General features: G+C 40.6%; 1 protein-coding gene across 4 annotated transcripts; it reads left to right on the forward strand.

Moving 5' to 3' along the window:
- Positions 1 to 3,527: 3,527 nt before the first annotated feature.
- Positions 3,528 to 76,576, forward strand: PIK3R1 (phosphoinositide-3-kinase regulatory subunit 1). 4 transcript variants are annotated; one of them, XM_075590486.1, is made up of 15 exons: positions 3,528 to 4,153; positions 48,302 to 48,394; positions 49,949 to 50,023; positions 52,759 to 52,890; positions 53,984 to 54,185; positions 54,304 to 54,383; positions 67,939 to 68,041; positions 68,914 to 69,012; positions 69,134 to 69,314; positions 69,446 to 69,571; positions 70,303 to 70,445; positions 71,098 to 71,274; positions 71,386 to 71,454; positions 73,798 to 73,965; positions 74,196 to 76,576. In XM_075590486.1, exons 1-15 carry the CDS (start codon positions 3,823 to 3,825, stop codon positions 74,383 to 74,385), a joined length of 2,169 nt encoding a protein of 722 aa, XP_075446601.1. In that variant the 5' UTR covers positions 3,528 to 3,822; the 3' UTR covers positions 74,386 to 76,576. The 4 variants fall into 4 exon arrangements, with proteins under 4 accessions (XP_075446601.1, XP_075446611.1, XP_075446631.1 ...); XM_075590496.1 differs by lacking the exon at positions 3,528 to 4,153 and adding an exon at positions 39,577 to 39,842; XM_075590516.1 differs by lacking the exons at positions 3,528 to 4,153; positions 48,302 to 48,394; positions 49,949 to 50,023; ... (1 more) ...; positions 53,984 to 54,185; positions 54,304 to 54,383 and adding an exon at positions 64,289 to 64,569.
- Positions 76,577 to 102,500: the final 25,924 nt, after the last annotated feature.

The raw sequence follows: 102,500 nt of genomic DNA on the forward strand, positions 1-102,500 counted from the left end.
TTTACACTGCAAATATCTACATCATCAGCAATAACATTGTCATCCGTCAGCATCTTATTCCCGTAAGACCAGTACTTCCAGTGTACAGAGGGAACATGAGTCTTAGAGGCCCGCAGTCTCCTCTTTTTGGAGTAATGTTCTCTTGCGGCTCTATCAGCTTCACCAGGTGGTAACCCACTCTCAGACAATTGGGCAGACAGGGTTACCTGGTCGCCAGAGCGGCAAGAGTCCTGAAGACCAGCCGTACTGGTCGAGGTCAAAGGGCCTTTGAACGTGTCCAAGTCCTGAACAATTACATCCCTAGAACCCGACACTAAAGTAATACTCAGTATCGGCTGAGCAGCAATGGTTTTGGCTTTGGTGTGGACTTGTGCAAATAGTCCCAGTATTGAGCCAAAAACGCAGGGGTAGGCACATCTGGACACACCTTTTCGGGCCACTTTCAGGCTAGCCCTGTGTTCACTCATAGAGCAAATGAACGCTAGTGGGATAACAGAAGAGGTAACAGCAATACTCACCGGAGCGGGGATCGAGGGCTTCTCATCCGCCCCAGCAAGTGACACTGGATCCTGGCGCTTGTCCAGATCCTTCACCGGAAGGGCGTCGACATCCGGTCGTTGAGTAGAGGTGGGATCTTTGTCTTTGTCGACGTCCGCCACGTGGACATCGGCACAGGAAGATACCTCCATTGGTACTGGAGACACGCTGACTAAGCCTTGGTCCACCTCCACGATCGGTAGGCTCATCCGCCTCTCAGGTCTCACGGTCGCAGTCATCAGTATGGGACTCCGATCTCTTACGGAGTCACTGGCACCATTCGGGTCATCTCCAGTCTCGGCTGGCAGAATCATCAATGGCCGAAACACCACTGAAGAAAGGCGGCTACTGGTGCAGGAAGAGGGAAGGGACACATCGGTAGGGGAAAGTGTAAGGAATCTGGGAGCGCGTTCCCCGCGGCGCACTCCCTCCTTACCTGATGTCTCGCGCAACTCCGCTGTCCTTACAGCACGCGCGTGCTCCCGCAGGAGCTTTCTAGATGTCGCGGAGTCTAGCTCCGCCCCTCGCTTGCGATGCGCAGAGCTGCAGCCACGAGGATAGGGGTTTCAAGCAGCTTCATGAAAATACCATGTTAATGACGTATTTAATTAGAGCAGCAAAAATGTGACTTTTAGTTAGGACTAGTTAAGATCCACGGCTATGTTCAAGCACGAAATACATGATGTAGATAGAAAAATAAAACCCCAATGTCTAAATGTTACGCAGACAGCTGGTTGACGGAAAATTACCGTGAGGGATGCGAGCAAGGGAGTCATGAAATTAACATGTTCACTGCACAATATTTAGAAATGAACCTTGCTAGTGTCAGGGAGCTTTTGGCTACAACACCAGGGAACAAAATAGGTTAACCCCTTGGCTGCCAGAGGGGCCTGGAATTGATGCTTTGCAGGCACCTCTGGCATCCAAGGGGTTACGCTTTCGCACTGCTCACTCCACAGAAACAGCCCTCACTAAAATAACGGATGACTTCCATGCTGCCAAAGACAGAGGTCATTACACTCTGCTCATATTACTCGACCTCTCTGCCGCATTTGACACCGTGGACCACCCTCTTCTCCTTCACATTCTCCATACTCTTGGTATTCGTAACAAAGCGCTATCCTGGATCTCCTCTTACGTCTCCCATCGTACTTTCAGTGTCTCTTCTGCTAACACCTCCTCCTCTATTGATCTCTCCGTGGGGGCTCTGTCCTGGGACCTCTTCTCTTTTCTCTGTACACACTCTCTCTAGGGGACCTGATAACAGCTCTTGGGTTTAAATATCACCTCTATGCTGACGACACACAAATGTACTTTTCAACACCCGACCTTACACCTGCTGTACAAACCAAAGTTTCTGAATGTCTCTCTGCTATATCATCCTGGATGGCCCTTCGACGCCTTAAACTCAACATGGCAAAAACAGAGCTCCTCATACTTCCTCCCAAACCTGGCCCTATTCCCTCCTTCCACATTACTGTTGGTAGTACTATCATTCACCCAGTAGCCCAAGCACGCTGCTTAGGGGTCACACTAGACGCATCTCCCACATTCTCCTCTCACATTCAGAACGTTTCTAAAACCTGTTGCTTTTTCCTCCGCAATATCACTAAGATACACCCGTTTCTCTGTTGCTCGACTGCTAAAACTCTGAGTCAGGCCCTCATTCTCTCCCGTCTTGATTACTGTAACCTCCTGCTGTCCGGCCTTCCTGCCTCTCACTTGTCTCCCCTACAATCTATCCTAAACGCTGCTGCCAGAATCACTCTACTCTTTCCTAAATCTGTCTCAGCGTCTCCCCTCCTGAAATCCCTCCCCTGGCTTTCGATCAAATCCCGCATCTCACACTCAATTCTCCTCCTCACTTTTAAAGCTTTACACTCTTCTGCTCTCCTTACATCTCAGCCCTAATTTCTCGTTATGCACCATCCCGACTCTTGCCTTCCTCTCAAGGATGTCTTCTTTCTACCCCCTTTATATCTAAAGCCCTCTCCCGCCTTAAACCTTTCTCACTTACTGCCCCGCACCTCTGGAATGCCCTTCCCCTCAATACCCGACTAGCACCCTCTCTATCCACCTTTAAGACCCACCTTAAGACACACTTGCTTAAAGAAGCATATGAATAGCACTGTGGATATTCTGAACACATGATACATAAAGCTTGGCCCCCTGCAGACGCACTTACCAAAATTCCCTCCTACTGTCTCTGTACGTTCTCCCTACCTACCAATTAGACTGTAAGCTCCTCGGAGCAGGGACTCCTTTTCCTTAATGTTACTTTTATGTCTGATGCACTTATTCCCATGACCTGTTTATATTATCTGTTATTTATTTGATTACCACGTGTATTACTACTGTGAAGTGTATGTACATTAATGGCGCTATATAAATAGACATACAATACAATACAATACGAAGAGTATACATTTTTATTGCAACTAAAAGGCAATGAATTCACTTTTTTTTTTATAGCAGCCAAATAAAAATGAAATAGCCATAATAATAATAATAAAAAAAAATGAGACTGGATTAGAAGCTAAATTTGCCTGCTAACCACAAACTACTTTCTATTCCACTACTTCCCACGCATATTGGTTTGAACAAAAACACAATGTCACAAGTTTTTAATTGCATTTATTTTCTTCTTGAAGGGAGAAGGAGGCTTTCATACAGCCAACGCGAAGCAGCATGCACTCCCCTCGCCTTGCAGCTCTCTCCCCCTTCATTCCTGCTCCACAGTTGACAGCGGGTTAACCTCTGCTTGACCCGCACAGCAGTCTCACGCACATGGCAACAGCAGGGTTTTTTTTTTGCCCGGCTCAAACATGGCCGTCCGTCTTCAAGCCACGCCCGTTCTCGTGACGTTTAGGTGAGCAAAAGAGCCAACCGCTGCGCTGGCCACCGTGGAGTGACAGCGTTTCCGCGCGTGCGCAGTCCGAGCAAATGACGACATCAGCGATTCCCTTCTCCCACCTCCCCTCCCTATCAATTGATCAAGCTCGTGCGCAGCCGTGCGTCCTGCCTCCTCGCGCTTGGGCTGCTGCAAAAGTTCGTGGGGGGGAGGTTGTCTGTTGTCCGCGCGCGACTCACTGGGGCTGCGGTGCCACGGCAGGAAGAGGAGACAGCGCGAGGCCGGCCGTGCAATGAGAGCTAGGTCCGGTGCGTCCGACTCCAGGCAGTCTCCGGGTGACCGTGCCGTGTGAAAGAGGCACCAGGGAAGGGAGGGACTTTGTTGTCATTATCACTAGTCATTATTATATTTTTGACGGCGGCGTGAGCTCCAGGATGAGCGCGGCGGAGGGATACCAGTACCGGGCTCTGTACACGTACAAGAAGGAGCGCGAGGAGGACATCGACCTGCGCGTGGACGACGTGTTAACCGTCAACCGGGGCACGCTGGTGGCCCTGGGCGTCGGGGAAGGGAACGAGGCCCGGCCCGAGCTCATCGGCTGGCTGAACGGTTACAACGAGAGCACCGGGGACCGGGGGGACTTCCCCGGGACGTACGTGGAGTATATCGGCAGGAAGAAGATTAGCCCCCCGACTCCCAAACCCCGGCCCCCCAGACCGTTACCGGTGGCCCCCGGACAGGCCCGCGGGGAGGCAGAAGCGCAGGGTAAGCGCCTCTCTAGCTGTGCACTGTGTAAAAAATAAAGGGGATCTTCATGGGTTGGGTTACCAACAGGTTGGCTCCATATTATAATATTTTTAAGAGAATGTTAACCCCTTCGTTTGCCAGAGAGCAAACCAACGCGTTGCAGTGCCCCCCTCTAGCAACGAAGTGGCTAAGTCAATGGTAACACAACCTCTGGTGTGGCTTTGAGTTGCAGGTTTATATCACTTGGTGGCTGACATGTCAACTCCTTTTTTTTTTTGTGTTTTGGATTTGGTCTTTGTGATATGTTAGTACCAGCAGCCTCACTGATGAGCATGTGCTTCTCCATAACCGTGCAACCGTGCAATATGGTGGTCCTTTTACCCTCATATCTCCTCAATGGTTTCTGGGTGCCAAGAGGTTCATACACTTGGTGGTTTTATATGCCGTCTATGATAAGCCCCAGTGCTGCATCCAATATGACAAATTATGTACTTACATGCTTATCCTTTTGACGCAAATATGTGGTGTGGTGGGTTTGGGTTCTGAGCTTGTAGGGGCTGTGTTTATATGACGTCTATCGTCTGATCTCTAGAAGTGTGATTACTTCATGGTAATTAAATCGCTAGCTGGATCTGCTGCTTTAGGCTGCGTCCACGCTAGCGCTGAGCGTGCGGCACTTGCCGAGTTTAGTTCCTGCAATTTAAATTGACCTGTCCCCACTCGTGCGAGGGCACTCACGCTTTCCCAAGCTTGGGAGACAAAAAAAAGTTTGCAGCACGCTCAACAAGCACCGCCACCCCCTGCGCATGCTTGCAAAATAGACAGGACACCCGGCGCTCATGCTTGGAGAGCTGGTGATGTCACCGCTCTCAAGCATGAGCGCGTTCAGCGCCAGCGGGGACGCAGCCTTCTCATCTAACCCCTTGGTTGCCAGAGGGACCTAATACATTGCAGAGCCAGTCAGTGAAAGCAATGGGGTTAATGTCTGGTAGTAACCTAATCCCTGATGTGCATGAACCTGTCATGATGGTAATAGTTTGCTTCTTTGCTGTAAATGTGAGATGGAATGACTGTAACCTCGCCCTGCCTTGATCCACCCTGTTGCATGGATAATGGTGTGCATTTTTGCTCATATTTTGAGGTCACCTAAGGGCAAACTAACGCCTGTGGCGCACTTGCCGTCACGTCGGTCAAGGTCTGGCCTTTACAGTATTTAACTTTTTTTTAAATGGCAATTTTAACATGTAAAGTGTTTCCCAGTCTTATCAGGTACTTGGTGCTAGTTATCTTGGTGGTAACACTTGTAACATGCCCGGTCATTTAACTTCTGTGGTGCTTTGCAATGCATAGTTGTGGTTTAGTCTTCCCCCCCTCTTAAGTGTGAGCTTGCTGGATCAAGACCCCCCTCAATCCTTGTCATGAGGTTAGGGATGTATCCTTTCGTTCCAGTATGAGGTTGTTTGACAGTAATGCAAACTAATAGACACACCTAATCCTGGGGTCTGCCTATGCATGTTCATTGCTAGAGGGTAACTCAACCCAAACTAGTCTCAACCACCATCATAAGTTTTACATTAAAAGCACCTCTAAACCTAATTGAGCCATGGAGTGAAGCTCCTGATGGAGCGTGCTACTTGGCACAAAAGTACATGTTGGTACCCCCCATATTGTGGTGCAGTTTTGGTTGACTAATCACTCTGCACGAAAATGCATGGGGGGGAGGGGGGTTAGGGTGTGGAGGAGCTTGGTCCTTTTAAATGTAATCCTATACAACCCCTCCCCTACAATATACAACCTGGGCATTACCTTATTGCCTCTCTAGTCACTACTCTTGTAAGACCTCTGGATAATGAGCATAATACGCAGTACCAAGACTGCTTGCTCAGTTGAGCTTGGGTTCTTGTAGTTAGACCATTTTGTCTGCTTTTTGCAGTGCATTTCCACAGTATTTACTGTTATTTGAACACAAAGTACTTGATAACTGACACGTGGAATCCTATTGTGATCTCCTGCTGCTCACACGTCCGGGTACCTCTCAAAACTGGAGAAAGAAAGTTGTTGGGGAATTTGGGTATATGTTTGAGATCTAGACGTACTCACTGAGTGGTCATGATGAACTTTACCCACGTTAAATATTGTGCAGGTAATGACTGAACATAGATTAAAAATTGCATCATTTTCGATATCCATCCAAGTAGGTCCTACTTTGCCTGATGTCTAATACTTGCAGTCATGCTTTGCTAAACTGAGAAACAGTTGTCTTTCCACATCCTAGAGCGCATGGGGCACATTTTAGGGGTCAATTCTTGCAGCAGCCAAAGACTTTTGGTTTTAGCAGAAAAAAGTATGAAACATTTTCTGGAAAAGATGTGTTTACAAAATAAGCAATACTGTTTTATTGAAGAATGCAAACCACTTGCAGTGGTATGAGAGGGTTTCTAAATTGTTGATAGTCCATTAAGTGTAACTACCCTAATAGTGTGTGTGTGTGTGTGTGTGTGTGTGTTATATTTTTTAGCAGAAGCGAAGGATCTGGAATACATTGGAGTCAAATCATTAAGTGCTTTTGGTTATTTTCATGTATTGCCTTTTTTTTTCTCCCTTTAAGTCATGCCAGTTTGCTGATGCCCATATTTGCTAAATTACATTTGTTTCATATATACCATGTAAAATCAGAAGGTGTCAAACTAGTTACTATGTAGGTCAATTATCAGACCTTGTTAGGCAGATGTCACTTACATCATGAGAAATTTAAATTGAAACTAAATTAAACCATCAAAATGTTTAACTGTGGCTTTACATTTTGAGCACAGAATGTACATTATATATCTTATGTAACGTAATGAGCACAATGATCCTGAAGGGATGTCATTATTTTTATGTTTTATCTTTTTGCTTTCAGGAGTGGGATAAGTAAGTTTGACTTAAGTGCCATCTACTGGTCTGAGAACAAATGTATCAATTGGTGTGTTTGGCAGCAAGATATTTTCACATTTGGGTCACTACCTAGTATTAACAAAAATGTTTTTACCAGTATAGTTGTATGTCTCTGTATGAATTACAATCTTGATACATACTATTAAATGGCAATCAATAGGCAAAGTCACAGTATATATTTTGTTTTATTGCATTTGGGCATCTGCAGTTTTTTGGGTAATTACTAATTTCCCTCCCATTGTACTTCAGTTGAATGTATTTACTTTGCAGCAATTTATTTATTGGTATTTTTTCTTTTAGTTCATACTTGCCAACAGTACATGTTGTCCCTCCCCCCAAGCACAAAGAGTTTATTTAGTTTACTATACAGATCTGCTAAATCTGATTTTAACAGCAGCTAATGCAGATAAGGACTGATAGGACAGGTGGTTAATTGTATTTATTCTCCCTGGACATACTAATGATTTTAATCCACCAATTAATGTAATCATACAGATGCATGCTTTTTATCCATTCTGCAGAACAGAAGTTCGTAATAATAACTTGTTTAATGCATTGGATTTTTTTTTTTTTTTTAAACTTTTTTGCAGAAACCCTTTTACCAGGAGCCCACATTTCCCCAGTCTTTTGTATGTAGTTGTATTATTTGTATTATCTGCTTAATGAAGGAGGTTAACGCACCATGATATCACATCATATTTGAAAAACATGCTTCTGTTTAAGTAAAAAAAAAAGTATCACATATAAAAAGGAAGAATGTTGGTTTCCTCTATATTGACGTTTGTTTGACATTTCTTGAAATATTGCTAATAGAATTTATTGTCCACGCCGTCCTTGTTTTACCTAAAGTACCCTTTTTTTAACCATATTGAATTTATGGCTAATGCATTTCCCCCCTAAGCAGGGAACGTGCCCTACAAGGCATTACAATTGCAACCAGTTGCAAATTAGGTTAAAACTTCTTAAAACATAAAATAACTTTGGACATAGTGTTTTAAATTGTTCTTCGAAAGCATGAACCAGAGGTGTCCAGTTATGTCTTTATGGTAAATTAATCTGCATCTATGTAAGTCTAGGTTGAAAACGAAATTGTATGAGTGCAACCTTTTTATGTATTGCTATAGATGGTGATATTCTCCTTTTTTTAGATATAGATCCAGAGGATGACAAAAAACACTACTGCAATACTTGTCCATTATGTTTCACAGAGGAAAGAAAACTGTTATATCCTGATTTAAAAAAATCTCCCTACTAGATTAGTAATGTGCATCTGTTTTTAACTAGTTAATTATCGGGGGGGTGGCGTTTACAGAAGCCTGGCGCGCTTCCTGAAGACATTTAAATTAAATACTGGGGGAGCGGCGAAGGCCTCTCTAAACTTCACTTACCTTGGCTCAGACTGCTTCTGGCAACGCTATGTCAAATGACGACGTGGGTCATGTGATGCCACGTTGCCATAGCAACATGTCAGAACGCTGGAGCCAAGGTAAGGAGGTGGCGAGAGCCGGCAGGGGAAAAAGATTGCGATTTCCTTTCTGAGAAGATATGCAGTGTTTTCTTACATTTATTGTATCTTTCATCATTTTATGTTCCCTGTATTTGTAGTTGGTACAGTACTGGCCCTGGATCTGTTTGTATTTTCCAGATCCTTTTATATAATCTTAAGGTTTGTAGACATTTTTAAAGTTCATTAATAAACAAATCATGTAGCCCAAGCTGCTGAATTTACTCTAAGAAAATCTGTCAAAAGGAGGAACTGGGAAGGTAAAAAGAGGAGACATTCTGAATGAGACAACCCAAATGAACCATGTAGTCACAGCATTGTGGCAGCAAACTTATAACCATGCAGTAAATCACCATGATTGTAAAAACAGGACAAAAGCAGTTGAACCCCATGTTTTATACAGATGTAGCAAATGTTATTGCGCTAACTGTTTTTGCTGCCGCAATATTTATTGCACAATTACCGCAGCTCAATTGAAACAAGCTTGTCTACATGTGCTTTGTCACCTGTAGTATAGTACAGCAGTTTGTGAACAGTGCAACTGTGAAGTCTAAACTCCAATTTTGCTAAGCAATTGGTGCCAAAATATGTCCAGGGAATGACAAAGCACGTCAGGCTGTGCCCTGGACCTTTTTTTTAGAAGCCGCTATTTTTATTTCAATTCGCTTTCTTTTGATTATATATATTTTTTGCTCTGCGATGCCAGCATAGTTTGCCCTTCTGTTCCTAAAGCTCTTTCATTTCGGGATTTGTTTGCTAGAGAGGAGAAGCTTTTACTCCCTCACTAAATACAATTCCAGCTGGCAGTATCTCAGTAGTTTGTTTGTGTTTGTCAGCGTGAGGTCTTCATCCTGTGACAGTGTCTTGGGGTAACAGCATGTAATCCTTTGCTAATTCTACTTAAGGGCCATTGCCACATGGCAATGGGGGGTGCATATTAGCTTGGACTGTAAATGTTACCTTTGCCACTAAGAGCCTACAATTGATGATCCACAAATTTATTTTACCATTGTCTTTGATAACAACATTACTAGTCTTGATAGTAATATGACTTTGTTGTCTCTACTGATTTATTTGTAGATTGTTAAATGTACGTGTTCTAAGGGATACTACATGGTAACAGTCTGGAAAGTTTTGATGTGTTTTTTTTTTTTTTTTTATATAGCAAACATTTGTATTCCTCATCAACATTACATTGAATGTAACTCCTACAATTTAATCATCTGCCCTATATATACACGGAACCATGTTTCTGGTACGTGATTTAATGTATACTGTGACTCCTTATTCGGTGTGTCCAGTTGCCATGTTTGAAGATGGTTTAAGACTTGCAGGGAGTTACAGCACTTCTGGCAGCAAAGTTTTTATAGTGAGTTCAGCACACAATCGTTGCTATAGGGAATTGTATTGCAAAGCCAGGGCACTGTGCTGCAATCCTTCTTAGCACTAGAGGGGGTTAAGCTTGCGGCTTCATGGGTAATAGGATACCAGAGTTAGCCTGTCTGAGCTGGTGCAGTCCTGCTTGAGCCAGTCAGGAAGTGGGTTGTCCAAGCTGTGAGCATAAGGCAAAAAGACTTCAATATGGCACATAGCTTGTAGGTTATTTCCCTGTAAAATGTAATTTACTAGCTGGCGATGTAATAGTTCAGTTTTCTAGTTATTGGAATTATGAAGGCAGACTGTGGCACCACTACCTGTGGTTCCCAGAGAAACTGTGAGCTACTGACTGACTGTGCTGAAATCCCATCAGCCTAATACCAAGGGGCTCAGTGATTTAAAAAAAAAAAAAAAAAAAAAAAAAAATGGTGGAGAGGATACGGTAGTCTCTTTTCACAACACTGCAAAATGTAACATTTAACAATCTTCCTGTCACTGGACAACCTTCTCCCTTTTTTTTCCTTCTCTTTAATATATTTTATCAACTTTTTACATTATTATCTATGTGTTGTTCGCCCTGACGGTTTCATTTTACAAACTAGTGAATTATATGCAAACTCCATTAATTGTGTGTTCCATTTCCCCCCCCCCCCCCCCCTATTTATAAATAAAGCAGTACTGGAGAACAATGCAAGGAGAGAACAGTTTATGCAATGTCTTAGGCTGAGTCCCCAGTCTTCACTGTGGCACACGCGCCCGGCGGGGGGCGGCGCGTGCACAGCGCTACACCGCGATAGGCGGTCCGAGGGGAGAGGGCGTGGCTGTGGATTTGCGGGGGCGTGGCCATGATGTCCCACAACTGTTCGTCCTTATTGGCTGGACCGCCGGCGGGGGCGTGGCCACGCCTCCGTCGCAGATGTTAATTTTAAATTCCCCTGCCTCACTGAGAACCTGTCGCGCACCGCTGGGGAAAGGTGTGCGACAAGGTAGGGACTCGGACTGGCCTGACTGGGGCGGCGGGGCTTGATAGCACAGCGCACGCCTCAAGTGACTGGGGCCGCCCTCTTAGGCCTCGGACATGGTCAGCGCATAAGCACTGACCCGTGCTGAGGCGCGCTTACGCTCGGCACTGAGCCCCTGCAGCCGCAATGAGAGCAGCTTTAGCAGAGGCTCGCTTACGCAAGCGTGCGGAAGCGTAAGTCTTAGCAAAATGTTAAATTTTCGCGCTTGCCGGAGTGCAGGGCCAGTCACGTGAGCGGTTCGCCCAATGAGGGCGAACCAGCTCCGTGACGTCACTGGCCCGCCCCCGGACGGCGCGCGGTCTAAGGCCAGGGAAAGCATCCGCTTTCCCTCAGCCTCCGTGCACCTCAGCACGCAATCAGTAACCATGGACGCAGCCTTATCAGTAGTCCAACTCACAATGAACACATATATCATGTAATGTTTTATATTCATTATTTTTCTATACATGTACTTCACTGTTGAATGTTGTAGAATGGAGAAGGGTACAATGGCATGCAGATCTCACAATTAATGGCACAAGAGGCAGCGAGAAGTCTCAATAATGCTTACACAAATGATTGTGAAATGCTGCAAAAGTGTCTGGTCCCTGTATTACCTTCCAGTGCCTTGTAGTTTCTTAGACTGCGCTTATAGTGCCGGTGACGTCAGACTGCGGTCGCCGGAAAAATCAAATTGAGATGACTTTCAGCAGTGGCGACCAAGCTGTTTGGCTACTATAAGCGCACGCGACGGCAGCAATGCATTTGTTTTGACACGACGTCGCAGGCATGTATGTATGTATGTATGTATGTATATGTATTTTTTTTTTTTTTTAAGCAGTCACCTTCTGAACTCGCAAAGAATCCTTATTGTACAAAAGAAAAACTTTTTTTTTTTTTTAATAGGGTTTTTATTCATCCTGTTCACTGTATAAGGGACTCCGTTAAAATGCACGATCATTTAGTGAAAATGAACCATGTTGGTTTCAGAACATATTGTGTGTTGCATGTTTTGTTCATTTATTTCTACTAATGAACAGTGAATGTCAAATACAAGTTGAACTTAGAGCGGTGATCGTGCAAAATTAAACTGTATCTAACATCAAATTTTTTTTAAAATCACATTTACTGTCTTTTTTTTGATTGTTGTTGTATAAAGCGGACTTAATAGAGGAAGTCTTGTTTTGTGGTAGGTTACAGAACTTTTTTTTTATAATATAATAAAAAGATGGGTTTAATATTTTTACGCATGACTAGTTTTCTAATAAAAATGTTATTGCTACCAAAATGTTTTGTTTTTTTTCCCCCCCTCCAACATATGTTATTTCTTTGCAAATATAATAAATTTATTCAATATCCATCTTGGCAGCACTTTAAGCAAGGTTACATAGTTACATAGTAACATAGTAGATGAGGTTGAAAAAAGACGTACGTCCATCAAGTTCAACCTATGCTAAATTTAGACAACAGATACTTTATCCTATAGCTATACTTACTTATTGATCCATAAGGGGAAAAATTAATTCCTTCCTGACTCCAAGAATTGGCAATCGGATTAATCCCTGGATCAACATATTTCCCATGTATACTTATTTGGTGTATCCCTGCATACCTTTCCTATCTAAAAAGATGTCCAACCTTTTTTTGAACATATCTATTGTATCTCCCATCACAATCTCCATGGGTAATGAATTCCACATTTTAACTGCCCTTACTGTAAAGAACCCTTTCCTTTGTTGCTGGTGAAATCTCCTTTCCTCCAACCTTAAGGGATGGCCCGAGTCCTTTGTACTGCCCATGGGATGAATAGTTCATTTGAAAGCTCCTTGTATTGTCCCCGAATATATTTGTATATAGTTATATCCCCTCTTAGACGCCTCCTTTCTAATGTAAATAAAACTAATTTAGCTAGCCTCTCCTCATGTAAGATTGTCCATCCCCTTTATTTATGTGGTGGCTCTTCTCTGGACTCTCTAGTTCCATAATGACTTTTCTTAGGATTGGTGCCCAAAATTGTACTCCATATTCAAGGTGAGGTCTTACTAATGCTTTGTAAAGGGGCATAATAATGTTTACTTCCCTTCCATCCATTGCCCGTTTGATGCAAGATAAGATCTTGTTTGCCGTTGCAGCTACTGCATGTCTTTGGGCACTATTGCTAAGCCTTCTGTCTACAAGCACTCCTAAATCCTTCTCCATCAAGGATTCCCCCAATTTATCCCCATTTAATTTATAAGTCGCCTTTTTATTCTTGCATCCCAAATGCATAACCATACATTTATCTGTATTAAACCTCACCTGCCATTTACCTGCCCACGTTTCCATTCTCTCCAAGTCCTTCTGAAGAGAAATTACATCCTGCTCTGATTCTATTACCTTGCACAATTTAGTATCATCAGCAAAGATGGAGACTTTGCTCTCGATGCCAACCTCAAGGTCATTAATAAACAAGTTAAAAAGCAGGGGTCCCAGTACCGATCCCCGAGGTACTCCACTCACGTCTATAGCCCAACCTAAAAAAGTTCCATTTATGACAACCCTCTGTTGTCTGTCCTTTGACCAGTTTTCAATCCAGGTGCATATATTATTACTGTGTCCAATTTGCTTTATTTTGTACACCAACCTCTTGTGTGAAACCGTATCAAAAGCCTTTGCAAAATCTAAGTAGACCACATCAACTGCATTACCCTGGTCTAAATTCCTACTTACCACCTCAAAGAAACAAATAAGGTTAGTTTGGCAAGATCTATCCTTCATAAATGCATGCTGACTATTAGTAATAATTTTATTTTCCTTAGGTATTCCTGAATATTATCCCATATTAAACCTTCAAGAAGTTTCCCCACTATTGAAGTCAGGATTACAGGTCTGTAATTCCCCGGTTGTAATCTAGCTCCCTTTTTAAATATAGGCACCACATCTGCTTTACGCCAATCTTGTGGTACTGAGTCTGTGGAAATGGAGTCCTTGAATATTAAATATAAGGGTTTGTCTATTACTGAACTTAACTCCTTGAGAACTCTTGGATGTATGCCATCGGGGCCAGGTGTCTTATTTACTTTAATTTTTTCAAGTCGCTTATGAATTTCTTCCTCAGTTAACCAATTGTTCATTAATATGGAGGTTGTGGCTTCCTCCTGCGGCACCACTATTGAACTTGGTTCTTCCCTGGTAAACACAGAGGCAAAGAATTTGTTTAATACCTCTCCTTTTCCTAATCTGCCTGCCTATCTCACACTGAAAGGGTCCTATATTTTATTTTCTTATTTTTTTGTTATTAAGGTACTTAAATAACTTTTTAGGGTTGACCTTACTTTCTATTGCAATCCTTTTTTCATTATCCATTTTCGCTAATTTGATTGCCCTTTTGCAATTTGTATTACATTCCTTATAATTCTGATACGATGTCTCCGTCCCTTCTGACTTAAAGAATCTAAACGCCTTCCTCTTCTTGTCCATTTCCTCCCCTATCTGTTTATTTAGCCACAGTGGTTTTGACTTAATTCTTTTATACTTATTACCCAAGGGTATACACTGATAAGTGTGCTTTTCTGTGAGTACCTTACAGGTGCTAAGATTATGGATGATGTACTTGCCAAATAAAACAAACACAGATGTTAGGAATACAGGTGGTCAGTGAATTAATCACATATGCATATCTGGTGGTGCAGTGATCTATAGGGTTAAACTCTTGAAATGTCTGGCACTGAAATCAGTCTTTTCTGATCATGAATGACTGAAGCACAGTTTGTATGACAGAACTAAATTACTGCATAGCTACAATATAAACAAATACGTTGGCTATGAGAACTCACAACTAACATGTATTGTTAAAATTGCTATGATGTTCAAAAGATTTAACAGTTACTAATAATTATTTGCAAGAACATTTAAGAAGTCAATTTGATAAAGGTCCACACAATTTATATTGACTGGTTCTGGGCATGCCAGCGTGGGTATTTTTTATTTATTACAAGCTCCTTGAGGCAGGGGACTACTGTACATCCTGATGTTTCAGTTTGTCTTAATTTATATGTAATCTTTTTGTTCTAGAATATTATTGTCCTCCCTCCCATATTGTTCTGCGTTCTGGAAAATGTTAGCCATAGAAGTAAACAATATCACCACCAAGCTATATATCTATATACATACAATTTGTGGTAAAAGGCCTTCTTCAATTTGTGGTAAAAGACCTTCCTTTTTTTTTTTTTTTTTTTTTTTTTTTAAATTTTAATGGCTCAAGTTCGGAATTCCCCGTGAGGGCCAGAAAAGAAGTTAAAAATTATATGGGTACTGTATCATCTCGTAATATGGTCAGAGGTTTTAGTCTTGCACACCTTAAATACTATAATGGTAACAATATACTTGCGTTTAAAGTACCGGTGCTCCGTGGTTCAGGAAAAAAAACCTGTCTGGTGTATTCTCAGGATACATGTAAGTAGACGATCCAGGGTACTTTGGATTTGCAAAAAAGAGTTTTATTCTCTTGATGGCACACACAACGTTTCGAACTTAAATCAGTTCTTTATCAAGTGACTGAAGTTCGAAACGTTGAATGCCCCTACTAAGAGAATAAATTATTTTTTGCAAATCCGAAGTGCCCTGGATCCTCTACTTACTGTATCATCTCACCACATTCAGGTTTTAAGCTACATTTTGTGATACACACTTGGGCCCGTGCGGAGGCCGTGAAGTCACCCGTGTGAAGCGGGTGCTTTCCCTTTCCATGGACGGGGGTGTTCCTTGGGGTGTCACGGATCTGGTTCACCCTCATTGGGCAAACCGCTCACGTGACCTGCGTGCTGTGCCAAGAAATCAGTTTAAACTAATTTATTGCGCGCCGCCTCAACCTGCGCGCCCCCCTCCACCCCCTGAAAATCTTGCTCCCTTGGGTTGAGATGTGGCCATTTTATTTGCTTCACTGTTTAATTTATTGCCATGAGCTGCTGAACCAGGTGTCTACGTTTGGTCCTTTTTGTATGTTTTTTGTAAGGGGTGGTTTTTTTTTTCCCCCTTTCATGGACTTATCTGCTTTTGGAGCCAGAAATGCATTGCTGTCTGGTGATGGAGTAAGATGAATTTAGTCACATCTAGGCCTGCAAGCATAGTTTTGCTGTAAAGTTTACTTGCATATTATATTGGTGACTCTTTAAGCCAGTGTTTTTCAACCAGGGTTCCTATGAACTCTTTGGTTCCTCGGGGATCCCTAAAGTGTTCCCTGCAATTTTCTGGTCACTTGAAAATTGTATGGAATACAGAAGAATTTATAATGCATCTGATCAGACTTGCTATTGGGGATAGTTGGGGTTTCTCAGAATTTCACTTTGGGTTTAATAATAATATTATTTATGTATGTATGGCAACCACTGCTCTAAGCATTAAACCCTGGATGCAGATTGAAACCCAGTAACTTAACCACTAATTGTCTTGGGAAACGGAAGATCCCCGAAGCTGAAAACAGTGCAGTTCAGCTTTGGGGGATTCCCAGTTTCCTATCGTATAAGAAAAAGGGTACACAGGTAGAGGAAGATTGTTTGTAAGGAGTGACCAACTGTAGTCCTCAAGAGCTACCAACAGGTAAGCTTTTCAGGATATCCCTGCTTTATCACAGGCGGCTCAATCAGTGGCTCATTCAAAGACTGAACCACCTGTGATGAAGCAGGGATATCCTGAAAAGCTGACCTATTGGTACTGTAGCACTTGAGGACTACAGTTGGCCACTCCCATTGCTGCTAATCTAGACACGGCTCACAATACACTTCTGTTGATGAAGGGAAAAGAAGATGGATATATTTTTGTAAAATGTATTCTTTATATTTCCAGTAAAGTACAGAAATGTTTAATGTAATCATTAGAATCATATATTGTGTATATAAATACTGGCATCTGGAAATACATTTTGATTGAACAAAAAAAATATTGGGCCGGGATATCTGCGCAGCAGTTGGTCCATCAAACCCCTGACATGATGTTCCCCACGCCCTTTTAATACAAATTCCTTGTGTGAATGGCAACTTTTTTTTTTTTTTTTTTTTTTTAGCAGCAAATTATTTTATTCTTAGTCTGAGGTTTGTTACAACGCAATCTCAAACAGGAAGTACTTGCACTTTGTATTGTGCATTTCACAGATGCATTTTTAAAAAGTTGTGAATGTTTAAGTAAATGTTATTGTAGGATCCACCACCAATGAAGTAGTTAAATCTGAGCAGAAGCAACAGGAAAGAAATAGCTTCGCTTAAATTGGTATATAAAACCTAATTTAACAGGGAGGTGTCATTTCTTGACAGCACTGTCCACCCTTCTGAAGTTTAATCTCTAAACTGTAATAATGCTCTCTTGTGTTCCTTTGATGTGCATATATTAAAGTTTTAGATTGGGAAAAGTTCTCTTTTTTTTTTTTTTTTTTTTGAGGATCTTATCGTGACAGTTTTTTCACGTGCCTTTCAACCACAACCGTTAAGGCAACCCTAGAATAATCAGAGAAAGCAGTGGGGACACAGTGCAGTATCCAAGATTATACAAATCCCCCCTTTGTTCATTCGAGGATGCACATCTATGGACTTTCAAGGAAACAGGAGCCAAGATACTTTGCAGCTGTAGGCTGAAAAATGATCAGAAAATACGCCAGCATAAAGCAGTGTTTTTTTTTATTTTTTATTTTTTATCTGTGAGAAGCAAAATAAAGTCATAGAAGCTTTTGTAAGCAAAGTCTTGAGTATACAGTTTTCATGGGCTCAAAGTGCTAATTCTCACCAGCTTTGGCCTCGCCTATAGAAGAACGGCATGCTGCATTATAACACTATTTAGTTTATTTGCTCTTTTCCAACATTCTGAAGATACTTCTAGCTGGAGAAAGGAAGAGAAAACATAAGTCACCAGAAAGTTTGTTAACCCCTCGTCCACTACCAATGTATCTCTGACACTGACCTGCCTCCATTTCCCCTTCTAAGGCCGAGTTCGCACGTTCGTCGTAAGTTCGTGGTGTTCTGTGGGAGTGTTCAAACTGAAACTCCACCGACAAAGGGCAGCGTTGACGCTGCTACACTTTGCCGCTACAACCCGAAATATTTTGGGCGGCAGTCGTGTCACGTGAGCTGGCTCAGCGAACCAGCTTTGACACGTTCGCCCCGCCCGCTACCAGACGCCGCGACCCAACTCCTGCAGCCTGGGCACAGACGCAAGTGTCCGTAGCAGCCACCCTGAAATTGGCCTAAGGTTGCGCTTACAGTGCCGGTCACCCGTGTGCATAGGCCTTGCGAAAGTTGTAATTTGAGTTTGGGAGACCGTCTCTTGCTACAAGGGGAGTGCCGTCAGGCAAGGGGGAAGGCAGAGGGGTGGAGACAAGAGGCAAGGGGGAAGGCTGAAACTGAGAGAAGTTGTCATTTCTGTTTGTATGCTGAATTTACTTTAAATTATGGGAGAATTTACTATTTTAAAGTTGTTCATATGTGTTTCACTTGACACACACACACACACACACACACATCTACACATACGCCCCCAACCCCCCACAGAAATCATGGGGCCCAGGACAAATGAAAGGAGCAGGCTCCCCCCCGCCTTCCCCCCCCAAACTTAACCCCCAATACATATAAAAATACACCGCCAATACATATATAAAATACACCCCCAATACATATATAAAATACACCCCCAACCCCCAAATACATATATAAAATACACCCCCAATACATATATAAAATACACCCCCAATACATATAAAAATTAGGCTTACATTGGGGATGATCTCAGGAGGGACTGGTGGTGCGGGGGCTGGCGTTGCTACAAGGTGCTGGGGGAGGCCGGTGGCCCCCCCCCCGTTGGTGGCCCAGGACAAAATCTCACACTCACACAATCACTCTCACACATCCCCCTCCCTGCATCAGAAGCTATCTTATTGGTTTACAGCATGTCACATGGTGATACCGTAGCTGTAAAAATCAAATTGTACTGACTACAGAGATTCAGGTCGCGCCTACTATAAGCGCATGCTACAGATTCAATGCATTTGTTTTGACGCGACGTGGTGTTGCCGGCAGTATAAGCGCTGCCTTATACCTGGGACATAGTGGTGTGAGCAAGGCTCACACTCGGCACTGAGCCCCTGCAGCCGCAATGAGAGCGGCTTTAGCAGGGGCTCGTGCACGCGTCCGCACGCTTGGGGAAGCGTGGGTCTCAGGAAGATTTCATATTTGGTGCTCGCCGGAGCGCAGGGCCGGTCACGTGAGCGGTTCGCCCAGTGAGGGCGAACCAGCTCCGTGACGTCACTGGCCCGCCCCCGACATGCTCACGGACGGTGCGCTGTGTAAGGCCAGGGAAAGCACCACTTTCCCTGAGCCTCAGCGCGCCTCTGCACTGATTTAATTCACTATGTCCCAGGCCTTAGATGTATACCAAGGATTCACTTGCTTGTGTGTTTTTAAAGCAAGGGTTCTCAAACTATAATTGTATGTATGATGATCTTTACAGGGCCCTTATGATTATGACGTATATCTGGTGCAGTATTGGACACGAGGAACCAGGAGACCTCAGTGTCTGTCTCTCTCAAAATGTAAAAAAAACCCAAGACAAACTTATAATAAAATGTTTAAGACAATAGAGAAGTGAAGCATTGTGTGTATATATTATACACACACCTAGTTGCTAAAACCCAACAATACTTCATACATGATACCCAACATTGTATTGTGTTGTTCTCTACTGTCTTTTTTTAAATGTTATAAGTTTTTATCTTGTGTTTTTTTTTTTTTTTTTTTTTTATGGGAATGTAGCAGGGATTTTAGGACTGTCATTTTTTTTGAGATCCATTCATATTAGGGGGTTCTTTTCTTTGAAACCCCAATAAGTAAGTCAGAAACATAATAAAAATGACCATGGCTAAAACAGGACACACTGACCATAACTAAACAATTCAATTCCTGGGGTTTTCTGGGATCAAAAATCCACCAGCAACTTCCTTTAACTGCTGCATTAGCCGAATGGATATATTTACAAGAGCTGACACCACTTTTTTCTTTATGGAAGGAAGTACCATTTTAGGAAGTTAAACATCTTTTGAACAGTAGGGATGCCTGAAGTCAAACCTTGGAGAAAAGGGGGTAGCAGGGGGATGCAGCAAGATCGCTGGTTTAACCCTTTCAGTGCCACAGCTCCTCTAGCACTTCAAGATCATGTGACTGTTTCTCTGGACAACTTAGAAGGTTTATATGTTCTCTTCCACAATGTCTGTAGATGAAGAGCATGTTTGAACTGTGTACAGACAAATGTTCATAAGAGGGCTGAAGTTAACCACTTTTTTTTTTTTTTTTTAAATGTATATTTTCAAATGTTTTGAAAATAATAGCACCCCTCTTATGCAATACATAGCAAACTATCTTAACCGGAAAAGGCGGAATACGTGCTATTTAAAAAAAAAACTGGCTTCAATAGCCGTGAAATCCAAAATTGCACATAGTGAACCTCCCATTACCTGTTTCCTGGCTGACAGCTTTTGTCTGAAACTAGTAAGACTAGTAGGCAGGTGTATATATATTTTTTTTGTATAACCTATATAAGGCAGTGACAGTCCCAGGCACCAACATCTCTATTGTAGCTGCTGGTACCCATGCTAAGGCTGCGTCCACGCTGCCGCTGAGTGTGGCAAGTTACAATCAATCTGTACGGCCACGCTCATGAGACGCATGCACATACGCTCTAGTAAGCTAGTTGCTTGGGGGGACAGAGCACAAACACAGCCACAAACACACACACTCTTACACACACAGCCCTGATCCAGCCAATGACACGCCCTCTGCCCCTCCTCCCCCCCGACCCCTCACTCGCGCTTGCAAAATAATGCAGGACAGCTTGCGCTCATGCTTTGAGAGTTGGTGACGTCGGCGCTATCACGCTTGAGCGAGCTCAGCGGCAGTGTGACCGCAGCCTAAGTGACCAGTCAGTCACAGCCACAACCAACGAGCATTCCCCAGTTCCATGCCTGATGCTGGTTTGCTAACCTACAACGGCGATGCTTGACAGTTCAGTCACCACCACGCTGTTTGGTATGTGGCGTGTGGCTGAGGGAGTGAGGTAATGAGGTGCGTGGGGTCCAGTCGGAGCGATGCATGACCCCCTTCTCGTGCATCACTATAGCAGGGGGAGGTGTCTCTGTCTCTCTGTCTGTGTGTCTGTCACAGATACACCCTGACTGGTGGGAAGAGGTGTGGGCCCACTACCCTTCCCTGCTGCTTAACACTGGCTGCTAAAACTTCTGGATGTTTCAGAAGTCGTTTATATTTTGTTATTTTATCTTGTTCGCTCCTCCAAACTGTTCAGTAATTTTAGTTTGGGGTTTTTTTTTTTTTTTTTTTTTTTTTTTAATTAATACTTTCCCTATGTTGTGGAAAGATAATTATTTATTTTATATTTACTGTGTGAATTCCATTTTGTACAATAAGTTTCTACGATCTAGCTCCCTCCTCCCCCTTTTTTTATTTACAGTTCAACAAAATAGTTTGAGGAAGAAAATTAACAAAGCGGCATTTCAGCACACACTTGCCAGGTTACATGCATATTTCCCCACCCCCCACAACAAATTTAAGTATCTAAACCAATGCTGCATTCCAAAACCAGATGTGTGTAGGAAAGAAAAACAAAGACTTTTTTCAGTTCCTCCATGGAGAGGGCCTGATTTACAACTCGCATTTCTAAGGTCAAGGAGGAGAGCCAATGCACAAAAATAATACTCCTGGCATACATATTTTGGTGTGTGAGCCAGATAGTGCAGTCCTATTAAAAATATAATAGTTCACTTTTTTTACGTGTCAAATTAAGAACATTTTTTGATATCCATATAATCCTGGTGGCTGTCAGTTGAGTGTTTGTTTGTAGCTACCATCTGGATTACTTTTGGTATTCGCACACAATGTCCAGCAATGTTTGTTCCTGTCCACCATATGCACACTCGATGGTAAAACAAAACGGGTTCATCAAATGGTACACTTAATTATTTTTATTTATTTTTTTACTTTTTTTTTTTTTTTTGTTAGAAAAATTGTAAACTAACAAACATTTTAATGTGTATAAATTGGATGGATATGACTGCTCACCTATGTATTAGTGTCCTAAGATGTGGGAGGTAGGTGCAAGAGAGGTTAACATTATAGTATACAGAGAGAACCCAGAGAAACGGGTTCAAAGCACCCCACTATTTGCACTCATTACCATAAATCACAGTCTAAGTTCTCCTGTGGTCCACCAGCCAGATCCAAATCAGGGAAAGTAAGGGCGACCAAAAATAAAAGTTTTATTACATAATTACACACTAAATGGTTAAAATAGTTAAAATTCCCCACGGAGGAGGTAAGGAGAAAAAGGAGTGAGGGCTACCGGATAGCTATATTAGAGTTTGTAGCCAAATAACTCTCTTCTCTCCTGCGATCCTTAGGTCATGTCATTACCACTCTCATGACAGTGGGAGTATACATTACACTCTAGATGCAGATTAATCATAGAAACGTATGTCGGCTCCGTATATACGACTACTAGGTACTTGGTGTATCTAAATCAAAGCTTACTTAGCCCCATCATTTCCACTGTGGGAATGGGTATGTATCCCAGAGTACACCAAGTATCTATGCTGGATAAAGTCTAATATAGTGAGACCAATGAGATACCAAGAAACAGCTAATGGTGTAATACTGTGACGTAGAACGTAGTTGCTACACTGGGATCAGTATACCAGCATCTGAGGTACAGAAAATACAAAGCCTATAACAGGGTTAACACCCCCAGGCTGAAATTCTGGACTGTCAGTGTAGCTACGATATAGTAAGTCCACACATGATCTATCAAAAGACAGTCTTGCAACATAGTATCATCCTTGGTATGGTTGCTAGTCTAAGGATTTCAGCCACACTGTATCCTCTGTCAAATACACACATACACAAGCGCAGCCTGTTTGCTCATCAAGGGTAAGTGTCCTGCTATAGCTATTGTGTATGTAGAGGGTTACAGCGAACCCGATTGTAAAGGGTGTGTGATACAAGCCGTGTAGTTGTGATCCGCATGGACCGCCGCTTCTGCGTGACGTCACCTCCGCGACGTCCTACTCAGCTGTTTCTCTGGGATCTCTCTGTATACTAAACATTTTAATGTGGTAATATTTTATAATGCTTGCTGTATATGTTGATTGTCTTCCACCATTGTACTTACTGCTTTGTGGATTGTGCTGGTGCCCTTGAAATAAATACTAATATTTGCAGTTTTACATCTTTGTTTCCCATAGGTGCTGTCTGGCTCTTGTGCTCATTATCGTTTGTTTTCCACAACTTATGTAATTTTCCACTGTTGGACTAAATATTTGAGCAGGGACCATTTTGCCGTTGACATCCTTGGATGTTAACTGGGTGGCCTGTGTCTAACTCCAAAAACTATGTTGGTAGATTATAAATGTTACATAATGGCTCCCGCAAAGAAAATTACACTCCATAGGGAAACTTCATGATACACTGGGAGTGAAATGGGAATTACTATTAATAATTACCTGACTTCCTTTTTTGTATATTTTAGTAGCATTATAAATATATTTTGACATTTCAACTTAAAGCTGAAGTTCAGTCTCTTTTCTTTTTTAATTCAGTAGTTTCATGTGGGCAATCTCTAATTACCTAAAGAATTGTATAGCTGCCTGTCAATTCGTTCTCCATGTATTGATCAGCGAAATCTTTAGATATGGGATATGTTTTTCCTCTGCTTCTGTCACTCAGTGGAAGCTCATAAATATTCATGAGCACTCCTGCACTGACATGTGCTAGAGGGAGGGCAGGGCTGACAAAGGGGTGTGCCAGGGCTTGTGACAGGACATGAAGGGGCAGTGCCTTAGTAAATGGTTGTTAAAATAGAATACAAGAAAATTGGTCTTTCAAAGTTGTTTTTTTTTAAAACAGAAAATGCTAAAGTATTTGTTCTTACTACAGAACTGATTTATTAAAAAAAACACACATGCAGGATATTGACTGAACTGCAGCTTTAAGAACTTTATTGCATTAGAAAATATTTTTTTCTTCGTGTATCACCCTGGCAGTGGGCACTCTTGGGTTAACTTCCTCTTTAGCTTAGTAGGACAGGAAATTGAATCTTGCAGGTAGGCCATAAAGGCCCCTCCCTCTACATGCAAGTTAGTATTTTTCCTGTCCTAACAGCTAGTACCAGGTTTTATTATTTTGTAAAGCAGGGCTCATCTGACTGTAACTAGTGCAGTTGTCCAGGGTTCTCAGCCTCTCTGCCCTGAAGCTCCGGTGGACGCACCCCTAGGGGGTGGCAAGACGGAGTCCTGGGCAACCCCAAGGATCTGCCAGATAACGCGGGGGTAAAGTAGCAGGAGATGCGTGAGCGGTCGGAGGCTCACTATTAGCCGCATTGGCGTCTAACATGCTGCGGCGTGGGATCCTAGACGAGCGCTTAGCGCATGCACGTCACATTGAAGCGCTCTACGTTCCCGGCGCGGGCGAGAGCCAAACATCAATTGGGCTGACGTCAAAGCGACAGCGTGAAAGCAGTGTGTGGGGGAAGGAGCCCTGATACTGTTACTGCAGCATGGAACGCTCTGCAGACAGAAAAAGCCAGCTGCAAGATACTGCGGCCAGTATGGAAGCTGGAGGGGCTACTGGAGGGGCTAAAGGGTCGCTATCTAAGACTAAGCGAGTCCTTGGATTAGTGCTCAAGGAATGAGTTGATTTCATGTAATTATAAGAATATTATCTAGTTTTATTTTGTTTTGATAAAATTAGTACTATGTTTACTCAACCAGGAGGAACCTCTAAAGGGGCGGTAGAGACCCTGCACCAGAAGAAAAAGGCTACTAAAAAGACCAAGTGGTGTGCGGCGTGTGAAAAAACAGCTTTAGAGGGAAAAAAGCTTTGTGCGGACTGCCTTAAAGCAGCTGCAGGGGAGTCAAGTGAACTGGTGAATACCTTCTTAGTCTGGATGAAGGATACAGTTAGTGTGGAGTCTGCTGTACAGCAAGCAGTTAAACTCAGAAAAGGTCAAAGTCTCAGACTAGCCTGGTTAAAGGGAGAGGGTCATCATCGGATGAATCAGAGATAAGATGTCATCAGGTGTCAGAAGGGGAGTTTGATTCATCAGAGCAAGAAATGCATGAGGAAGAATCAAAATTTGATTTAGAGATGGTGGATCCTCTCATAAAGGCAATGAGAGAAGCATTGGAGTTAGAAGATGCAGAAGAAGTAACTCCGCGAAAGGCTAAATTTGGAACAAGACAGAAGAAACTGTTTTTCCGGTTCACCAAGTAATTAAGGATTTGATACAGATAGAATTATCACGTCCAGACGGGAAATTAAATGTTCCCAGAAAATGTAATAAAATGTATCCCTTCGTGCAGGAGGTTACATTCTGGGATGTTAGTCCAAAGATTGACGCAGCCATCTCCAGAATATCAAAGAAAGCAACTATACCCATAGAGGAAGCTGCAATTCTTAGGGATGCTATGAACAAGAAGATGGATAGCGTTAAAAAAAAAAGCTTGTGTCACAGCAGGTACAGCATGTAAACCAGCAATATCAACATAGTCAGTGGCAAGAGCAATGCGGGTATGAAGCCTCGCTGGCCGGAGTAAGATCGGCTTTTTCGGTGACGGCAAGGAGAGCGCTATGGCTCAGGCAATGGATGGCAGATGCAACGTCCAAGAATAGTCTGTGCAGCCTGCCTTTTTCGAAGGTGAATTCCTATTTGGGAATAAATGCAATTATAACTAAGGCATTGGGAGGTAAAAGTACCTTTTCTAATTTATTTATTTTTTTTCCCCCAAGAAAGTAGGAATAGAAGATATGGTCCTACATTCCAGCAGACAGAAAAATCAGTATAGAGAAGCAAGGACGCATCGGCCTGGGAGACCGTTCTCAAGACAGGCGACATGCAGAGGCGGACAAAGTAAGCTTTTTCGCGGCGCCAGAGGGAGAGGGTCATTACCCTCAGAAGAAAATTTGCATGAAGGTCAAGGGGCCCAGCAGTTTCCTGTTGGAGGATGTCTGAACCAATTCGGAGCAGCATGGGCCCAATCGATAAAGGACAGGTGGGTACTACAGACCATTCGTTTCGGGTACCATCTGGAATTCGAGAATATACCAAGAAAATATATATTCCTAATAACAAAGTTTATGACCAAGGAAAAGGTAAAACAAATAAATTGTCTTGAAGCAATTAGAGAGGAAAAGGAATTTATTCCAAAATCTTCCTGGTTGAGAAAGCATCAGGAGGTTGCAGAGCAGTCTTGGATCTAAGAACCGTGAATACTTTTTTACGAGTAAGGAAGTTCAAAATGATTTCCCTAAAAATAATCATTCAGGAAATAAAGCCAGGAGATTGGATGATATCAATAGATCTAAGATATGCCCACCTATATATCCCTGTAGCAAGGAGACATAAAAATGTTCTCAGGTTTACAATAGGCCAGCGACATTATCAATATACGGCGCTACCTTTCGCACTGGCGACTTCTCCCAGAACATTCACAAAGGTCTTGGCCCCGTTGGTTGCAGAGCTAAGAAAAAGGGGCGTGGAGATCTATCCATATCTAGACGATATTCTGGTGAAATCGAAAATCGAAACTTATACAAGATAAAGACATTGTCATATCTTTTCTAAAACAACATGGCTGGCTTATAAACACAGACAAAAGCCATCTAGTGCCAACGCAGTTCTTGAAATTCTTAGGGGCAGAGTTCCACACAGGTGAAGTGAGATTACCATATGTAAGGAGTCGAGACATCGCACTACAAACAAGCTCAGAACAGCAAGCAGATCTTTGTCAGGAGACTGCATGAGGCTCCTAGGAAAGTTTTTAAGTAAACTTGGTAAAGTGGGCAGGTCTGCATATGAGACCATTGCAATAAAATTTCCTACAACAGTGGAACAAAGATCCCAAAGATGTAGGACAAAAGATTCATATATACCCACACACAAAAAGAGAACTAAAGTGGTGGGAAAATACCCAGAACCTGGTAAAAGGACGTACATTACATCAAACACAATGGGTAACAATTACTACAGACGCAAGCAGCGTAGGTTGTGGAGCCCAGATGGGAGATTTATTAGTACAACACCTACCGTCAAACCTGTTGGAGCTGAAGGCAGTGCAGAAAGCACTGGAAGCATTCCAGAATCGGATAAAGGATGACAACAGGGCGGTAGTAAAATATATCGCCAAACAAGGTGGAACAAGAGGCAAAAGACTGAATCTAATATCAGAGACTCTGACATGGGCAGAAGGCTATGTTACAGAGAACATCCATACATATTCCAGGGCCAGAAAATATTACAGCAGATTTTCTCAGCCGCAACCTAATCCATCCAGGGGAATGGGCAGTAGATCAGTGTTCCAAAGGTTGGTAGAACGGTGGGGACAGCCAGAGATAGATCTAATGGCTACACATCAAAACCGAAAGATGGAAGATTACTGTGCAAAGCATTTTCATCCAAGTGCAAGACACACAGACGCTCTTGGCTTCAAATGGCAATTGAAGCTGGCGTATCTGTTTCCCCCAATTCCCCTCATTCCAATGATAGTGAGGAAAATCGGGGAAGATCAGGCAGAAGTAATACTGGTGGTACCGTATTGGCCAAGGAGACCATGGTTTGCACATCTCATAAATATGGCAATAGATACACCATGGCACATGCCAAATATTAAGGAACTGATGCAACAAGGAACAATATATCACCCAGACCTCAAGCAATGGGCCTTGGCGGCTTGGAGATTGATTGGGAAACACGAAGAGGAAGAGGATGTTCAGATAGAACAATTAAAACCCTATTGGAAGCAAGGAAAAAATCTACATCAAGTGTATATTACCGAATTTGGTTATGCTTCAGAGATTGGTGTGTGAACCAGTGTTATTTTTTTTTTTTTTCTCTTTCCCGCCCCCAAAGGTTGTGACATTAGTGGAATTGCTACAAGAAGGCTTTTGAGAAGGGTCTTAGTTCACTGAAGGTGCAAGTATCCGCTTTATCGGCACTGTTAGAAAATATCTAGCAGCTGAAAAGCTCATCGTCCGTTTTCTACAAGCAGTCAAGAGGTTAAGACCACAAATTAAGAATAGAGTACCAACGTGGGATCTATCTTTAGTTCTGGATGTTTTGACTATGCCTTCTTTTGAACCTTTAGAAGACATAGGATTGAGATTATCATGGAAAAGTGGCATTCCTAATAGCAATTTACTTCAGCAAGAAGAGTGGGAGAATTACAGGCCTTATCTTGTAAAGAACCATTCCTTGTCATACACCAGGATAAAGCAGTACTCCAACCGGTAACATTTCTTACCAAAAGTAGTTTCTCAATTTCATATAAATCAAGAAATTGTAAATCCTTCCTTCTGCCAAAAATCAGGTAATAAAAAGGAAGAGAGACTACATAATCTGGATGTGGTAAGATGCTTGAAAGTCTATATTGAGAGGGTGCAAGAAGATCAGATAAGACTGTCATTCCAGAAGGACCGAGGAGGCGACAAGCAGCATTCAAAGCGACGATATCTAAATGGATAGTGTTGTGCATCAGGAAAGCATACGAAAGCAAAGTACAAAATACACCTTTGAATTTGAAAGCAAACTCAACAAGGACCATGGCCACTTCGTGGGCGTTTAAAGCACTAGCGTCACCAGTTGAAATATGCAAAGCAGCAGTGTGGTCCTCTTAACACATTTTATGAAGCATTACAGATTGGACATTCAAGCATCAGCTGACGCAAGCTTTGGTCGGAAAGTTCTACAGTCAGTAATAAAAAAAAAAGTGGAAACTATAATCAAAGGTTAACTGATATCGGCATTGCGTTTTTTTGTGTCGTCCCTCCCCCCCTAAAGTTTATACTGCTGGGGTATGTCCCAAGAGTGCCCACTGCCCGGGTGATCAGGAAAGGAGAAAATGTAACCCGCTTACCGTAATTTTCTTTTCCTGGAACCATGGCAGTGGGCACATAGTTACCCTCCCTATGTGTGCCTAACCTCTAGCAGTTATATTTTTCAGCTATGGGAGAATCCAAAGACTAGCTTGCAGGTAGAGGGAGGGGCCTTTATGGCCTACCTGCAAGATTCAAATTCCTGTCCTACTAGACTGAAGGGGGAGTGCCCACTGCCATGGTTCCAGGAAAAGAAAATTACAGTAAGATGTTTAAATTTTCTCCTTTTAACTGAAAATAAAGAAGCAAAATGTATTCCATGCATGTGTAGCAGGCTTAATATTAGCTTGAATTGCTGGACCATATTGAAAAATACACTTAAAACATGATGCTAAAGTTGTGAGTGGAGTAACTCAGGGATCGGTACTGGGACCCCTGCTTTTTAACTTGTTTGTTAATGCATCGAGAGCAAAGTCTCCATCTTTGCTGATACTAAATTGTTTAAGGTAGTAGAATCAGAGCAGGATGTAATTTCTCTCTAGAAGGACTTGGAGAGACTGGAAACGTGGGTAGGTAAATGGCAGATGAGGTTTAATACAGATAAATGTAAGGTTATGGATTTGGGATGCAAGAATAAACTGGCGCCGTACAAATTAAATGGGGATAAATTGGGGGAATCCTTGATGTAGAAGGATTTAGGAGTGCTTGTGGACAGCAGGCTTAGCAATAGTGCCCAAAGTCATGCAGTAGCTGCAAAGGCAAACAAGATCTTACCTTGCATTAAACGGGCAATGGATGGAATGGAAGTAAACATAATTATGCCCCTTTTACAAAGCATTAGTAATACCACACCTTGAATATGGAGTACAATTTTGGGCTCCACTCCCTAGAAAAGACATTCTGGAACAAGAGAGAGTGCAGAGAAGAGCCACCAAATTAATAAAGGGGACGGACAATCTAATTTGAGGAGAAGCTAGCTAAATTAGATTTATTTACATTAGAAAAGAGGCGTCTAAGAGGGGATATGATAACTATATACAAATATATTTGGGGACAGTACAGGGAGCTTTCAAATGAACTATCTCCTGGGCAGTACAAACGACTCGGGGCATCCCTTTAGGTTGGAGGAAAGGAGATTTCACCAGCAACAAAGAAAAGGGTTATTTACAGTAAGAGCAGTTAAAATGTGGAATTCATTACCCATGGGGACTGTGATGGCAGATACAATAGATTTGTTCAAAAAAAGGTTAGACATCTTTTTAGATAGGAAAGGTATACAGGGATATACCAAATTAGTACACGTGGGAAGGATGTTGATCCAGGGATTACTCCGCTTGCCAATTCTTGGAGTCGGGAAGGAATTTATTTTTCCCCTTATGACATATCATTGGATGAAATAACACTGGGGTTTTTTGTTTGCCTTCCTCTGGATCAATAAGTTTAGCTATTGGATAAAGTATCTGTTGTCTAAATTTAGCATAGATTGAACTTGATGGACGTACGTCTTTGTTCAACCTCATCTACTATGTAACTATGATGCATTAAACCTGTGGGTGCCCCAAGATGTAGCCACTACATCATCTGGACTGGCACTCCAGGGAATGACTGAGGTACGGTTGTGAGATCGCCGTTTGTCGGAGGGATGTGGCTCTTCCAGGTGCAGCAAAACGTTAAAAAAAAAAAAAGGGAAAAAAAGTGCGTTCAAGCAAGTACACATTTTGAGTGGTTGCTACAATTTTAGTCCTCTGAGGTAGTGATAGAAGACGGAGTGGGAGGGTGAGGAATGGAAGATCTTTAGTACTATAGATGACTTGGGTGAATCCACATTCCCCACATATATATATATATTATATTTATATATATATATATATATATATATTATATTTATATTATATTTATATTATATTTATAATATATATATATATATATATATATATATATATATATATATATATATATATATTATGATAATTTGAGATTCACTCATTCTCTGAAACCCTCAATTATGACACACACTCTGGGTGCCTACATTTTCTATCCTGGTAGTGCTGATTGAGATTGTCACCTCCACAACCGGCAGCAGCACACCCAATAATGCTTTACTAATGCACGTACAGGGAGCGCTGTGAAGCGGGCTGTGGTGATGGACATTTGATGGGAGGGGGCACAGCTCATCTGTACCATGTCCTTTAAGTTAACTTGTGGCCAGGGGAGCGGGGCAAAATGCTCTGGGTGCATAGCGTGGCTGGGAGGAGTTTGAGTCTGTGTGAGTCACAGATGAACACCGACACATGCACTCACACAGCTGCTAGTTGAGGGGGGAATTTGAGTGCTGAGACAGTCTCCTCTTCCTCCCCCCGACTCCTACATTTTATAGATGTTTTTTTTTTTTGGCCACCCTGTTTTATAGGTATATGCATATGCACCAGTAGAGATTTATAAAAATGAGTCCATCCATCTTTAATGAATTCACTGCTTCACAACTTTTATTGCATATCATAAATTATACTAGATTTGTCAATGTTCTCAGGAAAGCAACTTACAGGATTTCCCATTTCCTGAAACTATTTGAGCATTTTATCTGAGGGTCATCATTTTCCACAGAGCTTACATATGACAGTCATTGAAGATTTGTTTGTGTTTTTTCAAAATGAGTAATGCTTGTGATTTTTATCAATTCCCAATAAATACTAAAGTTGGTTCCATAAATTAAAAACATTTTCTTTTACAAATATTTAACAAGATGGCCTTGCTGCTGTTGACCATTATATAACTTGTTGATTAGCTTGACCAACAGACAGGATTACTTTTGTTGAGTTCATAATTAAAGGAGCAGTTTCTAGGGTTTCTTCCCCACCCCCTTACCTCTTAAGGTTGGGAAGCAGGGCGACCCCAGAGCAGAACGTTTTCGTACTAACTAAAATTATAATTGGGTTCTCACTTTATTTTCGTCTGTACTTTAGTTAATTCAAACCAATACGAGATTATTCATTTTGAGACATTAAGAGTGTGTTTTTGTGAAATATCAACAAATATTTGGTGCCTCAGTGTGGATAAACTGAGACTTAACTGAAAAACTGAATTTGCTCATCTCGAATCAGGAGACGGACCCGCAGGGCTGAGGTAGGAATGCAGAATAACCGACCAGAGCCCGGGGACAGTGTCCTGTAAGAGTATTCGTACTCGGTAAGCAGGCAGGGATCAGGGCTGGCGGCAGAAGTGCAGAGTCCAGGCAACAGGCAAAGATCAGGTTGAAGGCAACGAGATCAGGGTCATGGTCCAGGGTCAGCAACAGGGATTCTAAAAAGGCGAAAGGGTAATGGTTGACCGTGAAGATCAAACGGAGCTGCAGCAAACAGAACTTTGCTCGGCGACTCCCACAGGAACTTGAGCCTGACAAAGGAGACTTCCAGTACTCAAAATGGCCACACTGAGCAGAAAGGGCAGGAGAGACAGAAAACCTGGACCGTAGTGAAAACCCAGCACGGATCGGGCAGAATACATAAAAAAACCTTTGACTTCAAGTCGAAACATTTTGCATGTATGTCATTCACATTTGCCTGTCTGTTTTGAGTATAATTTTCCTAGCTACTTTTATTTTTCTGCTTTTATTTCTGAATATGTTTTCTTTCAGTTTTCTTTGCTGATTTTCAATAATGAAAGACTAAATCTGATGTATCGTTTTGCTGGAGAGGAAGAACAAAGCAAATGTTACTGCTGATCAAAACAAATAGTTTCTCATTCTCCTTGGTTGGCCCCTTTGTGGAACCCTATCTGAGACCTTCTAAGAAAAAAAAACTTTCTGGAATGTGGAGTGAATCATTTCTTCTTTTTCCAATGGGAAATTTCCAGAGCAGTTAACTTGTTCAGTTCGCTTTGCCAATGCTGGTAGCTGTAGCAGGGGAGGCCTGTTTTTCTCTTGGATACCCAGATTTGTCCTTGCTGCCCTGACTTGGCAAGCATATTCTACTAGTCTAGTCTATTGTAGAAGCTGAACTGTTATATTTTGTTTAATTGGTACATCCTACTGTTCCTGCTGATACTTGGTGTCAATACATTTTGTATTAGAAAAGTTGGTAGATATTAAAGTTAAAAAAAAGTGTGTTGTAAGTGTGGCAGTAAAGGGTTTATATAACAGACATTCAATTTAACAACTGTGCGTGACATAAAATGTTAAGCCTCCTGAGATTAACCTCCATGGAAAGGGTTTAGCAAATCAGTCAGCACGGGCAAGAGGACAGGCACAGATTCTAGCATAAAGTACATTTCTTCTTAGGTTTTTTTTTTTTCCCCTTCACATATTGGTGCTAGATTTAGCAAGAAGAATATAGTGCACATGTTTTCTGATCTCCTCCCCCATTGCACGTCTTGTGCAACAGTTTAACTAGGTTTAAGAAGTTCTCAACTGACAGATTCGTGCAAGCAAGTACATGTGTGTTTCATTATTGTATCGCCTGAAGAGACTGCTGTTTAAGTTGGCAAATATACTTTTTTTTTTCTTTTCTTTTTTTTAAGCAAAGTTTGTCTGTTGGCAAGATTACAGAACGCCATAGAAAATTGAACGATTTTTTTTTTTTGTTCTATGAAGGAGGAAGGGCAATATTTGGTGTCCTAGTGTGGGGAAACTGTAAAGTTCACAGGGAAAAGTAGAGTGAAATGTGGTTTCAATTTGTTGTACTGGGCTTAAGATGATAGCGTTTCAGTAGTAAAGTATGTACTCTGTATTTCCAGATCCAATGATGATGGAAAATCTAGAAATTGCCAAATGTTCTTGGCAGTCTCTTAATGGCTAGAATGATTTCACCTCCTCTTGGTGTGAGTAAGCATGGAATCCAATACTTTGCATAGTTTAGAACAAAATTAGAACTGTCCCACATTTTTATTTGACCAGCAGGTTAATAAAGTCTTTACTTGCTGATTTCCCCCTCGCCTGCATCGGTTTATATAATGCTAGCTTCTCCCCAAACCATGTGCACTCCATGTGGCAACAGATGTACACACGGGATACAGTATGTTTTGAAAGCCTTATCATCCACAGGCAGAAGAAATCGTTGGTTCTGACAAGTCTTGTGATGGTGACGTTTTATCTATACACTTGGTTGATTGGACATTATACTGTTCGATACTACCTGAGGCCTCTCGACTACTACAGTGGTTAATACCACTAAAATGCAAACTTTTTATAACCAGTCAAAACTCTAAACAGTGTAGTTTAACATTAAAAACATTTTACTTAAAGCAGGAAACCTGCAAAAAAGGAAACAATTTTTATTGCATAATTGGAACCGTGGGAGGGAGGTGTGTGCTGGGACTTATGGAGGAAACATGACCACGAGGGTCGGCCAATAGGAGGCTCAACCTGAGAATCCTGCGAGATTTGACGCCCCTATTGTTTCGCCAGGAGGAGTGTATACACCGGTATGTATCTCGGGAACTGGGGGGTCCTGGCACTGAAAATAGAGTGCACTGGTTTCAATTATGGAAAAATGAATACATTTAAGAAAAATTACGTAGAATTGCTGCTTTAAAAGTTAAGTGAGTTATTTATGACGTAGGGAGAAACAGCAATTCCATACCCCCTGTGTCGAATGTCTACATGGTCCACACCCAAGTTCCGGAAGTCTCAGCCATAGAGACCTTTCTTCCATTAGGAGCTCCTCTTTTTTCAAGTAAAGTAGAATAGCAAATGCTGTTGTGCAGAACCTACAGAAATTCTCTGGCCAATGTGTTTACCTTCGCTCCACTTTCTAAAGCTTATATTTACATAATTAGGTCATCCCTAACACTAGAATATCCATTTTTGAGGGTAAGACCAAATCTATTCAGATGTGGCGATAACTACATTTTGATCAAACCTTTACGGCTACTTTGAATGTCTCACTTTTTCTCTAAGGATGATGTTCTAAATAGTGGCATACAAGAAATACACTAAAACTTTCTGTATTTGTGACCACACTTCTGTTTTTCTAAAACAAAAATCGCCATATTCTCCATTAACATGGTCACCCTCCTTTACACTTCCCATTATTCAGTCCAAAATGACTGTGCATCATCACTCCGTGTCATTCTGTAACTAGTTGGATGTTTTTTTTTTTTGTTAACACAATGGTGCTCGAACAATTGGCAGTACATTCAATAGCAGATTACTTGCTGCTTACCTTTCCCATTGCTGGTATGGGCTGAATTTCTTGTGTTTGGGGAATAAAGTGCACGTACTATCACTCCTCCAGTATTTTCTTTGTTATGGATAAAAATATATTACGGTTACACATTTTGGAGCGGAGAGCGGCTATGATGTAAGTGGCACATTAATGTTTTAGCCTTAAGCCGCGGGCATGGTCAGCGCTGAGCTGAGCTAATGCTTGCCAGTGAGCCCCTGCAGCCGCCATGAGAACGGCTTTAGCAGGGGGCTCGCGCACTCTTCCGCAGGCGTGAGGAGGCGTAGCAGACAAAAAAAATTTAGTTTACGCGCTGAGGGGAGCGGAGGGCCGGTCGCGTGAGCAGTTCGCCCAATGAGGGCGAACCAGCTCCGTGACGTCACTGGCTCGGCCCCGAACAGCGCTCATATTAAGGCCAGGGAAAGTACCCGCTTTCCCTCAGCCTCCGCACGGCTGGAGTCTCTATGGACTCAGCCTTAGGCCTCGACCAGGCTCCCCGCTGGCGTGCTGAGGCGCGCTGAGGCTCAGGGAAAGCAGGTGCTTTCCCTGGCCTTGCGGGTGCCTTCCCTGCGCGCCGTTAGGGGGCGGGCCAGTGGCGTCACGGAGCTGGTTCGCCTTCATTGGGCTAACCACTCACGTGACCGGCCCTGCGCGCCGGCAAGCGGGGAAATTTTAAAATTCCCTAAGACCTACGCTTCCGCAAGCGCGCGGTAGCGTAGGCGAGCCCCTACTAAAGCCTCTCTAATTGCGACTGTAAGGGCTCAGTGCTGAGCGGGAGCGCGCCTCCGCCAGCAAGCAGTAAGCATGGTCGAGGCCTTAGGCTACGCTTATAGTGCCGGCGACGGTGACGTCAGGCTGCGGTCGCTGGAAAAATCAATTCAGATGACCCAGCGATCACGACCATGCCGTCGCGCTTACTACAAGCGCACGCGGTGGCGGCAATGCATTTGTTTTGACACGACGTCGCCAGCACTATAAGCGCAGCCTTAAGCTAAAGGTCTTCACTGATGCAACTGTGTCCAATTTTCTGTAAGTCAGTCCCTATTTGTATTTTTATTGTTTTTGTTTATAGTCTGTTCTGTGCCGGTACCTTAGGCCTTGGCCAGGGTGCCGCTGGGTGGGCGCGCTCACGCTGGCCACTATGAAACACATTGCCTCAATGTGTGTGGCCAGCGTGAGCAAGCGCCTGCTCGGCGCTTGGCTGTTTTGCAGAGCAAGCAAATTTGAATTTGTCGACACCCCAAGCGCATCATGTGAGTGGTTCGCCCAATGAGGGCAAACCAGCTCTGTGACGTCATTGCCACGCCCCACGCGTGCGCACCTGGCCAGCCACAAATCTCCCGGCAGTGTAGGTAGTGTGACATCACCGCGCATGAGCGCTTGTTCCCTGCCTGGCCGCAGCCTTAAGTTAAAAGGTAGTTGCAGTGTTACATTGGCAGTAGTAACTATTGACGAGTTGAAGAAAATAGCCCTGATGAGATTAAAAATGTCATTAATATCAGAACTAAGGGGAGTAGGGGAGAAATATTTGTGACGCACAATGTAAAAATAAATGGACTAAAGAGGGCCTGACTTGACCTGTCGCTGTCAACTGGCCAAGTATGTTTACTGGGCTCCACTTCTACCCTGCAGTCAGGTCACCTTCTCCCTACCTCCTCCCCACCTCCTGCCCATACATGCCTACAGTACTCTGGTTGCAGTGTTGGCATTTCAGAAAGCAGAAACTGTCATTAGCTAAGCAGTCGGCACCTATATGAGAGATAAGCTTGGCATCCATGGAACAGATAGCATTAGTAGCAGGTAAAGAATCCTTCCAAAATATTTCCATGGATATGGCAAGATCAGGCTAGATTAGAACTTGTCGCAGAAGAAAATGACAAGGCACTGAAATATACAGTACAGTATATGCAGGGGGGGGGGGTCCCCACAAAGTTTTTATTGAGCAGAAACAGAGTAATTCTAAGAGCGATTTTCTGTAATTTTAATACCTTTTTAATGCACCAAGAAAATAGATGAAACTGTGGAGCACCTGAAAACCTCACTGATGTCCTCCTCCTCCTCCTGATTACATGAAGAGACTTTCCAGGTTTTGAAAGTTCTGTGCACTGCAATTTATTATAGAAAGATTCAGGGAAGGGAGTTTTTTTTTTTAAATAAGTGTGAGAACGTCCATCCGAAAATTTCTGCTACTTGGGATAGAACAGGGGAGGTCAACTCCAGTCCTCAAGTGCCACCAACAGGTCAGATTTTCAGGATATCACTGCTTCAGCACAGGTGACTCAGCCGGTGACTGAGCCAAGTAAGTGCTGAAGCAGGCATATCCTTAAACCCTGACCTGCCCTTGAGGACGACAGGAGATGGCTACCCCTGACAGAAAAGGGTGGAACGAGAGGGTTTGATGAAGCAGACATACTAGCCTGATATAATTGCTTGGGAGAGAGCATGAATAAACAGGAGGACTGTTAATTCACAGGGAATTCTGGGACATAGTAACTACAGTCTCACAGTCAAAATGGCGATCTTTAAAAATATACTGACTTGTGATTCATTTCTGTTTACAACATTAAACATTAGTGGCTGTAGTTGGCCATCCTTTCATGTTGTGTTTAACTCGGTTGATAAATTAAAAAAATTCTAGTAGCCAATCATATATTTTCTTCCTGCCTTCATGTTCCCCTATTGATTGACTGATTCATTTCTTAATGCAAAAAGACAAGGGGGTTGGGGGGGGGGGGGAGGAGGGAGGAGGACAGCACAGTCTTACTCTTTCATTCCTCGGGGGTTCCTTTCAGAAAGGATCTAAGCTTTGGAGCCAACAAAAGCCATCTGTTCTCTTATTTATAGATCCCATTTCTAAGAAGTATTCTATAGCAGGTAAAAAAAACTGTGTGACAGCTCATAATTCATATAGTTACTGAGGCCTTTAAACTTTCGGGACATGATGTATTACACCTCAAGGACCATTCACCTTCACTTGCTCTTTAAACCAGGGTGCTAATTGGGAAAGTTGCTGGGCTTTGTGGAATAAAACGAAAAATTCGTAGGCTGCCCAGAAAAGGGCAACTAAAACGGTGCAATGTTTACACATTTTGTTCTGTTGGTAAACACGTAAGATCTTTAAATATGTAAACCCAAATATGAAATGGATATAGTAGTGACCGTTGGAAAGTTTTAATCCGCAGGTATAATGTACCTACCTGTGTGCCAAATATACAAGTACATCAAGTTGAAAAAGTACATGAAGATGGGATAGTAGTAGTAGTAAATACTTTTTTTTAATTAAATGCTGATAGGCTTCACATTCAGTACCTGATTTTACTTACACACACACACCTCCCCCCACACACACACACCTCCCACACACCTCCCCCCCACACACACACACACACACCTCCCCCACACACATACACACACCTCCCCCACACACACACATACACACACCTCCCCACACACACATATATATATGTATATAGATATAGGGCTCCCTGTGTGTGTTTATGTAAATGTGGGGCACTTGTTCAGGGGAAAAAAGGGGACCCCATTTGTTTTTCAGCATATCTTCTATATATTTACCGCGAAATCCCATGAACATTTGCCCGATTGTAGGTCTGTTATGTAGATTAACCCTATATGAGGCACAGTGTAGACCATGAACTAATAATCACAAAATTGTCACTATGTAAAAAAAAAAAAAAACCAGATACACTGCAGTACTGTAGGTTCATGGTCATTAAACGAGAGTTTTTCCTTTTGTAGCTCGTAAATGTGTTACATTTGTTGTAATCTAATCTGAAACCCTAAGATTACGATAAAGTTGGAGTTCAAAGTGGGTGTGCAAAATGTCGTTCTCCTGCTGCAACGCACACCCGAAGATGAGAACACAACTGTCTGATTGCATAATCGATAACGCGTTGATCCAGCTGCTCCCACTCCTGAACGATACGTTGTTTTATCAATTCGTTTTTTGGGGGTTTTTTTTTTAGTTTGTCTAGCGACCATCCCTTTTATCAAGAAACATTTTACATTGGCGTTCTGAACCATAATTTGTGCTATGGCACATTATAACGTGCTTATCTTCATTAAACACAATTTTGTAACTATACTCTTGATGAGGTCATCATGCCATCACCAATTCCAAATAATATTTATTAGATTATCACATTTTAAATGTAGTAATCTATGGTAACAAACCTATATCTGAACACACACCTTTCGTTCTTCAGCCGGCAGCATTGATTTGGCTTAGTTATATATGTCTGGAACAAATATAGGAGCTTTAAATTTCCACTTTGCATTGCCAGGTATTGGCTTTATAATATCTCTCTCTGCTGAGAACTTCTCTAAAAGGTGCAGCTGTGTGTTGGTTTCATCTTGCACTCTGTAGCTATGTTGGCAGCGCTCTAAATGTAAGGTATGCTGTCGGCTCCGTCTCTGTTCAGACTAGTTTCTGTTACCAGGAGACAAGAGCCAGGGGATTGGAGGGCATCTTGAGCCATGAAGCCAACTGATTTGCTGTCGCTTCATGAAAGTAAAAATAGACCCAGTGGAAAATGCTGTGTGGGTAAGATGTCATCAGCCACTTTTTTGACAACCTGAGAGAGATTCTACTACTCTCTCACACTTGAGCCGAGAAGCTTCTGGATGGTGCCTTAAGACTGCATGTCTTCGCTGTGGTGAAAATCAGTATTGGTTGGAAAATGATTGCACTCAGTGAGAAACTGATTGTAGACTGTACAAAAGGAATCAACAAAGTTGCCAAGTTTCTGAAAGGGGGATTTGGTGCACCAAAGCTTCAAGTTGTATTGCAGCAAAACTCCAAGCAAGCGAGGATTTTAGTTGCAGGTACAAAATGCATCTGCTGCTAGTTTAAAAAAAAAAAAAGCTGAGGGACAGTGAATCTGCATTGTGCTGCGTCTTGCGTTTAAGGAGCCCGCAGAATGTCAAAGAAAACGGAAGTAAAAAGTAGAGTTGGGCAGTATAGTTATGTGATTGCAATATCGCTATTATAACAATTTGGCTTGGTCAATATTTAAATGTATTATCGCGGTATTGCTATTTGCCATGGGAGTCATTAACATTTCACGGACAGCCAGTAACTTGCAGTTGCAGCAGCTTTAAAGATGATCGTGGCAACCTTTCTTGCCTCCTTCCCTGAGTTGGCAGCACACTCTCTCCCTTTACCTAGGTGATCGTATTGCCCTGTGTTTACCCCCTTACCCTAATAACCTTCCTTCCTCCCATGTCGGATGTTCAGGAGCAAGCAAGAGTATTTATATTAAAATGTGGTTACTTTACAATGCATTTGAATTTGGAATAAATGTTGAAACTAAATATTTTTAAGATTTTATTATGATTGTGGAAAAAATTTTTTTAGTATTCATCTGTTTACTTTACATTCAACAGATATTTATTGCATTTCTTAATATCGTTCTAGCTGAAAACTATTCTAAAAAGTATACCGTGTGTGTTTCAAGTGTGTTCCGGCTTCCTGTTCCTGCTGTGTTGACATATTCATACATTGGGCTTCTGCATTTATAATGTCTTTCCTTTCCTTTTTTTTCCCCCCCGAGCATTCAGACTTCATTCAGCTGCTGACTTGCCAAAATGGTTAGCTTTTCCACAATTCAGCGATTATCATTTCCTGTCTGCCTTCCTAAAATGAAAAGGCACTATTCACAGCCCCATTCCTATATCCCACATTAGCATTTACAGCTAAGATTGGTGGCAATGGGACATTCTTTTAATAACTGGTTTCAGGAACGTTTTCTTTTGAATGAACGCATTTCTGTTCATGGCTATGGGATTGATGAAGGGAAATGCAAGACATAAGTAACACACAGCTCTTTTGAATAGGTCATTCTACTATTGTTTGGTTATGAAATGGCATGTTGTCCTTTCTGTACACTGATCTGACATTGAGAACACAAATACATATATTGCAATATTAGTATTAACGGTAAATCCTCTACATAGTATCAATGCATATCTATCTGTATGAGGTTTCATTTTTAATTGTAATTTTAAATTAGTTGTTCTGTTGTGCACTTTGAAAAAGTAACATTTGTACGACAACATTTATCTTATTTGTGTTCAGAGTTTGTGTAAAATATAATGAAATTGACTATCAGTGATTTCACTTTCACAGGCATATGCTTGTTTTTTAGGGGCAGATCGGCTGACTGCTGTGACCGCTCTGACATGGCGCCAGCCCGATCGATACCGAAGTGGTGCCCCCCTACTCTTCTGTTTCCAGCATCTGGGACCTGCTCACATAATGTGACCATGATGCTGAAGTCCCAGAAAGATCCCTGACACTATTGAAGCTTCCCCTATATCCCCCTTCTCCATGGATGTATATATTTTTAAAATGTTACCTAAACCAAGGGGTCTCTTGGAGCTTGTCCAGGGAGCTCCACTCCTCTCTCCTGTCTGTCTCTCTTCTCTCCTCTCCTCCTCCTATTCTTTTCTCTTTCCCTCTCCTCTTACCTTCTCCCCCTCCCCTTTGTGACACACACAAAGCAAGTTATGGTCATCGGATTATAAACATGACCACTTTGTGACCAAGGGAGATGATGCAGATGTTCTATGTGCCTCGGACTAAACCTAGACCCCATCACCATTCTGTCTGGTGTGCACATATTTTGGCCAGTGCTAGAGCGCAGAAGGGGGAGTGGTGGGGGAGGAAAGAGGGAATGGGGACCTGGTTCAGTTGAAGTCAAATAAAAATGAGCCGTGCGAAATGCGGTGTTAACCAGTTTGGTTCCCACAAGATTAGGACATCCCCAGCAGCAAGAAGTAGGAGTGGAGAAAGGTGGCGAATAGAGGATTTGTGGGGGTGGTTTTTGAGGGGTGTGTAAATGGTGGTGTAGTGTATGGGCACAAGCATAGGTAAAGGGAAGCAGAGATGAAGACGTGGGGAAGGTACAGGGAGCAGAAACGTTTACAAAGGAGAAAACGCCAAAAAGAAAAACCAATAGGAAGGGCATAATGAGATGCAGGAGGAGAGGTCCCGGGTATTGGAGGATGTAAAGGAGCAAGTGTAAAAATCAGGCCTGGAAGGGCAGTGTAGCACAGAAGATTAAACCGCTGCTTAGTGAGTCTATAGATATGTAAAAATTGTCAAAGCATTTAGAAAGCCAAGTTCTCACTTTTGTAGGGTTGTTGATGAAGGGCAGAGTCAAGTATTCTTCAACTCTAGTTTTAACTCCGCAGACACTTCATATGTGACACTCACGATGTTACACTGCCAAATCAGATAATGAATCTGCGTATAAGTAAACCTTTTCACTCCTTAGGGATAACCGCTTATTTTTTTGGGGCCCATACTAAAAGTATAGAGTTGTTGAGATTTAGTGCAGAGGTAGCCCTAGTTTTAACCTAGCTTGTGCAAGCAAGTGGCAGGATCAAGCACAGCTGGTCGGTGCGCCCAGTGGAATGGCCTATCTTGCAATAGGCCACTCCAGAGACCCCCCTCCCCCAAAAGTTCTCCTCGGTAATGTCAGTGAATTAGAGGCCAGTAAATTGTTGTGGTTTTTGTTCCCTGTAGTCCTCCTGTGGGGAGGTAAATGAAAGGGGCCGACTGGGTTTTTGTTACTAAAGATTTTTTGTCTTTCGCAAAAGCCTATTGGGTTCTAAAGTTAGCTAGGAGGTATGTTTTGTTTCAGCATTGAAGTTACAGGAATAAGTAGAATATGCAAAGGCAAAATATGTTTTTTACGGTGTTGTACAGTTTCAAACTAGATGTATCTAATTTTCTTGTCTACTGAAAATTCATGAAACTTTCGCCTTTGGAATTTGCAATCAATCATGTATCCCTGTTTAATAACTGTGCACGCTGCTCTCCTCCAAGAAATTAATCTGGCAGAGTACTCTCAATGCACTTTGGCCTTCATTTCAGTGCTGATTATGCAAGTCTACCAGCCTCGCATGAACAGAAAGATTAAACGTTTGCAATATGGTCAGAGGTAGCTGCTTGCCTGCAAATTGCATGGGATTAAGAGGAGTTATTCTTTAATTCCTGTAAGAAGAGGATTAATTGTTGTGTTGTCTCTTGTCCGTATATAATGAATGCTTGTTATGAAGCTTTATAGACTTGTTTCATTCGGATGCCTAATTTACCAAATGTGTTCTAGTACAGAGGGCGCAAGTGATTTGGAAACTTTTTTTTCGACACAAGTAGAGATTTTGGGTTTTTAATAATGTAGAGGTTTCTGTAAAAGTTTTGACTACAATACAGCCTTTAAAATTGCAAAGTCCAACAATGATTTTTTTTAAAAGATTAGACGCAGCTCTATTTTTACATGTCTCTCGAACTCTTATAATGCACTTTAATAAATCACTAGTAGTTCGTTTATGCAAATTGCAGTCGGTTTTTATTCTGTTCCCCCCTACCCCCCCAAAAAAACTCCACACTCTAGTTTCCCTCAGAAAAAAAAATAGGAATAACACTGCAAAACATAATTTACATTTATCGTAACCATTAATACATGTGTTCTCAATGGCAGTCCTCATGACTCCCATTTCCCCAACCCCCCCCCCCCCCGCCCCATCAGGTCAGGTTTTCAGGATATCCCTGCTTCAGACAGATGGCTGTCGATCCACCTGTGCTAAAGCAGGGATATCCTTAAACCTGACCTGTTGGGGGTTCCAGAGTTGAGAACTCCTGCTTTTTTTTTGTTTCAAATTTTTTATTAGGCAGTTATAACATTTAACATATTTTCTATTACAGTCCATTTGTGGCCTAACACAATTTTTAACATATTAAAGAGAGGCCTCAACGTCCCCCTGTTCCTCCAGGGTCTGTCGGGGTGGCGCGAGGGTTGAAGCAGAAAGGGGGAGGGAAGGAGAGAGAAGAGAGAGGGGGGAGGGGGAGGGGGGGAGGGGTGTTACTCCCTTGCCTTGGCGTGTTCACTTTGTTTCCTTTACCTGTTTTGGTTCCTTCCTCTATCGTTATGTGGCATTTCTGTGCGTCCGGGCCATTTGAGTGAACCATGGGTCCCAAATATTGTAGTAGGTGGTAGTGGACCGTTTCAGAAATGCTGACAGTCTCTCCATTTCCTTTACCTCGTTAATTCTGTTTATTACTGTCTGTTTGGAGGGTGGGGACACCTTCTTCCAGGCGGCTGCCACTGCACATCTAGCCGCAGTAAGAATGAAGGAGATCAATTTGCCTGTTGGTCGGTCCAGTGTTTCTAGGGGCCTGGCCAATAGGTAGGTCAGCGGTTCAATGGGTATTGTGAGGTCTGTGACCTCTTTTATAAGATTGTGTATAGTTTCCCAGTACTTCTGAATTTCTGGACATGACCACCAAATGTGAGCCATGTCCCCCTTTTGACCGCAGCCTCTCCAACACAGGTCGGAGGCCAGGGGGTAGATTTGATTTATTTTGGCTGGGGTGAGATACCAGCGAAACAGTATTTTATATATATTTTCTTTTATTGTGGTACATATGGAAGTTCCTGAAGCTGTTTCCCAAATACTTTCCCAGTCCTCTCGGTCTATAACTATGTCCAATTCTGCTGCCCAATGCAGCATATAGTCGTGTGTGGGGGCTTCTGAGGCCCTCTCCAGTTCTGCACATATTTGTGTTATGAGACCTTTCTGGTGGCCGGTCTCTCTGCAGAGCCGTTCAAAGCCAGTTAGAGGGGGAAATTCCAACGTTGGGGATAATGTTTGAGTAAAGTGCCGAATTTGTAGGTATTTGAAAACATTTAGCCCTACTATCTCATATTTGGTCTGTAGGTTTTGGTAGTTCAGGAACTCCCCGAAGCTCAAGAGATCGGCAATTGCTCTAATGTTTTTAGCTTTAAATTGATCAAATTGTCTGGGCTCACATCCAGGTGGGAATTTCGGATTTTTATGAATTGGTGCGAGTTGGGAGTGGGGTGTCGTGAGCTTAAATTTATATTTGCATTTCGTCCAGGTCTCCCAAGTGTGTCTCATCGGGCCTAATTTAAATTTGCTGTTTAGCATGTCTTCCCTGCTCATGGACCAAAGGCAAGCTGGCAGCGAAGGCGTCCCAGCATAGTGTGTCTCTATACCTAGCCAACAGTATTGATTTGGGCTAGCGTTCCATACCACTGCCTGTCGTAGTTGAGCGGCCAGGTAGTATCTTGTTATGTCTGGAACTCCTAGTCCTCCTCTCCCCCTTGGGGCCAAGAGAACCGGTTTGGCGACTCTAGGCTTTTTGCCTTCCAAATAAACTGGAAGATTAGTTTTTGAATGTTTTTTAATTCCGAGCCAGGGATGGGGACCGGGGAGGGTCTGGAAGTAGTATAGTAATCTAGGGAGTATGTTCATTTTGACCGAGACCATTCTCCCGATCTATGATATCTGGTATCCTCCCCATTTATCTAAGTCTTGTTTCATTTTTTTGAACAGGGCCGGATAGTTATATTGGTATAGAGATTGGTAGGTCCTCGATATCTTAACTCCCAAGTATTTGATACAAGAGGAGCTCCAACGGTAGTTAAAGTTTAATTTGAGGAGTTTCACCTCTGGCTCTGGCAGGCTTAGATTCAGGGCCTCCGATTTATCATTATTAATCTTATATCCCGAGATTTTTCCAAAGTCCCGGAGTTCTTTTTGGAGGTTGGGCAGGGAGATTTATGCCAGCGGTTCTATGGTTAATGCAAAGAGGAGAGGAGATAAGGGGCATCCCTGTCGAGTTCCATTTGTTAGCTCGAACCTCTGGTTATTGCCCCCTGGTAGTTTTACCGTTGCTGATGGGTTTTGGTATAATCTACGGACCCCCTCTAGGTATGCGTCTTTAAAGCTGAATTTGCGCATAGTTTGGTCCACGAATTGCCAGTTTATTCTATCGAACGCCTTCTCTGCGTCTAGGCTTAACAGAAGTGCTTTGGTCCCTGTGAGGTGTACATGTTCAATGATGTTGATTATCTTCCGAGTGTTATCTGAGGATTGTCTGTGCCCGCTACAAATCCAACTTGATCAATATTAATTAGTCTTGGTAAGATGGGATTTAGTCTGTTTGCTAATATTTTACTATATAGTTTGAGATCACTGTTGAGGAGGGAGATTGGACGATAGCTTCCACACTGCATCGGGTCTCTGCCTTCCTTATGTATAATGGCCAGATTGGCTAGAGACATTGACGCGGGAATATGGTTCCCTTCCATGAAGTAGTTGAATGTTTTTAGAAGATGCTTAGATAGTGTGGGCAAGAATCTCTTGTAGTAGACATTGGTGAAACCGTCAGGGCCAAGAGACTTAGTGATCTTTAATGATTTGACCGCCTCTTCCAGTTCCTCTTTTGTAATCTCAGCATTGAGGACTGTGTTTTCCTCCTCCGTTAGAGTGGGGAGTTGGCATTTGTTCAAGTATTGTGTTATGGCCTCTACGGCTATTGGTGCGGGGCGGTCGTTTTTAGATCTTAAGTGAACTCCTGCTTTTAATAAAATATTTTTCCAGAATTGAGCTTGTGCAATCCCTTAAAATTTTGCGACCCTGCTTTTCACCATTCACGCCCAGCGTACAATGCTTCCACTGCAGCTAGGGATTCTGGGACATTAAATGCAAATGAGCACAGGGCCGCCTTTTGCTTCAGATCCATTTTAACATGGACCCCTGTAAGTATATGCCAGCTGTATTACAGCTTTTCAGCACAGCCCAGGTTAAAGAAGTGCACATAGCCAGTAAACCTCCTCACAGGCGACTGTTTCAACCTTTTTGGGTCTCATCAGTGTGAGGATGGTTGTACTGGCTTTGCAATATGAACCACACATTAAATAAGTTATGCAGGTTAAAAAAGTGACACTCCCATATATCGCATACAGCAAAAAAAAATTTTTTAGGGAATTGTAGCCAAAAATACAAAATTAAAGCTCTAGCCTTTTAAAATGATGTCCATGAAATAAATCTTCTGCACTGTAGAGCAACACACTTTCCACAGTTTAGAATTTTTATTGGTTTGAGAAGAGACCCAAAACATTATTAGTTTTCCTGTCATTATAACCGGCTGTACATCAGTTAAGGATTTGCATATTGGTTATTAAAGTGTGTTTGAAGGAGAAAGGGTTTTCTGTTCATAACACAATATACAATATTTAAATGGATGAAATTGATTAACTGTAAATGCACTAAAATCATGCATGTTGCATAAACTCTAAGCTGAAAAGACCATGATACTTGTTAGTTCCTGCTGTAGCTGAATCATGGCTAGAATATATTTCTCTTTTAAACTAAACATGGCCTTTCACATGCTGCAGTTTTTAAATAAATGGAAGTTTATAGGAAAACAGATGTCATTGCCAGCTGCTGAGCAGTGATCATTCTCTGTAAACATCCATCCCTTTCGATAATTTAACACTCCGTGTGTGTGTGTGTGTGTGTGTGTGTGTGTGTGTGTGTGTGTGTGTGTGTGTGTGTGTGTGTGTGTGTGTGTGTGTGTGTGTGTGTGTAACAAAATCCAGAGGTCTTTGTGTCAAAATTAAAAGAACACAAATGTGCACAAAATATTCAACAGTGCTAGATTTGTAGCTGCAAATATAGTCTGTTACTTTTCCATGCTGGAGAAACAAGAAATGCATAACTCTTCAATGTTACTGGCTTTTCTTTAAAACTCTGTTTTTAACAAGGATTTCAGTTAATCGATGTCGGTAAACAAGTGTTACTGCCACCTCTGTTCTACAAATTGAAGTAGGTTAATTACATCTATGCACTCCTGTCATGCCATATATGTACTTTTTGTGGTATTTATGCTACAATGTTTCTCCGTTAACAGAAGGGAGAGGGAGTTGTGGGGAACATTGCACTGAGGGGTCAGGCTATGCCAATGAGTAACCGTTATCTACACCCAAAGGCTTTGTTGTGTAAATTAAGCAGTTTGGGGTACTTTGGTCTCTTTGATGAACTGACAGGCCCAGAAAAGTTGTATAGTTTTGTTTCCAATTGCTTAAAGATGTAACCATGGATTAAGCCGATGCCTGTGCTGCGCCCTGTGCTTTGTGTTTGAGTATGGCTCCCTCTACCTGTAGCTCTGTAAAATTTATTTTGTGTTAAGCATCTCTGCTCACAGAAATATTTTTGTTTTTATTGGAGATATTTTACATTCTACTGTAATTATATATAATCTTAATAATTTGCATTGGGCGTACAAATGGTTGCGTTGCACCTCTGGATTTGCAGACGAAACGCCGTGTCAAATTTGCTCAGACTTTTCAAAGATCGTTTTTTGCTTCATGTTTAATTATTAACTAGTCACCGTGGCTTGTGATTTTTGTTGTAGATTGGTTATCTAAGCTGTGAACTAATGATATATATTTTTTCCCTTTACCCTACAGCATTCACACTTCCTGAACTGACAGAGCAGTTTTCACCTCCAGATGCTGCACCCCCAGTCCTCATAAAGTTATTAGAAGCTATTGAGAAAAAAGGTACACATGTGGAATATAGATGTTTGAACACCATATAAGAAGTTGTGCTTTGATTTGTATCCCATGTGTGTAGGTCTGTACTGATTTTCAAGCTTACATGAATGGAATATGTTGGCAACATCTGTTTAACATAACTTAGGTCATCATTAATATACACATTCGATCATCAAAAGAGCATACAGTAGCTTAAAAATAAACATTTTAAGATTCCACGTGACAACCGTTTAATACTACTGTAAGAGCCTCAAAAATAAAAGCAGAAACATCTAAAGTGGTACACAGGAATCAAAGTAGAAATTACAAAGCTCCGTAAAGGGTGATCTTAACAAAAAATGAATTTTGAAACAGAATCTCTGGAATGTACCCAATACCTCCAGCCACAATTTATCATCCACTGTATCTAGACGTTTAGGCCTGCAACTCTACTGTGAATAGCAGTGATGCATTACTTATTACACTGCACATAGAGCAGGACTCTACAACTGGTGGCCCGCAGGCTTTCACTCACAGCTGCCTAAGCAACCAGTGGGACATTAGGAGCAAAGTGCAATTTTTCACACTAAAATACACGTGTAAGTTAAGTCAGCGGTGTGCAAAGGGGGGCACGGTGTTTACAGAGGCCCCGCGCTTAGAGCGTGAGGCCTCTGTTAACTTACCCGGCTCCAGTCACACGTCTGACAACGCGGCGTCAAATGACGCCCGTTGCTATAGAGACGTGACGTCAAATGACCCCACAACGTAATTTGACGCAACATTAGAGGCATGGGGGGGTGCGACGGAGGAGAGAAGGTATGCGGGGCGCAGGAATTTTGCACACCGCTGAGTTAAGGTAATGTAAAAAATATGCATGTATAGATGTGGTTCATGCTTGCAAAATTTAGAAATATTAAATACATTTAAAAATGAGATAACATATTACAATAAGCTTGTGGCCTTTCTACTCCTAAATGTTTTCTGATCTGACCCAGTTGAAGAGCTCCTAGAGCAGGGGTGTGCAATCTGTGTCAACACCCCCCACCCCCCACTTACCTTGTCTCCGGCTCTCTGCGTCAAATTACATTGGGGAGGGGTGAGGGAGTGGGGGGGGGGGGGGTTGGAATTGTATAATCCCTTAAAGATCTCTTATCTCTCTCTGTATGTATCTATCATGCTTATTTGGCTCTCCTAGTCCCAAAATCATGTATTTTTGTTTTCTATATGGTACTCTAGCTCTAAATAAAACAGGTTTGTCAAATGAATATCCAAAACCATTCCAACTAAAAGCTTGCCAGAGGGACCAGCAACACATTGCAAACCTACTGGGGTTTTTCTTGTATTATAATTTCACACATTTTTATCTTGGGAAATTAATGTATTCTCATTTTGCCTTTTTTGTTTGCATACCAGTTTTCATAAGCAGTTCTGAAATCAAAGGCAAATCTGAAAACTAATAAAACACACACTTGTTTATCACTTAAATGAACGAATTGGTATTTAGCCGTCCTCGCTTCCATAGGTGCAGGTGTCTCGCAATTCACATCATCAAACTAAATACCATTTCCAATGTTTCCTCAGGCCTGGAGTCTGCATCCCTGTACAGAACACAAGGCTCCAGCAGTGTGACAGACCTCAGGCAGATTCTTGAGTGTGGTAAGTAGATTTGTGTTTCCTGTATGATAAATACAAAAATTGCTATCATTGTGAAACTATTTATATTTCCTACCAGTGTAGTTAAAGTACAATCCCACACATACGAACAATGAACTAACAGTGTTGTGTTCAATTGGGGAAAACTAGGTAATAAAGATTTTTGTTCTAAAATAATTAAAAGTTTGTAAACTTGCAAGTTTTCTTGACAATATTTGTAAACGTGTCATTTGCAAACATTGTAACTTGGCTTTGGGGTTCGATTCTACTGCCCCTATCTCCCTCATAATAGTCCGTAGCCTGCCTTGTTCGCTGATTGGACTTGAATCTGATTACTTTATCAGCGCGGAGGCGCAAACAGGTGATAATTAGCCCTCCCTTCGGAGACCACATTGAAAATGTTTTATTGTTTTAACTTAAATACCTATGTCTAACTTTTATTTCTTATCAGTTAAATCTAGTCCTATGTGTGTAGACATGAGTTTTAAAGCCAAATATAGAGAAACTATATTTGTTTTACGACAAGAGAAGCAGGATTGTTTTTAATCTGATATACAAAAGTTAAAAAAAAATTTGAATCTCGCCTTCTAAGACTTTATGGTGAGTTGATGCTATTTTTCTTCTGATTAAAAAAAAACACACAACTGCCCAGCTGAAGTTTGGAGCACATACATAAAAAAGCCGTTGAGAAATGTTGACATTTCAGAAATAAAGAGACTATAAGACTTGTTTCATAAATGATTTGACTTTTTTTAATCAACAATGAAGCACTTGTATTTAACACTGAGATATTGATTAGTCTCTGGCTGTAAAATCTGATGGGCAGCATTTCCAGTTCTACTTGTAATAAATTGTTTCATTATGGGTTTTGAGTTGTGCAATATGCATTCCTTTCCATAGATGGCACTACAGGACATGATCTAGCATTACTCTTAAGAACATGCTTTTGCTTGTATTAAAGAAGCAATCCAAGCAGTAAAAAAAAAAGGGGGGGGTGTATGTGAACTTGTTTCTGTTTTAATGTGTGCAGTCTATGATTTACTTTATTGAGAACGAATTACCTAAGCTGCCGGTCGATTTTGTTCTGTGATCGATCAGCAAAGATCCTGCTTCCCAGGGTTCACCAAATGGCTGCCTTTCATTTGAAATCAATCCTTTAGTCAGTGTAACTCGGCAGCTACAATGTATTCTTATATTACTACATCTATTGTAACAGTTTGCAGCTCAAGCTGCTGGTAATATTGGCAACAAATAATCACACTGGAAAGTTGCTGCTGGGGAGGTGGTTAAAATCTGCTATAGAAATAAAAGGATGCTTATTATATTAACTCATTAAAAATGGCATCGAGTTGAAAGAAAAAGAAAAGTAGTATTAGCTAATACTATGGAACTTCTTTATTTCAACCGCATGTAGGATATTGCATGGATTGCTCAGTTGGGTTATAGTTTTCCACATCCACTTTTGTTCTGATTTGCATATTGTAGCTTTCTGTATAGTTGGCGAAAAACCATCAGGAGTGTGTGGCATGTGGTTCAAACATTTCAAAACCGTAAAAACTATGAAAGGCAAAGTGATCTCGATCAGCCTGTATGCAGTTTTCCAGCCCAGTTTACATTTTGGACATGACTCGTCAAATAAAAACTGCGGGGGGAAAAGTCAATACTTTAAACTAATGAAGTGTATTTTTGTTTGTTTTAAGCATGAGCTTATTGCAATCAGGGGAAACAACTTTTATGTATTGTCATCACAAAATGTCACTGGCGAGTTTTGCATATTGGACATATCCATTTCCTTATGTCTGCCCTTAATGTGTCACTTATCAAGCCCTCATCCCCACCCTTTAGAATGGAAACCTGATGTTTGTTTATACAAAATATTTACATGCAAAACAGACTTTTTTTAAAATGGCTTTTCCAACAACCATGTTCATTGTGTAACACATTTAAAGTAGTACTTTGACCCAACTGTAACATTTGTTGTGTATAGTAATGTTTGAAAAATCTCATTGCTGTTGTGGTTAGGTCTTGAAAAAGTTAGTACAGGCATACCCCGGTTTAAGGACACTCCCTTTAAGTACACTCGCGAGTAAGGACATATCGCCCAATGGGCAAACGGCAGCTCGCGCATGCGCCTGTCAGCACGTCCTGAACAGCAATACCAGCTCCCTACCTGTACCGAAGCTGTGCGCAAGCAGGGAGACTATAGAGGCTGTTACACATGCGTTATTTACATCAGTTATGCACGTATATGTCGATTGCAGTACAGTACATGCATCGATATGTGGGGCAGAAAGGTAGTGCTTTAGTGCTTCACTTTAAGTACATTTTCGCTTTACGTGCATGCTCTGGTAACATTGCGTACATCAATGCGGGGCATGCCTACTAGCTTCTTTATTATTAAATGACTTTTTTTAAAGCTGTTTTGTAGTTTGTTTTTTATTTGATTTGCCTTATTTTTATTTTTAATAGCTGTTGTTGTTTTTTCATTTTACAAGTTAAATGACATGTTGATAAGTGTTAGGAAAGGTAAGCTATGAGCCTGATCTTGTTTCCATACAGTTCTAAAACAAAATACTTTACTGGAATTGTTTATCATAAAAAAACAAAAAGGCAAATGTCAAAAATGGCATTAAAATCTAATTTTTAAACGGCTCTTCAAAAGGAGCCCAGCTGTATGGTACTGTACCTTATTTCTGCTTTACAATAAGGCATTTTAAAAACTTTAATTTATTTTGCAGATGCGGCTTCAGTTGATTTTGAGCAACTTGATTTACAAACCTTATCTGATGCGTTAAAGTGCTATCTTGTGGATCTCCCAAATCCCATCATTCCAGCTTTAATTTACAGTGAGATGCTTTCTGCTGTCACAGGTATGTTTCTGGGAGACGAATGGCATCAGTGTTTTGAGTCTACAGTTAGCAGGCAGTAAAATTAGCGCTTGGCGCAATTTATTTGTAGGTGGCAATTTAGCATGTTGGGTGTTTTACCCAGTTAAGTTATAGCAAATCCTGCTTCATATACAAGTACATTATATGCCTCAAAAGTCGATTTCTCTCCCCTACCCCTTTTTTGGGGTCTCTTGATTTTTTTTTTCTTAATTGTTACCTTAGCTCTAGGTTTTCCCAAACTTTTTTTTTGTGTGCAAGTTGTTCATTTGTATTAGTCCAACATGAAAATGGTGGTTCTATTGCAGCTTTCTAGGGTCGCAGTAGTTATTTTTAAACCATCTGTTGGATATTGCATATAGAGTTTTCACCTTATATATATATATATCTGTATCTGTCAACCTAGCAAAAAATAATTTTTAAGTACAAATATTGCAACACAAGTATTAAAAAAAAAAAAAAAAAAAGCATAATTCCCATTGATTAAAATAAAGACTCGTTTCCAGATCTGGTGGGATTTCTTATACGCAGGAGGTACTCAAACTCCATAATTCTCTGAAATGTAATATTACAATGTGTAATGTTTAACAATATCAAGGACTCTATCTGTGTGCAGAAAAAGCTAATTGTTAACCTTTTTTATCAGTGTTGGCCAATGTAGCATATTTGGGGAGGACATTGTGTTCTTTGGTTCAGCGGCCTGTGCTGGTCTGAGCACCTGCTTGTCAGTATAAGGCTTATCTTTTTTACAAAGTCCATGTAGAGAGTAGGTCGTCTAATTTTTAGCCCACTGCTCTGTTATGTCACATATTCATGAAACAGGATTTTGGCCTGATATAGGTCAGCCGATAAGCCCTGCATGTGATGCATTGTAGCCAATAGCGTGCAACTGTAAAAATCGCACCTCCCTGAGGTCTGTGGTCTACACTAGATGTCTTTGCAGTTCCATGTAACCTACATAGTCAGTCTCTTTCTTTTGCTTATCTGTTGAACACTGAAATTACAAAATGGGGGAATATTGTTGTGGAATCAATTACTGTTTTGATTTTTTAATTCATGGTTACATATTTATCTACAGAATCCCTAAACTCTGACGAATTCGCCCAACTGTTGAGGAAAATCATCAGATCACCTAACGTTCCTCACCAGTATTGGCTCACACTCCAGTATTTGCTCAAACATTTATTTCGACTTTGTCAACTTTCCAGCAAAAATCTATTGAGTGCAAAGTCGCTTGCTGAAATTTTCAGCCCACTGCTTTTCAGAAACCAGATATTGAGGTAAGTCAAATGTTCTTGTGAGAAACCCAATAAACAAATTGGGAATATTCAATTGCTTTCCTATATCACCCAACACAGAATGACCTGGTTGATATTAATCTCAGACATTATTTTACAGCCCAGACGCTTCAGAATACAGCACACAAATACTAGAAGTTCTAATTGCAAGTGAATGGAATGAAAGGCAAGCGGCACCAGGTAGGTTCTGCTTCTCGTTTCAGTGCTATTTACTTTGAAGCCTGTGTTCCTTCTAATGTTCATATCTATATCTTGTGTTAGCCCAGCTTAATAATCAAAAATGAATATCGTCTGTTCTGTGGCTAACGAAATGCTTTTATTTGTGCGAGCTTTCGAGATGCACGGATCTCTTCCGGCGGTGTTACAATGGATGAAGCAAGATAGGTTTTTACTTAAACAGTGCACCCTTGAATGTATCTGTGACTGAAGCCTATCCCTCCCCCCTGTGCAGTATGCGATTTATGACTTAAGGTTTTAAATGGTCCCTGAATGTTAGTGACCACAGAACGGTGGTGTGTGTGTGTGGTGTGTGTGTGGTGTGTGTGTGGTGTGTGTGTGTGTGTGTGTGTGTGTATGTATACATACACATTTACACACACAACCTGTGTTAACAGCGAGCATTAGCTTATAAGAGTTTTGTGTCAAATTGGATTTCAGGGAAAAGGTTACACGGTGTGCTAATTTGCATGTCATGTCCCAGAATCCCTTGCTGCAGTGGAAGCACTGTATGCTAGGTGATAATGGTGAAAGGCAGAGTTACCGACCTGTCTAAGACATGTGAATGTGCTCACAAGTGATCTTTTTATTTGGTGTGTATATATATGTACAAACATATATACACACACACATACACACATATACACACAGTCAGAAAAAAGTATTTACATTATTTCTCCATATTTATGAAGACTTTTTAATTTAATGTTGACCATACATTGTTTAATGTTATGTCAACATAATCATGGCTTCAAATACCTAATTTACTTCTGAGCCATGTCACAGTCTGCTTGTTAAACTTCCCTGCTGCATAAATTATGCAAATGTTAGTTTTTCTGAAAATAAAATCTAAAGTAAATCTAAAACATGATTTCATAAATGTATAGAAACTTCAGGTATTGACTCAATTTGCCTAGGGTACATTTGTGACTTATTTTGCTTATGGTATTTAGTGACTATACAGGACATCTATGCATAGCATTATAATAGAAATACAAGGTCCGCAGAGAAAAGTAATGGTTAGATCTGGATTACATTTTGCTGTAAAATGATTTTTAGTATTTTCTGCATACTGTTAATTGGATTTAGTCTTGCATACTGCCTTTTACATATACGTTACAATGAAACATGAGGCAGTATTGTTAAGGTATTTTGACGTGTTTTAAAATTTGGTCAAAAGAACAATGACATGCAATGTGATGCCTTTTTATTACATTAACAAGCCCATAATTGTGGGGAGTAAAGGCCAATTGAAGTTACTGTATTTTATTTTAGTGACTACTGAAGTTGTTCTAAAGTTGCATTTTTGTCCCTCGAGAGTCAAGGTTCTTTAAGATAGAATCGGAGACTGTTTAAATTTTAAATAATTGTCCCACCAATTTAGAGATGGTAATTGTGAAATGTTGATCAGCTGTTTACTTGCCACCAAAATTATAGTTAATGTCAAACTTTATGGTAACTACAGAACCAAGTCAAATACAGATTCCTCGTGAGAAAAGCACAATAAGTATCTCCTTAATCTTGTGCGCTGCTCCCCTCCTCAACCTGACCTCTGTTCCTGGCCATGATACTGGAGCACACCCTCCTGTTAAGGCCGCGTTCACACACGGAGCTTCGCGACACTGCGTCCGCGTGTGCGCGCCTCCATCTGCTGGGCGATGTGTGATCATCCCCAGCAGACGGAATGATCCGACAGGGCGGGGGGCGGCGGCGCAGTGTCACAGGCGATGGTGTGGTTTTTTTGTTTTTTTCCTCAGCACTGTGCTGGAGCTCCCTTTAGCACGGGAGGATATAATAAAGCAGCAATCCGGCGTACTGACAAGTCATGTGTATACATGATTCAACGGAGGCTGAGCTGGACCCCCTCCCCCCGTCTTCACTGTCTCAATTTCAGCAGCCAATCAATGTAAACGTCTGGGCATTGATTGGCTGCTGAAACAGACGTCGCGCTGCTGCAGTCGGAGATCACAGATTGAAAAGACTCCCGCGACTGCAGCAGCGTCGACGCGGTACTTTGCAGCCAATGGTAGTTTCAATACTGAACACTACCATTGGCCGCCAGGCACCTGTGATGACCGCGCGCGCACGTCGTGTAGTGCGCTGTGTGAGCTGGGCCTAAGTTTGCATGTCTGCATGTCGTTACCCCACCCAGAGCATGTAGGAGTTTTTTGGTTCGCCAAGTGTCTTTCTAGGCAGGTGCTCAGAGGTAAAGATTGTTACTGTTAATTCTCTCCTTTGACCTTGCATGGGTTTTTTTATAAATATATACTGTATTAGTTTCATGTTCTCTCATAACTTTCTCACTGTAACTCAGCTGGCTGAAGTGGAAGGAGCCCCATGTACATCAGAGCAGCAGTCACAAACAACTACACTGCAGATAGTGTTCTGCCAATGTTTGATTAATGTACCTCTCTGATTCCCTCATAGCTCTTTTATAGCCGATGCATTTTTTTTTTTTTTTAGATCTCTTTCCACAAAAACGCCAGATCTGTGTGTTCTTCCCCCCTTTTCTTTTCCTCCAACACCTATATAGTGGCTACCATATAATGACATTTTGTTTGTGGCCAAAGAGCTTTTGAGCCAATATGACACCCACGGATTTTTTTTCTCTCGCGCGCATCCTTGGTGTTTGTATTGAGTGAGACGGCATACTTTGTAATTTGTAGTTTTCCCACATTTACAGGATCTTATCTAGGAGATGATGCTAGTCAGACTGGGCGTGAGACATTTTTGTTTTCTAAAGACCTACAACATATCTCAGGGGTGGCCAAGTCCAGTCCTCAAGAGCCGCCAACAGGTCAGGTTTTCAGGCTATCCCTGCTTTCGGCACAGGTGGCTCACTCGTGCATCAGTCTTTGACTGAGCCCACAAGTGAGCCACCTGTGCCGAAAGCAGGGATAGCCTGAAAACCTGACCTGTTGGTAGGTCTTTGAGGACTGGAGTTGGCCACTGCTGACCCCAGATCTGACCCCAGATTCAGAATGGTGTGAAGCAGGATTAAACCACTTGCATGGCAGTTAATGCATTATTTGCTGTGCCTTACCCCCTCTTTGCACCAAAATGAATACGGCCCTGTGGCAGCCATGCTTTTATTTAGTGGCAGGAGGAAGACATGAGTGAACATGGCATGTATAAATATTTAATTCATTTACTTCTGAGGACCCCAGAAGAGTATTGCTAAACAACATTTTGCAGATGTATCTTGTAGAGTGTGACTTAAAAATGGCATGGTGCTATAAAATAAGTTTAGACATCACCTAATGCAGGGGTTCGCAAGCTGGGGGTGGGGGCGGCAGTTCTCCCCCAGGTATTTAAATGAAATGCTGGGGGACCGCGCGAGGCCTCTATAAAAAAAATTATCTTTCTTTCCAGCGACGCGTCGTCATGGTAACCCGGCGTGAAATGACATGCCATTTGACACGGGGGGGCACGAGGCGCTGAGGAGAGCAGGCAGGGGTGCGCACGGGGAAGTTTGCGCACCCCCGACCTAATGTACGCTATCCTAAATACATAATATAATATTACACACCCTCTGCATGGATCTGTCCCTGTCTCTACCCTCCCTCTTTGCTCATGTTCTGTGTCCCTCAGCAAACTGTCACAGTCACCATCACATCCTTTCTGTCAATCATTGCCATCATACGGTACTTCCTCTTTAAGGCACATTTTGCAATGACACTTTCTCTCCGTTACATTTGTGTTGCCCCTAATCTCCCCTTTTTACCCCAACGAGCACATCCCATAGCCCTGTCTGCTGATGTGAGCTGGTAAGGCTGCATTGTAATTAATGAAGGACAATCCAGAGTCGCAAAATGCCTTATTCTATAGACCCCTTAAAGAGAGAGGCTCATAATGGATCATATTGCAAAGTTTAGGAAAGTTCATGGTAGGGTGTGTTTGTATATGTTTATACTGCCTTGCTATTTGAAAACACAGGATATGTTTTGGCTTGATTCTCCAAACATTAGTCAGCAGATGCCCAAATACATGTATACCAAAGTCCTTATCATTAGCATCTCTAATTGGGTTATAAACGAGGAACTGTCTGTACAGTGTGGTTATAATATTTATATTATGGCAATCCACAACAATCTCTTATTCCAGTATAATAAACCATGCAATCTATAGATGTGTCCTTGTAACCTACAGAGCTAGTCAAATATCTGTACAGCAAAATTTTTATTGTATTTGCATTTGCTTTTAACTAAGGTTACAAATCTTCTCTTTGGACATGGTGTTATTTAGTTATAATTTAAAAAAAAGAGTTCTCGCTGCAAACTGATCATTGTGTGTTCTCATCCTGTGATATTTTTAATAAAAGCTCCCTCATCGCCAATCATTTCTTTCTTTGCCCCCCCCCCCCCCCCGTTCTAGCTGCCAATGCCTAGCACTACTATCCCACGGATAAAGTCTATATAATGCTCGAATTTCCCAGAGAACTTGGTTATGTTTAATGGAAAACAAATCAGCCACCTCAAGTGCTGAATCACGGCAGCTTATTTAGTAGTGTCTATATTAAACCAAAGCAGTTAAGAGTAGAAATGGACTAACATAGAAAGTATATGCATTCATGGCTTTATAGATATGGGAATTGCCAAGATGTCTTTCAGCTTCTTTACTCCCCATGGTTAGCAAATGTTGTCCTTGAGGATTCAATTAGCCACCGGGGGTCCTTCTTTAAGAAGTTAGTTTCAGTCCCACTTAGCAACACGCATACACAGAGAAAAAAGTGTTTCCTTTATAGCTGCACTCAAAGTGTAACCCCAAACAGATTTAAAAATGAGCATTTAATAAACATAAAAATTAAAGGAAATAATCCTAGATAGCGGTACAAGAAACAGTCACTTATTTTTTATTTTTAAACAATTAAAAATGAATACTGGGTGTGTGGTCTCACTACAGTGACAACTACGGCACACAAAAAATCTGTCCTGATTATAGAATAAAGGGCAGGCTGTGTGAATATACACTATATGACTGATAATTAGTCTATTAGACCTGGTAATGGTGGGTAACAAAGGGTAACATCTTACTTCTGGTAATGGTGGGGTAGTTTGTGCCTCTTAGAATATATAGGGTGTTATAATAGAATCATACCATTTTTACCCTTTAGTTTCAGCTGTGGGTAAATAAACAGGGGAAAGTATCAGGCTGGTTGAGCATATATGGTGTACTGTACTCGCTGTCCATATAATATCACTTCACGGAGTATACACAGATCACCAGGTGCCTCAGTAGTTGGTATAATTAGATCAAACGCAACAGAGAGCTGGTTAATAATAGCTGTCTCTAAGCAAGGAGCCAATCTCCTGAATGTATAATACCTGAAAAATAGATCTTGGTAGCAGTATACTGGTCTTACTGACCCTGCACCATATAAGAAGGGTTACCAGACCTGACTCTCATAACCCCAATCTCTTACTGGCTAGTAGTGGGCAAATCCCCCACCCCTCCAGGAACAAGAACCACCACGCTGTCCGTAATTCTGAGCAGTCTGCTATGGTGTGCAGTGAGACCCCTTGGCGCACACCAGCTTTTGAATCGACGTCACATATGGGTGACGTCGGATGCACGCAACGTACGGTTCACCGGTGTGCTTCATTGGGTGTGGGCTCCTCCTTCAGTCTTAGGCCTTGTCCATGGTAGCGCTGAGCGGGTGCGCTCACGCTGGCCGTGATGACACATTGCTGCAATGTGGGCCAGGGTGAGCAAGCGCCTGAGCATGCGCGGCACTTAGCTGCTTGCCAAGCAAGCAAATTTGAATTTGCCGCTTGCTTGCGCCACCGCGCATGAGCCTGCACGCTCAGCGCCACCCTGGCTGTAGCCCTAGTGCGTGCGCTTATAATTGGCTCTGGTTAGCCAGCCGTTCTATACTAGGGCTGCACGCGCCACAGCAATATGCGTGGAGCCGGCCGATCAGGGGGAAGACTGTGAAAAGTATGGTTTCGCGCTGCTGCCCGTTGTGGGTCACACACTATTACCGTGTCTGTGTGTGTGTGTGTGTGTGTGTGTGTGCGCTTGCGCTTGCGCCAAGGGCAGATAAAGTACTCACAATAACATAACTTATTTGCTGCACTAGGATTGAGCATTTATTAAATGGCGGGAAAAAATAATTCCAGGCGAAAGCCAATACATAAATAATGTAACATTTGGCATGGCCACGCCAACCCACGCGTGTCATAACCACGCCCACCTGTTGCTCAAAGCACAGACCTGTACACACAGAGTGCTTCACGTGCACGAGCATTCGCGCGCACCCGCCAACTATAAAACAAGCCTTGGGTTAAGTCCCCGATGGTGACGCGTGCGCCGCACACCAGACACTAACCTCAATCAGGTAGGCCCTAATGTGTTCTCTCGTGTTGATTCACGAAGCGCGGGGATGTGTCAGCTAGCTGGGGAGACAAGAAATGTCACATGGTGTGCTAGGAGCCAATAGTAGTTTGAGGAGAAAGAAAGTGTCTAAATCCCTTGCTTCAAAGTTCTTTTAGCGCAGGTTAAAGATGCAATTCTTTATGGTCAGTTTACATTAAGGAAACGCTTAATAGACAGAGTGGTAATTTTTTATTTATATTCCTCGAACAAGCAAAAAAAAAACGTAAGCATTTGTCTGTGGTATGGTACAGTTTAAAAAAAAAAGGGGGGGGGGAAATAAATAAACCCTGTGTGCATCATGAATAAGGCATGGAAATGTATATTTTTTTAAGTAGGGGTTGAAATAGCACCTTCATGTAACAGGTTATTATTATCTTGGGAAAGTTTATTTTGAGTGCAAAAATATTGATCTGTTAAAGTTTTTGCTATACAGTAGCTTTTGTTATTCTACTTTGTGGTGCTTTGAGCTGTGATTGGTGCAGTGATTTGAGCTGCTGTGCTTTGTCTGATGTCATGGCCGGGCCCCCCTGTCATGGCCGTGCGCCCCCCTCTGTTTTGGTCATGCCCCCGCACACCTCCCATCACTCCCTGCAGATCGCGATTTGAAGCTGTGCAGGAGCCAACACCGGTACCGTAGCTTTTAGGAGGGTTTTATTCCCTCATGTTGCCATAGGAACAGATGAACGCTTTAATCTTATTGGTTAGAGTGGTTATGTCACTAGTGGGCTGCTCTTCAGTGATTGCTGTTTGGAAATCAGTTACCGTGGGTAGCACCCACCCGTACTTACATCCTTTTAACTTTATATGAGTTAGCTGAGCAGGACTCACTGGTGTTTTTGTTTTTTTTTGGTTTTAGCATGTTACCCAAGTTAAGATGGTGAAATAGTTTTTAACAATTAGGCCAGAAATCAAATATTAGACGAAAAAACATGGGATTTATATTGCATTTGGGGAAAGTGTGTGTTACATTTTTGTCATGCAAAGCATGATTTGTGATGTATATTCTTTTGTGACATGTAATGTATTTATAAAATGTTTTACAAGGAAATACATTACCTCTCATTTTCAAGTATTTCCTGGGTACAGACTTATAATGACAATACATCGTTACACGTTATGTTTACTGACATTTTTTCATGGACAGTTGGGGGATAATATGTTATGGGCGATAAAACGGTGAATTAACAGATTAAAATGTGAGCGCTGAACTCTGGAAAGAACTTAAAGTAGAGGCAGCTTTGAGAGTCTCTTGTAGTTTGTTTTGGGACAACAGATAGCACAGTTCTACATTATTGTTACCCATGATGTTTTTCTCAGCTTTTTCCTAAGGAAACCTGTGCCATTTGAATTTTATATAGTTGTATTTCAGAACTCATTACATTGTTAGAAAGGGGGGACCTTAAAGCTGCAGTTGAATCTGTTGTTTTTTTTTAACATATATATTTTTCCCCATTCAATATGTGCATCAATACAATCTGCACACTGACAAATGATTAGTGAAGCTGCAGATCAATCAGTTCTCCTGTAATAGATCACTTGCTCAGGGTTATTTAATTCAGTTCTTGCACAGCATTGTGGGCAATGTAGTCATGGAATATGATTGACAGGGCAGTTACTAGATACAATTGGTTCACTGCCAGAGAGTGAGGCTCAAGAGCCAGAGCCTATCAGAAGGGGAAGGGGATTGTCCCTTTGGAAATGCTTCCTACATTAGAAACATTAAAAATGTCTTTAAAACATTTTTTTTAAATGCAAGTATTTTCTAATAATACAGAACTGATTTTATTTTTATTTTTTTAAAACACACACGTAGGATATTGCTTGAATTGCTGCTTTAAGTCGTTTTGAAAGCCTTTGTGCAATATATTTGAAGTGTAACTTTTATATTGTGCTAATTAAAAGGATCACAACTGCAAAGAATCCCATTGCATTAGTACGTTACCCCGTTAAATTACCACAGCTATGCATATGCAAAATTGCTCCACACAAGTGTGCACAAATTAACATGTTTTAACTATGTTAGAGGGCATTTGACTTATCAGGCCTAATTCTTGGCACGGTGGAACGAAAGCACTTCAATTAAACTATTTGCTGGCACCCTCTCGCGTCACATTACCAGGATAATCATACCGTGCCATTAGAAGCACTGTTTTCAGTCTGTTGCATTTCATCTTCTCTTCTGGGACATTCAGTGGCAGCAGTTCTGTGTAAACTGAATGACTTAAGGAGTTTAACCTCTTCATCAAGCTAATGTCTAAACAAAGGGTCCAGACACACTTCTCTGTCGTGTGTTTGTGGCCCCTCTGTCAGCCAGAAGAAATAATGGGGGGTGGGGGAGGGGGGGAAAGCTGTCAATAAGATTGCTGCTTTTGCAATATAACGGAGAAGCACCCTTCTGTTCCTGGGGACTTTATCACATGATGCAATTATTAAAGTTCTTTTGACCTAATTATTAAAATGCTAAATGTTATCCAGTGGTAATATCTTGTAGCTTTACCTTGGGTAATTACATCAATATGATACCATTGATTATTCATCTAAATGCATTCTAGTGAAATTACATTGATTTAAGTAAGGATGCCATGGTCGTCTTTTGGTCACAACAAAGCATAAAAATTAAATTCTTAGAACCTTTTTCTTTTACAATGTGAACTGTTATTACCATTTAATTCATTACTTGACCAAGCACCCTGCAATACATTGTGGAGAAAAAACCTTGCATAACCCTTAGGCAATAAAGAGCATTACCCCAGCCACAAAGTACCTGCTGTACAGTTTCAAATGAGTAATAGAATGTTGTGTGATGTGGGAATACGTGCAGAACAATGCATACCCACCCCTCTGCAGTAAAGGGATTAATCAGCCATGGAGAGCCCGTGTCCGGGTTTGAAATCCTTCACTGCTTGCTATGTAAGGGGATTACAAGGCTCTGGCAGTGCAGAGGTTAATCATGGCTACGGTGCACCTGTATCAGTGTTGCCTGAGGTTAAGAGCAGCTATGTGGCAGAGGGGGATGTGTGCAGACACGTCGTCTGTCTTCGCTTTCTTGGAGGTACAGACGTCTTTGCACGCCAGGGCTTCGCTTCTATTTTTTGCTAGTTAGCTGAGCCACTTCCTGAATTTGGCTGCATACAGGGCTTGACTTGACTGCCTTCCACTTGAACACTGCACCGAGCAGCCAGTTACAGCGGCTATTTTAAGACCCTGCACAATGGTGGGCTCGGTTACTGAGCTAAAACCAGAGCGCGCCCCGCATCAGCCACTTGTTAGCTGATGACAGCTTCCACTTTGATTGACGTCCTCTGCTTACACCCTCCCCCACCTGAAATCCCAAGCTCAGCAAATATTTGAACCTGCTCGAGTTAATCATGAAACTGAGATCTTTATCTCGGAGACGTGCAAGCTACAGTCTTTTTTTTTTTTTTTTTTTTTTTTTTCTCCTCTTCCCCCTCTTGAGTACAGTACTGAAATCGGCTTCACTTTTTAATCATTAACTTCAATGAAGGACTAGAATTCACTGCACTACCTCTGCGGCTTAATTTCTGAACAAAGTAGCGGATCGGGTTGTTCAAGAGGACCTTGCTATATTGGATTTTAAGTGCTCAACGCTGAAATTAGTATTTGGAAATACTTGAATACATCTATTTTCAAACGAAATTCTTCAACACTTTTATTTTTTGTAGAAATATATTTTTCTTTCCTGCTATTGAAGATTTTTTGGGAATTTATAAATATACTGTAAACTGGAGGAGATTTACGATGCATAACGTTCAAAGTAAGTTATGTTTAATTTCTTTCTGTTCCTTTTAGTTTGTTACCCTAAATCGGTATCCTCTACTTGGAGTTAATGCCTTTGTTGCTCTCGATACCCTGCAGCCGTTTGTGGTGGTCTTCACCCGCAGAACAAAAAGTTACATTGTAGTCACACTGGGCTTCACTTTGTCATTTGCCAGTTGTACTGTATGTAAACGCAGTGGAAATTCACTTGCCGGTGCCCTGTCTTGCACTGCCTGCAATATACATTCATAGCAAGCTCGACTGGTTTGGGCAGGGCATTAAATTGATCGTGTAAGCGTGACAGCTCAAGCTTTTAACACTTTCTAACAGTGTCCATAGTATGTTATGCAGCATTACTCTCGTGTGTCTGTCTGTGTGTCTGTGTGTAACAGATGTTAAAGCAGCAGACCCATCCTCCTTTATTATATTGAAGTATACTTCAAAATAGAAATATCTTGTTTAAAATTTTGTTTTTAATCCGTTTTATTAATGGTTGCCTATGCTTCAAGTAATGACACTGCGGCCTAATGGATTTAGATATATATATATATATCTCTATCACTCTCTCTCTCTCTCTCTCTCTCTCTCTCTCTCTCTCTCTCTCTCTCTCTCCTTAAACCTTTTTCACTGACTGCCTCACACCTCTGGAATGCCCTTCCCCTCAGTACCCGACTAGCACCCTCTCTATCCACCTTTAAGACCCACCTTAAGACCCACTTGCTTAAAGAAGCATATGAATAGCACTGTGGATATTCTGAACACATGATACATAAAGCTTGGCCCCCTGCAGACGCACTTACCAGAACTCCCTCCTACTGTCTCTGTACGTTCTACCTACCAATTAGGCTGTAAGCTCCTCGGGGCAGGGACTCCTCTTCCTTAATGTTACTTTTATGTCTAAAGCACTTATTCCCATGATCTGTTATTTATATTATCTGTTATTTATTTATCACATGTATTACTACTGTGAAGCGCTATGTACATTAATGGTGCTATATAAATAAAGACATACAATACAATATAGATATATATATATATATATATATATATATCTATAGATATATATCTCAGATTGAGAAGAATTTGAGTAATGCCAGATTTCCTCGCTTGGATCAAAGCAGCAATAACTAAATATTTTAGCTATAGCAATTTCAGGATGAAACATTTGCTTGTATATTGTAATAAATATACACTTTCATCGAAAGAAAATTACCCGTTAACTTAATACATATTGAGATTACTTGCATGAGGTGAATGTTGAAGCATATCTGGTAGTTTCGTCACTAAAAGGCCCTTTTAGGTGACATTTCCCCTATGTTAGCATGGACATTTCTTATTGCCTGAAAGTTTTGTTGTCGCTGTGTCAACGTGGCGCAGATTTATGACAATGGATTTAAGTGGCACACCGTATGCCGTAAACTCTATAGAAAATATTGCATGTACTCCATTCTGATACAGTAGGTCGTCATTCTCTGGACAATGTAATGGGTTGATTTAATAATCAAGAAACGGCTTGAAAAATGTGCGTAGCTTTGATAAATTTGATCGCTACAAACAACAAAAATGCTACCATTAGCATCTTTGACACATTTGGAAAACTGTCCCAATAAATAGTACAATAACAAGTGTATAGTTTATGCCTTATTGTACAAACCCTATGTAATGAAAATGCCTGCGGTACATTGCAAACTCCTATGATTGCAACAATGGTATTGAAATATAATTCTCTGATGTGCCCTTTTTTTGTTTTAATGTACAGTATTTTGCCTTTTTTTAAATGTTTAATTTGTATCTTGGACTGTCCTTTTCAGAAAGGGTGGACACTTTCTTAGAACATTTTAAAACCTATACGGCACATTCAGTAGGATCTGAAAGTACAGATAGAGATAGATGGATAGATATCTCTAAATATGTTTGCACTAAGACAAAGAAAGGAACATGCAAAATTCTACGTGCTGCAGCATATCCGCTTTTGTCAGTCTGCCAGCAGTGGAACATACCATTTTGCACAGTCATACAAAAAGGAATTACAAAGCTCGCGTAACATTACCAAATGTGAGCAGCCAAATGTAGAAGCTTTTTATGTGTTTTACAGTTCTGTGAAATGCATGTTATCCCCCTCCAGTGCAAACATGAATTTAAGATTGGTGTGGGAAAGGGATAATGAAACAGGAGTGGTCCGCTCTATTAATAGTACTTGACGTGATTGGTTAGCTTGCATGATGTAATAGGTTACAGCGAAACCCCTTAAAGGTTTTAAAATGAATTCCAAGACACCATTTCAAAGCAAGTCTTGGCTGTATTTCTCATAACTGGACTATACAAGCAAAACAAATGTACAATGCTATGTGGAATATGGATGAATTGGTTCCAGAATATGCTAAGATTGAAGCACTTTATGGGTCAGATTTGATGTTTTATATAGAAATGGAAGCACCAGGTAACTATTTAGCATTCTTTCTACCATACAAGTATATTAGGTTTGTGACACTTGTTAGTGCACATAAAGTGTGTACTTTTTTGTTTCCAATATTAATTACATTTAGGTTTTTATTTGGTCCAGCTTCTTTGTTGATCTTTCTTTCTGATTTACACAGAATATATTCTTAGTACAGTGAACAGTACTTTATTACATTTATGCAGGGAAATACCCTGTAGCTGTGAATTCAACTTCTTTTATCTTGAGGTTCATTAGTCAGACATTTTTTATCTTGAGAGGTTCATTATTCAGACATTAACACCTTTCCTCTACTAAAGCTGTAATATAACATTTTAAATGTAATATGTTCCTAAAATATAGAACATAGTCTCTGTAACTGGAGTGGTGAACATAATTTCAAAAGCTATTAGTACTCGATCTGTGTTTGTAAAGTTACTGTTAAATCAATAGATTGATATTCTGGAAATACATTTTCTTTAGTGCCTATTGTTTGTATTCGTTTCCTCTTTGACATCGAGAACATGTTTATGGTTTTAAATCTGATTCAGTACTAGAACCGAACATATCTTCTTGGTAGACGGATTAGTAATGGACATATTTGGGTCAAAGATTTTGTGTGTTCAGGTGGCATTGTGGGATTATTAATGTTAAAGCTCATTAAAATGTGATGCTTTCTAACTAAATATTGCTGCATTTGTTCTCCCCAACACAATTTACAGAAAAATATGAGCATACCTAGTGGTATAAATACATTGGGAATACTTTTATTTTGGTTGAGAATACTTTTATTTTGGTTGACAGATGACACATTGATAAAAATGTAATTGTACTTTTTTAAATGGTATGTTTTCTATACAATGTGACAGCCTGTTTGAAGTTGCTTTTATATGAAGAAATGCTATAACTTGATTTTTTTGTTTCTTTCAGCACTGCCACCAAAGCCTCCAAAATCTACTGCATTAACCAACAACGGTACAAATCACAATATGTCTCTGCAAGATGCTGAATGGTACTGGGGAGATATCTCAAGGTAAAACTAATATATGTCCTGCTTCCCATCTTATGCCGTATGCAATGTGATTGCTTGTGACCTTCCTGAACTTTCAAAATGTAATGCACACAAAATCCACTGGCACCCAAATTCTTTTTGCAAATGTATTTTAATCACTTTTAGCCTTTCACGTTGAACGATGCTACACAATTCCAGGTATTACGCATGTTCTGCTGGCCTGGATTATTTGTTTCAGCCCCTTCCAGTACCTAATGTACTGCATCACATATGTGCACCATTTCCTTTCCTCATGAATATATTTTATTTGTGCCTTTGTGATGTAGATAGAAAATGGTGTGCGTTTTATAGCTACTAGCATAGACAACATACTTGTTTTAAGGAAGAATATTATTTGGTCAGTCACCTTGTCTACAATGGCTGTTACCACAGTTTCTTAAAAATAATGTAGTTTTATAATTGATAACTCGACTAAAGTTAGGGCACTTAAGATTACAAGGCATTTTTTTTCTCTCCTTTTTATGGGTTAAGTGTTAATGTAAAAGTGGTGCTCATCCACGTGTTCCACACATGTTCTTGCGATCAAATGAAAAGGAGAAAATAGTAGGAAGATTGGGGTTGAAGGGTATTTTACAGCAAAAGTTGTCATATTGCAACATAGGGCCAACAATCAAGTAATGTTTTTCTGACCCTATCTTACCTGCAGTTTCACTTGTAGAAGTACTTTTTTATTTTAATGTTATTGAATACTTTGCAACTTCCTTTACTGTGACAAAAAAAGGATTTCAAGATAATGACTTTATTCTTAGCAAGCTCCCTCCGCAATAAAGGGTTTTACATAGTAATTACCAACACACCACAATTGCGTTCAATTTTTGTCTTGTTATCTTTAGAGAGGAGGTGAATGAAAAGCTACGTGATACCACTGATGGTACATATTTGGTACGAGATGCATCTACAAAAATGCATGGCGACTACACACTTACACTAAGGTAAGACACTAAAATGCATGTGATTTTTAAAGTTTGGTACATTGATTAATTTATTTATTTTTTATAAAAAGACAGACCTTTTTCCTGTTAATCTAACTGTTTACTGCTTATTATTTTTCAGGAAAGGTGGTAATAACAAATTAATCAAAATCTTTCACCGGGATGGGAAGTACGGCTTCTCTGATCCATTAACATTCAACTCCGTAGTCGAACTGATAATCCACTACAGAAATGAGTCGCTGGCCCAGTATAACCCTAAACTGGACGTAAAACTACTGTACCCCGTATCCAAATTACAACAGGTAAATAAAATCTCCATCCTTTAAAGGAAAATTTGTGTGGTCACTGCTACTAAAATGTTTTTTGTCTCCGTGAAAAAAATTGGAACGTTTTTAAATGTAAGATTTCTGAAATCTAATTCTATCTTTTTAAGGATCAAGTAGTCAAGGAAGACAATATTGAAGCAGTTGGGAAGAAATTACGCGAGTATAATCTTCAGTTTGAAGAAAAGAATCAAGAATATGACAAAATGTATGAAGACTACACAAGGACATCTCAGGTGTGTCATATATTCCTAATTGTTTCTATGTAGAAAATGCCTTTTTATTAATCTTGTTTTTATGGAGTGCTTGTATAATTGGAGCTGAGATGCTAATAAGAACCTGTTTTATGTCACACTTGGCATTATGCCTTTTAGAATGGTAAGACCGATCTAAGAACCTGTGCTATGTGATTTGAGGAAGGGTTATGTTAATGTACAACAAATAGCAAGTTTTTAGTTGACTAAATAACAGTACGGTATGTTAGAGATGTTTCTTTGGTCACATATTTTGATCTAAGTCAGTAGGGTTGGCAACTGTGTAAAATATAGTAGTTTATGTAAATGAAGGTTAAACATTTTTGTTTTGTGTATTAAATAAAAATATTACTTGTGAGCACACATGTCTAAAACAGGTGTGCATCCCTGCTTTTCGCCATTATCTCCTAGCATACAATGCTTCCACTGAAGCCAGGGATTCTGGGTAATGACATACAAATGAGCAGAGTTAACATATAAACGTATGCCGGCTGTATTACCCAGCTTTTCCGCACAGCCTGGGTTAAAGAAGTGTCTAGTGAGTAAACCACTGCTTCCACCTTTTTGGGTTTCATCAGTGCAAGGCTGGTTATACTGGCTTTATGAATACAAATAAGTGGTAAACATGAAGTTAATCGAACATCATACTGTACATCAGTCTACATTGTATCCCCTTTTTTGCATCTAGTAGCTAAATTGTTCTTTTGTTGCAGGAAATTCAAATGAAAAGAACTGCCATTGAAGCATTTAATGAGACCATTAAAATATTTGAAGAACAGTGCCAAACACAAGAAAAGTACAGCAAAGAATACATTGACAAATTTAAGCGTGAAGGAAATGAAAAAGAAATACAAAGGTAAAGGTTTGTGTGATTAACAGACATCCAAAATTAATATATATATATTATTTTTTTATTCAAAATGTAATGTTATGGCTTTATAAGTAATGCAGATATTCAAACTTTGTTAATTCTTGTAAAGCAGGGAAACAGTTTGAAATAATGTGTCAACCGGTAACCAACAAGCACTTGTTGTTATTGCCCATCAAATTCTTTACTGTCCCCCTCTGCAGTACTGATTGGAATTTGTTCCAAAACTGTACAGTAGCCTGTATATCCTACAAAATAAGTAACATTCAAAATGAAAATGCTTTCTAGTAAAGACTGCAAATACTTAAATAAATCAACATTAAAGGGATATCAAATGTTATATGCAAGTGGAAATCGTTTTCTATTGATGGAACAATACCATTTAGTTTTTTTTTATTGCAAGATGGTAGTTCATGAACAAAAACAGTGTACTGCTGTATGCCAACAATTTAGGGCGCAATCCGTAAATTCACATAGAGACGACTATAGGACTTTGTCCTTTAGCACATTGTAACCAGGTTTAATTAACCAGTACTATCTGCACAAGGCCAGGGAGCTTATGGAATGCTTTAGAAGAAGTTAAAAGTACTTAAAACTTGCGCATTAACGTTTTTTCTTTTTCTTCTTTTTTTTCCTCCAGGATCTTACACAATCATGAGAAGCTTAAGTCCCGAATCAGTGAAATTGTAGACAGCAAACGTAGATTAGAAGAAGATTTGAAGAAACAGGCAGCAGAATATCGGGAGATTGATAAGCGCATGAACAGCATCAAACCAGACTTAATTCAGCTGAGAAAGACAAGAGACCAGTACTTAATGTAAGTTTTTTTTTTTTCTTCCCACCACCCCCCATGCTCATACCAATAATGTAATGCTGCATACTCATTCGCACTACTAATCTATTTATTTTATTTTTATTATTATTGTAGGTGGTTGACGCAAAAAGGAGTCAGACAGAAGAAAATAAACGAATGGCTGGCCAGTGATAACACAGAAGAGTAAGCATTTTTATTTTGTAATTTTCAGAGCAGCATATGGATAAACTGAAACTGACTAGCGACCTTTCTTAAAATGTGATTGCCATTTGATTTTCACTGTAATAGCCATTAAATGACTCGAGCCAAAAGATAATTGTACCACATATCTGTTGGCACAGCATATTTGTCAAATGTCTATCACATATTGCCTCTGGGTCTCTTTAAAGGGGTTTCTGGCTAATTTACAGTTGTATGAGGGCCAGAAATATCTAAATTAGAAACTTTAATTGATAGAACAATTTTAAATCTGCGGTTTCTCCATTCTATTGTGTGTACACACACTCTTACACTTTTGGTCATTGGCAAAGCATTGTGAAAAAGAATAGTGTGGCGCAAACAGTGTAAGCACCTTACTCACAAAATAAATGCACAATATAGATATCTATATATCTATCTCCATAAAATTACAATGGAGTGTTCCAAAACAGTGTCCATGTGAATATGCATACAGTTCATAGAAGAGAAAAGTCCCCAGGTCCAAATGAACTGGAGATTAGAATGGGGTCACCAGTTCCTACAGCCAGAGTCCAAAGGGATTCCATCCCTGTTGAATGTAATTGAGGTGAAAAATGTCTCGTGGCACATGGATCCCTGGGTATGTGCCAGAAAAAATAGTATAATCCTGTATAACAAGTGTCTATAATGGACAATAAGTGAGAGTTTGTCATAAGCTTAAGGCCTGGGACATGGTCAGCGCTTATGCGCTGAGCCGTGCACTGCTCGGCACTGAGCCCCTGCAGCCGCAATGAGAGCGGCTTTAGCAGGGGCTCGCGCACGCGTCGGCACGCTTGGGGAAGCGTGTGTCTGACGGCGTTATGACATTTCCCCGCTTCCGGAGCGCAGGGCCGGTCACGTGAGCGGTTCGCCCAATGAGGACGAACCAGCTCTGTGACATCACTGGCCCGCCCCCCGGCCCTCCCCCTGATGGCGCGCTGTGTAAGGCCAGGGAAAGGACAGCTTTCCCTGAGCCTCATCGCGCCTCAGCACTGGTTAAAGGCACTATGTCCCAGGCCTTATGCATTAACTTATGACTTTTAGTCACTGTTTTTTACTGCTCCCAGATGTCTCGTTAACCTCAGGTGAGGTTTTTTTTAGGAGAGGCGGTGTTCCATACAAAGACAGTGTGATTGCATTAGAATATCACATAAAACCAATGTATGTTGGTTAAGTGGATTGCTCTAGTATTCATTCATTACACACATGTGAAAGTCTATAGCCACAGTCCCACTTTCTCAAGTGTAGGAATAATGTGCTCTAAAAGGGATGGAGCACAAAAAAGCCACTGTCCTCTACGGTGATCTGGCTGTTTATAGAGGCATTCCCAAAGAGGTATAGTGTGTTTAAGGGGTATGCAAACTTGGGTTCCCCCAAACACTGTTCCCTGCCTTTTGGATACTGGAAGTCATGGAGAGCTTCTCTTTACTCCGAACCAGGGTCTGAACGGGGCACTTCTCGTGGTCTGCTCCTTGTAGAGTGCCGAGTCAGGCATGCTACTTTCTTCCTTCTCAGCTGTGATTTGTCAGGTGGTTTGTGTTACGGAGCTGTGTAAGGTAAATCCTATGTGCCAAACTGCTGATTATACCACCTTGGGAACGCATCTATAACTGCCGTATCACCGTAGAGGACTGAGTATTTTAGTGCTCATTCTCTTTTTTTAGGGCACATTTTTCCTATTGCACTCGAAAGTGGGGCTGTGGCTATAAACACTCCTTCACATATTATTTGGAATGAAGGCATACTAGTCCAATCCATTTAACCAACATACATTGGTTTTATATGATATTCTAATTGCATAAAAATACTTCTTTAATGAAACAATCACACTGTCTTTGTATGGAACACCTACACCTAAAAACCTCACCCTAGATGAACGAGACATCTGGGAGCAGTAAAAAACACTGACTACAAGTCATATAAGCTAATGCATTAAGAAACTTAATGTGCCTAAAACTCACTTATTGTCCATTACAGACACTATTGTTTATACAGGATTATACTATTTTTTTTTTTCTTCTGGTACATACCCATGGATCCATGCGTCTAGAGACCTTCACATTGGTTAAGCAAGTCTGGACCTTCTAAGATTTTGATTGCTTTAACAATGCTAGAGAAGCCTGCTGCATAGCAATATATTGCAGAACCATCTTTTGTAAAGGGGTATCACCAGTGAAAGATTAAATAATATAACCTTTAAAAGTGATGAGGCATCTGAATATAAAGCAAAGTTCTTCTTGTTTGGGGCTTCTACATTAAGGTACTGTAGCATTCTGAGAAAAATAAGACCCCTTGTTTTGCTTTATCCAGGCAGTACTCTATGGTAGAAGATGAGGACTTGCCACACCACGATGAGAGGACGTGGAATGTTGGCAATATCAACAGAAGCCAAGCCGAAAACCTGCTGCGTGGGAAGCGGGATGGAACATTCCTTGTGCGCGAGAGCAGCAAGCAGGGGTGCTACGCATGCTCTGTGGTGTAAGTATTGTTAAAATTGTTGATGAAAAAATAATTGTTTATGCAGTAATATATTTTCACAAACAAAAAGTAAAGATTTTTGAATTGTCATTACATTGGCAATTAGAAGAAAGGGGAAAAAATAACTGCAGGAAGGGTATATTGCCTTTTCTTGGTAAATTCGTGATACTTGTTTTAGGTCTTTTTGTGATGGAATCTAAATTGCCCATTTTTCCTCCCCTTTATTTTAGGGCGGACGGAGAGGTTAAACACTGCGTCATAAACAAAACTCCAACCGGATATGGATTTGCAGAGCCGTATAACTTGTACAACTCTTTGAAAGAACTGGTGCTACATTACCAACACACGTCACTTGTACAGCACAATGACTCTCTCAATGTCACACTAGCTTACCCTGTATACACACAGCAGAGGCGATGAAGACCTAATAAGCTATGGTGTTTATTTCTTCATTGACAACATTGAGGCCTCTTAAGGCAAGGAAAATATAAAGCTCCATCAGCCTAATTAACAAGATTGAGCTGCAGTATCAAAGCTATCTTCAGATGGGATAATAGCTTTCTTCGCCATGGAAGCAGGAGATGAGTGTGAAGCTGTGAATGTATGTTTCTAAGCTATTGTGCTTGCTTTCTAAGAACCAAAAGCACAGCAACAGAAAGATATGCTCTTCAAAGCCTACTGTATCTCCCAGCCTGCAGGGACCTAGAGGCCTTCACCATGGTGCTTGTTTACGTTCTATTGAAGTTTTACCAGCTTGAATGTTGGTCACTGCAGATCCAAGAAGCCACAGTGTCTTTATTAACACTGTTTTGGGAAAACATTCTATCATACCCTTGTTAAGGACTCATGATATTGTGCTATGTGGATCTGCTTACACAGCCTTGTGGATTGTTTCGTTTTCCAAAAAATATGTAGCAGAAAGGCACTTTTCATTTCTAAAGGAAACTTATAAGGAACTGTAAGGTTCTATTCAGTCAGAGAGTGCAAGAAGCAAAATGCCAGGAAGTGTTTTATTAAGACTAAACGTGAACATAAAAAAAGAAAGAAAATTCTGTTGTAAGAACCTATTTAATATGGAAGATGACAGTATGGAAAATGGCAAACAGTATATATAAATTTATATATATGTACATAGCATTGGATGACTAGCTATCGAAATGGAACTTATCCATGCCAAACTGTCTTTTTTTTTCGCTGACTGCTGAATCCTTAATGCTATGCAACATCAATTTTCTTTAAGCTGTTTTTTTGTTTTATATGTAACAATAAGATACCTTTCTGTTTATGTTCTTTGAAAATGTTTCTTATTTTGTTATCAATTTTTGTGTTTAAGAAATGTGCAGTATATTTGTGGGGGAGGGGGGAACAGAAGCTTGGGAATTAAACCAGAACTATTTTACCATAAAACCGTGTATATAATACTTGGCTTTGAGCACAAGATTAATAAAATAAAATTTAAAAAAACGTATTAAAAAAAAAAATAACAATTACAAATATTTGACTAAATCTTTTGTTGGGCAGTGCCTAATAAGCTTTAAAGCTGCTATATTAATAAAATCCTTCAAAATACAGTATATCAACATAAAAGTAGCAGTTTGATGATAAGTGTTGTATTATGATTTATTCTCTAAAAATGGTACTGAGTAACGTGCTTGGAGCATTTTAGTCCTCTGTCCATACTACTTCTGATCTGGAAGAAAGCATGTACTAGTTTTCTGCCATACAGTATGCTATATTAGGAATTCCCAGACACTCATAGTTTCAGTTTGTAGCATGCAGACTCTGCCATAAATGTTTTTACTGCAATTAATGCTTCAAATACTTTCAACTTGAAATGTGTGAATGGATCATGGAAATTCTTAAAAAGATAACATGCAATTTTGCATGCAGGACCATAAAATTGAACCTGTAGTGCTGAAAGATCTCCATTTTTATCTCAAAGTTGGTATTTTTTCTTTCTTTCACGAAGAACCCAAAACCGTAAACATTTTCAAAATCTTAAGTTCTGATCCACAGTCAGATTTCCAAAGAGTTGAATGGGATGAATTGCAGATGAATATGAAAATACTGTACGATACAAATATTTGGCTTTAATTTATGTACTGTACCTTGTATCATTTTAGCACTTTTTACACTGCTGATGCAGAGTTCAAACTTTTGGTAGTTGACCCTTCGATAATAGTATATTGATGATAATTTGCTCTGAAAAGCAGTGAGTATTTTCTGCTAACATTTTGTGTTCTGTAGTATTTACAACTACCTTCCTCATAGTGTATGCTGACCATGTAAATTCACACATGTGCGGTCTGTTTTGCCCACTGGAGTACCATTTATCACTCGCTGTATATTACGTTTTGCCGTCTAGATGGGAGTTTTTTTTTCCCCTCACCCTCCACCCCCAAATTGTGAACAGTCCTTTTGTACTTGTCAAATGTGTCCTGCAAACACCTGAAATTCTCAGGTGTATAGGAAGTTTAGTCCTACAATTATTCTAATTCAAGAAAATTAGCAGGGTTTCTGAACATTTTATATAACGCAAATGCATATTCCAAAGCCAAACCAATCTGTCTAAATTACTTCTTCAGGTATGATTGCATATCCATTTTTTTTTTTTTAATTTTTTTTTTTTGTACTCCATTGCTGCTTTGAGCAGCCTGCGACACCGGGCCTTACAACAGAGTTTGATTTGCTCCATTCTTGTGTTAAAACTGGCACCGATTCAAAGTTATCATCCTCAATTGTTTTCTGTTTTTTATTGCATCATATAAGCACAAGTCATGGTGATAAATATTTACTGGAAAGCATGTGGCCAAGTTATATTCTGCTTGAATAAATATCCTATAGCCTTGTTCCACACCAATGAATTACTTTGTACTTTGTTTATCATAGCATTGTTATTTGGATAACTTATGGTTTTCGGACCATTACATTCATTATTATTCATATGCAATTTTTCTCTTAAGACTCTGGGAAATGCAAATGTTATCTTTCCCAGTCTAAGCCATATTTTTTTTCTCAACTTGGTTGTAGCTTCTTGTATGCTCAAATATTACATTAATATTACGTTAATAGGTGAATGGAAGAGGTTTTTTAAAAGTTTATTATAAAATGCACATGCACTATTCATCAAGTTAAGGTACTTCATCATACCGTTTAATCAAGCACAACGAAAGACTCTACTTATAAAACGTGTCTTTTTGAGTTAAACTTGGAAAATGTTTGGTAAGAAAAGAAAAATACATTTGCTGACTTTTGTATCCCAGAACATATGTCATTAAACATGGTGCCTAGATACTTGGCTAATCTAGGACATCTTACCCTACGCCTGTGAAGTTTTAAGCTTCTTTTACCACAAATGGTAATTAACAGAGCTATAAAGAGACAATTCTACTGATTTTAAATCTGGTCAAATATCTGCTGCCTGTAATATAGGGCTTGTTATGCATGGTATTCAGTTTGGGAAAGTGACTCTTAACAGTGTTCAGGTTCACTTAAGAAATGGGCAGCTGTATGCTCATTGCCTGACATGGGCAAAACATGCCAAATTTTGTATACGTAGATAACAGTTCAATGCGTCATTAATTAAGACTTGCTAAGTCAATGAAATTATGTTCTTTGTCACCATAAGACTGCATTAGCTGCCCAATGTGCTGCTATTTTTTTATTCCTTTTTAAAACAAAATTCTGTTTAATGTTTTTACAACATTAAAAAATTACTTTGTTAAACAACATAAATACTTTGTTTCGTTGGGGGAGGAAAGGATGGTTAGTTGTAATTTTGCCTTTACAAGGCAATAAATAAATAAAGTTGTGCCTCTGAAATTTTTTGAGCTATAGCTTTGATAAAGCTCTGTCTCGTTTTTAAGTTGCTTTAAAACATTGTATTAGACCTTCAAACAGAATAAAGATTGTTTTGAAAACTGTTTGCTTTAAGAACGTTTATTACATTCCGCAATGAACAATCAAAAATGTTTTCTTTACTACTGATTGTTATGCCTTTTCTGTTATTTACAAGGTTGCATACATGCAAGACTAAAAAGAAATCTTAAAAACCATCATAGCAGACATGTTGGTGCCGGTGCCAACTGCCTTTTAACCCGCTAAGCTTCTCTATTGTATTGGTTTCACTAAAGGTGCATCTATGATGGGCAGTTGACTTTTTAGCTGTAGTACATAGACTGCACCAATAATGTTTTAAAGTTCCAATTACTATGTGCAATATGCCTTTTTACAGGGCTGTACAGGTTTGTCCACATATTACTGTGTAAACGCCAGTGTTAAATTTCAAAGGCGGTCGAACAAGGATTGCACCTTTAAAATCTGCAGGTTTTTTTTTTTTTTTTTTTTTTTTAAATAAGCTTTCCCTCTCTGGTGCCCACATGAAATTGTACCATTTTTAGCTAGAAAACACCATTCTCCAAGAAAATATAATGAACATGCACAAAGACAGACTGTTGCCAGTTTGGAGGGTAGCTCTGCCTGTCAACGGACCAGTGGCTCATCTTCCTTAGGCTTTATATAAAGAGCTTCAAAAACTTGGAGCTTGCTGTACTTTTTAATTGCGTGTGTACTCGGCAGCAAAAGGAATCTGAAGAGAAATCAAAAGTAACATAATGACAAGCTAAGCATCATTAATGCGAATAACTCCCTTTTGTCTTGGCATTCCATCTCCTGCCATGACTCGGGGCTTCTTGATTATTATTATATTAGCATAATTTTGTCAACTGACATTTTAAAGGATCTAGACAAATTTCCAGCTCCAATCCTCAAGGACCCCAACAGGCCAGGTTTTAAGGATATTGAGCACAAGTGGATATCCTTAAAACCTGTCATGTCTTTAAAGTTGGGAACCACTGGTCCGTATGCACATGGCAACCTCTCCATTCAGTCAATGTGTTTACTGTGGAGAATGTTAAGGAGGGAGAGGGCAGGGAGGGGGAGTTGCTCCTAAAGACTGCTTTTGGGTTCCATGCAAAGTGGACCAGTCAAACTACACGAGCTTGCCAAGTGAGTAATACTGCTAGAACTTTGTCTAAAGTGCATTTAGTATGGTCTGGACCATACTGTTACTTTAAATTTGAACTAGCTGTTTTGGTCCTAGATAAATGCACGTTTGTTGGTTATGATATCTTTAACAGGATTAACATTGTGGTTTTTCATTAAATTATAGTGTACAGAGCTTTCAAAACTATTATTTATTTTTTTCCCCCCTTCAGGTTTACATAGTGCACACTTGAAGAATAATTTCATGTATAACTGCTCTATGTTCAACTCTGTGTCCTGTTTCTCAGTTACCTTTACCCTAGCTTCTGTCTTTTTTGGTACTAGGAAAATAAGAGAGCAATCGCGACGCACCACCATCCCATCAAAATTGAAGAGGATGACCAAAATGTAAAAAAAATACTTGGCTTATTGAGACATGTAGTACAGAGGAAAACGACCTATATGTTTTGCGCTACGCGCTTGTTCACTTTTTTTGGTGCTATGTAATGTGTACTACTTTAACGGTCCTTCAGCCTGTTGCCTGAGCAACTACCCATCCACATCCCCTGGGGTCTTGTTTTGTATCAATCTTCTAGGAAGTGCTTCCTGTTGTTGTATCCAGTGGCAGATTTTCCATTAGGCCTGATAGACCCGGCCCTATGGCGGCAAAAATGGCGGCCCTCATTTACAGATGTCAAGCTGTCTGATGGGAAGGCACTTGCCTGTGGTGACTGCCACCCTCCTTCCGAATCACAGCATCAAATGGCGCTGCGGACATCACCAATGTGACATGGCGTGTTGCCATAGTAAGTACGCAGTGTGGTGTCATGTTGGTGCTGAAATGACGCTGCGGTTCGGAAGGAGGACGGAAGCAGCAAAGAGGTGGGCTGCCACAGGGTGGCGGATCTTCAAATCCGCCTCTGTTTATATCCCTATTGGTCAGTATAGGTTTGTATTCTCAGCACTGGCATTCTGTGGCTCTCGCCCCACCCTCCTGGGTATAGCATGGTTTTTATACCAGAGTCCTTATTTTTGTGCATTTTGGAACTTTTCACTTCATTCCGGTTTTTGTTCCTGTAAATATCAGAAATTCAAAGATAAACTCCCTTTCTTTCATGCAGTAATGGAATTATCTGCCGGTCAAAGTTTACTGAGGCCCACGAAGCCTAGTACCGAACAACCTAATATTGGTCCCCTAATAGGTATCACAATCTACAACAAAGCAAGACTGTTAGTTAAAAATAAATCCATGGGTAGTGATGGAAAGAGCAGCACATTCATGGTACGACAAAGGAGTGCCAGAGCCATGCGGCTGATAACTAGGAAACAACATGGAGTAAGTGGAATAATGTTTCAACTTATCGGAACAATGGGCCTCAGAAAAACAAGTCTTGTTTAAAGAAGTAACTGGAAAATAGCTAGTGATGGTGAGAACCAAAAACTGAGTATAGTATGACAATTTACATATTCACAATGCTGCAGAGAATAATCTAAATAAGCAAAGGTTACACTAGAAGATTTAGCTAATCATGAGTTGTCAACCTTCGAATCAAACATCTCTAGACCTATTCTAGCAGACTATTTTCAACAATATCTGAAGAAACAATTATATTGTGCCAGACATTTCTGAAACACAAATGTTAATGGCTAGAGCACGCAGATCCTAATAAAGCAAGACCATCATTAAATTGCATCAATATATACATTGGGGGAAAAAACAGCTCTAAATCCTACCATCTCAAAATGTCAGTCCACATATAGATGTAGAAATAATTGTCCTTGTGGCTGAGGAGAAAAATGCGTAAACCCGCAGCCATATAAACAGAAAGGTTTGCGGCCCGGAGGGGTTAACGTTGCTGGATCCATGCTTTGTGATGGGACCCTGCAGCATTAATCCTCCGCTGGAATGAGCTAAATACCGATACTCACCTTCCAGATGAGCTACGCAGTCATGTCCCTGTGTCTGTCTGGATCTGTCCCTGTGGCGCTGGTAAAATACAGGGCTGTAATGCCTTCCTCCTGGATTACAGATGTCCTTATATGGGGCTCTAGATCACGAGGGGGGGGCTTTTTGGCAATATTTAGTCATCTACATCATCAAGGGAGCTGGACAGGACACGTAACAGTCCAGCCCCCTTAATGATGTCCAAATATGGCCATCTAGCCTCCCCCCTCATGATGTAGAGCCCCATATAAGGGGGAAAGAATTACAGCCCTGTATTTTATCAGTGTCGGAGGGGACACGGCTGTGCAGCTCATCTGGAAGGCGAGTATCGGTATTTCTCTCTCTCTAGGTGGCCCAAAAGAATTAACGTGACAGGGTCCCATTCAGAAGCAAGGCAATCTAGCAGAGTTAAAACTCCTGGGCCGCTTACTGTCCTCGGGGCTGCAAGAGCTATAACCTCACCGGGGTAGTAAGTCCTTGCTACATCTGTAATTAACTTCAACCTGTCACCAGCCATCTTCATGAGAAGAGTATAAAATACAAATGGGAATTCCCATTTGAACTGATTTTAATGAAAGAAGGTCATCCATTTATCCTGCATGAAAACAAAATGGCAGACAATTTCTCAGAGAGCATTCTAATAATAATCATACAGACAGAGAAAAGCCAACAAGAAAAGGAGATGCCACGACTCAATGTACAGGAGTCCTGGAAAGATCCATGCAAAGAAAAGATTTCTGTTCCTTATCACATAGAGTCTCCAGTTACTGTGCTCGCAAACAAACCACAGCCCAGAAAACTATTTCCAGTGACATGCAACGGATTAATGAAATATACTCTTCATATACTTTTTTTTTTTGGTACCTTTACATTCGGGATATAAGTGATGGTTGTTACAGAAAAGACAGCATGGCAGCTGCACGATAAATGTTTAACCCGTCTGCTGATCATCAGAAGCCTATCCCTCTGTAAGGGTTACATTCTCTAATCGTGGTTTAAGGATAAAGACATTGCTTATGTTAAACTGTATTAGAGATGTTGAGTGTATTACGTGTGTGTTGAACACGTTGTCTAGGGAATTCTTGGGTTTTGGAAGGAGGTCGGCCACCTGCCGAGGAGATACACATGCCAAATCCAGAGCCTTGTTCTCCCCCTCGCAGTGCAGCACCAGCTCTGCGTGAAACCCTGGAGCTATGTGCAGCAGAGAACTTGCCTTGTTGACGCTGTTGTGATTGGTCCATTTGGATTTCCAATCACTTCTGGCCTGCCTCTGTGGGTGAGCGTGCAGCCATAACAACACCCTTGTCTGTGATTGACCCATCACATCTGCCTATCTCTCTCCAATGTTGGTTTGAGAGTTAAAGGGATGCTTCCGGCATGCTCTCCATGGTTTTGTATGAGAACCGAGACCTATACAAGGACTTGGCCCTGGCGAGAATTCCAGAGAATCTTTGGGGTCTTGATGACTAGAGACCTGGTGGATTTTACAGCGATACAGAGACAGATTTGGAGAGTGTCCTCACCCCAGCCCTTATTTGTTCTGGAGACCCTTGTGGATAAGCCAGCTTTGGTGGCATCCGTCTTCTAGAAAGGATAGGGTAGGGTGTGTCACCTTTTGCCTGAAATCCATTTTTATATGGAACACATATAAGCAAATGCTCTACTGTTCACACAGCTTTTAAGCACAGCATGGGTTCCATGTAAAAATGGATTTCAGGCAAAAGGTGACACATGGTGTGCTCATTTGCATGTCATTTCCCAGAATCACTTGCTGCAGTGGAAGCACTGTATGCAAGGTGATAATGGCTGAAATGCAGGGTTGCAGACCTGTCTAAGATGTGCATGTGCTCACAAGTAATCTTTATTGGATTATATATATATATATATATATATATATATATATATATATATATATATATATATATATACATACATACATACATACACAAACACACACACACTCATACACATACATACACAAACTATTTTTCTCAAAGGAGGTGTGTCTAGACTTTCTTTTAAATAAAGTTATTGTTGTTTGTGATACGTTGGTGTTATGTACTTATTGGTAATTTCTTTGATTTGAGTAGATTGGAAAATTGGGTAGGTGAATGGCAGGAGAGGTTTAATACAGTTAAATGTAAGGTTATGCATTTGGGAAACAAGAATAAACAGGCAACCTACAAATTAAATGAATCCTTGATGGAGAAAAATTAGGGGCGCTTGAAGACAGCAGGCTTAGCTATAGTGCCCAATGTCATGCAGTAGCTGCAAAGGCAAACAAGATCTTGTCTTGCATTAAACAGAAATGGATGCAAGGGAAGTTAACATAATTATGTCCCTCTATAAAGCATTTGTAATACCACTCCTTGGGTATGGAGTACAGTTTTTGACACCACTCCATAAATGATTTTTTACCAAACTAGAAAAAGATAAGAACCACCAAATTAATAAAGGGGATGGAAAATCTGACTTATAAGGAGAAGCTAGCTAATTTAGATTTGTTTACATTAGTAAAAAGGTGTCTAAGAGGGGATATTATAACTATGTACAAATATATTCAGGGTCAATATAAGGAGCTTTCAAAAGATCTATTCATCCCAAGGGCAGTTCAAATGACACAGGGCAATCCCTTAAGGTTGTAGGAAAGGAGATTTCAACAGCAACAAACGAAAGGGTTATTTTAGAGTAAGGGCATTTCAAATGTGGAATTCATTGCCCATTGTGACTGTGGTCACAGATACCATAAATATCTTTAAAAAAGGTTGGACATCTTTTTAGAAAGCAAAAGTATACAGCGATATACCAAATAAGTTAACATGGGAAGGATTTTGATCCAGGGAGAAATCTGATTGCTTTTATTTGGAGTCAGGGACAAATTTATTTTTGTTTGCCTTCCTATGGACCAAAATACTGTAAATACAAATATAGGATAAGTATCTGTCATCTGCATTTAGCATCAGTTGAACTTGATGGACATATGTCTTTTTTAAAGCTCATCTACTAAGTAACTATGTATCTATTTCAAAACTGCAATAAACATTACGAATTATCTTAGAGAATGTAACATCCCCAAACTAATAGAAGACAATTACAGCCAGAAATGTAACAAAACCAATCAAGAGCCTTACAATATCTAAAACTCCAGATCCAAATCAACTTTCCAACATGTATTATAAAAAACAATTGCAAAACTTCTCTCACAATATATGATCCAATTATAAAAAGCCTTCTAGTTTTTTTATAAAGCTAGAGAAGACCCTCTGAGATGTGAGAGTTACAGACCAATCTCTCTTCTAATTCGACTGAAAAATGTATAGACAAATTCTCTGAAGTAGGTTAAGCCAGATCCTTCCCAGACTAATACACATGGATCAAGATGGATTTATAAATTAGAGAGTTCTCACATAATGCTAGAAAGATTATTAATATAATTCACTATGTAAAACATACAGGACACCTACAAGCTCATATTGAACCCCCAAAATAACCACAACATATAAGCATATAAGTGTCACAGAGGAGTGCTACTGAGCATGGCAACATATATTTAAAACCAGAGACAGAACATGAAACACAGACAGAGCTCAGTGCACATCCAATGACACCTATACATGGTACAGTGCCTAAATATATATATATATATCTATATCTATATAGATATATATATATATATCTTTTTAATAAAATGGTCTTTTAGTTTAACTCTGTGGCCAAAGTGTTGTAAGCCCTTGAGCCCCTACACGGCAGACCACATATCAAGAGTACCTAACACTAATATAAATTCTTAATAACCTGTACATTACCAGGAAGAATGATTTGAGATGATGTCTGCCGTGTAGGGGCTTAAGGACTTACAACACTTTGGCCAAAGAGTTAAACTAATTCAAAAGATATCTATCTATATATATATATATATATATATATATATATATATATATATATATCTTTTTGATATATATATATATATATATATATATATATATATATATATATATATAGAGGCACTGTACCGTGTATAGGTGTCATTGGATGTGCACTGAGTGCTGTCTGTGTTTCATGTTCTGTCTCTGGTTTTAAATATAATTCACTATGCTAACACAACAGATGCTAAAATGCTATATCTATGTTTGGATGCAGAAAAGGACTTTGACAAAATTAAATGGAAATTCATGTCCCATAAGTTTGAGTTTTTTTGTTTTTAAATGTCCCTTCCTAACATGAGTTAAAGCCTTACCCTCCAGTATATATGTCTCCATCTGCTTCATTAACAATACCACAAGGATCTTTTAAGGACATGCCAATACATCATGTTTCCCCCCGGTTCCCTGGGTAAGAGCTTATAACAAAATAAGGGAGTTGAATGTGGGCTGCTTCAATACATTGTTACGAAGCACTTGAAATGGAGAGTGCATGGTAAATGCTATTCCCTAAACAATGTATACAATTGTCACATAAGAGGTGAGGAAAGGTCATGAAACCAGAGTAACAAAGCAGTGAATACACTGGCCAGTAAGCTCTTCACTGTGATTGTTTCAATATCACACTGAGTCCATGCTTCAGTTCAGGGGTGAGCAACCTATGTTTCAATGTAGCCACAGGTGTGGTGAATGAGAAGTGAAAATAGCCACACCATGTAAAAATTGAGGTATTATGTTGCGCATTCGAAAATGTAAAACACACACTGTTTGTACAAGTTTATTCAAAACATGAACACTTTGACTACTCAGTTACAATTGCGTCTGATGCAAACGCTGAAAATGGTTCAAAGTGAAAATGTAAGACCATCATCATCATCTCATTTCCTCCCTCACCGTCATCTCATTTCCCCCCCTTCATCATCTCCTCACCACCCTCATCATTATCTCATTCCCCCCCTCATCATCTCCTCACCACCCTCATCATCATCATCTCATTCTCCCTCTCATCGTCATATCATCTCATTTGACCCCCTCATCATCATCTCATTTCAGCCCTCATCATAATCTCCTCACCACCCTCATCATCATCTTTCCCTCACATCATCATCATATCATGTAATTTCACCCCCCCTCATCATCATCATGTAATTTCCCATCATCACCCACCCATCCCATCATCACCCCCCATCATCATCACCCCCCTCCCCCAAATCATGATCATCTCTTGAGTCAGCATTGTGTTGCGTCATACCTTGCCAGACAGCACCGGAACCTCGCCGTGCTCTCATTGGTTCTCTCTCTCCTCCACTCACCACTCGGCTCCCGGCCACCGTCCGTGGCAGCATTTGTGCTGCAATCAGGCGCTGCTGCTGCCACTGCACTCGCACATATTGCCGCACTCGTGCATACCGCCGCACTCGCTTCCCATTTCTGGCAAAGTACAATTCACCACACTTTGGTTGCCAATGCGCCACAAGTAGTGAATGGTGACAGGGTTGCACACCTCGGCTTTAGTAGGACCAAATTTAGCTCATGCAAACTATCCAATGAAAGAGCACACAAAAATTAGAAAAACGTGGGAACAAACTCACATGCTCCTCATGTTTAATTGAATCGCAAATCGTTAGTTTAATACGGAATATCTTTTAGTACACAATTGAAATACATACCGTACAGTGGGGATAAAAGAGAAAACATAAAAAAAAAAACACATGCGTAAAAGTGCCCACCCTTACGTCTTATTTTTGGACACTTTATTATTACACTTTATATTTGGACACTTTATTTCACTTGACAAAGACCTATGGGCCAAAGTGCCTTGTGTTACTTCTCTCTGCTATAGTCATTGGATTTTCTGCAGGTGATCCTACAAACACAGGAGCACCGGTAACAGTATTGCGATTGTTTTTTTTTTATGGTGTGCAGCATTTGTCTTTTCTTTGCATATTCACTGACGAGACATTGTTTGCTTTGGAAGATTTTCAAGAATGGCAAGTTGGGCACAACAATTATCTATGGATAGATCTTCTCAGTGTGCCGCATCATGCAAAGGTGTACGGCCCCTTGTGATATTAAAAGGTAAACCTAAAGTATGTACAGCACAGTGCAATATTCTCACAGTTAGTAGAGAGCTTGGACACTGACGGGATAGTCTCGGCTAGCAACGGGCTGTCACACGACTTGACTCATTAGTTATGTGGTAATTACATTATCTTAATGGAATAGTTTTACATTCACTAATGTAAATACAGCAATAACACACCAAATTTTAAACGTTTCAAACACTCCAGAACCAATCAAGGATAAAACTGTGTAACATATTTTCACAGTGAATTCTCTTTTGAATAGTTGATTACAGCATATCACCTCTGACATGTGGCTAATTATATTTGCAATCTGTCACTCTTATTATTAACGTTAATAACATTGATATTATATATTGTATGTATGTTCAATTTATCAACAATTGTGATTGTTTCTTCTTGCAAGAAAAAAAAAATATAAAAGAAAAACGCCAGGGAAATTAAGTGGTATGTATATACACTGCGAAAAAAGGGGCCCAGATAAGCTCTAAAGGAAACACAAAAAAGGGAAGATCACCCAACAGTTCTGTCTCTGGGGATTAGGGAAAACAGCAAGAAACAGCTGCTGGGGGAGCTGATATGGGCTCCCACAATACTCTATAAAGCCCTGGCATGGAGAGTGTCTGGGAACAAGCGGAAATACTCACTTCTAGTTAGGGCTGCCTAAGATGTGAATGCTGATTCAAACACTCCACAGTTGCCAGACGGGAGGGGGAGTGTAACATGCTGTAGTCAGCTACATTACATTATAAAGAATATGTGGCTAGACCAAGACATACTGGATTACAATCACATCAATAATGACTAAGGGGCCTATGTACGCAAATGGCAATTTTGGCGTTAGTGCAATTTTAAATGTAATTGCGCTTGTGAGCGCGTGTGTACTAACCTTATTTTTCTCAATGTCCATTTTAAAGAAGTAATCCATGCAATATCCTACATGTGGTTTTTTTTAAGTTTTTTTTTAAATAAATCAGTTCTGTAGTATTAGATAATACTTACTAAATTATTATTTTATTCTTTGTAACACTTTCCTGTTAGTGATAATTTGTTGCCAATATTTTGAGCTGCAAACTGTAACAATAGATAATGTTACCTTAACAATATAAGAATATATTGTAGCTGCTGAGATACACTAACTGAAGAATTGATTAAAAGTGAATGGCAGCCATTTAGTGAACATGGGAATCATGATTTTTGATGATCGATCACAGGAGAACTAATCGATCGGCAGTTTAGGTAATTCATCGTCAATAAAGGTAATCAAAGACTGCATAGATTAAAACATATTTTTTTAATTGCCGCTTTGATTGCCTTTAAAGCGGTAAAAATTATTTTAGTCACATTTTTTGACGCGCAGAAGTTGAATGGATTTGACACACAGATGTAGATGAATGTACTTTTAATAAAGCTATACCGACAACAAAAATAGATGAACCTACTTTAAAATTGTCCACCATGTTGAACCTGTCATAAACGCTAAAATGTCTGTTTATATTGCTGATGCATAATTATGTTGCTATGTACTGTATCAATCAAAAATATATTTGACACAGCCTAGATCAGAGGTGCGGAAAGTGGGGGGCACGAGACTCGCTGCAGGGGCGCAGGGTTTACAGAGGCCCACGCACGCTTCCCGAATACATTTACATTAATGCCGGGGGAGCTGCAGGGCCTCTGTAAACTTCTACTTACCTTGTTTCAGATGCTCCTGGTCACACGTCATCATAGCAACACGGCGTCAAATGACACAGCGGGGTCATGTGATGTTGCATTGCCGTGTCAACGTGATGTCACGACGCCAGGACGTCTGAAGAAAGGTAAGCAGGGGGGGCGCAGGGAAAAAAAGATTACTCCTCTGGCCTAGATGTTTCAATATATAGGTTAACAAAGTGTATTATTTTCACAGTATGGCTATTATTATTATTGTTAATATTACACTAATCATTTATATTTCCCAACACTAGTTCTAAATACAAAAGAAAACATAATTCAGTTTTAATTGAGATTGTGTCAATCAGGTATTCAACACGGTGAAATTAGTCAGAATTAATAGTGTGGGATCACGTACTTAGGTAACAACTTATAAAAAGCTCCATCCTCCTACAGTAATTTGCTCCACGAAATTCTTTATTTGAGGACATGACCACATTATATGTGTATATTACGTCACCATTACATTCCCATGGGACCCATTAACTTTTATTCTAGCGAAGTTGATGAAATTCTTAAGTAGTCCCCACCTTGAGCCTAGACTTACACATACTTGCACACTGCAAGAGTAGCATTATGGGAGCGACATGACCGTTTAACAGCAATATTGACCTTGAGAATTAATGAGGTGATGTTATTGGAAAAACTTGCTGCTTTCCTAAATCATACAACGGCTACATTTAATAGAGTTTGGGATTCCTTGATTGGGTCATAAGAGGGCAATGTGGCAATTACCGTAATCATTTAATTTATCAGTTTATACCTAGGCCTTTTCATCGGGAAAGCTTTGATATTACAATGGTAGTAAATGTATAATTTAAAAGATGTCCTTAACTTCCCCATTCCCCACCCCCCCTGTAAAATGCCTCATAATCCCCGTAGCCTCCTCCTGATTTATATATATATATATATATATAGATATATATATATATATATATATAATATATATATATATCTATATATATATAATACTTATATGGTGTAAAGACCACACTCTGAAAATGTAGTAGTTACAAAAAAGGAATCTCTAAGTCCAAACAGCCTTAAAGTAGGCGCTTAAGTTAATAAAAATGCTTATTTTATTATATCCGTTCTTAAAAGCTTACATAATATAAAAATGTCATTTGAAATACAAACAGGACTTGTACAGTACAAAATCCCACTCTAAAAACAACACTGTGTTAGTAGCTCTACAATATTCAATTTGTAAAAATACGACGAAACGCTCTACCAGAACAAAAATTGAGCAGTCAATCAAAATAATGTAGCCAGTAAAAGTATTAGTGAAATTAAAATGCAAGGGTTACCATGAAAAAACAGAAAATCATAAAAATAAAGAAATTAAGATGGTACAGTATTAAACTGAGTCCAAAAGATAGTTTAATATTAGTAGAGGCACATGTGGTGCCACAGACTTTGCTGCTGCTCAGTTAGGTCACGATTATACAGAAAACTGCAGACCAGCCGCTGCCGCGTGGCTGAGTAACAAATTGGTGCAATACAATGAATGTGTACATACCTAGCTTGACGCGCAGACTGGAACTGCAGGGCGGCAGACAGGAGAACAGACCTGGGATTTTGTTCTCAGCAGGCGACAGCCACGTCACGTGAGCGGTTCAGCTAATGAGGGCGAAACACTCGCGGCTACGCGTCTGCCACGCCTTCCTGTCTCCTACGGCTGCCTCCTGCCTGCAGTTCACATGCCGCTTTGCCAGATCGCATTCATGACGTCACCGGATCGCACGCACGCCCAACCGGAGCTGGTATAATAGTAGCCTACGTGTTTTTGTCGTCACTTAAGGGCTGTATCTATAAGGTAAGAGCGCAAGACACTTCCCATGGCATAATATAGTCATTTATTAGTTGTACAGAACACAATGAAAAAAATGCACTCACAATTTGTTGGAGTTAAAATCGCATTGCAAGGCATAAAAGTCAGTCCTGCCACTTTTCTTGTGTGTTAGGTAGAGCTGTCGATTCCTCCTGTGTGGAGGTGCTGCCTGGCATTTTCGTCATCAGGGACACCCTCCTTTGCAGCGTGGAGTCGGGGGATGATTACATCAGATCCCCGTCGACTTGGTGAAGCTCAACCACACTTGCCTCGTTCACCCAGGCTGAGTTTCACCAAGTCGACGGAGGTCTGATGTCATTCTCACAGGTAACATATCACTGCTGTATTTCTATTCACGTCTCTGGATTGGTGATCATATCATCAGAATAAACCAGAAGGAATGTTTCTATTCACTGACATTTGAGAATGTCATCTCTACTTTCCCAGAAAAACCTACAAACCTAGGTAGACTAAAAATTTAATCTCTGCAAGTTTCATGCAGTGAGAATGTGACCGTGTACAATGAATACATGATTGCAATATTTTTATATAACTCGTGATCACAAACATATAGTTTTGGATTACTAATCTAAACGCAGAAGTGAATGGTGCATTAGATAAATTATATCATGTTTTTAAACAAAAAAAATGTTTATTCTATAGTCCTTTAGTCAGATGTTGCAGCAAAGAATTCTGCTGTCTTCAACATCATGGACCAGATGGAAATCTGAGATAAATGTTATGCTATCTGAAGTAAATCCAGTAATTCCATGTCAATGGATATAAAAAAAAGCAACACTTAAATGAACTGTGCATTATGTTAGATTCAGAGCAATGAGAGAGCAGTGACACAAATGTTTGAAATAATTTTTGAGATTAAAATGGGAAACTGCTTACAAACAATATTATATTCTTAGAAAGGAAATGTATACAGGGATATACAAAATAAGTATACATGGGAAATATGTTGATCCAGGGATTAATTCATAGTTACATAGTTACATAGTTACATAGTATATGAGGTTGAAAAAAGACATAGGTCTATCAAGTTCAACCAACGCTAAATTTAGACAACAGATACTTTATCCTATATCTATACTTACTTATTGATCCAGAGGAAGGCAAACAAAAAACCCCATTAAAGGGGAAAAATTAATTCCTTCCTGACTCCAAGAATTGGCAATCGTATTAATCCCTGGATCAACATCCTTCCCATGTATACTTATTTGGTATATCCCTGTAAACCTTTCCCATCTAAAAAGATGTGCAACCTTTTTTTGAACAAATCTATTGTATCTGCCATCACAGTCTCCATGGGTAAGGAATTCCACATTTTAACTGCCCTTACTGTAAAGAACCCTTTCCTTTGTTGCTGGTGAAATTTCCTTTCCACCAACCTTAAGGGATGGGCCCGAGTCCTTAGTACTGCCCGTGGGATGAATAGTTCTTTTGAAAGCTCCTTGTATTGTCCCCGAATATATTTGTATATAGTTATCATATCCCCTCTTAGACGCCTCTTTTCTAATGTAAATAAATCTAATTTAGCTAGCCTCTCCTCATGTAAGATTGTCCCTCCCCTTTATTAATTTGGTGGCTCTTCTCTGCACTCTCTCTAGTTCCATAATGTCTTTTCTTAGGATTGGTGCCCAAAATTGTACTTCATATTCAAGGTGTGGTCTTACTAGTGCTTTGTAAAGGGGCATAATTATGTTTACTTCCCTTCCATCCATTGCCCGTTTGATGCAAGATAAGATCTTGTTTGCCTTTGCAGCTACTGCATGACATTGGGCACTATTGCTTAGGCTGCAGTCTACAAGCGCCCCTAAATCCTTCTCCATCAAGGATTCCCCCAATATATCTCTATTTAATTTGTAAGTCGCCTTTTTATTCTTGCATCCCAAATGCATAATCTTACATTTATCTGTATTAAAACTCATTTGCCATTTACCTGCCACGTTTCCAGTCTCTCCAAGTCCTTCTGAAGAGAAATTACATCCTGCTCTGATTCTATTACCTTACACAATTTAGTATCATCAGCAAAGATGGAGACTTTGCTCTTGATCCCAACCTCAAGGTCATTAATAAACAAGTTAAAAAGCAGGGGTCCCAGTACCGATCCCTGAGGTACTCCACTCACGTCTTTAGCCCAACCTGACAAAGTTTCATTTATGACAACCCTCTGTTGTCTGTCCTTTAACCAGTTTTCAATCCATGTGCATATATTATTACTGAGTCCAATTTGCTTTATTTTGTACACCAACCTCTTGTGTGAAACCGTATCAAAAGCCTTTGCAAAATCAAAGTAGACCACATCAACTGCATAACCCTGGTCTAAATTCATTCTTACCTCCTCAAAGAAACAAATAAGTATGTTTGGCAAGATCTATCCTTCATAAATCCATGCTGACTATTACTAATAATTTTGTTTTCCATTAGGTATTCCTGAATATTATCCCGTATTAAACCTTCAAGTAGCTTCCCTACTATTGAAGTCAGGCTTACAGGTCTGTAATTTACCGGTTGTGATCTAGCTCCCTTTTTAAATATAGGCACCACATCTGCTTTACGCCAATCTTGTGGTACTGAGCCTGTGGAAATGGAGTCCTTGAATATTAAATATAATGGTTTGGCTATTACTGAGCTTAACTCCTTGAGAACTCTTGGATGTATGCCATCGGAGCCAGGTGCCTTATTTACTTAAATTTTTTCAAGTCGCTTATGAACTTCTTCCTCAGTTAACCAATTGTTCATTAATATGGAGGTTGTGGCTTCCTCCTGTGGCACTACTATTGAACTTGATTCTTCCCTGGTAAACACAGAGGCAAAGAATTTGTTTAATACCTCAGCTTTTTCCTTATCTCCAATAATAATCTGCCTACCCATCTCACACTGAAAGGGTCCTATATTTTCTTTTCTCGTTTTTTTGTTATTGAGGTACTTAAAGAAATTTTTAGGGTTGACCTTACTTTCTATTGCAATCCTTTTTTCATTATCCATTTTTGCTAATTTGATTGCCCTTTTGCAATTTTTGTTACATTCCTTATAATTCTGATACGATGTCTCCGTCCCTTCTGACTTAAAGAATCTAAACGCCTTCCGCTTCTTGTCCATTTCTTCCCCTACCTGTTTATTTAGCCACATTGGTTTTGACTTATTTCTTTTATACTTATTACCCAAGGGTATACACTGATAAGTGTGCTTTTCTAACAATGTTTTAAAGACTGCCCATTTATCTTCAACATTTTTCCCTGCAAAAAACATCATCCCATTGTATTACTACTAGATTAGACCTCAGTTTATTAAAATCTGCCTTTCTAAAGTTTAAGGTCTTTGTTGAACCCAAGAAATCTATTTTTTGATAATTTATTTCAAATGAGACCATGCTATGGTCACTGTTACCCAAATGTTCCAGGACGTGAATATTTGTTATTACTTCTACATTGTTTGATATGACCAAATCCAGTATTGCCCCTCTCCTGGTTGGTTCCTCAATAATTTGGGTCATATAATTGTCTTTAACCACCCCCAAAAACCTGTTTCCTTTTCTGTAATGCTAATCTCATTGCCCCAGTCTATGTCTGGATAATTAAAACCCCCCATTATGCAAACATGACCCAGTTTTGATGCCTTTTCCATTTGCAAAATTATTTTAGCTTCCTCAATCTCACAGATATTTGGTTGTTTATAGCATATTCCCACAAACATTTTCTTTATACTTTTACCTCCACTGCTAATTTCTATCCACAAAGTCTCTACATTTTCATCATTCCCTTCATAAACATCATCCCTTATAATAGGTTTTAGATCCGGTTTAACATATACACATACTCTACCTCCCCTTCTATTTGTTTGATCCTTCCGAAAAAGGGAATAACCCTCTAAATTAATTGTCCAGTCATGAGTTTCATCCCACCATTATTCAGTAATGCCTATGATATTATACTGCTCCCTTGCAGCTATTAATTCAAGCGCCCCCATTTTATCTGTCAGGCTTCTTGCATTAGCAAGCATGCATTTAAGTTTTATTTCAGCCTGTACTATTATCTTATCTGCTTCTTCCTTTCTGCGGCCACTTGGTTTAGTCTTTAGAAGTTTTCTAGTATTATCTGTATTTATTATGGGTGTCTCACTGCTTGTCAAACTCGCACTTGCCCCCATTCTACCTCCATACCACCTTGAATCCTCCTCTATTCCATTTAGTTCATTATCTGTTTCATTCCCCTCCCCCCTCCATCCTAGTTTAAAATCTCTCCCCTAGCACAGAAGATCCCTCTTCATTGAGGTGCAATCTGTCCCTAGAATATAGATGGCACCTCTCAGAAAAGGAGTCCCAGTGCTCTAAAAACCCAAACCCCTCCTTCCTGCACCACTTTCTTAGCCATGCATTAACCTCCCTGATCTCTGACTGTCTCCCTACGGTAGCGCATGGCACTGGTAGTATTTCAGAAAATACTACCTTGGAGGTCCTTGCCTTAAGCTTTTGGCCTAGATCCGTGTAATCATTTTTTAGGACCCTCCATCTTTCTCTAACTTTCTCATTGGTGCCAATTCTTGGAGTCAGGAAGGAATTTATTTTTCCCCTTATGAGATGTCATTGGATGATATAACACTGGGGTTTTTTGTTTGCCTTCCTCTGGATCAATAAGTAAGTATAGATATAGGATAAAGTATCTGTTGTGTAAATTTAGCATAGATTGAACTTGATGGACATACGTCTTTTTTCAACCTAATGTAACTATGTAAAACTCGTAAATACGTTATGTTATATTAGAAGGAAACGCACATTCGCAGTTTCAAAAGCTTTGATTTTACATGGATTTGGTCGCTCAACTCAGTCATACAGTTAGAAAATTTTCTAATCTAACCAAAATACGAGCTAAAATTCAAGATATGCTAAACCTCAGATTCATTTTCGGTTGTAGTGGTTCTAAATTTTTTTTTATAACAAATGGCCAAACTTTTCGGAAAAAATCTGCAATTGTTTGCAAACATGTTAAATTTCAAAAAAGTTATACCCACCTTCCAGATTACCAGTCACAAGCAAATACCCTCATATGATTCCAGAGCATTGTGGGAGACGCTGCCTGCCGCCCGGACAGGAATCGTATTTCCAGAAGCTTCCCTCTTCCTATACCTCATCCCATTGCTACTGTCTCCAGGCAGAAAGGGGTGGGGCTTAACATCTGCTGAGTCACTCCAACACCATGTGATGGGGTAGGGGCGTTACTCTGTGCGGGCCCACTCAGTTAACCCCTTAAGGCCAAAGTAATCCCAAAAGAGGTTACACAAGTGTCTCCTTATTAGGTGACGTCACACTTTCAGGGTATAAAGCCTATCGATGGTCGGTAGACAGACACGCCCCTGACGAAGCCTTCTGCGCGAAACGCCATGTTGGGCACCTTCTAAAACTGTCTTTCCAATCAGCATTCAGCTGTTCCTGTGTCAGCTGTGTTCCCGCGCCTGCAGTTAGCTGGTTCCTTGTATTAGCAGTCAGCCGCGTTCCTGTGGAGCCGTTCCTACTGTGAGGGATACCAGCGCTATACGTTGGACTGCAGGGTATTTTCAGGGAGTCGCCGGTACCTGCGGCACATCTCAGCGTTCATTGATTTAGCCCCATGGCAGCACTTTATTTACCAAGCTTTCTCCTAACGGGGTGTTTGCAGGCAGGGTTCACACTGAATGGGACATGAGGATGCTCAGCCAAATCTACGTGACTGGTTTGTATGAATACAGGACTTTACATCTTTAGAGCTGGCTCATATGCATGATTATAACAATATCATATGGATTACTCTTGCCTGTCTTTGCCCATCTGGGCATTTCCCAGATATTCCTAGGAGTTACCATACTACTTATGTTTGAGATTATTATCCCTGTGATTGAGGATCTCATTTATAATGCATTTTTCTGTCAGACAGTATTGTATTTGATTCCACCAGAGTTTACTATGTACAGACCTTTACACATTTGTCAATATAGGTGTATACACACTGTGACTAGAGGTTATTTAGACGTTTTTTGCCGGCTGGGCAGATATCTATTTGTTGAGGAGAAGTCATTATTTAGATTTAAAGGATTACTGTGACGTTAGAACATCTTTAGAATTACACTATGGGCCTCATGCAGTAAAGTCGGATAGAAATTATCGGCAGGGTTTTGAAATCGCCATTTTTTTGCCGTGTTGCTCTCACGGTATGCAGAAAGGCCCGAACACCAGTGAGAGCAACATTTCCAAACATGGCGAGTTGCCGGTGGCGATAGGACCTGCCCTCCGAAAAGGGTTCACTTGGAGATTTCTATCTGTTGCAGAGAGATCCGCCTCTCTCTGCGAGAATCTCGCCGGAAATAAAAAATATTTTAACATTTAAATGTTATTACTTGTGTATTGTAGCCCGAAACGCATGGGAGAACTTTTCCTGTCCTGTCCTTAGTGTGTTTTTTGTTTTTTAATATGTATTACAATAAAAGTTTTTTATTTTTGTATCTAACCTGGTGAGTTGATCGGTGTTTTTTTACTGAATTCAGTTGTTTCAACCAATATTTTTCCTGCTCATGCCTTCTTGCTGATTGGAGTGACGCACATTTGCAGTGCAGGTTTGCTTCACCGGATCCCCGCACAGCACCATGGCAGAACGCCAACACATCGCAGATATCTCCATGTGGAACCAAGAGACCGGAGCGACAGACGGAGGGTTCCCGGACGGACCGGAACTTGAAAGTATCTTTCATCAGCCCCGGCACTCGGGAGCTCCACAGCTCCACAATAGAAGAGGACGGCACTTTTTCCCAAGCGCCCTATACAGCAACGGGAAACATAAACAATAGACAGAGAACATCACCGTGGATCGGGGATACAGAGCTAAACTATTCATTCTCTGTAGTATACACCCTACCAGTTCTCATCATATTGTCCTTTTTCCTTCACCCTGCTTGTCCATACCTCTCTACACTACGTGGATCCAGCATTTTATTTACCTGCCACAGTACAGCAACTGTTTATCCAGACATATTATTATATAGATAACCATTTACGGGACTTTGTGAGGTTTCCTTGCTCCCCAAGTGTTATTTTTTTCGTAGCTTGAAGTAGTCTCATCGTTTACACATTGTTTTGGCGAGAAGCTGGCGATAAGGGGCTTATCGCTGCTTACTGCATGAGGCCCTATGTGTTTTTCATTATCGCATGTTGCCTGAGTATTATTATATATCCTTTGGTATCTTACAGTTTTCAGCTTTCTGCTACTATTACTGAAGTTACTTTAATGATTTGGAGACAGTTTAGATTCATGTTTTTTCAGTTATTTTATTATTGTCTTGTCTGTCTGACCAGTGTTATATATATGTAATACATTTTGTAATATTTTTCACCAACCCTGAGTGCCCCGTTATGGAGTTTCTGCAAGTTCTGTCTCTTGGGACTTGCTTTTTCTTACACTGTTCACCCACATATGATGGTAAGTATCTTTGCTTCTAATATGCTAAGTTATACTTAATGTCATGATGTTGGAAGTTACTGCAACGTTGAACTACTGTACAATAATGTGACAAAACACACAGGTAGTGTTAGGACTTGCAAACAGGGTCTGCCTTGTCGGGGCTCGCAAGGGTTAAACTAAATGACCCTTTTTCAAGAGAATATATAAGTATTTTACTATGTATTTTTGTCATGTTGGATGTAGCATTGGGCTTCTCTGTCGTCTGTTGTATACAATAATGTGACATCAAGCTTATGCTAATGGCAATAGTTTTTGCATTGAGAATGCCTATCAGACTCAAGGCAAGGGATTTTTATACTGCTATTTCTTTCCTACTAAGTGTGATACTTTCACCTTTTTACCAGAATGAAAGGGCTCTGTATGTCTATTAAGAACTCTTTATCTCCAACAGAACTTGCCACAGTTAGAGAATTCCATCTATAAGATTGAACTGAATTAAACCTTCAGATTCTACTACTTCATATGGGCCAGTGGTTTCCAGATGTCTATCTCAGGTACAGTACATTGGAGAAAAAATAATGTGTTGCGTGGGAATGGTAATCTTTTATGGAATCTTTGTGTCACTTGAGGAGTTCCTGAATATGATAGAGAATGAGTATAATCTGAGTAGCAATCAATGCTGCTAATATTTTTTTAGGTGAGTGTATAAGGCTGACAGAAATAGATATGTTTAAGTTTTAATATTTCACACTAGGGTATTGGTGCACCTACAGTACACCTTTACAATATGGGAACTTCGATACTGGCTTGGGCCAGCTTTTAATTGCACTAAATCACAAAAACATATGCTTCCTTTATTTAACCCCTTCAGGGCCTTTTCACATGTAGCCCCTTTATCCCCACTCTAAGTGAGATTTGGTCTGCTACTCCATATTCACTGCTGTGTGGTGCATACCTGTGAGGTAACAGGAGGGCTGAGTGCTGCGCGTTTGTGTGGGGAGAACAGTACAGGGTTTTCAAGGTTCCTTATTTGGGGTTGCAGCGCCTCCAGTCAGCATGGATCCTCTGGATAGTAGGATGGTCCAGACTGACACCTTTCTTTAGCCCAAGACAGGGAATCACTCTGTAGATGTTTCCATTGTATTTATTGCATGTTCAGGATCTTACAGCAGGTACATCACTTTCCTTGCTTCCCCTAGTGAAGGTATTACTAATAGGGTTTGAGGCCCATACCAAGCCTTCTGCATGGTGCTCCTCCTGAGGCCTCCAATGAGACCCAGGGTAGCTGGTACTCACTCCACGGGGGGAGGAAAGAGATACACCCACTTTTGGGAAAGTGCCAATATATATATCCTTGGGTTGTGCTTTTAACCCTACCCCATAACAGAGCAGGTCTGAATACTGACAGGCCATCATATTCAGCATGTGACCCAACCAGTATCCCCCCCTCAGGCTGACACTTTCTGGCTGTTTCTAGGCCCGCTCTTGGATATATCAAATGTATCCAAGGCTGCAATAGCACACAAGGCCTTTCTGAAGGAATTAATCCATCTACTGTCTGCACCTAACAGGACTTACACTGGTAGGGCCCAGGAAAATAAGTAGCGGCCGGAGGCTATGCTACACACATATTTCACAAACTTTAGTCTGTAGGACAATAAGAAATTACATATTCAGTGTAGGTACCTACTAAACAGTCTACCTTGACGAGATTGGTAGGCTGGAATCATGTTTTGATCAAAACATGCAACCAAATGACTCCTTTGTCACACAGACTTAGGTTCTAATTGTAAATATGTCACTGGTATATTTTAGCCCAAATTGGTAGGAGCGCAGGAATCGTTTTTTTGTTTTCCATATATGTAAGGCCAATCCTTTTACCAGCAGCAAACTTCTAAAGGAAGGAGCGCGGTAATATGTACGGTCTTCCACTAATATTTTTTTAAACCAGAACAGGCGGATCCGCGATCTTACAACCTGCGGGAGTTTCCTAGCTCACAAGATTAGGTCATTAGGTTAGGCCTCTGTCCAGTGTCCAATAGAAATCCATCAGTACGTGGTGACATTGTGGATTTCTATTTGTGACTCCTGCAGTATGATCCTTTTTTTCCCCACTGCCAATAATGCTTGGGTCTGAGGTGCCTTTGGAGGTTAGGGTGTCATAATTCAGCTCCCAGTTTAGGTAATGTAATAAAAAAAAAATTAGGGCAGGGGGAGATTGCTGTTTTGATGACTTATTCCCCTAAAACAGGTTAATAATTTTCTTTTGATGTGTCTATTGTTACTAATTGTAATTCATTCAGAGTTTTTAAGCTACCTACTGCTGCGGCCGAGTTTATTCGAGCATTTGCCCGTTCTCGGCCGCAGCAGTAGCCTGGCGCGCGCCGGAGGGTGACGGGCGCTCGCCGAAGCAGCGGAAGAGCGCCCTCCGATCGGGGCGCTCTCCCTCCCGCTGCCGGGTCCGCCGGGTCCCCCGGAACCCACTGCCGCCGTCCCCCACATCGCGGGACACCAGGGCTCCCTCGGGGAGCCCTGGACGCGCGTGCAGGGGGCGCAGGCTCCCGATGATGCGTGACCGCGCGTCGGCGACGCGCGGCACGCCGAGGGGCGGCCACTAGCAAGCCGGGAAATCTCCCGGCTTGCGGATCTGGCCGATGAGCAATAAAGTGTGTCGGTAGTGTATCACTTCATTACTAACAGATTACTGCCATCAGGAGCCAGGCTTATACAGCAGGCCCCCGTTTATTTACATGAGAGATTTCAGGTTTAATCTCATGGTGTGTGTTATAGATTAATTGCATCTGCATTTGTTGCAATTGCTTGATTTTTATATTAACAAATCAAGGAATGGGGAAGAGGGGAAGGGGAAAGGGTAAAGGGAAGCTCCCGCATCAGCAAAAATAATGTGTAATAATATGTGGATGAGTAAAACCAGATTCTGGTGCAAAAGAGGATAGATATAATAGTGAAAACACAGACAAAAGATTCCTCCTTGAATGCACTCAGAAAGGTAAATCAGAGTGATATGGTTAATACATTTAAAAACCTTTTAATCACATGTATATAGTTAAAACCATGTTTATGTTTGTATAACCCTCTATACAAACATGGTTTTAACTATATACATGTGATTAAAAGGTTTTTAAATGTATTAACCATATCACTCTGATTTACCTTTCTGAGTGCATTCAAGGAGGAATCTTTTGTCTGTGTTTTCACTTGATTTTTATATTGTTTGTCTTTCTACTATCAGTAAAAACGTAGCTTTTGTTACTATTTGTGTGTGTACATTGTTGCCATATTGACCAACTCTCCCTATTTATAACGAAGTCTCCCTGAACTTTAGCTGAAAGATGTATGATTTTTGTACTGTTTTCCTGAAAATGATTCCCTTGTCCCAATGAAAGTCAATGAATGTTGTAGAAATCTATCACATTTTCGTCCCATATCTCCCTGAAATAAGCTTTTCCACATTATTCAGAATGAATGTTGTGATGCCACTAGGAGAATACGCGAAATTGGTTGAGCTGTCAGCCACACTACCTCCAGTGACAGTGACATGATCTGAACAAATCAACTAAAAGAAAGGCTGAGCTATAGTTAAGAAACATGCATAAAACATAAGAAACAAAATATAAAAAAATGCAGTTGTGGAAAGGAATCAGATGGTATAAAACCGAGTCAGACTGACCCCTCTGAAATAGATCTGTACTATATATTTTGTTTCTGGTTTCGGAGAGACAATACCAGACTAAACTGTTGCTGCAAGACTGAGCTTGTCCTGTAATCTATTATAGTCATAGTTTTACAGTCACATTGCTGGGTGACAGGTGTGTTGAGAATGGAGATCAATGTTGGGTATTAAGAAAGATGGTAAAGGATTTAACTTGTCTAACACAAATTCTGGGATTACATACATGGTGTTAAAATATTTGTTGTGATGATAATACAATCAATGGCTTATTTACTATATGCCAGCAGTGTATAAACTGGGTTGATAGGCAGTGGGTTACCCCAAGACAACCAGGGACTATTTACCAGTGTCCACCGCTTACGGAACCAGTGCAAAATAATGACACAAGGTTTATCAAAGGAAGAAACCCCATTGCTTTTTAATGGTATTCCTTTTCCGTCATGAATATGATATATATATATATATATATATATATATATATATATATACAGTGTTCGACAATTAATGATAACCACACGCCCGTGGCGAGTGGATTTAGGCCGCTGGCGAGTGGATTTAGGCCGCTGCTGCGGCTCTATGAATTCCCCTGCTCGCGCCAATTTTTTTAAAAATAATAAATAAATAAGTAATCCCCCTCCCTGATTGGCCTGACGCGAGGAAGAGGGCCGGCTGGCAGCTCTGGGTAAGCCCCTCCCCCCCCTTCCATCCCTGCACCCGATCCCCGCTTGCTGCCTGGGGCGGGATGTAGGCTGGGAGGGGTCCCCGCAGCTGCTGCTGCCCATTGCTGGGAGGGGTCCCCGCGGCTGCCCATTGCTGGGAGGGGTCCCCGTGGCTGCTGCTGCCCATTGCTGGGAGTGGTCCCCGCGGCTGCTGCTGCCCATTGCTGGAGGACAAGGTAGGCGCTTCCCCTCCGTCCCACGCTCCTTTGG

Source organism: Ascaphus truei, chromosome 1 (assembly GCF_040206685.1).
Source record: "Ascaphus truei isolate aAscTru1 chromosome 1, aAscTru1.hap1, whole genome shotgun sequence".
In the NCBI taxonomy this organism is placed as follows: Eukaryota; Metazoa; Chordata; class Amphibia; order Anura; family Ascaphidae; genus Ascaphus; species Ascaphus truei.

What these genes read in the sequence shown, in the direction of transcription:
- PIK3R1 (XM_075590486.1), top strand. Translation starts at nt 3,823, where the DNA reads ATGAGCGCGGCGGAGGGATACCAGTACCGGGCTCTGTACACGTACAAG. An exon ending in TTCAGAAACCAGATATTGAG is followed by an intron (nt 54,186 to 54,303) that starts GTAAGTCAAATG and finishes ATTATTTTACAG; the next exon opens with CCCAGACGCTTCAGAATACA. An exon ending in ACAAGAGACCAGTACTTAAT is followed by an intron (nt 71,275 to 71,385) that starts GTAAGTTTTTTT and finishes TTATTATTGTAG; the next exon opens with GTGGTTGACGCAAAAAGGAG.